The 113929-nt window shown below is 47.7% G+C and overlaps 11 protein-coding genes and 1 pseudogene across 13 annotated transcripts; 8 read left to right on the top strand and 4 right to left on the bottom strand.

Annotated features, from left to right (window-relative positions):
• Window positions 1-5677: 5677 nt before the first annotated feature.
• On the top strand, window positions 5678-6865 carry LOC100839246 (beta-1,3-galactosyltransferase pvg3). Its single transcript, XM_003576513.2, has one exon. It carries the CDS (start codon window positions 5802-5804, stop codon window positions 6759-6761), a length of 960 nt encoding a protein of 319 aa, XP_003576561.1. The 5' UTR covers window positions 5678-5801; the 3' UTR covers window positions 6762-6865.
• A 2231-nt stretch (window positions 6866-9096) lies between these two features.
• On the top strand, window positions 9097-10446 carry LOC100822686 (beta-1,3-galactosyltransferase pvg3). The gene has a single exon (XM_003578105.4). It carries the CDS (start codon window positions 9363-9365, stop codon window positions 10323-10325), a length of 963 nt encoding a protein of 320 aa, XP_003578153.1. The 5' UTR covers window positions 9097-9362; the 3' UTR covers window positions 10326-10446.
• Window positions 10447-12958: 2512 nt separating this feature from the next.
• On the top strand, window positions 12959-14376 carry LOC100822379 (beta-1,3-galactosyltransferase sqv-2). The gene has a single exon (XM_003578104.4). It carries the CDS (start codon window positions 13200-13202, stop codon window positions 14166-14168), a length of 969 nt encoding a protein of 322 aa, XP_003578152.1. The 5' UTR covers window positions 12959-13199; the 3' UTR covers window positions 14169-14376.
• An 8369-nt stretch (window positions 14377-22745) lies between these two features.
• LOC100822068 (AAA-ATPase At4g25835) lies at window positions 22746-24756 on the top strand. The gene has a single exon (XM_003578103.4). The coding sequence runs from the start codon at window positions 22878-22880 to the stop codon at window positions 24435-24437; it is 1560 nt and encodes a 519-aa protein (XP_003578151.1). The 5' UTR covers window positions 22746-22877; the 3' UTR covers window positions 24438-24756.
• An 8153-nt stretch (window positions 24757-32909) lies between these two features.
• On the top strand, window positions 32910-33700 carry LOC100838938 (zinc finger protein 11). Its single transcript, XM_003576512.4, has one exon. The coding sequence runs from the start codon at window positions 33102-33104 to the stop codon at window positions 33486-33488; it is 387 nt and encodes a 128-aa protein (XP_003576560.1). The 5' UTR covers window positions 32910-33101; the 3' UTR covers window positions 33489-33700.
• Window positions 33701-44071: 10371 nt separating this feature from the next.
• On the top strand, window positions 44072-45416 carry LOC100838629 (zinc finger protein 2). 2 transcript variants are annotated; one of them, XM_003576511.4, is made up of 2 exons: window positions 44072-44837; window positions 45116-45416. In XM_003576511.4, exons 1-2 carry the CDS (start codon window positions 44475-44477, stop codon window positions 45134-45136), a joined length of 384 nt encoding a protein of 127 aa, XP_003576559.2. In that variant the 5' UTR covers window positions 44072-44474; the 3' UTR covers window positions 45137-45416. The 2 variants fall into 2 exon arrangements, with proteins under 2 accessions (XP_003576559.2, XP_024318967.1); XM_024463199.1 differs by having other exon boundaries at window positions 44072-45392.
• Window positions 45417-51262: 5846 nt separating this feature from the next.
• On the bottom strand, window positions 51263-71146 carry LOC100838330 (pentatricopeptide repeat-containing protein At5g10690). 2 transcript variants are annotated; one of them, XM_003576510.4, is made up of 12 exons: window positions 70708-71146; window positions 70401-70598; window positions 69834-69966; window positions 68570-68661; window positions 68303-68464; window positions 68129-68197; window positions 67892-68024; window positions 66585-66817; window positions 65724-65801; window positions 52555-52623; window positions 52290-52466; window positions 51263-51798 (listed from the first exon to the last, which is right to left on the bottom strand). In XM_003576510.4, exons 1-12 carry the CDS (start codon window positions 70948-70950, stop codon window positions 51553-51555), a joined length of 1833 nt encoding a protein of 610 aa, XP_003576558.1. In that variant the 5' UTR covers window positions 70951-71146; the 3' UTR covers window positions 51263-51552. The 2 variants fall into 2 exon arrangements, with proteins under 2 accessions (XP_003576558.1, XP_024318965.1); XM_024463197.1 differs by lacking the exon at window positions 52555-52623.
• Window positions 71140-78774, top strand: LOC100837723 (annotated as a pseudogene).
• Window positions 73709-85323, top strand: LOC100837419 (transcription factor RAX3). Its single transcript, XM_024463198.1, has 5 exons — window positions 73709-73763; window positions 73862-73912; window positions 83876-84086; window positions 84198-84327; window positions 84410-85323. Exons 2-5 carry the CDS (start codon window positions 73883-73885, stop codon window positions 85080-85082), a joined length of 1044 nt encoding a protein of 347 aa, XP_024318966.1. The 5' UTR covers window positions 73709-73763; window positions 73862-73882; the 3' UTR covers window positions 85083-85323.
• Window positions 85324-88276: 2953 nt separating this feature from the next.
• On the bottom strand, window positions 88277-98938 carry LOC100837111 (glutamate receptor 2.9). Its single transcript, XM_014902187.2, has 4 exons — window positions 98446-98938; window positions 91784-93078; window positions 89803-90510; window positions 88277-89298 (listed from the first exon to the last, which is right to left on the bottom strand). Exons 1-4 carry the CDS (start codon window positions 98762-98764, stop codon window positions 88513-88515), a joined length of 3108 nt encoding a protein of 1035 aa, XP_014757673.1. The 5' UTR covers window positions 98765-98938; the 3' UTR covers window positions 88277-88512.
• Window positions 98939-101659: 2721 nt separating this feature from the next.
• LOC100836801 (glutamate receptor 2.8) lies at window positions 101660-105408 on the bottom strand. The gene is made up of 3 exons (XM_014902530.2): window positions 104972-105408; window positions 103582-104885; window positions 101660-102907 (listed from the first exon to the last, which is right to left on the bottom strand). The coding sequence occupies exons 1-3, from the start codon at window positions 105249-105251 to the stop codon at window positions 101792-101794; spliced, it is 2700 nt and encodes an 899-aa protein (XP_014758016.1). The 5' UTR covers window positions 105252-105408; the 3' UTR covers window positions 101660-101791.
• A 1680-nt stretch (window positions 105409-107088) lies between these two features.
• Window positions 107089-112823, bottom strand: LOC100836491 (glutamate receptor 2.9). The gene is made up of 4 exons (XM_003576504.4): window positions 112306-112823; window positions 110255-111534; window positions 108625-109332; window positions 107089-107939 (listed from the first exon to the last, which is right to left on the bottom strand). Exons 1-4 carry the CDS (start codon window positions 112643-112645, stop codon window positions 107331-107333), a joined length of 2937 nt encoding a protein of 978 aa, XP_003576552.1. The 5' UTR covers window positions 112646-112823; the 3' UTR covers window positions 107089-107330.
• Between the last annotated feature and the right edge of the window lie 1106 nt (window positions 112824-113929).

The following is a 113929-nucleotide window of genomic DNA, read 5'->3' as shown; positions in this document are numbered from 1 at the left end:
TGATTTTGCTCTGATGGAGGTTGATGTTTTGGATGGAGTGGAAGATGGGGTTGGCTCGGGTGGTACTGATAATGGGGATGGAGAGGAAGGTGGCGATGAAGATGAGGAAGATAGAGGTGAAGGTGAAGATGAAGAGGAAGTTGGTTCCAAAAGAAAGTTGACTTCAAAAGTTTGGGCTCATTTCAAGAGAGTGAAGAGAAGAGGAGAATGGAAGGGCAAATGTCTTTATTGTCATAAAGAGCTAGGAGGAGATCCAAAGAATGGGACTAAGCATCTTCACGTCCATTTGAAGGCATGTGTTCAAAAGAAAATAAAGACAAGATAAAACCTCATTGAGTCAATCATCTTTGAGGTTTGGTTCTCACAGACAAGGAAAAGTATCTGTAGAGAATTACACATTTGACCAAGATCGTGCAAGAAAGGAACTTGCTGCCATGTTAGTGTTGCATGAGTATCCTTTGTCCATTGTTGATCATGTTGGCTTTCGAAGATTTGTTAGTGCCCTTCAGCCATTGTTTAAAATGGTGACAAGAAACACTATTAGGTATGTATTTTATGCATTTAGTTCTTATGTTATGCTTATCTTCATTAATTTCTGCAGTCTATAAAATTTATAATATTATTTATCAATGATAGGAAGGACATTTTAGAGTCTTATAAAGCTGAGAGTAAGAAGGCTATCGAATACATGGCCGGAAACAAATCAAGAGTGGCCATCACTACTGATTTATGGACAGCTGACAACCAAAAGAAGGGATATATGTCTATCACGGGCCATTTCATTGATGAATCGTGGAAACTTAGGAGCATCATCATGAGGTATATGCTGCTGTTTTCTCACTATATATGCTGATGTTTTCTCATATATATGCTACTGTTTTGACACTATATGCTGTTGTTTTCTCACTATTACATATTGCATATTTAGGTTCATTTATGTGCCAGCTCCTCATACTGCTGAAGTTATAGCTGAGGAACTATATGCATCGTTGGTAGTCTGGAATCTTGATGAGAAGCTATCAACAGTAACTGTTGACAATTGCTCTTCAAATGACAAGACAATTGAGTTGTTGGTAAGGAAGCTTGGGACAGATAAGCTTATGTTGAAAGGTACCTTGCTCCACATGCGTTGTTGTGCACATATTTTGAATCTAATTGTTAAAGATGGGTTAGATGTTATCAAACCAGCAATAGATAAGATTAGAGGTAGTGTGGCTTTTTGGACAGCCACACCAAAGAGAATAGAGAAGTTTGAGGAGATCGCAAAGTACCTAAAAGTCCTAGTAACAAAAAGATTAGTACTTGATTGCAAGACTAGGTGGAACTCAGTTTTCATCATGCTTAGTGTGGCCATTCCTTACAAATCTGTTTTTGAGCGAGCCAAGAAAGCTCATAAGCAATATGATAGTCTTCCTACCAAAGAGGAATGGGAATTTGCTGCTGATATTGTAGAGAAGTTGCGGTTGTTCTTTGAAATCACTGAAATGTTTTCTGGGAAAGATTATGTAACTGCCAATATTTATTTCCCCAAGATATGTGAAATTAAAATGAAAATGGCGCAACGGTCATCTTGTGGCAACCCTGTGATAGAAACTATGACAGCTAGCATGAATGAGAAGTTTAGTAAGTACTGGTCTGATATCCAAGGTCTAATGGGCATGGCCACACTTCTTGATCCTCGGTACAAAAATGAAATGCTGATTGTTTGCTTTGCAATGTTGCATGATATTAGTCCATCTTCTTCAGAGTGTGAGGTTTAGGTTGGAGAAATAGTGACCAAGCTATGCCAATTATTGGAGGAGTACCATCTTGACAATGATAATGGGGATACACAGCCATCACCCTCATTTGCTTCGATGGAATCTCCAGCCCTTATGTCACTTTTCAACGCACGTGTTGCTCAGAAAAGGCCAGCAAGTTTTAGGATAAAAACTAAGTTGGACCGCTACTTGGAAGATGAGTTAGTTCCATGTACAGAGAATTTCAATGTGTTAGATTGGTGGAAAGTTGCTGGAACTCGCTATCCTACTTTGCGTCTAGTAGCACGTGATATTTTTGCAATTCCGGTTAGCACGGTTGCTTCGGAATCAACATTCAGCACAAGTGGAAGAGTTCTAAGTGACCACCGTAGTCGTCTTACTCCTGAAATATTAGAGGCCCTGATGTGCTCTCAAGATTGGATAAGAAACAAATACAAAGGTGTGTCCAAATGATATAATACATTCATTCTTGTTGTATGTTATATTGTTTTACGCGAAATAAATATTGAAATTTATCCGCTATGGCGTTTTGGGTGTGGGCGTGCCAGTATACCATTGTATACAGTTAAAATGATATCAACACATGGGAATAGGAAAACTTGTATTTTATCGATTCTTGACAATTTACAAATTCCCGTTTCACTTGTATTTTCTGAAGTGCGCCTGGATAATTATCTGACTTTGACAATTGCAAGGATTCTTGATTCCCAAAATCTCGAAAGAATTTCAGTTAATTACATCTGCGACATATATACTCGCAGAACACCTCCGATTAAGCTACACCAAAGTGTCAATGGTCATCTTTATAAAATCATGGGCTCAGATCATCGCAAGGTTATGCAGCAAATAATATGAGTCATCAAGCACACACATGAGACACATATTTAACGTGGAAAACTCAAATCGGGTAAAAAACCACGATGGCACGAAAGCCAAATCCACTATATGATTGTTTGCATACAACAGATGTTACAACACCGATCATTAATCCTCTGACCATTATATTCATAATCACCGGCACCCTCACGAGAGAAGATGGACTGCCTGATTCTCCTTACTTCTTGTGTCTTGGTCAAACTTATCGACCTTCCAAACACTGAGTCGACAACACCCTCACGAGAGAAGATGGACTGCCTGATTCTCCTTGCTTCTTGTGTCTTGGTCGAACTCATCGAACTTCCCAGCACTGAGTCGACAGCACCCTCACAAGAGAAGATCGATGGACTGTCTGAGACGCATGGTGACGATGGTCCATCCGTGGCAGCGCCGACGCATGGTAGATCCACGGATGCCATAATATCTATTTCTCTTCTTTTTATTAACCGTCCGCGACGATGACACGGCGCCAGGTAGAGCCGCGGACCTGACAAATTTGTAGACGGCAATGGCGGTACATCCGTGGCAACGACACGGCGCCGGGTAGAGCCACGGATGCCATAGTATCTTTTTCTTTTCTTTCTTTATTAACCGTCCGCGACGACGATGACACGACGCCGGGTAGAGCCGCAGACCTGACAAATTTGTAGACGGCAAGGACAGTACATCCGTGGCGATGACGATCTACTTCGCCATCATGCGATGTACTCACCGTATGGCCGCGAGTCTTGAATAAGCCATCGGCTTCCGCCGTGGAGATGACGATCTACTTCGCCGAAGGGTAGACGGTGTCTGTTGTGTTATGTGTGCGCGTGTTTGTGTATCGCCTGTCAAGACGGCTGCCCTCTTTCCCGAGGGTATCCTCTTCTGCAAGTGCTGCGCCTCTGATCGAGATCTTGATCGACGCTGCTCCTCTGATCGCCTAACGGTCAACCACAGCTTCTCGATCTTGACGTGCGAGTTTTGCCTTGATGCTGCTCCTCCGAGCTCTTCCCAGCCACAGCCGCCCTCCTGGCGTGCCCTGCGCGATCAGCATGCTGGTGTTTTTATAGCTCTCCTTGCCGAACGTGCAGGCCATCAGGATAAGCATCACGACCAACGGCTGAAAACGTTTATCTCTAAATCTCAGGAGCTGTTCAGTTTCAGTATGCATATCCATCACCTAACGATGCTTGACGTACGATTTGAACTGCCCGGTCAATCCGTGAATATCTATACGCTGCCACCCTTTGCTAAACAAACTTGATGCATGTAGTTGTTGATCTGTGGGCCCATGCATGCATGGCCGCTGTCTACTGCACCCAAAAAATCATTATCTTGACAATTAAGCCCAATGATGACACTCGTACATGTGTTAATTAGTGCAGCCTGAGCACGTAGCATTTTTATACGAGGCATCTCTGCAGGCTCATCTATCTGTGTTGATCCTTGAAAGAACATAGCTGACAAGAAATAAATCCTTGCATTCATCTATACTGGTAGCATTTTGACAATAGTGCTTGTAAATTACCGTTCTTCATCAAAGGTCATTATCCGACTTATTTTCCATTATTTTGCTAAAAAATGCGACAAAATTTCATCGAACATATATATTTACTAAATTTGATTTGTTTCTTGTAGATGGTGAAAATGGACATGCATCAAGTTTCTGGACTTGTCTTCGAGATATTCAAGAGGGGGTGCAGGTAAACTGTTTGCACTTGCACATTAGTAATTCTAATGAAACATTACTAACTAGTTCTATGTGTGATCTGCTCTAGGACTTGGCACTTTGATTGCTTGGAGACGTGGAAGTCATGAACGTTGTGTTGTTGTCAGCTTGTATGTTTGGACCACGAGCTTTTGTTGTCAGCTTTATGCTTATGTTTGTATGCGTGGGACTTGTATGAGATTGCCGTCTATTGCTCTATTTTGTATGAACTTGTATGAGATCGTCGTCTATTTTGTGTGTACTTGTATGAGATGGACATCTATTTTGTGTGAACTATGTGTTGTCGTCTTATTAAATGATGTTGTTATGTTGCTGTTATTATGTGTGAATGGTACTGAAAATCCATTGTTTTTCTTTAATGTTGCTGCTGCTATTTTGCCTGTGTAGAAAACAGTTTCAGGTTCCCCGATGGGGATGAAAAACCCGACAGGAAAAGATCTAGAAAAATTTCTAATACAGAGACGGGTTTGGATTCAGGGTCGCGGGAACGGGTTTGGGGAGCCCATCTAGAGATGCGCTGGAGTGCTGGACTCACGTGAGGATAGGAACCGTTTGCTAGATCTTTTAAGAGAACGATGGATTGATTTGGATCCAACGGCCACACGGGCGGCCGACGCTGTGCGTGAAATCAGCCGGGCGGATAATATCGTTTCCCTGGGATTTGGGAGGTGGAGCGTGCGGGGAAACTGGAAATTTTGGTGGGAATTTTCCGCGGTTTCCAGCGGGACCTGAAAATGTCGTGCTTGGGCTGAGCGTCTTATGGGTTGCGATAGATAGACCCGTTGGGCTTAATTTGGCCTGCTTCGTCTTTTTCCAGACGGAGGTTTGGGCTGTGCACTATAATATGGTCGGTCCAAGAGGTGATGTGCTGTATTGAAAAGAAAACGCAACATCAGTCTCGACTCTCGAGTCTCAACTACGCTTTTTCTTGAGCTGGCCGCTGGTTAAAAAATTCCCGAGATATGTTAGTCTGTTAATTTTCCAGTATTTGTACTCCTCTGATCCATATTGATCCATATTACTTGTCGAAATATTACATATATTTAGACGTTTTTTAAACATAGGTACATTCATATTTGGACAAATTTGAAACAAATAATATTGCAGCGTGTCCATCTGCTTAATAGAGTAGCAATGTTTCAAACATCTATGCCTCGTAAAAATATATGACCTGAGGAAGCGAGAACATGTAGAGCCCGTCATTTCAGGGAAGCCACCGTTACGACTTTGAGCCAACGCGAAGCAAATCCCAAGGTCATACCTCCAGACTTCACGCAAAGACAGGGGAGCGAGCAGTGCGTGCATTCGCGAGGCAGCAGAAGGCGACCGATGCCCCCTTCTCGCAGCTTCTCTGCATATAGTACGTACTCCTACAAGTGTTTTAATTTGCCCGGTGCAAACTGCGTGCGAATCCCATAAAACTTGTGTGCCACACACACACACACAGTCACAGCATGAGACAGCACCACAAGAAGCTCCCCTCCCCGGCAGCTTCTTCATCCATCTCCAAGGCGAAGCTCCTCCTGCTCCCCCTCGTGCTCCTCGCGGCCCTGCTCGTCATTGTGTACCCCGACAAGTTCGCCCTGCAGACATCGCTAGCCGGCGCCGGCTGCCGCGACGGCATGATCGGCAGCCTCGTAGACGTCGCGCACGCGGCCCCGGGCTTCCGGCTGCTCATCGGCGTGCTGACCCTCCCGGGCCGGTACGAGCGGCGGCACCTGCTCCGCACGGTGTACGCGCTCCAGCAGCCGAACCTGACGAGCACGGCGCGCGTGGACGTCCGGTTCTTCTTCTGCCGCCTGACCTCCCACGAGCAGCGCGTCCTGGTGTCCCTGGAGGCGATGCTGTACGGCGACGTGGTCGAGCTCGACTGCCCGGAGAACATGGACAACGGCAAGACGCACTCCTACTTCTCCAGCGTGCCGTCCCTCTTCGGCGACAGCGGCTACGACTTCGTGATGAAGACCGACGACGACACCTTCTTCCGGCTCCCGCAGCTGGCCGAGTCCCTGGGCCGGGCGCCCAGGGAGGACCTCTACTACGGCTGCATGGTGCCCTGCGACTACATCCGGGACCGGGACGTGTACATGTCCGGGATGGGGTACGTCCTCTCGTGGGACCTCGTGGAGTGGATCGTGGCGGCGGAAGACCAGATCGGGAACCGGACGGACGGCCCCGAGGACAGGACGCTCTCCTACTGGTTCGGCGCCGCGGGGAAGGCCAAGAACCGGGTCGACGTGAAGCCGGCCATGTACGACTTCCCGCAGGAGCACGGCGCGCCGTGCGCGCACGAGCTCGTGCCGGACACCATCGCCGTGCACCGGCTCAAGGACAGCTGGAGGTGGTCCACCACGCTCAAGTTCTTCAATTTCACCGCTGGACTACCGCCTTCCAAGTTCTACCGCATCGATTGATTTCGAGATCTCGAGAGGCTGGTCTTGTTCACGTACAGTACCATTTTGATTTTGGTTGAGGGGGTCAACGGTCTGTGTGTAAGTTGATTCTTTATTATTTCTACTCCTTAATTACACGATAAAGTTGCATGGCTCGATGCGAAGCAATCAGCAGAGGTGTCCATGTGACGTATTCCTTCGGAGATAATCAAGTGATCCTGCGGAGACGTACGAAAATGGGTTGGAGCCGGACGTGGACGCGGGACGGTCTTGTTAGAATCGTGACATGCTCAGAATGCGGTTCATGAGTTTGTCGCAAAAATAGCAGAATCTGATTGAAAGTTGTTTTTTAAAGTAAAACACGAGTAACACAATGTCAGGGAAACATAACGCCCCGGGCGGCGTAACCAGTGTAGCTTTTGCTAAGTTGTGAGCATCCCTACGCGTGAAAAAAAGAAAGTTGTGTGCATCCCTACGCGTGAACAAAAAAGTTGCGTGCGTGCCTAGGCGTGAGAAAAAAAAGCTGTGTGCATCCCTGCTGAGATCCCTACGCGGCGACGCCCATGGAAACAGGACTTACGCTAGTGAAATATCGCCTCCATTCCTGTATCGCCTGAAGCAATCGTGACGTGCTGAATCGCAAGATAGGCCCGGGCTTATACACATGCTGATGCTTCCATGCTTCGAAGCCCTCCGTGCAAGGAATATGATGGCTGAAACAAATACGGAGTATTGTATTTGACGCTGCGTTTGGAAGCTGCAGTGTATAGTATTTTTTTTATTGCGAAAGCACGGACTTTATTAAACAATCGAAATAGGTACAGTTGACCCATCCCAAGGCTTACAAAGCCAAATAATAGTAAGTTTTTGAATTTTGACTCCGACAAAGAGACTCACGTACTTGGGCCGCGATCCATAACAAATGGCCCAATTGACGAACATGAAGGTGAACCTTTTAATTTCCTTCTCGAAATAATAGCGCAACGCCACCACATCCATGGAACGGGCAGCCCATCAGTTGATTGGCTCTGGGCCCTAACATTTTGCACGCCTGTCAGGGTAGCCCGACTACCGGAGAGGAAGCAGCCCAGCGGACAGAGGAATACACACCTCTTCTCTGTTCTCTCAGCCTTTCTACTTTTTGATTCGCACAAAGAATACCAGCAGTCCAGCACACACAAATCAGTCATTACAAGCCTTCCATCCACCAGAGCATTCGTGTAGCAAAGAAGGTTGATGCTCCCTTCCATACGCGACAGCACAGCTCACGTCACAGACGACTAGACGAGTTTGGATTCAAGCTGCCACATTGGCTCTTGACGCCCGTACATGGATAGCTACTATTCCAGGCACGGGCCTTGGCTATTCGAAGGAGATATTGCATCGCAGTCATAAGACTCCACTGATTGATTTCCAGTTCGGCACACAACTCGCAATAGGTGACAAGTCGCAAGGACCCTTGCTGATTTGACGTCTTAACAATACCCGTCGCCCGCGTCCGTTAATTCAGTCCTTGACGAACACCATACTATACTCGCGTCCTTTTCCCCGTCCCCTACCACGCTCCGTCGATCGCATCAGTTATTGCCGAGCAGTGCTCCAATCCAAGTCAGCTTTCCTGCAGGATGGATGTGTACAGTACTTATTATTCGCGGTCCCTTCTGGATCCCGCGACGATGACCAGCGTGTTGGAACTTTCTGCAGCTTTGTTCAACTCGTCAAGGCGGTGTCGTTTAGGAGCGGCTGGCCTGGTTTAGCTACCTCAAGTCTGTTTTACTCGTGGACTCCGTCCTGGAGTTTACTTAGGCCAGAAGCACATATATACTGACGATTAAAGCCGACGAAAAATGGAAGGGGAGAAGAGTACCCGTATGCTGCAACTAGTAGTACATGGGAACGGGAAGAAATTCACCGTTGAACTCCGGGGGAAAACATGCCAATGTAGGTGAGGTGAGGAAGCCCCAAAAGTACGTAGACATGCGTTTCTAATTCTTGGACTAGATAGCATTCGTCGGGAATTAATACGATCGATCGACATGAATCAGTCTGTCCGGCGACCTGTGCTTTTCAGGGACCAGCTGGAAGCATGGCGGAGCACGGCACGTACGTTGAGGCCCGAATTAACGGAGGAATTAATCTGCCTGGGAAATCTGCGCGTTTCTCCTGATTATTTCCGCTCATGCGAGAATCCAACGCGCACCGTGTAGTACGCGCATTTGGTGCTTGCTTGGCCGGGTCACGTTCACGTTTGTGGTGCCGTCGTGAAGGGCACTATACACGCTGTTCTAGCTCCTGTCGTGTCCTAGTATATTTCTTTAACCATTTTCTGTAAACGTTCTCGGTCGTAAAGACGTGCGTTCACGCATCTTGTTGTTTGCAAGCCCGTAAGGGGATGTGAAATACTGCTGCTCTTCGAAAATTTCTTACTCCAGGTAGTATATGTCTTAATCGGCCGATCGGTTCTTCCCGTCATCCCTTCGATCGACAATTAATTCCATTGATCGAATGGAGACAGACTATTGGGATTTCTAATACGGAGTAGGTAGCAAACCTAAGCTTAGCCCTATTATTCATTGCATCCTTGGCACCGGGCATGCTTCCATTTCATCAACCTCTCGAGCCATGACCATGAAGACGCCCTCGTTCAGCTCCTACCTCCTCCTCGCCCCTCTCGCCATCCTGTTCCTCGTCTTCCTGCTCCCGTCCCTCAACCGCTCCTCCGGCTCCGATGGCATCGGGGTCCTCTGCAACCGCCGCACCGGCGCCGCCCACCACCACCACCACACCGTCGTGCCACCAATTCCAGCGCAGGCCGAGCCCGAGCCCGAGCTGAGCCTGCTGGTCGGCATCCTGACCATGCCGAAGCTGCGCGAGCGGCGCGACATCGTGCGCCTGGCCTACGCGCTGCAGCCGCCGGTTCCCGCGTACGCGCGCGTGGACGTGCGCTTCGTGTTCTGCCGCGTCACGGACCCGACGGAGGCCACGCTGGTGTCGCTGGAGGAGATGCAACACGGCGACATCATGGTGCTCGACGACTCGTGCGCGGGCGAGAACATGAACGACGGCAAGACGTACGCCTACATCTCCTCCGTGGCCCGGCTCTTCGCGGCCGCGCCCTACGACTACGTGATGAAGACCGACGACGACACGTACCTGCGGGTGGCGGCGCTGGTGGGCGAGCTCAGGGGCAAGCCCCGGGACGACGCGTACCTGGGCTACGGGTACAACATGAGCGGGGACCCGATGCTTTTCATGCACGGGATGGGGTACGTGATGTCCTGGGACGTGGCGACCTGGGTGTCCACGGCGGCGGAGATCCTGGACCGGAACGACACGCTGGGGCCCGAGGACCTCATGGTCGGGAAATGGCTCAACCTCGCCGGCAAGGGCAAGAACAGGTACGATCTCAAGCCGCGGATGTACGACCTTAACTGGGGCATGGACAACTTCCGGCCCGACACCGTCGCCGTGCACATGCTCAAGGACAACCGCCGCTGGGCGGCCGCGTTCAACTACTTCAACGTCACCGCGGGGATCAAGCAGTCGTCGTCCTCCAAGCTGTATCACCGGTTGCCCCTGCCGTGATCGGTCCATCCATCCATTCTGTACTGTACATCTTCTGGGTTTTTTCTTGTTTCTTTGCTCGTGCTGATTGTTAGCCAGTTGTTTCTATCTATTACTATTTAATTGAGATTTCGGTCGATCATGCGTTAGTTGTGACGTACGCGAACGGAATGCCATGTGTTGACCCGCTCGAAGCCACCCGGAAAGCCGAAGCATCTGGGGGGATTGCTTTTTGGACGCTGCTGTGACGACTGCATGGACCGGCCTACGGTTTGGTTTGGTGAAGTTCTTTGATGGCGTCATGACAGTGTTGTTCATTCTTTCATAACCAGTAGAGTGACCCAAGTTTGCCTTCTAATAAAGCTGGGCTGAAAACCTTTTCTCAAAAAGAATAAAAAAAGTAGGGTGACCTAAGCAAATGCGATGGAATTACCTAAATTATCTTAGAAATCAATTCAAGAAGAAAAAAAAACATATTTCCCCTCAAACTGTTAGCTTAACACATTTAACCCCACTAAATTAAGTATGACTATGGTCCAGTTTAAACGCCTAACTTGTTGCCATAAACGAACCAGTTGGAAGAAATGGGGGCTATCCTGAATGACTAGGAGGATCGTGATCAGACGATACCCCGCTCCAAGGCTCTGATGTGGTATAGAGAGAAGAACCGACAATGTCACCGTATGGAGTGGCTCGGTACTCGATGATGATCTATCTAGTAATAGATCTTTACAATGATCATGCGATGAGCGTTACAAGAAGGGGCTGTCGAGGGCGACAAGAGGATACCTTGCTGACTTCGCAGATATGCCAGTAACCAAATTACCTAGGTTCAGCCCGATAGGGCCCTACGTCCTGCAAATGTGTTCATTATCTCACGATATCAAGGGTGCTATTGCTAGATTACTAACTCGGTCGGGATTCCTTGTTGCTTTGGCTTCTACATTCTTGTGGCTTATGAGTCGTGACTTGTTGCTTCTCCAACCTGGCTTGTCGCCTCATACGGTTCGTGGGTCCTTTATAAATGCGACCAACCTTGCGGCTTATCGTCGGGAACCCGTACCTAGTAGCACTTGAGGATGATCCTTTATAAATGCGACCAACCAACCTTTCTCCAACCTGGCTTGTTCGCTTATTCCTTATATGTCCAAAGCTCTTTCCTATACCACCAAGGGTGTGTGTTGGAACCCTACATGGTCTTGTAGACATATATGATCATCACATATTTATTCACTACTCATTGATGATACTCCTTTAAGCTAAATGCCACGCTAGTTATAATCCTGATCTTAGGTGCATTAATTTGATTAAGCGGCGTAATCCATGCCACTTTATCAATAGTCCATAGCTAGGGGCTAAGGTGGACAAATAGTCATATATTAGGAGGCCTAAGTGAGCCAAGCGGAGGAAAGTCGAGGTTTGAATTCTAAATTTATTGTTTCGGGAGACATTCATGCCACGTGTCACAGGTCATGGAAACATTTCTGGTGATCATTATGATTCCATTTTCTAATAAAACCATATTAGTCATCATATGTTTTCTTTTGGACGAAATGAAGCATCGCCACTTTTATCTTTACTCTTATAAAAGACTCAATTGGTGATGGTGGTCCGTCGCCTGCCGGCGGCGTTACCTTTTTTTTTGTTCTATCACTTATTGATTTGACGCAAATCATCGAGATGATAATTAATATGAATCAATGATTTAAGATAATAGATAACTAAAAGGAGAAGATTGTTGTTACATAATTGTATATGTATATTTTTTTAGACCGTACCACGGCTATTATGCTAGTTTTGTTAAGACATAAAGACATGTAGGATGAGATCATGTACAGAGGCCATTAGCCTAGCCAAGACAACCACCTAACGGAAGCTTATGGCGGGTTTCCCCGTAGCATTGTGGATGATGGCTCTCTCCTCTACCGTGAGGGCAGACATGACAGGTTAGGAACGTCGAAAAGTGTATATGTGTGTCATTTATACATGATAATAAATCAAAACATATAACCTTTTGATGGTGGGTTGGATGATACTCCATCCATCCCATATTAAGTGACGAAATATTGCATGTATTTAGACGGGCAAATTTAAGTCATTTAATATGGGATCGAGGAAGTATTTTCTTTTCGGTTTTTTGATGTGTGAAAAATGTCAAATGCAGTTCTTCTTGTAGGCTCTGTTACCTATTATGCGTCGCTAGCTCGCCAGTTTTTACCGAAGAACCTGCATTTTCCGAAGAAAGCAACGCGATGAAAATTGTATAGTCGAGATCTCATGTTTGGTCATACGGCCTGCCGGCGGCGAGGGAAACCACGTACGCGTCATACATCAAGTAAGTGGCATCCGACAAAGTAGCATCTTCCCGGCGACCTTCTTGCCGCTGCCCTGCCTCCATCATGCGAAGCAGACGAGCTAGCGAGCAAAGCTACAGTAGCAGCGATGTCGCCGACGTGCCGTGCCAAGCCATACTTCATGCATCCTCATGACCTCAGGGGATCTGAATGAATGAATAATGGGTAATCGTGGTTCGTTTTCGAAGTGAAATATAATATGGTTCTCGGGCATTTCGGCCTCCCACCGACGACGTTGACACGTCTCCCACCATTACGCACGGAAAGATCCGATGAACCACGCAGATCGATTCCTTGTCGCCCTAGATCAACAAAGAAAAAGAGCAGCGCACACACGGTCTGGACGGCCGCGTGTCCGCCCGAACGATTCAACCAGCTTTTGTATACGCGAATCAGTCCCACGTCGATCATCAACCGCATACGTAAGTTCGTGTTCGCGTCTGCTTATAATCAAGTGCACGCGCGCGTCCGTTCAGTCGGCGCCATCCTTTCATCTCATTTCATTTCACCGGACTCCCTGTCACGCGCGCGCGCCCGCGCCATGAAGCCCACTTCTTCGTCGTCCTCGTTCCAGGCGTCGACGCTTTGCACCCCGTACCTCCTCCTCGTGCCGCTCGGCCTCCTCGCCGCGGTGCTCGTCCTCCCGAGCCTCGGCTCCTCCCACGTCCGCTCCGACGGCCTCGGCGTCGTGCTCTGCCCCGTCCTCCCCGCCACCGAAGCGGCCGCCTCCGGAGCCGAGAAGAAGGCCGACGACGCGTCCCCGACGACGGCGCCGGAGTTCCGCCTCCTCGTAGGCGTCCTGACCACGCCCGCGCGGCACGAGCGGCGCGACATCGTGCGGCTGGCCTACGCGCTGCAGCCCCCGGCGCCGGCCTACGCTCACGTCGACGTGCGCTTCGTGTTCTGCGACGTGGCCGACCCGACGGAGCGCGTGCTCGTGTCCCTCGAGGCCGCGCGCCACGGCGACGTCCTGATCCTCAACTGCACGGAGAACATGAACGACGGCAAGACGCACGAGTACTTCTCCTCCGTGCCCCGGCTCTTCGCGGCCGCGCCATACGACTACGTCATGAAGACTGACGACGACACGTACCTGCGCGTGGCCGCCATGGCGGAGGAGCTCCGCCCCAAGCCCCGCCGCGACGTGTACCTGGGCCACGGCTTCGCCGTCGGCGACGACCCCATGCCGTTCATGCACGGCATGGGGTACGTCGTGTCCTGGGACGTCGCGGCGTGGGTGTCCGACAACGAGGACATCCTGCGGCATAACGACACCCACGGGCCCGAGGACCTCCTCTTCGGGAAGTGGCTCGGCATCGGAGGCAGGGGCAAGAACCGATACAGCCTCAAGCCCCGGATGTACGACCTCAACTGGTACATGGACAACTTCCGGCCGGACACCGTGGCCGTGCACATGCTCAAGGACAACCGCCGGTGGGCGGCTGCCTTCAGGTACTTCAACGTCACCCAGGAGGTCAACAGCTCCTCCACTCTGTACCACTTGCCGTGATCGTATTCTGATCGATCGAGTTGTTTATATTTTTCTTTTGTTTGTTTTTAAGAGATGTTGAGATGACGTGGTTGGTTTTGCCGCGCTAGGGTACGCAATTCACATTCTTCTGTGCAATTTGTTATTGGTTACCTGATTGATGCTGTACGACGTGACAACGTGCCCGAGCTAATTAAGCAATCAGTTTGAGATCCTCCAATTTAAGGAAGATGCCATGTTAACTACTAACAAGCAGGTGGCTTCGACCTTATACGCTTACATTCCTGTCAGAATGCTGATTATACTGCCAACATTTTTGTTTTGGACAGGGGAAGTGGTTTTTGTTTTTACAGAAAGCGAAGTTCATTAGCTTCCATACATGTTAATTTTACGGTACCCGGTACTCCAAAAACATACCTTGGAGTACCAAAGGCATCAACGGCTGATAACAAAAGGGTACTTTCGTATTTCCATCCATCATCGGATTGTATATGTTCCATATTCCAGCCTGGTTCGACCCAGACCGATCGACGAGCTTCGCTCAGCCGCCGCCTGACTGCTTCGCCCCCAGCCCCACACACACACACCGCCGGAGAGCCCCGCAGCCCGTGCGCCTCACAGCACCCTGAACCGATCTCCAGAGCGTTGCCGCCACCCTGTCCCGATCTCCAGAGCGCCGCCAGCACGGCCACTGAGACACCTTCGTCGGCGCAGCGGCCTTGTCGTATCCCCCGCAGGCGCAACATACCTTTTCCCTCCGCCAGCTCGGCCGCCAAGCCACAGGCCTTCATGGCAATGGCCGCTCAATCATGAGCTCTTCTTCCCCTGAACCTGAGCGGTGGCCCTTGAGGCGGCGGAATAGGGCGGCGGCCGTGGCCTCTTCCCCTCAACCGGCGCAACGCCCTTGAGGCGGCGGCATCTTTCCCTCAGCCGGCGCAGCCGCCCAGGCGGTGGCCTCCGCCCGCCCGGGGATTAGATCAGGAACGAAGAGAAATTTTTCTATTTTTCTTAAATGTGAACCAAAAAAGAAAAAAACCAAAATACCTTACATAATTACTAATTTGCCATCCAATTCGTGGTACTCCCTAGTTTTTTCGCTAAGTACTCCGTGGGATTGAGTTGGAGTACCACTCAATTGTAGCCATTAGATTGGGACAAATAAACGGCTCATATTAAATCCGGGATACCGTAAAAAAGCTCTACGACATTGATCAGGGAAAGTGATTAGAAAAGAAATTAAGATGATCATTTAGCCAAGTACCGGCCGATCCTTCTTGCTTTGCACTATTTGCTAACTCATGTGTCACCATTTTCGTTTCTCTTGGATAACACTCGTGAGAGGCCTCTTTCGCTGCGTCCTCCCAAATTCAAAAAGGTATTATAGACGACCTTTCATGTTGATAAAAAAAATTAAAACAAAAAATCCGATTTTTTTTCTCATCTTCCACTTTCTCATCTCCAAACCTGTTGGTTGCTTGCTTGCGCCGTCGCCGCCCTCCTCGCAGCGCATCAGTGCCTCCTTCCTCCAACATCCTCTCGCAGCCTGTTTGATTCTCCACCAAGTTAATGTAAAAATAATAATCTGAATTGACGATCGTGCCCTCCTAACAGAAGGGGGTATGGGCAATCTGTGTGTTTGAGTTTGGGAGAGGGAATGCATCGAAGCAGAAAACCGACTCATAAACGATCTTAAGAGATTCAAACCAGAATATACCGACTCAGTTCATACAGAGCTAAGAGAAAACAAAACACATCTCAGCATGTCCTCAGCTATTTTGTAAAACAGTTAAAAGCCAGCTCAATCATACACAACTGAAACCCCAAATCTAGAGCAAGAACCAATCGGTGTTTGTTCTGCTTTTGGTGCGTTTGCTTTCGGCTGGTAACTTTGTTAGTGTTGGAGTACTGGGTCGACGAGTAGCGTGGGCTTTCTATGATTGTGCGCAGGGCAGCGCAGATGCAAACAAAACAAGGCAGAGCGAGGAAAGGCGATGCCTGACCGTCCCGGCCGGACCAAACCATTCATTATGCATGTGTGCGAGATGCTGTGCCTTTTGAACGAGAACGAGCCAAAGGCAGGAGGGTCGTGACTCTCTTCCTCTTTTCTAACTTCTTTTCCGGATGGATGCAGTCAGTCAGGTCAGGCCGTCAGCGTGATGATTCTTGGCTTGGGGCTGAGTGAGGGGAAACATCATCCGTGTGTGTGCCTGGCTGAAGATTTTCATGATGAGCACCAGCTGATCATGAATGGAGATGCTTGGCTGGACCACGGTGCCTTTTGTTAAGATTAATTACACGTTTTGGCTCATCTATTCATATATTAAAAGCATATGAGGAATTAACACACACAAAATAGACCTACTAGAATTTTCAAAAATAAAAGGCAATATCTGGTCAATGACTTTGTGAGTCTCCATATCATGTTAGTAACCAAGCTCAACCGTTTCATCTAATCTCACAATTCTCTTTTCTTTTTATAAAAGAGTTCACATCCGATCTTATTATCCGCCCTCGATCGTCCTTCCTTGCGTTTGAACTCTCGCAGATGTGTGTTCTTTTCGAGTCTAACAATCTAATTTGATCTTTTTTAGTCTCCATGAACGTTCTCCGGTTTAAAACACGTCATATTTCCTGTTTATTTTTTACTTTATTTTTGCAGCATCTTCAAGAAATAGAAAATATGGAGTGGAGAGCTCACGCGATCTCAGAAAGGGTATGTGATCTTTAAGTTTCTTGAAAATATGTTTCTTTAGAGAATTGCATTTCGGTGATATATGTAAAAGAGTGTAGAAACATGTTTTAGTAGATAGATTTTATTGTAGGAAATACCTAATTTTAAATTTCACACTGGCCCCTTCTCATATATGGCCCTGAACAAAGCTTTTCCTCTATCTCTAAAGTCTAAACTCTTTGTTAGGGCCTGTTTGATTTGTACAAAGGGCTAATTCTGTTTTTAGTATTTCTAGAAGACTTTTACAGGATTTCAAATCTCAGGAATTTTTCGTATGTGTATCATTCGTTTCTGAGGAATAGAGATGTTAGATTCCTAAGGATTGTGCCTAAATTAACCTAACTCCTAAGGATTTTAAAAGCTGTAAAAATGAAATGTCATCTATTTTGAAAAGAAGTTTTTCTAGAAAATTTGGAAGTTGCAACTAGGAAAATTAAAAGTTGCCCTAATTTTTTTGTGAAAAATAGAAAGTTGTGTCCCATTTTTTTTAATTGCACTTTTTAATAATTTTTAGAAGTTGAATAGAATGTTTTTGTTTCTGAATTTTGAAAGTTCTTTAAAAAATTGAAAGCCCGTCTCCAAAATTGTGGTTAGGGAATTTTAGGCCTTCCTTTTTTAGAAGTATCAAAATGAGAGCAGGAAGGCCCAAGACGGCCCAAGTAATTTTTGGATTGAGGTCTCAGCTCGATTACTGGCACGTCCATTCAAAAAAAAAGGAAAACTGGCACACTATTCTCATAAAAAAAAGGGAAACTGGCACGCTCAGATCGATCGGGGAGAAAGAAGACACGATGGCTCGGGTTAAATAGTTGTCGCCCTGTTGGAATCGACCGCCGTATAGCATTTGCCCGTAGCTCCGCTAACTAGGCAGCCCCTATCCAAGCTGCTCCAAATTATAGCCAGAATGCTAGATCCAGAGAAAGACCTGGGCAAGACGAGCCGTCAAAGATCTCATGAGCAATCTGCCGGCCAGCTAGCCATCAACTCCGCCTGGATCTTCTGGCACATGATCCACTGATCGGATCGGGCATAAGGAAAAGAAAGAAAGTCTGAGACTACTACTACCAGTATACTCAAGTGTCCCAGGACCATGACCAGGGAATGAAAGTTTGAAAACTACTTTCAGTCGATCGGTATGTTGCACTTGGCCGCTATCTAGTACGGTACAACAACAAGGGGCATAGGTTTCGGTTGACCAAACCTCTCACCACAAGTTACTCAATTAATATGTGATTAATGTGATTAAAATCATAACCATAAGCAAATATTGTTGAATAGAAATATAATGGATATCAACTTATGTCCTATAATTATACTACTCTCTCCGCCCAATGAAGTATGTCTCAACTTTAATCACCAAATCATGTCTCAACTTGAGACATCTTTTGTTAAACGGAAGGAGTATATTATTAGAGTAATTTATGACCAAACTTTATATTAAAAAAAGCTAATACGTCCTATTGTATATTGTAGGAGGCAGTAGCTAGCTAATGATGATCGATCAGGGAGGAATAGAGAAACAAAATAAATAAGGCCTCCAAACCAACATTGCAAGGCTGCCATTGCAGAGCAAATTCTGCTGCTAGCTAGGTCCGGTGATGGAATCTAATCGAGGAACAGCAGCGCAGCTATGCTAAGGTCGAGACATAGGATCCCTTTACGCATTCATTGATAGGGCATGCATGTAGCCGCAGCGGAGCGCAGGCCCGCCGTCAGTCAGTCAGAGGAGGGCCCAGGGGTTTCGTGCCGTGGCAGCCAGCCTGAGCCGGTCAGGGCGTCGCGCAGACGGGTCGGGTCTGCGCCTCTTAAGAGAGACGGTCAAGGTTGAGGTCGATTCGGCTGTTCGGTCGAGTCCCTGCCCTGTTGCCGGGTCTCGTCACGATCCATCGATGTGAACCTGGACCATCCATCACACACGTGGGCAATAAGTATGTGGTTAGATGGTGATCGAAATCAACAACTCCAGCTTTAAGAAAGGAATTAGTAAGAAAACTAATTGAGTACGTGCCCACGGCCCACACACGCTAGGTACGTCGAGAAGAATCATGTGATGCTCTGTGCGTTTTTGCTGTCATAGCGTCGAGGACAACGTAGTATGCTGGGTACAACGACATACTTGACCAGCCATTCCGATACTCCTAACTACACAAATGTGCTAACAGGACCGAAACCTAGCTAGAGTTTGTAGCACATAATGAGATAGCATATGCTCAGCCAAGAAAACAGCAAAAAAAAAAAATGAACCGCAATCTTTATTGTTTGACCTCAGTACTACTCTACTTCACCATTGTAAAGTGTAAATTAAACCTACCTTTCACTGCAGACAACCGCAAGTCAAGATCCAAGGGATCGAGTAGAGTACACCGCGGAGCTGGCATTCACAAGCCACAACACTTTCAGTTTCAGCCTTTGCAAGGGCGTGGCAACCGCAAACATATGTACGGCGTACTAGTACGTGACCCGATCGACCCATATGATACTGCATGGGACCAGAGTACCGGCCACAGCATGTTGAGTTGATCCTTGCATGCATGTCGACGTACAGTACTGTATTGCACGCCGTTGCAGGTGTACTTGACAAACGCTTTTTTTTATTTCAGCTTGTGTGGCAGTCGGCCGGCCGGTGGCCCGTTGGCCCGTCCGTGTTAGATGAGTGTGCGCCAGGTTGGCCTTGACGTGCCGCTTTACATGTCGGCTCGGTCGTACTGATTGACAGCCCCGGAATCGACGATCACCATTGCCGCCCTTTCTTATCCTCATGGTTTGGACGGCGCTAGCTGACTAGCTCTAGCCGTGCTGTCACTGACTCACTGTCATGTATAGAAAGGCAGCGTAACAGAGAGTGGTCGGTTTGAGTCGTTGAGTAGCACACTAAACTTCCATCCCATCCATGCTTAAAATTGGTCGCCCACGTGGGCTTAATTTCCAGGCTGAATACCCATTGCAGTTTTTTAACAGTGCATGCACATGTGCATATAGATACGAATATATGGTCCTGATCGATTAAAATTGCTTTTGACTTATAAGTCACAAAAGTACCAAATTAAGTGTTTATGGTTTTGGTTTTTGACATTTGATTTGATATTGTTAGATGATGGTATAAGCAAAACGGGAAAATCAAAAGCAACTATTTAGATGCTTTTGTGACTTATAAAGCAAAAGTCAAAAAACAGTTTTAAACCCACCAAACAGGGCCTATAGCTGCGGACTTGTCAAGGTTGCGTAAGCTGTTTTGCCACGAGATATGCAAAAGTGCCCATGGTTCGTCACCGTTTCCGGTGATGCGTTGTGCCACTGCCATTTTTTCTTGGTACGGCACATATTTTGGAACAAATCGACAGCCAGGGATGTTCTAACTACCTCAAATCTTCCGGCGTTTGATTATCTCTCTTCTTACATCCAAAAGGTGAAGCGAACTGAGAGTAACTCAGGTGGTTGGTTCAGGTTCAACTCTCCCGACTTGACATGATTGCTCGCATTTTTCTGGATTGATTATATGACCTAACCGGCGTTGTGCTTTCGGTGGGAGTGACGTATCCGTCAACTACTAGACGCCTACGCGCGGTGACTTCGTCAATCTCAAGATGATGTGCCGGACCAGTCTCTCGGAGGTGCTCATAGGGGTAGGGTGTGCGTGCGTGCGTCCATAGGGATGAGTATATGTGTGCGTACTAGTACTGTGTTTCCTAAAAAAAAAAGTCCAACAAGTTGAGAATACTTCATCTTATCTGCAGGAAGCATTGTATTCCAAGTTGACAACTGCACCGTGCGGCGAATTTTCTAAAGGGATGGAAATTTTCAGTTATGACATCATTTGAAAAATCTCAGAGTTAAACCCTGCAAACCACCAAGCTAGGGCTTCTTTGGATTGCAGGGATTAGAAATGCAGAAACAAGAAAAGCACAGTATTGACTATTGAAATATTGAATTCTTCTTATATAGGATTTACAAACACGGAAATTTGGGTAGTACCGTCTTTGGATGGTGCACAGGAATTGAACATATGAAATATTACTGGAATTAGGAGAGAAAGTAGAGAGATGAAGAAGTAAGATGCATTGGACTTCTCAAAGGAAAAAAAAAAGAATCAGGTTTAAACTCATGTTAGAACTTCTATGGAATGGAGGCCGAAGGAATGTATTCCATAGGATTTTGCCAACTCCATTCCTACCAGAGGATGAGAATTCTCCAAATATCTTTTAAAATCCTACAATCTAAATAGGCCCTAGAATTGGGCGAGTGTTAGTGGTTTGAAGTTGTTCAACTTATGGCAAACAATTTATGAACACAGGTTCCTATTTAATTCCGAAGGCAAACATTGATTTGACAGATTCCCTGCATAATCTTTCAAGGCACAGAGTTATCCACGTGTATCAATTAAATCATACTACAAGTTTATTCTGTGAAGTCAATACGATTACAAGGAAGATATGAAAGGCATTGATATATCGTATTCTAGAAAAAACAGGCATTGATATATTAGGATTACCTAAAAGGACTAATGATGTCTGTAGAAGAAATATTAGGATTAATAATGCTAACAAAACTACAAAAAGGACTGTTAGTGTTGACCATTTTTAACCAGAAAGGAAGTCTTCTTTGTCTAAAAGAACAAGGACGTACTGTATTTGGATGAGAGCTACCCATCAACTTCCCACACAGAAATCGAAAGCTCTGATGCTACAAGCAGCAGTTTCCAACTTGGCAACTTCACCGATCTCTTCGTCAAAATTCAACATCCATTTGCAGTTAGTCCAGGTTAGGTAGAAGCTTAGTAGTCTCTCCATTGTTGCCTAGCTCGTCTTCAACTTTTCACCGTCATGACCATGTGTTCATGGGTGCTTTATGCTGAACCCTCGTTCCATATTTGTGTACAATACTTCCCATGAGAAGCTTTCCTTTTTCCAAGTCAAACCACATTCGTCACAAATTCTCGGCCGCGCCATCATGCAATGGATCGGGTTGGTTATGTTCGGGCCTCCTATGACTCAGATTCTGTTGTACGCAGGTCCGATTCTTGACCACAAAGAGGCCAAACCTGCACTATAGCCAACCCTTACACTGTAGGCGGCTTTGATAAGATCAAGGATTCGAGGGTTTATTTGAAACCATCGCTGAATTGCTTGCCAAAATTCGCGATGCCATTTTAACGCTCTGTCTACGGGGCCTGGACAAAAAGATCAAAGTTCGACAATCTTATTGAACGCTCGCTAACTCGGTTCGTTAAAGGCTCGGTTCGTTAACTAAGGAACCAAACAGGACTTTCTTTTCAGATCCTTAAGCTTAGCGATCTGAAAGAGCGACGGCGAGCGCTCGTTAAGCTCGTTAGCGAGGTCGTCTCGTACGTCACTTGTGAGTGGCTGCCGGAACTTATTTTGATGTTGGAATTGTATTGTTATTTCTCTTTTGCTGTGTTATTCCAATCTTTATAGCGTTGTCCGGCTTTTGATATATTTTGTTTGCTGCTAAAATTTATTCCAAGCAAATAGGTCATGCCAAAAAAATTAGATCAACATGCCATCTATTTTTCTTAACGAGTTTTTAACAAGCTTAACGAGCGCTCGCGAGATCTTATCGAACCGAGCCGAACAATGTCTTAGATCGTTAACGATAACGATTTAACCATCCGAATTCTTAACGAACCGAGCGGTGCTCCCCTGTCTACGGTCCAGTAATTCCCACTAATTCTCTCCCTCCACTCTCCATTGACGGCGACCTCTCGCTGCAGGCCTGCCCTACTCCATGCCTCCATGGCACTCACACTGTCACTCACGCTACGATCAATTCCTTCATTTGTATTTTCCCCTCAGATCTTTCTTTCTCCAGCTCAGCTCGGCCGGTTCTCCTCCTATATAAATGCATCGCCTCCCTGACCTTTCGTAGAAAAACCTGAACCTCTAAAGGCGCCTCATTTCATACGTTTCCCATTCCTCCTTCCGTTTCCCATTCGTCTTAATTCCGAGGAGGCCGGGGGAGGCGGCAGAGCGAGCGAGTACACCATGAGGGAGTACTGGACGTCGCTGGCGTCGCTCATGGGCGCGCTGGCGTTCCTGCAGGGCGTGCTGCACGCGGTGTTCCCGGCGGAGCTCCGGGCGGCGGTGGCGCGGCTGCTGGGGCGCGCCACGCGGGCCTTCTCCCCTTACTGCTACTTCGACGTCACGGAGACGGACGGGATGAGCAACAACGAGATCTACGACGCCGTGCAGCTCTACCTCAGCAGCACGGCGGCGCCGGCGTCGGGCGCCCGGCTCAGCCTGACGCGGCCCCACAACGCCTCCTCCTTCACCTTCGGCCTCGCGGCCAGCGACCGCGTCGCGGACTCCTTCCTCGGCGCGGCCGTAACCTGGGAGCACGTCGTGGCGCCGCGCCAGTCCCCCGGGTTCTCCTGGCGCCCGCTCCCCGAGGAGAAGCGTCGGTTCACGCTCCGGATCCGCCGCGGAGACAGGGAGAAGCTGCTCCCGGCGTACCTCGACCACATCCTCGCCAAGGCGCAGGACATCAAGCGCCGGAGCCAGGACCGGCTGCTGTACACCAACGCGCGCGGCGGGGGCATGGACGCGCGCGGCCTGCCATGGGACCCCGTCCCCTTCAAGCACCCCAGCACGTTCGACACGCTCGCCATGGACCCCGACCGCAAGGCCGACATCATGGCCGACCTCCGCGACTTCTCCAACGGCAGCGCGTTCTACGAGCGCACGGGCCGTGCCTGGAAGCGCGGGTACCTCCTGTACGGGCCGCCCGGCACGGGCAAGTCCAGCATGATCGCCGCCATGGCCAACTTCCTCGGCTACGACGTGTACGACCTCGAGCTCACCGAGGTCAGCAGCAATGCCGAGCTGCGGAAGCTGCTGATGAAGACCACGTCCAAGTCCATCATCGTCATCGAGGACATCGACTGCTCCGTCGACCTCACAAACCGGGCGGCCATGGCGCAGCCGGCGCCGAAGCCGCGGCCGAGCATCACCGACGGCACGGCCGATCACGACACGACCGGGGCGGCCACGGGCCGGTCGATCACGCTATCCGGCCTGCTCAACTTCACGGACGGGCTGTGGTCGTGCTGCGGCTCGGAGCGGATCTTCGTGTTCACCACCAACCACGTCGAGAAGCTGGACCCGGCGCTGCTTCGATCCGGCCGGATGGACATGCACGTCTTCATGAGCTACTGCTCCTTCCCGGCGCTCAAGATCCTTCTCAAGAACTACCTCTGCTTCCAGGGGGACTCGGACGACTGCGCCGATGTCGTGAGGGCCATGGAGGAATGGATCGAGGCGGCGGAGATCACGCCGGCGGACGTGAGCGAGGTGCTGATCAAGAACCGGAGGAACGGGAAGAAGAAGACCTTGGTGGAGCTGCTGGAGGTCCTGAAGGCGCGCGCCGAGAAGCGGCAGCGTGACAGCGGCACGGCGGCGGCGAGAAAGGACGCCGGCGACAACGAGGAGGAAGAGGAGGAGAAGAGGGCCCTTGAGAGCCCCAAGGAAGGGAAGGGGCAGCAGGCCGGCAAGGACAGCTGCCAGGACGGACAGGACGAGGAGACGGATGCCAAGAAACAGCTGTGACTGAGCAAGCCAAGCACTCTGGCGTGAGGGGGAAAGCGAAGGGTTCAAAATTTCACTGTTTCGTGATTGATACATTCAAGTTCCCTTAACGAAGAATGAAGAATGCAATGGTAGGATAAAACGTTCTAGAAATCAGTAGGTGCCCCTTTTTTGTTATTTTTTTTTCTACCTTCTGTTTCCCACTGTTTCGACGTATGCAGATGCCCAATCTAATGTTTTAGGACTAACTTGTGTCTTGTGGTGTGTGATCGTATCCTTGATATCTCTATCCCATAAAATGTACTGGAGTAGTAAATTTGTTCGTCTTTTTGTTTAGCCACTACTTCTAGTGCTTTGCAAACTGCAGTTCTTTCTTGGGCTCCTGGATTAGGACGTCCGGGGATGGATACAGCTGTTACTCTTTGTGCATGAGAACGTCGTGCTCGGTTGGTGTAGAAAGAATCACATTTTTTCCTGAGATCTTGTGGAGGCGGAACCGGCATAGTTGTTGTGTTCTGACTTTTGTGTAGGGTCTCTGGATAGATTTTGTTTTCTTTCTTGGTTGGATGTGTGCACGTTGTTCTGTTCTTTGGATCCTCTGCCGTATCCAAGGTTATCTCCGATTCTCCGGCGACCTTTCCGTCCTCCAGCTCGACGCTTTGGAGAAAATGTCTCGCCCCGTGCCAAGACGTGATATTATTACACTCTAGAGGGTAGAAAACGACTGTTTGTAGCCGTCCTCTGATCCTTCAATTTATTTTTTCACCCATAAGAAAGTAGAAAACGACCGTATTTTTTTAATGCTCCAGCAACCTTTATTAATCAAATCAAACTGTAGTTTTGTTGTGTGGGGTGCAGATATAGCTGTAAAAGAGGTGAAAGATAAAGGCATGGATTTCATCAAATTCAGAAGAACTCTTTATGGTGAAACTGAGGAATGTTGGCATGAAATCTGTGAGCTAATGGAAAACACTGTGCTGTCTGATGAGCCTGACACTCTGAGATGGACAATTAGTAGTTCTGGACAGTTCTCAGTGAGATCACTGTACTTGCAGTTGAAAGCTGGATCTTAAGTGGGATACAGATTCATTTGGGACCTGAAGATTCCCCTTAAGATTAAGATTTTCATTTGGCTGGTCCTGAGAAATATTATTCTCACCAAAGATAACCTGCTCAGTAGGGATGGACTGGAAATGCCCAGTGCTACTTCTGTACTGGTGCTGAGACCATTGATCACATTATGTTTGCATGTCCTGTTGCCAGATTTGTTTGGCAAGTCATGGGACGTGCTTTGGGGCTTAGGAGGATCCCTAATTCTGTTGAAAGTTTGTTCGGAACTTGGGGTGCATCCTTCCCTGCTGTCCAACGTAAGCTGGCACTAAGTGATGCGACTGCGGTTCCCTGGACGATCTGAAAAACCAGAAACAGTGCTTGCTTTAGGCAGCAATTCCCACATGATCCTTTGACGATAATATTCAGTCTTTTCAGCAATCTGAACTCTTGGGTCTTGTTGCACATCGAAGCAAACAGAAGAAGGCTGGAGGGAGGGAGCGCGACGATCAGGAAAGTCATGATTTAAACTTTTTCGCGACCATAATGCTGGGCGCCAAAGGGAAGGAGAATTGCAGACTGATGCTTTGGTCAAGTTTGGACATGGGTTTTTGTTTTGCGTTTTAGCTACTATCTCCCAGTTGCTAGCCTGGAGATTGTGTCCGCTAGGCCTGAAGTTTGGTACTTATTCTGGAATGCGTTTCCAGTTTCGTTTTCCTGAATTTTTACTTTTAAGACTTCTGTAATAACTGGGGCGGTTTCTCTAATAGAGATCGATGGGAGGAGCCCATTGTAAAAAAAAACAGAGTTGCTGTTTTCTTTTGAAACGAGGAGGTAGCGATGGAATCGAGTCAAACCATCAATTACGGCAATGAGCAGGCAACGACCGGTGTCTTCGAATCAGAATCCACGCATGTTCCTTTTGTGACATTCTCTGATATTTTTTCCTCCTCATCTCACTTGAAGCTGCCACCGCCATGTGCTTCTGTTCTCTGGACACACTGCCTGCGAAACCCGTAGGATATCATCATCAGGGATCTCTGATCCCCGATATAATTATTCCCTTTCCGTAGTCGAGAAAGGTTGGATTAGGCCGAGTGACGAGCATGTGGATTTGCTCGCTCGCTCGCAGAGGTTTGTTTCTTTCCACCGCGCGCCGGCCTGTGCTGTACTTTCCTGATCCTCCTTTAGCCGTTTCTGATCCCGCGACGGGCCGGCGTGTCTCATGCGGCGAGGAGATCGCACGCACATGCCTCCTTTCGTGCCTAGAGATCGCACGCACATGCTTGCTCGCGCTTGTCCCTTGCTGGTAAGGTAACGGCGGTGTTCTTTCTTGCCCCAAGTACGGTGCCAGCTTCAGCTAGCTGTTGTTTTGTTTACATGGCACAAGAGATCACCAGGTTCCTCCCCTGGACGCGGCAGAGTTTCGGCAGGCAAGGCCACATCAATGTACGTCCTGTGGCACAGAGCTGAAAAATCACATCTGGACGTTGCGTGCTTGGGAGTTTTCTGGCTAGAAAAACATAGATCCCACACGGGCGGTCATTGCCAAAAACGTCACGCCCTCCTCCTCCGTATCGTCGCCATAAAAACCGTCAATGCTGCAGGCCCAGGTAGCTGCTGCTGCTGCTGCGGCAGCGACTCGGTCGGATGCCCGTCGCTCGCTCATATCGCCGTCATAGATTTCTACCTGTGTAACGGCAGCCCTTTAATATCTGCATCAATTCGTGTGGCACTGACCGTTGAAAGCGTACGGTTTCCTTGCGCCGGGGAGAGATTCGGGCGTCGGGCCGGATGAGCCCGACGACCTCTGCCTTCCCACAATTGGACCGGAATTTCGCGGTCACGTGGTACGCTTTGGTGTTGGGCCGCCCAGGTTGCTCGGTGCAAACTTGAAAGATGCGGGATTCGGTGCCCGGCCTGCGGGCGCGGCCGGCTCGGTGGAGAATTTTCTACGCAGAATTAAGGCCATACTCAACAAGTAATAAAAAATTACATGAAACCAGTTTGACAAAAACACAAGTTCTCATGCATTACAAAATTCAGTACATCAAAGATATTGGTATTATCCGTAAAAATGGAATTGGTATTAATAACTCATATGCACATGCAGCTGTGTGCATCATATGCACATGAAGTTCAATGATTAAAATAACAGGAAGCACACATCTGTGTACGACATATATTAAGACTGACTTTATTTCAGTACTCTCCAACCTGAAAACGCATGTGTGCAAGTCAAGCCACAATCAGCAGCAGTACGGCTTTGTAGTTTGGAGAACAACCGTACCAGGGAAAAGGCCATGGAGATCAAGATCGTTGCATCTTGATCTCTGTGGGGAGGAGGTCAAGCAGGTTCCCTCCCATGGTGTGGAAGCCGATTTGCCGGCCCTAATTCCGGCCGTCATGTCGATCGATCTCACTTTATGCCACGGGAGTAGTTTTGCCAGAGGAGTCGGGAGTTGGGGAAGATGGCATACACTGGGCGGTTTTTGGCATATTTTCAGGTTAAGTTGGCTTGAGGTGGGCGGTTCTTTGCAAGTTTGCCGTGGAAACACTCTCACAGGCTTGATTTGAATCGGTTGGCTCAGACTCAAGGGATACACGGATGCATTCAGATGGCCGGATTCACCAGATATGGCACCGTATTATAATACTCCCTTTGTTTCATAAAGATCGGCACGAATTTAAACTAGACCTAGTTTAAATTTGCTATCTCTCGAAGAAAAAAAACTATTGTTATTTTGCATGTACATGTGTGCTTGTGAGCATCTGTATTGGGTTTGAAAAAGATATTTATTAGTATGATTTTGCCAAGTAAATGCTTTAAAACTTCAAAGTAAAGTATTGGTGGAACATAAAAAAAATGTAAAACCTGTTGAAAGAAACCCCAGGAATTACTTTTGAGTTTCCAATACGATAATCTTGTACTACTTGATAGCTAATAAAATGCAACTCTGCTAGTGGGACAGTTTTCCCTGAAACAAAAAAAAGTATTTCTTTAGACAACTATGATTTGCCATTACCAATTTTGGAACCGTCATAGACATTTATAGGATTTGTGAATTTATCCTATTTTCCAATAGGATTTAAACTTAGAAAATGGATGGAAAGCAATGGTTCACCATAAATTGTGATTCTTATTGGGTTTGGTTATGGAAATGAAATAGGATGCATGTGAAGTTTAGGTAATCTCATGTGTAGGAAATTCATTTATCTAGCTTAATTACTATATTTCTATACAAGTGATATCACTCTTTTTAGTTATCGACCTTTCTTGAGCCTTCGCCATCTTCTGTCAAGCCAAATTAGAGCTTGGTAGCTCTAAGACAAACAGTCGTTGGAGCTAGCTTGGCTGTATTTAGCTCGAGTTCAGCTTATTCATAACTCTACCCTACCAGCTCAACCTATCGTGCATCATCACGTGGCATCCACTCATATACTCCCTCCCTTCCCTATTAATTGACGCCGGCCATTTTGCAAAAAGAAAAATCCTATTAATTTACGAAATCAACCTGCAATACACATCTTCAATTGAACGTGGACTGCACATTGATTTTGAAAAACTACTGGCAGAACGTGAACTGCAGGTCGATTTCAGGAAATAGCAAGGTTTTTTTTGCGAAATTTCTGACACCAATTAATTAGGAACAAGAGGGAGTGTCTATTATGAGTCCATGGTTGCATGAGATTTCTTCAACCAAGGTGGACGGCAGTCCACTAATAGACTCGCTAATGTTTAGATGCTTTTTGACACACATTTTTTGTAGGCTGATTTTCATATCCACTTTGTGCCACCATCTTTGGAAACCCCCCTCATATATCTATTAATAATAAAATGATATTGATACTGAAATTTATTGAAATACTAATGATATAATAATAACATAATGATGTTACTGAAAAAACAGAATATATTTGATGATATGAGAATAATATCAGAATAGATTTGATTGATATTGAAAGTTTAGGCTCCAATAAGTACTACTAGTAAGTAAAAATGCTGTTCAGCCCTACACGCCAATGAACATAATAGCACGTGCCAATACGCGCGTGGCGTTCTGGATAAGAAATTGACGTGGCGAAATCATGACTCGACAAACAAACAGGAATAAGAGAAATTACTCCTTCCGTTTCTAAATACATACGGAGTACTGTACTCCATATATAATTTGACTCGCCCATTCTTGGACGGCCCATTTGATAAAGCTCAGATCGATTCGGGGCCTTGTGTTACAGAACGACCCGAGCTCTGCCAAACCGGAACGAAACATAAAGGTAAGTTCGCTGTAAATAAACAAGATTAAAATTACAGAGATTAATCAAACTGGAAGCTAAGCAGCCAGCCTCTTCTGGCGAAAGAATGCGACCTGCTAATAATAGCTACATAGCCGCTTCTCGCATCCCAGTAACACTAATTTCACTTCACGCTCGAGTTCTGCCCACAGGCCACAACGGCCGGCCGTGTTACGTAGCCCTCTCTGTCTCTCTCTCCACCTCGAATTGAATTCAATCGTTTTACGTATACAGAATGTGTTGCAAGCCAGGGCACACTTCATGTCACGAAAAAACATTAAAAAAATCTCAATCGTGGTCTTGTAGCTACTTTTTCCGAAGACAGTGAGGCTTGAGGCTCCTGGTTCCACCAAACTGGCAAACACTCTATGCGAATGCAAGCTACTAGTACCGAAATAGGCGAGGCACTGTTTCAACAGCAAAGCCATAATAATGTGATGACAATGATGTTTTTTTCTCCAGGCATCAATGCATGTTTGGAAGTCGCGCCACACCTTCGAGACAAAATTAAAACTATGACATTGCTTGTCTGGCTTCATAAGGTTCCCTAGCTTTTCTAGATCTAGTTAATTAGCATTTATATCGAAAGTAATCGGGAGGGCAACAGCTTTGGCTGGGCAAAAGAAGCAGTACCTTCCACTGCACCGAAACGCAGGCAAGTTTAAGTGTTTGTTGTTCTCCTCTGAGGTCATGGTGCGCAACCATAAGCTTATACGCGACATCACCAAAACGTACCACATGTACGTCGAACAGAGTTTGCTTTAGGCACACGGAGTAGGATTTAATCTGTACAGTTTTTTTTTTTGCAGTTAATTTGACCACCAAAGACCGCAAGAGCATTTCTAGCACATCTCTTAAAATATCGGCTCTTAAAACACGTTTATGGTTTACCTAAAAAGTCTTTTACGGTTTCGATTTGGTCCGGACAAAACAAATACCAAATATGAGTACCGTAAATTCAAAAAACTAGTTAGAATTTGCAAATAGAGTTGATAATAGTTCATAATTATTGCAGTTCGACAACATACAGTTAATCTTCAACTTAACATTTAACCTAAAAAAGGTCTGAGCTCCTCACCAGATCCTTTGGACTCGATCGATGCGGCGTCGCAGCTAGCTCGCCTGCTCACTCAGAGTCGGAGAAGATGTCGATCAGGGTGTGGAGCTCCGTCTCCAAGCGCCAGTCCCATGTCCTCCTTGCGAGCTCCTCAGACTCGTGGATGGCCTACGCGGTCTGGTCAGGGTCAATCCACCGACAGTGCTCAGTGTTGGTCGCCAAGGTCGTCCTCCTTGATTTTGGACGAGGTGCTTCTCCACGTCGTTGGAGTCGGACTCGCTGTCGGTGTAGGAGGCCGCATGTGGTCGGCACCACGAGAGCTCTCCGAGTTCGGCTCCCCGCGGAGGGGGGGGGAGGGGGGGGGGGAGCTCTCCGGTGCCACCAATGTGCTCCGCACGGTGGCATGGGAACTCTGTGGATCTGGCAACGCTTGGTGGGCGGCGGCGAGCTCTCACTTCAATGATCGGCGGTGGGAGAGAGATCCCTGGCCTAGCTTGTGGCTGGCGACTTACCAGCCGAGCCCGAGCGACGAGTCCGCACGTCCTCCTCGGCCTTGCCACGCCCCGGTCGAGCTATTAACATGGTACATCGTGCGGTGGGGGTCACAAATCTGGTGGGGGCGGATTTCTTGCAGGTGAGGGCAGATTTGGGTGGAGGAGGCGGCGGTGGAGGAAATGAGAAATGCGCCTCGTAAATCGACTCCACAGCCCTACACATGGCTTGCGGAGAGCCGATTTACAGTGGCCGGTAAAACACTTTACGGGCCGGGCACGGGTTATGTTCGGACCATTTTTCCATACCAAATTCGTAAACTATATGGATCAGACGGTTTTAACTAATATGCTTTGAAAAAATTGTGTTCAAGTGTTGATTAATAGTTGGAGACGAGTAAGATTGTTCATATTCTGTTTTGTGTATCGAGAGATGCAGTGTGATGACTCTCGTGCTAGCTAGTATATGAACAAAGTCCAAAATAGTGATAGCATCAACAGTGAAATATAACACAATTGATCTAGGGGTATTTCAGATTATTCCTACTAAACCAGACAATAACAATATTTCTAGAAGCTAAAAAGAAGGGGACAAAAATAGCTTCTCAGGGTAGCAGTTTGTATGTGTAGCTAAAGCTGGTTTCTGGAAAAGTTCCAGCCGAAAAGAAGGGGCCCTATTTATTGCATACTCATGATTAGGCGAAATACTACATACAATTTAGGTACTAGTATTTTTCGTAATATATCGGGAATATGTAGCATGTTGTATGTGTAGTATATATGGAGAATACAGTACGTGCTACCAAAATATCACATATGTACACAAAATGAAAGTTGATATGCTGATTGTTGGTTGTGTGTGCTCCAAGTTATATGAATACGTATGATTTTTGTGATAATAAATCGTAATGTGATATTAAAGTTTTTCGTGATTATCTATCAATACTCTGGCTAAATTTTAGATTGTGAGCTAGTTTCTTTTTACTATTTAGAGATATTTGGTTAGTAAGTGTTTGGTTTGGTAGCCAGTCATTCACTCTTACATGATATTAATTGTTATTAGCTATTGTTAAAATTTGGGCTCTCTTGTCGGTGAGTTATAATTCTTCAAATACCTGTTAATAATACCTGTATTGTATTTTTAATATATAATAGATATAATAGCTTTCATTGAATGTTTCATCAGAAAAAAATATGAGTTGTATTGGATTCCGTGCCAAGAGCCGTATCTAAGTCAAAAAGATACCATCTCTTTCTTTTTAGTTAAGTAGAGTGTCACATCAGAGTTTTTGCGTAAACAGCGTTCATATTGTATACTCTCGAGCGTGTTCGTAGCGGGGCACAGGTTCACGGTTCTTTGGAACGCACATACGGTCACGGTCACTGTAGGCAGGCGATAAACACAGTTGTTTCTTTCTCATAGGTCCATAGATAAACCCTTGTTCCAAGATCCAACGGACAGAACCTTAGCCAGCTCCAGCTGCCAACGAGCAATCCTATTCGTCGACGGACCCATCACACATGAAATCTTCTGTCCTTTTCATCTCTTTTCTATCCCTGTCCCCCCCTTGGAGCAGCGTACAATACCACTCGCTCGTACACACCTCTCTTTTAGGGTTGTGATTGTCCTACTACTTAAATCATTTGGGATATGATTAAGAGTACTCTATGATTAATACTCCCAGACAACTACAATACACTAGCTAGCTACAAGTACCTAGCTATCTAGACAGCAGCAGCAGCAGCAGCACATATTTGAGGCAGTGTTCTATATCTGGCCGGCCAGTCGCCATGGAGTCCAATAACGGCGGCGAGGGAGAGGGGGATATCGATCTGAACCTCTCCCTGCAGCCGACGTTAGCGCCGGAGGAGCCGCTGGGCTACTTCTCCTGCACCTACTGCGACAAGAAGTTCTACTCCTCCCAGGCGCTGGGCGGCCACCAGAACGCCCACAAATTCGAGCGCAGCGTCGCCAAGCGCACCCGGGAGCTGGCCGCCGCGCGCCGTCAGCATAACCACGCGGCGGGCAAGGGTGCCGCCGAGGAGGCCAGCAGGAGAGGCACAGACGCGGGCAGCAATGCTGAGGGGAGCTCCTCGCACAGGAGGGTGACGCTGTTGCCGGAGGCTGCTCGCCGGGACCATCTCATCGAGGAGATCGACCTGTCCCTGAAGCTTTGAGCCTATGATCGATACACGTACGTACTGAAATTGGTTACTGCCAGTGTCACTGGAAACTTATATATGGTCGATTCGCTTAAGTAATCCCTTATCGAGTTCTTGTGAATTGTGATGTTGTTCTCTCACTAATTAAGAGAGCTAATTTCTTGATTCATTTGGTCATGCATCGAGTGAAACCAAGTTGATCTTAGCTAGGGATTCTTGTCGATTAATCCCCATTCCTCCTGCCCCAACTTCTTCATCATCGTTGTCTTTTTCTTTTGTTCTTTCTTCTAACTTTTTTACTGGGACATGAGTTAAGTTATCTCAAAAGTTACAAGGATTAATTAAGCTAAGGAGCCATATAGCACTATTATTATTACTTGGCTAGACATGTACACATGCAGTACTAGCTAGGCAGCCAAGCAGCTGTAGGCATAGCCTACATGATAGCTAACCCTCGTCAATAATTCCCGGAAAGCAAATCTGTGGGTGGTTTTGTGTGGTCCCGTAGGCCTTCCAGTAGGATAGGATCCTCCTGTCGCTGCCACTGCTTGTTCTGTACCGTGCATAAAACACGTGACTTATTACCTTCCTCTGTCGTTACGTGGGGATATAGTGATACCAACTGAAAAACTGTAGTAATAGTTTGAATTGATGGGAGCGGTCGCAACAGCAAACAGGTGGTTGTGCTGGCGATGATGTGGAAGGGGGACAGGGAAAAAAGACAGCTCTTGGAATAAAACCCAAGAAATTCTGGTATGTATCCAAGACGTTGCCCACCTCGAAAACTTTGGTCTCGATGTTGTGGTTGCCAACAAATAACCCATATACTTATAATCCATATAGGGCTTGTGTTTGGATCATAGAAATCCAAAATTAATTAAAACACATAAAGAAATAAATAGGATCGAAATGTCATGACGTGTTGAATACTATACGAAAAATGAATTACTTCAAAGGGGTGTTAATTTGCATGCTATATACAAGAGGCACATGAGCTTTGAGTTTAGGTAGTACTCCCCCGTCTCATAATTCTTGTCTCAATTTTTTTTTAAAATGGATGTATCTATTTCTAAAAAACGTCTAGATACATGTAATATTTTGACAGACGGAGGAAGTACTAATTAATTGTAGTAAGAGATGCGAGAAAGAGAGAAGATGAATCGGGACCTACAAATAATATTTTCCATTAGGTTAGACCCCATGCTTGGATTCCTCCAAAATTTGGAGGAAAATTCCCATCAAGTGAAATTCTATCGGTGCAATCCTATGATCCAAATGGCATGCATGGTAATGTTTCCTTAGGTTTAAATTCCTCTTTTTTCCCACTAAAATTCATATGATCCAATGAAGGCCTTAATATTTTTGTACCCGTGCTACAAAAGCTATATTCCAAAACAACTCAGAATCCTTGTGCAGGATGGCTTTTATTTTAACTGTCTATTGAGTCCCATCTTATGCAAATTTTCACTCGAGTCGTCTCAACAAGAACAACATTATATTTCCACATGGTACGGTGTTGCTAGAGGACCATGTGAAAGGGCCAGTGGCGAACCCAGGAATGAACAAAGGAGGGGGCTAACTTGTAACACATCTACAATTTTGGCTGACGACTATAAAATTGTACGGTACTAAAAGTTCGTATTCGGCAACCCAAAAACACAAACCGTCTCTAAAGAAATCAAAAATACTCTAAGAACATAAAGAATGCATTTTCTGTTCGAAATTATGTCCCGTTGGTCGACATGGACCCTTAGATAAATATGCTCTTCTAGATTCATCTATAATATTAGGATCAAAAGCTTCTACTCCCTCCGTCCAACAAAGAATGTCTCAACTTTGACTAAATTTAAATGCATTCATACACTGAGAAATGTCTAAATACATCCAAATTTTGACAAACTTGAGACATCTTTTGTTGATGGAGGGAGTATTGGTTTTTAAAGTCCAACATCACCTTCAGTATCATCCATATTAAGCTCAAGACATGCTCTTTTATGCTCTGCATTGCTATCACTACCAGAGCCATCTAATTTTGGATATAATCTTTTCATCTATGTTAAATTTAACAAAAATAATCCAACAAATTGCAAGGAATTGAACTAAATCTAACTAGGGCTCAACAACAATTACCGATGAATTACGTATAATTCAAAATTTAAATGGAAGAAAAATCTTCGAAAAAGCAAACCAAAAGCCGTGTTGTACGCGTGTATGGCATCCGCCGGAATCGGCTCCGATCGAGCTGCTGTCGGTGCTTGGCGAGTCGGCGGGAGGTAGACTTACTGTACTATCGTGGCGAATTGGTGGCGGAGCGATCACGGGACAGGAGTCCAGCAATCAACGTGTTGGGCATGGGCTCCAGGGACGCTGGGCTGCGGTGCCAACTATGGCGTCAGGCACTGGGTTTGGAGGTTGGGCTTGGGGGGCTAAGCTGGGCCAGGAGGGGCTGAGTTCGCTAGATCCAGTCGTCTAGGCTCAAAAAGCAGCAGATATCCTAGGCACCTCTTCTGGGCTAGACCCGTGCTATAGCCCGCCTAGCATGGGCCGTAGGCCCGCCCCTGGAAAGGACCCTTACTTACTGGTGAGGAGTCACACCTCAAGTCGGTGAATCCCACCTTGCCGAGGAGCTCCATCTCCAGCAACTTCATCGATCCATCTTTGCTCCAAATCTGGTGGGCTCACTGACAGTACATTCAGATCCAATCTAAATTTAGTTGATACGACCACCATGATCAACATGGCCACCACTTTCTGGAGGATGAGTCTCGATAGAGGCTATGGAATTGCGGAATTCTCTCTCTCTCTCTCTAGATGTCATGAGCTGTCGAACATGATTAAAATATGATCTATTATACATGATTATAATCAATATATGTTGATAGTACTTTTATTTTAAAAATGCGAAGGACCTGGGGTGCTCATCAGATAGAGTGACTTCTGGAATATATGTGAGTAGCCTCGTGATAAAAAGGATTGATATTTGAATAGGCATCCAAGTTCTTACAACACACGATCACATCATTAGAGATAAAATGGGAGACTCTTATGGGATGATCTCCTAATCACTATGCCACAGAGATTGATGCATTCATATGAAATTTATTTACTTAATGATGATTCGGCTGTTTCTTTGTATAGGGCATCTGAAAAAAGTAAAAGGTAAATGTGTATAGTCTTGGTATAAGGCACTTAGATCCACATACATGCTGCATATATTGTTTTGTAGATCGACGATAACTCTATTATGATTTTATGTATTTATTACATATTCTGGTTTATTATTATATTGCGTCGATTGCATGAGAGTTGCTATTAGTGATACTGTGACAAAATATGATTACTATATCATGGATACTGTTCTAAGTTAAATTTAACATTTCTCCACTAAAGGGTAAAGAAACAATTCATCCTATTGTGTGATAGTATGCCAGTGCCAGAAAGTGATGAGGCACATGTATCTATTGGTAATATTTTCAATTGCGTCGGTACTAAGGATAGAAAGGGATAGACACTTACACTCAAAATTGTGGAGGGTTGATTCTCAAATGTATGTCTTCTTTCCTAATGCACTACTTCACGCCCTACTTATTTCTTGGTTAATTTTGTTTACATACAAGAAGGAGTATTAGCCTTACACTTTAAATTTGTGGATGCAGGGTGTATATATACCTATATATATGCATTTTAGGACCAGTTGCCTCTATAGATCGATGTTCCTTCATAAAGCCATAATGTTCGCTAATTTCCATAGATCAATTACATGTGTGCTTAAATTGTGCCCCACCATATTTGAGAGAGGCATGATATGAGAGAACCCATGTGTCCCATTCCATCTTTAATCTTAGTTAATTCTTCTTTAAAATTCCAATTCAATTACAACTTTCTTCAGTCAAAACTTTTAATTAGTTTTTGTAATAAAAAGAAATAGTAGTGCAATTGACAACCGCACTCATAACATTGGGGACAATAAGGCTCTGTTAGTATCTTTTACAGGCCACTTGACAGAGATAGGCCAGAGGGTATCAAAATTCTTCGAGGTCAGATATTAATCCTTTACTCACCACTTGAGGGAAAATTGTCGCTGCTATAGAACACCATGCTGGGAGGCCTACAATCCTAACAGCCTTAGTCAGCAGCAGCAGCAATAAACTCTAATCATAATCAGGCATATTTTGTACCCCTAAATTTCTGGTGTGATAACTGTGAAAACAAACCAAATAAACCAACATAGAAGTCGCACAAAAAGGGTAGAATTAAATAGGAATATAAACGGCAATTCACCTCCAAAATACTTGATATAAAATTCTCATATCACGCTTGTTTTGTTGTTTCTTTCTCCTGGGTGTCAAGTGCACAAAAAATTGTAAGGTGTTATAGCTCTTCCTCCATTAGTAAGCCGGACTAAACTCTTTTTACTCTTGCTATACTCCTCCTAATGCGACTTTAAGATTTCAAGAATTATCATATGGGCTTGGTCTTATAATTTCAACATGTGGTGGTGGTGTATAGCCGATGCATATCCATCGATAGCGAGGTGTCAATGTGAGTAGGCTCCGTGTCTATGGTCCTCCATGCACGTTATGTGACCGGGTTTGGTATCATTTTGCATCTAATAGTCTAAGTTGCTTCTAACTAACGTCTATTAATTTTGAAATGATCATCAACATGAACCTAGCTAGCTAGATTTTCAATAGAAAATAGACCGAATTTTTATGTTATAGACGATATATCTTTCTGAGGTGGTTATATTGTCGTCCAATAAAATTGATCAGTACTGCATATATACACACCCTTTATTAATTACGAGCCCAAGCCTTATCGTAATCTTGTGTAATGAACAAATCTAGAACATGTCTTGACGGCTATGCATGATGGTTACTAGGGATCTTTTTGTTTGCGAGTGGTCATATTAATTTGATACTTTTTCGCTGGAAATTTGATACGCCTTTTATTCTCAAAGGATTATACACCTTCAGTTTTGTTTCTTTCATATGCTATTTCTCATTGGTGGGACCTGAGGATAGCTCCATCTATAAAATGCATGTGAATGATTTGTGTTGAAAGGAACAAGGCTGGTAGTAACAGGTGAAAGGGATAGAACTTGAAAAGGTGCTACTAGTCAGCCAGTGCATTTGTCTACATTGATAGCGCAAAATTTGACACAATACTACGTCTTTCTTTGCAATTTGACACAAATGCCACACCTTGAGTCACTGACATGTGGCCCAGGTCCCACCTATCAGTGAAAAAATGTCTTAGCATTTTGTTAACCACGACATAAAGTGTGACATTTTGTAAGACCGACCAGAAGGCAATTCCATATCGGATTACAAATTATTGTTGTTTGAAGAAACTTTAGCCTATTTCATCACTAGTACAATCAAGGTCATTGCAAAGCGTTATAAAGCAACGTTACATTGCAGACGAGTATCGGAAGCTGTTTTTTGTTTTCGTTTGCCTTTAGGCCTAAAAGCAAACGGCTAAAATACATTTGCTCCTAATAGCAAACAACTATGTATGGAAAACTATTTGCATTTTTTTGGTAAAGGCCTTCAGTCGTGTTCTCAGTCTCGTAGAAGCATCTTCACGGGAACAACTGTTGGGGTGGGGTCAGTTCCTCTGCTGTCCCACTTGGGCTGTGGCAGCCACAGGGCCGCAAAATAAAATGGCATATTGCCGTCGCGGCCACGTAGCAATTCCTGGGTTCGACAACACATTTGGAGAGCGACGTGTGAATCGGCACCATGGTCCACTTTCCTGCCAGCAAAGCTGCAGAACAAATTGTGGCCCGAAGGAAACAAGGGATCATGACGTATACCTAACCACCTGCAAATTGGACAAACCCAGAATAAGCCCTCGAAACATATGCACATGTGAGACCTATGGTAAGAGTTCCTTTTTACTACTGTACTACTCCAGCAGAGTACTTTTTATCAAGCAGGCAAAGTTAGTCGATGATCGGGCTTGGACAACGTAAAAGAAAATAAAAACTCCGAATATAGTTAGGGCTTCAATTGGTGCACTCCATCCGCCCAACAAAAGATGTCTCAAGTTACTTAAAATTTAGATGTATCTAGACATGACTTAGTGTATAGATGCATTTAAATTTATTCAAAATTGAGACATTTTTTGTTGGACGGAGGAATACAAGATTTTTTAAAAAGTAAGGTCGCAAGAAACTTAAATTAAACCAAGACAGTATAAAAAGTTTCTAGTTGTGTACTTCATGGTAGACAGAGGTCAGCACTTGAACTTTTAACGATCACACCACTTTGATATTAAAAAATCCTATCAATACAGTTTTATTTTGAAAATTTTATGGTAACTGGACACAAAGAATAGATCATATGACGCGGTCGAAATTTTTTGGTGCCGTGCCTACACATATATGATATGACGTTTAACAAAAAAAAAGTTGCATGTTCTCTGTTGTATTTTCTCTGTCCAAAAATAAATGACTCGGATTTGTCTAGATTCGTAGGAGTAGGCTCTATGCCTGCCCCATTGTCAAGAGGATTGGAGTTGCTTACATGATCTGATCGCAGAGTGTGGTCATAAAGGTATTCCCTTGTCATAGGTTCTCTGCTGTGGATGTGCACATTGACGCTACTCCGTCTTATAGTTGTGTGCATTTTCATATGTGCGTATATCAAATTATCATAATATGACGATAACAAGTAATAAAACGTCTGATCTTGAAAAGGCGATCTTCCTTTCAACCGTGATTTCTGATTCGCAAAAAAATATTATGATCTCTCCCTCTCTCCCAACGTCGTTCCCGATTGATGTACGCAGCTGCTCTTTCTCATCCTTTCCTTTTTTCCACACGTGCAGCGATGGCTGTGAGGTTGTCTCGTTCAGCTCATTTTTATCTTTCGAAAAGATTCAGCTCTCCATTTGGAGTGTATGTTTGGCAGTGGACATGGAACGAGCCGTCCCAGATGTCGAGCATGAGCAGGGGCGGAAATCAATGTTCAAGTCGTAGTCTAATTTTAAAAAGTCGAATACTCAGGATTCGGTTGAATGCTCAGGTCGAAGAGAGACAGAAGCTTGGGCCACGCAGAAGTCACGACTCGGGACACAAAACTTTTTTCGCGAGATCGTCGAACCTTTTGCTTATCAGAATCTAAAGAGCTTCTCCTCAAAACCTTTTGCGGTTTAGGTGTATGGATTTTGGGCATATAGGCGCCGGCGTCAGTTTGGCAGTGTACATACTGTAGCTCCGCCCCACATGATCTCATTACTTACGACTATCTAGAGCACAGCCGTCCCAAAACAGATTTGCTAGTACTCAGTTGTCTGAGAATTTTATTTTTCTCGGTCGATGTTCTGAACCATCGGATCATACACTGAGATTTGTGCGGACGTTTGAGCAGATAAGGAGCTAATATATAGAGATGTGAAGAGAAAATGTAACTCCTTCCGACCCATATTACCTGTCCCAGATTTAGTACTTTCTTCGACCGGAATTGTACTCTTTCCGACCGGAATTAATTACTTGTCTCGGATTTAGTACAAAGTTCAACGACAAGTAATTCCGTCTGGAGGAATACAAAGTTGTACTAATTAATCAGTGACAAGTAATTCCGGCCAAAGAAAGTATTATTAATTGATTGGTGCAGTGGCTACCACCTGTGTGCTGGGTTGGGTACAAGAGGTTGCATGTTCAAATCCCTTGTCTGCCATTCTTTAGTTTTTTCTTCCTATTGTTTTATGTTTCTTATTCTTTTTTATATTTCAGTTTTCTTATTAATGCTTTAATTTGCCTTTTCTTATCTCTTGATTTTTCTTGTTTTCGCTATCCCTTGTTTTTTTTGTTTTCTTCTTTCTTTTTATTTCCCTTGACTTTGCTTTGTATTCATTATGCCTTCTATTTTGTATTCTTTTTCATATGCAACTCAAGTGCTTAGAGTGAGTAGTTAGGGTTAGTTGCATGCTAAACTAATATTTTGCACATAATGTGTTTTCTTTGTAATTCATTTATTTAGGTCTATTTATTTTATGAATTGCACACTCCGAGTTGCACAAATTATATATTTTTCACTAACTTAAAATGCAATAGTTGGTAACTTTCACATTACTTTCTTGTGTCCTAATATTTTTGGACGAGATGCATATTTCAAAGGTTGTAATTTTTCGTTTTGGGTGGACGTTGCAACTGCAACTTTTCAATAGTTTTGGCTGTAGCTTTTTAAGTTGCGTAACTGTCATTTATTCAGTTGCACCGTCTTCGCAACTATAATTTCTCAGTTGAATGGATGTTGCAACTATAATTTTTGAAGTCACATCTGTAATTTTTCATTGCATGGGGTTTCAACTAAATTTTTTTCAGTTGCACCTGTGATTTCCCCATGCTTGATTTTGCAACTGTATTTTGTAATTTTGTCTGTGAGTGAGTTGCATGTGATTGAGAGTTAAAATATTTTCATATTTCACGGGTGTTCAGCCGTATTTTGTACCAAAGTACATGTCAAATATGTGAACAGGGCATCATGCATAACAAAGAAAATAATGAGAATAAAATTCAGATATGCACACCATATATACATGCATAGATCTTATATTTCCATAGGACTACGCTCAGACTTGCTTTCAAAGCCACCTCTGACATCAATTCTCTATTATTAGCCGACAGCATCTCGTTGGAGGAGACACCATAAGCAGTAAACGTCTCATATGTCCACTTCCAGTTTCTATCGCACCCCCTTTAATCCACCTCTTGTGGCGGCAAAGGGACGTCTTCCGGTCGAACGGTCATATTTGAAGTAAACAAAGTTCAACAAAATTGTGCGTGTGTTTTCAGAGTTTATATAAGATGAAGTGACACACTTCGTAGCCCTCAAAAAGGAAATAAGCATAGAAGGATATAAGCCTTTTTAATTTATTGAGTCTTAGGAAAATTCGTATTATAAAGAGGGAGTCCATATGGGAAGGCTAAGGTGAATCGATTTCACGTACACAAAACTATCAGATTGCACCCACCGAATAGCCTACAAACCCATTGGTGAAGATTAGCGAAAAAAAAATTTTGAGCCAAAGTTTTCTGACTGACTGCTTCCAGGGCGGCAGTACCGGGGCCGGTAGGGACCAGTGCCGAGGGGTAGCAAAACACTACTGACCTAGTGCGGCACTGAGGCGGTACTGGTGCAATACTACCGCCGGCGGTCTCGGGCCAGGCGGTAGTACCACCCGGTGCTGAAACTACACATAACGGTTAGAAACCGGGGAGCCCTATAAAAGAGGGTCTTCGTCCCCAACGGCTCCCCCCCCCCCCCCCCCCGACATTTTCCACTATTCTTCACTTCCGAAAAGCTTCAAATCTTCGAGATCTCTCTCCCTAGTGCATCCCCCAAGCTAATACTTAATTTGAGGAACGGTTGAGGAGAGCTTGATCTAGGGTTTCACCAAGTCAAAAGTTGATTCCCCTCGTTTTTCTTTGTGGATTAAATTTGTTACTCTTAGGATGTTGGGATCCCTAGCCGGAAGAGAGAGAAAGAGAGAAAGAGAGAGAGAGAGGCAAACCGAAGATGAAGTCAAAAAGATACTCCCTCCGTCCACAAATAGGTGTACTTCTAGGTTTGTCCTAATAAGTCAAACTTTTCTATGTTTGACGGACGTTTTTGAAAAGAATAGCAACATATATGACATCAAATCGGTATATTATGAAGAGTGAAATACACCACTAGTCCATAAACTCGAAGCAAATGCACATTTTAGTCCATGAACTCAGAAAACGCACATATAAATTCCTAAACTGGTATTAGTGTAATACTTAGGTCCAAAAACGGTTGGACGGGATTGATTTCGGCCATGTTGCGGCCACATCAGCTTAAGCCAGAACCGTGGGTTGCTGTTGGGGTTTCTCGAGGTTTTTTCGCAAAAATTAAAATAATTCTAGGATTGTTTTTACATAATTCTCCATAGATTGCTGTTAAATTAGCATAATTCTCCACAGGTTGCTGTTAATTTTTTGCGAAAGCTCTCCGAGAAAACCCCAATGCAACCCACGGTCCTGACTTAAACCAATGTCGTTGCCACGTGGCCGGAATTAGCCACGCCAAATTGTTTTGGACCTAAGTGTTACACTAAAACTAGTTTATGGCTTTATGTGTGCGTTTTCTGAGTTCGTGAACTAAAGTTTGCATTTGTTCCGAGTTTATGGACTAGTGTTGTAGTTCACTCCTACGTTTCAAAACGGATATAATGATACTAATTTATTGTCATAAATGTTGATATGCTTTTCAAAAAAGTTGGTCAAAGTTTTATATTTTTAACTTAGGACAAATTTAGATGTACATTTATTTGTGGCCGGAGGCAGTACACTCGTTTCAGCCACAAATTTAGAAAAAATCACGAGGGTGGATAGTTTGGATAAGTTGAACAGATATCGGGGGTCCTCATGCATTGTCGTCACGGAAGGGTAAAAACATGTTTTGGTGACTAGCCCTTCCGTGAAAGCAACGGCCCCTTGAAAACATAATTAAATAATTCAACAAGAACTCCGATCACTTTCGCAAGAACCGGCGGGATTGCCAAGGAGGCTTTGCATAGCCTGCCAAGAGCAGGTATATATTGTGTAAAAAGAGACAGATTGTACCACGCGCGCGTACGATGCATGAGCAGGTCACGGGTTTTCGCTAGAGAAACACGGCCGGCGGCCATGCATGCTGCGCGCGAGAGGCCATATATATATATGTATATCCACAACCGAAGGAAAGGGGATTTTGTGTTAGTATGACATGTGCTCTTTAATTTCGTTGCCGGTGGACGTACAATACCTAGCAAAAAGGGCAACGTGCGCTACTCTGCTCCACTAACCTTATCCCGATCCCGATTGGGTTATTCACTTAAACTGCACAACCCGTTTTGGGCCAGTACACTGCTATGCGTATTTAATCCTTGGCTTAGCAATAGTAAGCTCTCGTTTCTCCCGCACGCACGCACGCATTGAACACACACAGTAACAAAGAGACAGCCGCGTGCATTAGCCCGGCACTAAACATGATGGAGCTCAACAACAGTGAGCAGGATGAGCATGAGGTAAACCTCGAGCTCACCCTGGCCCCGGCCGCGCCGCCGGAGCCCCGCGGCTTCTTCTTCTGCGTCTACTGCGACCGCAAGTTCCGCTGCTCGCAGGCGCTCGGCGGCCACCAGAACGGCCACAAGCTCGAGCGCAGCCTCGCCAAGCGCCGCCGGGAGATTGCCGCCGCCACGCGCGCGCACGGCGCCGGCGCTCCTTCTGCCAGCGATCTCCTCATGCCTGCGGCCGGGAAGGCTGCTGCTGCTCCGGTGCGCGGCATGGCGCGCAAGCGCGGCAGGAGCTTGTCGGAGCATGGCTACGGAACCATCGAGGGCGCCGACGAGGTGGACCTGTCTCTCAGGCTATGATCCATCTGCTAGCTGATTCGTTCCTCCCCACCTATCCTGGATCAAATAAATTTGTTTGTTCCAAGTTCATCTGTGTGTTCGATTTACATGGTGTGTTCTTCAGTTTTATTCTTCTAGTTAGTTTGTGTGATCGATGGAGTTCCAGATTTGGCCAGAACAGTTTGTTTGGTGATTTAAATGGCACAAAGATTTGGTATGTTTCGTATTCTTCCATCTCTGATTTGCTCTTGTTCTCTGATTTGTTTCGGATTTAGGAAGACATAACCTTCGATTGAAGAAGAAGAAGAAGAAGAAGAAGAAGAGATTTTTGGGGGCCTTCTCCAAGATTCAAAATTGGGCATATCCCATGCATGTGTGAGATTACTCTCGCTATTTCAGAAATAAATATCACATTTATGTAATTCCCAAACTGGTGTAACTGAAATATGCTTTGATTGAGTAACATAACACTTAGTGCAACAGGCCAACAGCCCAATTGCAGAAAATTTACTGTAGTCAGATGCATATACAGAAAGAATGTACTTCAAGATATATACAAAGTCCAGTTTTGGCCAACGACGTCCGAATAGTACAGGAAAACTAAGCTACCCTACCCAAAACAGCAAGACTAGAGATATAGAAAAATCCTACTCCAGAAGAAATGATGATTCCTGTCTGTCCTTCACTTCACTTCAATGCTCAAATGCACTGCATGCAGGTCCTACGAGGCCCATGTTGACTTTGCCCAAAGATCAATCACATGAAGATGCACACGCGAGGATCACCAAATTATGGTCAAAGGCATCTGTCGTGCCTTTTTCTTTTATTTCTCCAAACTCAGAACTCACGTTACAAGCTTAACCCATAGCAACAGCCCTGCCCGTGTATTTATACACGCACATATCCTAAGTAGCTATACTAAACTGATTAGGACTAGTACTAGTATACCGGACTCAAACTACGCCATGGCATACAAGCCAAACACGCTGGGAACTCACCAACTCGTACACAGCTAGCTAAACCTAGTACCATTTAGACTAGACAAGATTAATTCCTAACAACCCAGTCGGAATCTTTGATGAAAGGATATCCACATGCAGAAGATTGGTACTCCACTGATGCTCTAAGTTCCACACCCATGATATGGTTTGCCTAAACTCGCGCGAGTAGATCAAACGAGAAATAATTTTTATAGGATCGGTGTGGCATCCGGGCCTCCATGAGACCCTTCCCTTCATTGCTGAATTTAGTAAAACCAGAGTGAATTTTTAGTGAATCTGAAATGAAATTTCAATTCTCAAATTTCATTAATGTTTCATTAATTCCTGTTTCCCTAAAATTACACTCGGTTTCACTCCAGTTTACTCATGTTTCCTAACTGAAATGAAATATTAGTGAAACTGAAGTGAAATCGGAATGAAACATAATAAAATTCAAAATCACTAAAATGTTGCTTCACTTTCACCAAATATGATCAATTTGGGGCTTCCCTACTTTTTAAATTCTGAAATCCAGATTCTTTGTGACAGATTTAACGAGTTTGAGATCCATTTAAATTAAACTTCCCATTTACTTATATGACTGGCGATATATTTGATCAAAATTTGTAAACAGTTTGATGAAAATTGCTGGAACGAATATTCTAATGAAATTTATTAATTTCCGGTCATTTTGGCGAGGAACAAAATATTCCTTTATTAAAATTTTAAACCCTGTAAATACTGATGGAATTGAGTAGTTATCTCCCATTAAGAATTTTCTTCCTCTAGAACCGGCACATCCAAATAGGTGCCATTTTATAGTTAGTGGTCTAGGCGAGGTCTACTTTGATTTGATGACAGATAAGTATACTCTTGTTTTTCAGCTGATCTAATCTATAACACATGCCTAGCTTCTTCCTCGAAGAAACACACTCAGACAGTGTTGTCATAAGAAAAGCGGCTGGCCTAGGGCTTGTTGATGGTGTCATGTGCTCAACTAGTTGTGTGTATATATAGCATATAGAGACTGATGGACAGTGCAACAGTTTGAACCGATTAACCTCAAATGTGGCAGTCAGTGAAAAGTTTTAAGGGGGGCTGGCGCGAGAGGTAACACGTCAGCTTAATGGTCCAAATGACGAAGAGGACTGCACTACTTGCAGTGCTACATCGACACCTTGATTAAGCTTTCAGTTGATAAAGAACTAGCTAGTTTGTTGGGACGGCGTGTATCTAAATGACATGACAAGTTATTAGATACAACTAATAAGAAGAAAAAACATGGATTGGGACTTGGGAGTGGCCTAATCCCAGAAAGGGGCTGAATCCGATGCAGGCCAAAAAAAGAAGAAGAAAAGTACACCGCACATTGAGACCTTCACACGGATTCAGGGCGAAAATTCTAATTAACCGGGTCCGGGATCTACCAGAGTTTTATCGCCCGTCGGTTGCTCGTGTGAGATTCGTGCATCTGTTTTCAGGTTCTGTGGAATTTGTTGTGCATATCCATAAGTGGGTCCAGCAGCAGCGAGGGTCAGGCGGGCAGGGTTGCAGGACCTCACGTGGTGTTGGTTGGGGAAGGCACTAACAAATTTTGATTTTTGTACAAATTTTTTGAGGGTCCAAACGAACTCAGAATTTGATGAAATTTTGAGGGTTTGTCTAAGATGGTGTTTCCCACCTACAGTAAAAGTTTCAAAAAGTTTCGAGCAAGTTCAAAATCTCGGCCGATCTCTACCGTTATTAGTACTGCACTAACACGTTTTGATAATTGTACAAATTATTTGGTGGTCCAAACGGACTCAAAATTTGACAAACATTTGATGGTTAGTTTGAGATGGTGTTTCTGGCCTACAGAAAAAGTTTCAAATTTTTTGGAGCATATTCAAATGAAACTTTCATTGAAACAGTAGTGCTGCAAGTTCAAAACGACAAAGCTGAAAATAGAATCTAACTATTGAAACGTTAGTGTCCTAAGGACTGGCGATTGAAACATTGGTGTCTCAATGAAACTTTCTTATACAATTTCAATCATATAGGAATAAGTTCAAATCTTGCCGATTGAAACAGTAGTGTTTCAATAAATTTTCATATGTACGGTCAATGAATTTTTTTTTTGTGTCTCAATGAAACTAGTGCGTCAATGTTAGTTCAATATTTGACCATTAGAATAATGATTGGTGCGAACGAAATTTCAATGACTTGTCAATGAAAGTTCAATGGTACACACATATTTTCATATATACGGTTAATGGAAATATTTTGCGTCTCAATGAAACTAGAGTTTCAATGTTAGTTCAATATTTGACCATTGGAATAATGATTGGTGCTAATGAAATTTCAATACTTGTCAATGAAAATTCAATGGTATTTTCATATATACGGTCAATGAAAATATTTGTGTATCAATGAAACTAGTGTTTCAATGTTAGTTCAATATTTGACCATTGGAATAATGATTGGTGCTAACGAAATTTCAATGACTTGCAAATCAATGTTCAATGGTATACACATATTTTTTAAATGACTAGTAGGTGTGCCCGCGCGTTGCTACGGGTCAACAAAATCACGAACTATTTATTTTTATTTTCTGTGTAGGCAACTCATGGCGCCGTCGAGGTCGGCATGCGGGTGTGGTGGCGTCGGTTGTAAGACGGAGTAGGAGAAATCGTGAAAAAACTGGAGGAAAAGAAAATAATGGGCAGTGGCATATTGGTTGTAATTTTAACGAACTTAACCTACGACGGCGACCGTATCATCACCACCAACTCCAATTTAATATATCACGAACTATTTATTTTCATTTTCTGTGTAGGCAACTTATGGAGCCGTCGAGGTCGGCATGCGGGTGTGGTGGCGTCGGTTGTAAGACGGAGTATGAGAAATCGTGAAAAAAAGTGGAGGAAAAAAAATAATGGGCAGTGGTATATTGGTTGTAATTTTAACGAAGTTTACCTACGGCGCCGACCGTACCATCACCACCAACTCCAATTTAATATATTGGTATAGATACATCAATGAAACAATTGCATGTTTGGATTTTCAATGAGGTATCTTTAAAATTTCAGAGCTACCAGTACCTAACCATAAATGCTCGCATGCATGCAGTGGTCAGAGCTAGCAGCAAAGTGCAAAACAATTAATTACTTTCCTATGCATGCACTGTGGCCGGCCCCGTGCCTGCACCTGCATGTGGTAGGCCACGGACAACGCTTTCCAATGGAGCCTGTTTAGAGAACAGCACGAATGTTGACGAAATTTTACGGTGACTAAAACTCCGGTAGGTCACCGCTCCGGCAGAAAAATCGCTTTAGGATTCAGGTTCGTTTGGTTGCCTCCATCACTCCATGCATGCATCCATTTTGATCGAGCTCAAATAGTTAAGAAATGTACGTGGACGACTAGATCTAAGGTGCATGCCAATTAACTAACCCCCCATGCTGGGAGCAGATGTATATAGGAGCATGCCAAATCTGTTACTCTTTTTTTTTTTGAGAACTCCAAATCTGTTACTCTGGAGTAGGTCCGATGGAGCTGTCGCACGGGCAGGAAGGGCCTCCGGCCGGAACCATATGAAGCATGCATGGACCATGGCGGTCGATTGGCCTACATAGAAATACATACATGCCGTTGCTGGCCCAGGCTACCTGCAGGTTCTCGACCCACCAGCCAGCGTCGTCACTGCGTGCAGGCGGGTGGGTGGGTGTGGGGTGGGGTGTGGTGTGTGTGTGGGGGGGGACCTAATATAAAGCCAAATTTGGTACTAATCGCGTACGGAGTAATCACTTAACGGTGGATGAATCCAACACAGGGAAAAAAGCTAGCTAGCGCACGTACAGCAGCATGGATGCGGGCTGCGCATTCATAGAGGGCAGCTCAGCAGCTGGCGCGGGCTGCAGAGACACGACGCGCCGGTCGGCTGCTCGCGGGGCCTTATTTACGTGCGTACCGCGGGGAGCAGCCGGCCGGCGCTTGTCCTGAGGGCATCACCAGCGGAAAGATTCATTTTGTGTCCGTTTTGGTTTTTTTTATCCGTTATCCGTTTTGGTTCTGCCACTGCTCCAACGGAGGCCACCCATTTGGTCTATACTTGGTTACTCGTAGACATGCTGGCCGGGGAGGAAAAAGGACCAAGATGCGGCCCAAGCACGGTGCAAAAACAACCGTCCGCCTCAACCCATTCCTGAAGCAAATTTGGATCAGAAATGGGTCGCGTCCGGACCAAAAAACGGACCAGAGTGTCCATTTGGTCCAAAACATACAAATGCGTCGTTCGGCCTAAGGAGCCATGTACAGGTTAGGCACTCATTACAAAGCGACTGTACATAGTCCCTCCGTCCGTCATTTATTCCAGCACGAAGGGAGTATATAGGATTAGGACCTCATATATACTCCGTATATCATACATTCATACTCCACCACAAGCAGCAGCATGCAGCAGCGATGTGGTGATGGTGTTTTGTAGGATAACGAAGAATTTCACAAGCATACACACACACACACACACACACATCAAGGTCGATTCCAAAGTTAAAGTAGAGCTGACAGCTGAGAAAGTGGAGTCTTGCGGAACGACCCATCAAAGCTTTCTAGCCATGCAAACACACGAAGATGGAGAATAAAGAGAAATCTCTGAAAAAGGCATGCCCTAGTCCGCACAAAATCCAGTAGTAGCAAGCAAGAAACTGACATCGATCCGTGCCTACTGGATTTATACAGGTATCTCCTGACCACCACCTTTTTGAATCTGCAAGTCACGACAACGGAGTCCCGGGACTCAAATGCTAACCAACAAGATCGAAGCCAGCCTGTACCCAAGAAGATACTCCAATTACATGCACGGGATTAGGAAACTTGCTCCTTGCCGAAAACAACATTTGCCAGATACACCAATATCGAGAGCGCGGCCGCCGGAACCAATTAAAATGCATAACGAACCAGTTGCTGACAAGATTGGTGATACTCTAGCAACAGGCCTAGAGAGGGCCCCTTGGTGTGGCTTGCCATGCAGAAGAAGTAACGGGACAAAACAATCCGAAGGTGTTGTATGGTCTCATCGACATCACAAAAACCACACTTCTTGCTCCTTGCCTATTTTATTTTTCGAAAAGATCTGGCTACATCCGAGCGCAGTGCTCACTGCTCAGCCTGTCACCACCAAGCCACCCACTGCCCTGGAGATTCCATTTTACTGAAACCTGGGTGAAACACAGTACGGTTCCTCAGATATTTGCGTGACAATACTTTCTACAACACCTTGAGTTGTTGAATGCCCAAGCCACCTTGAACCCGAGGCCAGCAGGAGAGAATGTTAAGCATTACAGTGATACTGAACATAGTGCTCACATGTTCTTTTGTCTTGGTTACCCTTGCCCGTAGGGGTCAAAAGCCGGACAGGTAATTTGGTGAGATACGGAGTCATGGACTGGATAAAGATGCAAATAAAACATGCAGGATTATGAAGACCATCTTGGCGCCTCATCAAGAGACATCGGGTTATGATTTCAGGTCCACGGTCAACTTTGCCGTGTGTATCAGAGATTACATCATGCAGGGCGTTGGGATCAGCCGGGAAAATTTACCATGGCAAAACTTTCTGCTCGCTGTTGAAATGGACAGCGCTGAAATGACTTCTCATTCAGATCATCAATGTCCAGTCATGGAAAACAACACAAGACTAATTACATACCCAGCCACGAGCCCACGATTGCAGAATCCAGATCCTTGTTGAGTTACCCTGGAGACTCCGATGTCATGGATGTCTCATGCATGGCGCCGTACTTGGACAAGAAAGCGAGGGAGAAAACTCCAAGTGGTCTCGAGCTGGATGTGTAGCTACCTTCGTACATGTTGCCATTTTTCACCAGAACCACCATTTCGGATTTCTCTCTAAGGAGGAGATCTATGACATGCTTGAGCGAGGTTGAAGCAGGCACGCAAAGTGGTGGTCTCGCCATTGAAACAAGAGGTGCATCCATCTGAGAAAGAGAATAGAAGGTGTTCAGAATCACGATAATACAGGAAGACAAAAATATAAATATGATGGAAATGAAATTGTAGTAGTTATTTCATTAAAGCATGGCAGGAATTTGGAAAATGTCAGTAAGCATGTGAACCACTTATTGGCCTCTTGCAGGCAGAAACACTTCCAGCACCAGATGGCAGTGTGGTGCAAAGGTTAAAGTTGTTAAGAGCACGGGTTGACCATGGACAGCCAGAGATCTTATTTATGACACTCAACAAAAAGGTTTGGTAATTTCCTTTTTTTTATGTATGCATTTGCTTGCAATATGAATCTTGGCAAAATAACTGAAATTTATTACTGATGCAGCACAAAACCTAAACTGGCTAGTTTATCAAAATTCTGTTCCCTGACGGCTGCCTCTATAACCAGTGCCAACCGTTCCAGCAGATTTCGTACCAGGGCGAATGCTATAGTTGCTGAGGCCAACTGGAGGTGACAACATACCTTGGTACAATCATGGCTGTGAACGATCCCGACACAACTTCCCCAGTCATTCACAAGAGGAACTGCAGAGTCTTTCCAGAATCGCATCACAACATTCTCCAAGATTAAGTCAGCACATAATGGTCGACTTTCGTGAAAAGGAATCATGTATTTCTCAACAGGATCATTCAAGATAATCTACAATGTCATTAGAAAAAAAAAAGATCAGATACACCCAAGAAAATGAAGAATGGGACACAAAATACAAACAAAAGATCCACACTACCTGTGGAAATACATGAGGTCTAAGAGGAGAGTTGGTGAATCCAGATAGGGTTTCAACTTTAAGTGCCACCTGGTATGAGAAGAAAGAAATAAGCTTACTAACAATCGATTGATCATGTTCCCATTTTTTGGACTGCACAATGTGACATTAAATCACAGAACTGATCTAACACATAGAATATTTGCTATATGCTCCTGGCACCACCTCACATTGAAATAAATACCCGCTTCACCAAATCAGATACATCAACCACATGCAACTGCATACAAAAACATGCACTAACTATTGTTGCCTATGTGTTGGTTCTGTACTTCAGAAATCAGACTGGAAATACATAAGACAGACCAGTCAAGTAAACTTTGGTCACATGTCTTCATCAGTTCATCTATTCATAAGCACCAGCCAGACTTCTATCCTCAGAAATCGACAGGACACCTTGAACTGGGCTATAAGCTGACTACAGGGGTGAGAAATTCATTTCCACCTAGTACAATATCACAAATATTTAATACACTAGAACATAGCATATGTCACCAAAAAAATATGGAGGATAAGAGGATTACAGAATAAATTGAATGCTAAAGCCATCTCATATAATAGAAAGCAGATTCATTGTTTCTGGACTTTGATTAGTGTCGGAGCATGGGTCTCCGGCACCGGGATACCGAGCACCCCCTTTTTGGTTTGGTGGAGGGCGAGGCGATCGCTCCGGCGATCGCTGGCGTGACGATAGACACGAAGTGTGGACACGTGAATTTACCCATGTTCAGGCCACCCGGAGGTGTAACACCCTACGTCCTGCTTTTTTTGTATTCAAGATTGTATATGTTGCTTACAAGGTGTCCCGGGAGTTCCCGGGGAGCTACTTGGCGATGGCTCTAACTAGGGCTCAAACTAAGACTGATCGGAACGGAACCCTTTGACCGATGGCATTGGTCCTCCTTTTATAGACAAGGGGATACCACATGTGCCAATGCATGCAGCGTGACACGTCTCCTAGACGCGTGTCATAGCCACATGAAATACACTCCCGCTGATCCACGCTGGACGCCATGCAGCGCCCGGTCCACTGTACACGATAGAAAAAACGCTTCGTAGAGTAGACGCCCTAGCCTTGCTAAGCAAGCCTAGGCCTGCTGATAAGACTCCTGTCGGTGCATTAAATGCACTACGCCCGCCGTCTTGTCCTGTCTTCACTGTTCCGCGGGCCCCGCCTGCATGCCCGAGCGTGGGTTGCTGGGGTGCCCCCTTCCCGGCTAGCGCACCTGGCTAGTTGCCGGGAGGCGTTTTTCCAGCTTCCCGTGACCGGGGTTCCCGGGGGCTTCTCATATTTGGGCCCTTAGCTTCACCTTCACAAAGGGCCGTCTCCTTGAAGCAGGCTTCCCGGACTCATTGCTTCCTGGGAGGCCTTCCTGACGGGGCTTCGTCACTGGCGACCCACGCATCCCGTATCAATGGGACCCCGTGGGCCACTGATACAACAGTAGCCCTGAGCGTGGGCCGGCAGCCTTGAAGCTCCCAGCAAGTGCTATCCTTGGTCGGTTGCCGGGCTACGCCCTATCCGACGCGTGGGTCCCAAGGGAATCCTCCTGGCACCCGGCCTCACAGGCCGCATTTACGGTTCCACTCCTCCGAGCGGAACGGTCGGGCGCACGATTTCGTGCCTTATCCGCCTTAATCACGAGAGAGTTAAGGCCACGTGGCACACCCCACTCTTAATTCCCGATTCTTTATGGCACTTTACTGCTGATCGTGGGAGTGTCCGTTGCAGCCCGCCAGCCCCGATAAATACCAAGGCTGGCGGCGGGCACTCCCCATTGCCTCTTGCTCCTGCCATTGCCTCCTCCCAAGCTCTCCGTGCCCCAACTCCAACCAAATCACCTCCCCACCTCCGCCGATGTCTTCCAAGGACCAGAACCGTCCCAAGGGGAGCACCAGCAAAGGGGAAAAGCGCGAGAAGGTCAGCAAGGAGCTGTCGGACCGAGCCCGGAAGGATGAGGAAATGCGGGCTAAGTTCGCCTTCTTCGCCACCGGGTACAACGGCGAGGGGGTAGACAAGCTGGTCTTTGCGCTTGCCACCAAGCACAACGAGTACAGGCCGACGCGGATTCTCCCCGTCAGCGAGGAGCGCAATCAGCAGTACTTCCGGATCTTCGGGAGATTTATCATAGCCGGGTTCGTGCCGCCGCACTCTTTCTTCCTTTCAGCCATCATGGAGACCTACGGTCTCATCATGGCGCAACTTCACCCCACGTCGTTCTTCACATTGGCTGTCTTCCAACACCTTTGTGAAGCGTTCGTGGGGGTGATGCCGTCAGTGGTTCTATTTCGCCACTACTACTACCCGAGGGTGGAGAAGAAGGCTCCCCTGTCCTCGGGAGTGGTGTTCCGGTTCCGCGACAGGATCAAGTCGGAGTTCATCGAGCTGGGAAGAAGAAGATCGAGCACGACTGGCGCCACGACTGGTGCTGTGTGCGGACCGATGAGCTCCAGGAGTTCCACGAGGAGCCCCTCGGGCCTCCGAAGAGCTCTGACGACAGGACGCTCCGCGACCAGAAGGACGAGGAGCTGGCCCCAATCTGTGCCAGGATCAAGGCGCTCCGTGAGGCTGGGCTCACGGACACGGATGTGGCGCGCCACTTCATTGGGAGGCGCGTGGCTCCCCTACAACGGCGCTCACATCCGGTGTGGATGTACATCGGGTTCGGCGACCGGACCCGGCTGCAGCGCACAGACCTCCTCCCGGAGGAAGTGCAATTCTAGGTGAAGGACATCACCGGCGAGGACGCAGCCTACTGGCTGCCCCCGCTTGGAGCGCACCCGCTCCACGCCGGGATCCCGAACCCGGGAGCCCGAGATCTCCCACTCTGCGACGAGTGGGGGATCGTGGAGGACCCCTTGGCGCAACCCTCGCCCCCGCAGCCCAGGTCCCGCAGGGGCAAGGAGCCGGCCATCGACTCGGGGAAGGGGGCCCAAGGCCATGCGTCCGCCAGGCCAGAGGACTCAGACTCCGACGACTCCTCGCTGGGCGTCAGAGGAGACCTCAGCGACGACGGCAACGACGACGACGACGATGCTACCCCGGCAGCCAGTGGGGTCGCACCGGAGGGGGACGACGAGGAAGATGACGTCCCTCTGGTGAGGCGGCCTGCGGCGGAGCAGGCGGGAAGCCAGCCCGCAGCCTCAGGAGCCTCACGGCGACGTGGGGGCTGCGGCCTCCGGCGGCAGCGATGCGGCTGCAATAGCCGCCCCGACTACCCCGGCGGCTTCGCCCGTCCCACCCGCACGGAGCGGCCCTCCGGCAAGGAGCATCCTAGCGGAAAGGGTGCTCAAGCTCAAACCGGCGGGTTGAGTTCAATGTGTTATGAACACTTTAGATTTCGTGAATTTTTTGCATGCCTGACTAAGTTGTTTTTGCGTTTTCCAGTTCTTCGAGGAAGAGGGGGCAGACCAGCACGTCGCCGGCAGCCCCGACCAAGAATCCCCGCCCGGCATCGGGCGGTGGCGACCGAGATGCCGCTGACGCGGCTGTTGTGACGGCGGCAGATGCCGCTGGGGACTCGAGGGTCCCCGATTCGAGCTCGCAGGGCACCGGCCCGGCGGCAGGTACGTGCGAGTTCCAACATTTCTTTTACCCATTCGCGCCATCTCCCATACTTGACGCAGGTGCTCTTCGTGCAGTTGCCGGGGACGTTCCGGCAGCGCCCGCGCCCACAGAGGTGCGGGTAATCGACCTCACCGGCGAGGTCGACGACGATGCTCCGGCGGAGATTGCCTCCGTCGAAGCCCTCCAGCAATCGACCACGGTGCCTGTCGGGGCCGCGATTGCTGCCGCAGGCGACGCCACGCAGGAGGCGCCATCTGTGGCAGGTGACACGGAGCAGCCTCCGCCAGCCAGAGCAGGCGACGATGCTCTGGAGAAGCCCCCGAGCCCCCAGCCCGCCCCGTTGGACGGGCAAGGAGCAGCGGGGCTTGGCCAGGCCGGGGGCGCCCTCGGGATCACAGACGGTTGTGGCGGTGTCCTCCTCCTCCGCCTTCAGCTCGGGAGCAGGGGAGCTCGCCGGACGGACATGGGGTCGGATTACTTTCGACCCCAGCGTGTTCCAGAAGGGAGACCAAGTGACCGACAACATCCAGCAACAGCAGCGGATGCTCGTCGATTTCTTCAATGACGCGCCGCAGCACCACGCCCGCATGGTAGCGGAACTGGGCACAGCGCGACAGGAGGTGAAGGAGCAGCGCACCGAGCTGCAGCGGCTCCGGGAGGAGCTTCAGCAGGCGCGGCAAGCCGGGGCAACGCCTGCTGTGCAAGGGGTGCCGGAGGCACAGGTCGTCCAGCAGCTGTGGGATCTCCAGCAAGAGCAGCAGCGAGAGCTCGAGCTGGTGAAGGCCACACACGCCAAGAGCGAGGAGGAGCACCAGGCAGCTCTGGACTCGTTCCAGGGGCGTCTCCGGGAGAAGACAGACCTACTGTCCAACTACTTCCTGGAGATCCAACGCCTCTGCCGCGAGGTCGGAGAGCTGGAGACGGCGGCTGCAACAACAGCCGAAGCCTCAGCGCGCCGGGAGAAGGAGCTGCAGGACCAGGCTCGCTCCCGGGAGCGCGAGCTTGTGGGGCAGCTCAAGGCCGCTCAAGATGTCAGCTCGTCCCTTCAGGGCGAGCTCGACATGACGCCTGGTCGGACGAGGAAGAGGCCAAGGCCCACCGGAAAGTAGTGCAGGCCGTTGTGGACGAGATGGTGGCGCGGATGCAGGGCAAGGTCGATGAAGCCGAAGCCGCTGACGAGGAGGTTGCCGGAGAAGCCCCCGATGCCGAGGATGCACCTAACATCGACGCAGCCGCCCTGGGAGCACTTCCTGCGTGATTGCCTGTTTTTTTTTATTCTCCTGCAAGTGGCGCATGGCGCCTTAGAACTTTTTACGTTAGCTTTCCCTTATCATCGCAAGTGTTATTTGTTAACTCGTTTGCTCAAGCTTCAATATATTGAATGCTACTTTTACTTGCTTCTTTGTCTAAGACTAGCTTGCCGGGGAGGGACTCTGTCCTTCTCGTGCTTTAGCCTTGCGTATTCGGGGACTCACCAACTACATGCTTGGCCAAATTAGTGACCCGGGACGGACCCGCGGTGCCAACCTAGGACCAAATAGCAGCGGCCAGTCACTCCGCCTACGAGTTAACTACCCCAGCGCGCACGTCTCCGGGACGGACCCGCGAGCCACGTGTGGGGGGCGTCCTCACCCCGCAACCGTCCCTCCTACGCTCCGGCAACACGGGGACCGAGCTTACCTCAGCAAACCAACGTTACTAAAGGAAGAGCTAAGGTCCCAAAATAAAGTACTTAGCTTACCGTTCTCTTTGGTCTTGCAGCACCTTGTTGAGAGCCGTGGCAAGGACGCGGTGGCAGTGCACCCTCCAACAGCACCCTCAGAGCCCCGGAGGCATGCACCACCACCGCGTCTTTATGACGCCTCTCGCTTGTCTCAGCGCCATTTCTGGTGTCATTCCATAAGAGATGTGGCAGGGCCGCGATGGTGGGAACACCCTCAGCGACAAGCGCAGAGGGATGCACCACCATCGCCTCTCTGCGACATCTCTTGCTTTCTTGCCCGTTGCTGGTGTTGCACTTGCCCTGGTCTCTTTAAATAGCCGAAGCACTGCCCTTGCCTCCACACACGCGGGACCACCAGTCGCCACGTGCAGGCATCGCAAGACGACGACACCCGTGACCCCCCCACGAGCATCGCAATGTGCCTTCGCCCAGTCTTTACCCTGCATTTCAGATTCCTGCAGTGCCCAAGGTGCATAGCAAAAAAATTTGAAATGCACGAAAAACAGTTCAAACTGGATAACCTCCTGCCTCCCAGCCCCCGGGCACAGAAGAGTCGACCTCAGACTTGGATGTGAGCATCTTTATATTCCCATGGTGCCTTGCTGGCACGTAGCACGTTGCGGACGGGTCCGGCAACTGCTAGGCCTCGTTCCGGGACGTCCCGGCAACGAGTTTGGTTTTCGGGTTTCCGGCAGCCCCCTGCTCATAGCCAAGGATGAGGAGACAATTCTGTGCACCTAGGGCAGGAGAAAGAAGCACTCATAAAGCACAACACTTGTTGAAGCAACACTTATCTTTATTCAATTTTGTGCTAGCGGATTACAATCAGGCCTTGCCCGGCTACACTAGCTTAAAGAGGCACGCTGCCGCAGCGTCACCCGTGGGTAAGGCACCACCATTTCACGGGTAGAACTTGCGCAGATGCTCAATGTTCCAACTATTGGGCACCGGCAAGCCTTCTTCGGTTTCCAGCCGGACAGCCCCCGGTCTGGTCACCTGCACTACCCGGAAAGGGCCTTCCAAATTGGAGCCAACTTGTTCCCGGCCTTCGTTCCTTGTATCCGGCGCAGGACAAGGTTTCCAACCTCGAGCCCCCGGGGACGAACTCTCCTGTCGTGATAACGACGGAGTCCCTGCTGGTAGCCTGCAGCTCGCACAGCAGCCCGGCATCGAAGCTCCTCGATGAAGCTAAGGTCATCGATCCTCTGCGTGTGTTGGCTCTTGTCGCCGTACGCGTGTACCCGAGGTGACCCATACTTGAGCTCGAGGGGCAGCACAGCTTCTGCCCCGTAGACGAGGGTAAACGGAGTTTGACCCGTCGCCCGACTTGGTGTGGTCCGCAGCGACGACAGCACGGGCTGGAGTTCTTCAACCCAGTGCTTCCCATGGCCCTTGAGCTTGTCAAAGGTTCTCGTCTTGAGCCCCCGCAGCACTTCTGTGTTGGCTCGCTCAACTTGCCCATTGCTCCTCGGATGAGCAACAGAAGCAAAATGAATCTTAGTGCCCATGTCCTCACAGTAAGCTTGGAACACCGCACTAGTGAATTGCGTACCGTTGTCGGTGATGATGCCGTTAGGCACACCAAACCGGCACACAATGCCCTTGAAAAACTTGATGGCTGCCTGCGCCGTGACGGCCCGGACAGGCTCCACCTCGATCCACTTCGAGAACTTGTCGATGGCCACGAGCAAACTCGTAGCCGCCAACTACACTTGGCAACTTGCCGACGATGTCCAGCCCCCAGACCACGAACGGCCATGAGGACGGGATGACTTGCAGGGCTTGCGTTGGCTGGTTGCTCTTCTTGGCGTGAAACTGGCACGCTTCACAGGTCTTGACTAATTGTTCGGCATCAGCTAGTGCTGTCGGCCAGTAAAAGCCGTGCCGAAACGCTTGGTCCCGCCCCTGAGGTAACGAATAATATCCGTCCCCCAGGGTGGTGGTTTCCGGCTAGTGTATGCCAGCAACTTGGCGGCATGGTTCCCCGCAGCTGCGGGGTCACCTTCAGTTGCCGGAGGGGCTTCCCCGGCAACTGTCTTGGGGTCAACAGAGGGCTTCGACTGCCTCTGCACGAATACCCCAGGAGGCACCTTGCTGCGTTCCGCTGCCCATTTGGACAGTTCATCCGCAACAAAGTTGTCCTTGCGCTTCACGTGCTCAAACCGAAGTCCCTTGAACCTGGACTCCAATTTTCGCACTTCCTCCACGTACGCTGCCATCTGGGGGCAGTCATAGTCCTTATTTACCTGGTTGATCACGAGTTGGGAGTCCCCGCGAACAACCAAGCGCTTGATGTTGATGGCGATCGCCGCGCGCAGCCCGGCAAGTAGTCGCTCGTACTCTGCTGTGTTGTTGGTGGAGTTGGCGAAGTCGAGCTATATTACGAACTTGAGCTGGTCTCCAGTGGGCGACTCGATCACTACTCCAGCACCGGCGCCCTGCAAGCAGAAGGCGCCGTCGAAGTACATGACCCAGTACCCTTCGTCTAATCTACCGGGAAGGCTCGCTTCCGGCTCTTCTTCCTCTATGGCCGTCGATGTCCACTCCGCGACGAAGTCGGCGAGAGCGGCGCTCTTGATGCTCTTGGTGTTTGCGAAACGCATCCCGAAGTCCGCTAGCTCCATCCTCCACTCGGCCACCCACCCGGTGGCTTCACGGTTGGTGAGGGCCCGCTCCAGGCAGATTCCCGACACCACCGTGATGCTGTGCGCCTGAAAGTAGTGGCGCAGCTTCCTTCAAGCGAGCAGGATCCCAAGCAGAAGCTTCTAGACCTGCGGATACCGTACCCAGGCATTGCGCAGCACCGTGCTGACGAAATACACAAGGTGCTGCACTAGCCGCTTGCAGGGGGCAGCCCGCATGGGCTGTCCCTCGGATCCAGGGGCAGGGGCAGGGGCGGAAGGGCCGGGGGCTCGCCCTTCCGTCTCAGCCCCCGGGACTTGCTCCTCCCTCTCGGCAACGAGCACGGAGCTCACTACCTGGTCCGTCGCTGCCAAGTATAGCAGGTATCTCTTCAAGTCCTGGAACGCCGCTTCCGCCTCGGGAGTCCAATTGATTGGACCCTTCTTCTTCATCACCTTGAAGAAAGGCAGGCGCTGGACGTCTCTAACCTTGCAGGGTGCCTCCATCTTCTCGATCGCCTCGATCTTCTGCGGGTTGGCTTCGATTCCTCTATGAGAGACCAGGAAGCCTAGCAAGTGCCCCGAGTCCACACCGAACGTGCACTTCTCGGTGTTAACCTTGAGCTTGATCCTGCGGAGGTTGTTGAACGTCTCCTGCAGGTCACCGACGAGTGAGTCCCTACGCCGCAACTTGATGACGATATCGTCCATGTAGGCCTCGATATTCCGGCCTAGCTGGGGTCCCAGACATTCGCGCAGGGCGTGCTGAAATGTCGAGCCCGCATTCTTCAGCCCGAAAGGCATGCCCGTGTAACAGTAGCAGCCAACCGGGGTGATAAACGCTGTTTTCTCTTCGCCTTCGACTGCCATCTTAATCTGATGGTAGCCGGAGAAGGCATCCAAAAAGCACAAAGACTCACAACCTGCTGTAGAATCTACTATTTGATCGATTCGGGGTATAGGGAAGGGATCCTTAGAACATGCACAATTAACATCAGTAAAATCTATGCACATGCGCAATTTATTTCCAGCCTTAGGGACTAGAACAGGGTTTGCTAACCAAGTGGGGTACAACACTTCCCTGATCGGCCAGGCGTTCTTGAGCTTCTCCACTTCCTGCTGGATGAAGTCTTTGCGTTCTTGTGCTTGCCGGCGAACCTTCTGCTTGACGGGCCGCGCGTCTGGCCACACCGCCAGCCGATGCTCGATCACCTCCCTGGGGACTCCGGGAAGATCTGACGGCTCCCAAGTAAACACGTCAGTGCTCTCCCGGAGGAAAGTGACGAGGGCGCTTTCCTATTTGTCGCCGAGGCTCGCACCAATGGAGACGGTGCGTGCCTCGTTGCCGGCATGCAGGGGCACCTTCTTGACCTTGGTGCCCTCCTCCTGAAGCTTCGCGCCCTTGCTAACGCGTGGGCTGAAGCTGCCCCCGGCGTCCTGTCCGGTAGCGGCTCGCGCCTTCTTTTGTGCGGGTTGCTCACCCGCAAGTGGATCCTCGTTCCTAGCAACATCCTAGTCGCCGGGGTCCGCCACTGCGGAGGTCTTCACGACCTCGCCCACGCACCAAGCAGCGTCCTTCAGGTCACACTTGACGGAGAGTACGCGTATGTTGACGGCATCTTCATCACACCATAGGCGCAATGGGTTGCCACCATGAACTTGATCAGCGCTGGCCGACCAATGATTCCGTTGTACAGCAACGGGGTGTGAGCTACATTGAAAACGATGTGCTCAGTCCGGAACGCTTCTTGGAAACCAAAGGTCACCGGGAGCGTGATTCGCCCCATGGGCTGCACCACTCCGGGGTTGATCCCTCGGAACGGGTCGGTGGGTTTCATCTGCTCCAGGGGCAGCTGAAGCTTCTCCACCAACTTGGCGGATAGCAGGTTGAGGCTTGCCCCACTATCCACCAGTACCTTAGTCACCGTCACATTGTTTATGATCGGCGACACCACGAGGGGGAGTACCCCTGACCCCAAGGGACGGATCGGGTGATCGTCTGACTTGAAGGTGATCGGCACTTGCGACCACCTCAACGGCTGCTGCGCCTCCACGCTGGGGAGGAGGGCGCAGACCTCACGCATAAGCCGCTTCACGGCAGCGTGAGATGTGAGAGCGTACGCTCCCCCGTGAATGCAGGCGACGTCGCAGGGTTCCTGGAAGCCGGGCTGGTCGGCGTCGTCGCTGCAGTCATCCTCGCACTGTTCGGCGCGAGGCTTGTTGCGTCCCCGGGGAGGCCGGTCCTTGCCGCCGGGGGCTTGACCGCGACCCCCCGCGGGTTCTCCTTTGTCGCCGCCGGCTGCACCCCGGCCTGCTCTGCCGCGGGGGCTGTTCGGGCAGTCCCGGAAGAGGTGCCCGATGTCCCCGCAGTTGAAGCAAGCCCCGGCAGCGCGACGCTCCTCGTGGCACTGCTCGCGCTTCTCCGTGATGGTCTGGAGAGTGCGGCAGTCTTGCGCGTCGTGGGTGACGTTGGTGTGGAAGGGGCAGCACGCAGCCACTGCCGGCTTGCTACCCGATGCTCCCCCCGCCGCCGCCTTCTTGGTGGGCCTCTGGGGAGCCCCCGGCTCCGCGGCAAGCACTTGCTTCCCGCCGCGTTTCCGAGAGCCCTTCTTCCCAGAGCCCTCAAGTGGGTTCGCCGCTGCTTTGGCGGCAAGCTCGGGCGCCAAGCGCCCTTCCTCGACCATCGCACACTTGTGCGCGAGAGCGTAAAGATCGCTTGTGGTCCGGATCCGGTGCGTGTTCAGCTTCTCACGCATCTTTGGGTCGCGGACGTTGATGGCGTACGTGTTGATGATGGCGGCCGCTTCCGCCTCAGGGATGGAATAGGAGAGGTTGGAGAATCTGTTGGTGAAGTCCCGCAACGTCTCCCCCGGCTTCTGCACCACCGTATGCAGCTCCGCCATGGTTCCCGGGCACTTGTAGCCACCCTGGAACGCGTTCACAAACTGCTCGCGTAGGTCAGCCCAAGTGGCGATGGACCCTGCGGGCAGGTTGAGCAACCAGGTTCTTGCCGATCCTTTTAGGACCATCGGGAACTAGTTGGCCCTGACCTTGTCGTCGGCGCCGATAGCGTGCATGCCCAACGTGTAGGTCAGGAGAAAGTCCTTGGGATTCACGGTCCCGTCGTACGACCCGAGCGCTGGCGCTCGGAACTTGCGTGGCCATGTCACCTGGCGCAGCTTGCGAGTGAACGCGGCGCAGCCGTCATCGGCGCCCATGGGAGCATCTTCCTGCTCCTCTGGGCGCTGGCGTTCTGTCTCACGCCGGCGCCAGGGCTGCAAGCGCGGGTGGAGATCTTCCTGCTGGCGGGCGTTCAGGACGCCTCGCGCGTCACCCCGCATAACGGATTGTGACGAGTCCGAGGACCCCACGGGATCCTTGCCTCCTTGCCCTCCCGGCGGGGGAGGGTGTTCTCCGTGCCTTGAGACGCGGGGCGCGTCTCCGCGTCCCGGGTTCTGTCCCCGGCCTGAACCAGCCGGGCCGCCCTCGCCTTGCGGCTGCTGGGCAGCTCTGCGCTCCACGCGTTATGCGCCGGCGTGCCTTGCGGTGGCTCGTAGCGCACCATGACACGCGCGGCAATGATAGCTTCCGCCGGGGTCTGAACGGGACGCTGCCGGTTCTCCGACCAGCTGCCCTCCGCCCTATCACCCGGTGCCCTCGGATGTTGGGGCGAGTGGACTCGCTGGCTGCCGCGAGGACGTTGTGGTTGCTCGCACGGCTGGCTCCGGCGCTAGGCGCCGCAGGCCCCCTCAGCCGGTTGTCCGCCGACGGCCGAGGAGGTGGAGGTGGCAGCTGTGATTGCTGTTGCTGCCGTGGAGGGGACCCCTGGTCCCCTTGTACTTGCGACACGCGCGTGGCGTCGTGGGATCGAGTGCGCATGGCGAGGGTGTCGCGCAGGTCGATCCGGGGCTCGTCTGCCTTTTTGGGCGGCATGGCGAGCTAGTCGTTGAGGATGTCGTAGACGAAGAAGCCGGTGTTGAAGCCGATGACGCCGGCGGTCACTCGAAGCTCTCTATACGCCCCCTACCTGGCGCGCCAGATGTCGGAGCACGGGTCTCCAGCACCGGGGATGCCGAGCACCCCCTTTTTGGTTCGGTGGAGGGCGAGGCGATCGCTTCGGCGATCGTTGGCGTGACGATAGACACGAAGTGTGGACACGTGAATTTACCCAGGTTCGGACCACCCGGAGGTGTAACACCCTACGTCCTGCTTTTTTTGTATTCAAGATTTTATATGTTGCTTACAAGGTGTCCCGGGGAGCTACTTGGCGATGGCTCTAACTAGGGCTCAAACTAAGACTGATCGAAACGGAACCCTTTGACCGGTGGCATTGGTCCTCCTTTTATAGACAAGGGGATACCACATGTGCCAATGCATGCAGCGTGACACGTCTCCTAGACGCGTGTCACAGCCACATGAAATACACTCCCGCTGATCCACACTAGACGCCATGCAGCGCCCGGTCCACTGTACACGGTAGAAAAAACGGTTCGTAGAGTAGACGCCCTAGCCTTGCTAAGCAAGCCTAGGCCTGCTGATAAAACTCCTGTTGGTGCATTAAATGCACTGCGCCCGCCGTCTTGTCCTGTCTTCACTGTTCCGCGGGCCCCGCCTACATGCCCGAGCGTGGGTTGCTGGGGTGCCCCCTTCCCGGCTATCGCACCTGGCTAGTTGCCGGGAGGCGTTTTTCCAGCTTCCCGGAACCGGGGTTCCCGGGGGCTTCTCATATTTGGGCCCTTTGCTTCACCTTCACCAAGGACCGTCTCCTTGAAGCAGGCTTCCCGGACTCATTGCTTCCCAGGAGGCCTTCCTGACAGGGCTTCGTCACTGGCGACCCACGCGTCCCGTATCAGTGGGACCCCGTGGGCCACTGGTACGACAATTAGTGAAATAAAAAGAATGTTACTAGTATTTGTTGTCTTGTTAAATATAGTGATGTACAAAAATGAGGCCAGAAACATCAGAGCTCAAGGCATTGTTTTAAGCTGAGTATTACTTATATATTAAATTTAACTGTGTAATATTAACTCTTTAATGCATGAAAAATTCAAAACCATAGAAAAAAATGTGATCTCAATCCACAGCAAGTTTGCAGAATAACACATTTAAATTCATGTCAAAACTTGAGACATTAAAAATTCGCAAGCAACTCCATGTCTGTAATGAATTAACTAGAGTATTAAGAGACTAGATCCAATGCAGTACAAAAGGAACATACCAGGCCTACTCTGCTTGTCCAAGAGAAATACACTTTCTCATTAACTATTCTTCTTAGGAGTCGTCTAGCCACATCTATCTGCAAAAGAATTAATCAGCCAGACCATTAAGTCATATGATAATCTAAAGAGTATTTTGGCACTCAACGAATAAACAAGTCTAGAGACAGAGCAATCAAAATCATTGCATTGATGTGTTGCGTCTAGTAACATGCTAACTCTTGAACAAAAATATGTTGCAGTTTAACCGATCACAGGAGCAAGTCTATTTTCCCTCTTACGGTTTTACCCCCTTGTGTCTTGCCAAATCATTTTTAGAGAACAAAAATGAGGAATGTACTACTACGATTTTTGAGGCAAATATTTATAAGTTCCATTAAGATTATACAATTAAGAAATGAAATATCAATCAACTGTCTCAGGCTAGTGCGGTATGATAACTCCTACCACAAGTGCAGTAGATACGACAAACGAGGAATATTCTTAGCAGTATGATGAAGCACCACAGACCCTCAGAAACACTGAAAGCAACAATGCAATTTCTGTCTTATTGTTAGAAACCGAAGACAGTGAATAATGTAAAGGTTTGATCCAACATAATAATTATATATGGATGGAAGGACTTTGAAATAGTTAGTTCATATAGTAAGAGCTCTACCTTAAACAGTGCATAGCCTTTTAAACAGGATATGCATTATTCCCCATAGTGAGCACTACTGTTTTCATAGTATTCATCGCAACCAAAGGTGTTTGTATTTCACCTAATCAGTAGAAATTCGGTGACAATAATAACCCAGTGACCACAGTATTGCATGGACAACAAATCCAAATCAGATTATCAAACTATGAAATTTCATGCCCACCTGATTGTTATTGATAGCAGCTTCCATTAACAACTCGACTGCCTCTTGTTTAGCAGAAGAGCTAATGGATCCAACTGAATCAGGCCACATGCGTTTGTTCAATCTCTTTACCATATCAAAATCACCGATAGAAGCAAAAGCTCTCATGATTGAAAGATAAAGATGAGGTTTGGGCCTCAAGTCGTTGTTGCTGCCAGCCTGTTTGATTAGCTCACCAAAAATGCAAAGGGCCCCTATAACAACAACAACAACAAAAAAGAACAGAATTCATTTATTGTGCAGATACTAGTAATATATTTTATTACCAACAAGATTACATATTCAAACTCGAGTCCTATCTACACCCTACAGTGACACTGCACAAAGAGATTTTGTAAAAGGTGACAGCTAAGTATGCAGCAAGAGTGTCTCATTTAAATGGCTTTGTTCTCTTCCATCCTCGCAATCTATCATTTAGTAAACCATGAAATAGCACTAGTTTTTCTCTCAATATGATGATTATAGTTCTCTTCTCCACATTTACGTTCACCTAAACCATGGAGATAAGATTGGCACCCTGGATCCACCAGGAACTAAGAATTATATGGGACATTAAGACACATAATGCGCAATTATCACAGTCAGTGAAGGTAAGTAAATGCTGTGTAGTGAACACTTATTAAAGTTCTATGATGGATGAAATATTCAAGCCACAGGTCCCACCGAAAACAAGGTATCAGCCAATTCATGCCGGTCCTGGAATTTGCTAATTTGTGAAAGGTGTCGAGTATTGTCAATAAATATATTATGTGCAATAGTAATGTGAAACTCAGCCATTCTAAGAGCAAGCTATCCATGGTTCATGACAGAAGCTCTAGCTTGGTGTAAGCACCCTGAATATGAATATATGATGGTTTGGAAATAAGAAGCCTGATTAGGAATACCAAAAGCGTAACTATATATTTACGTCTTGTTTGGACGGAAGGGGACTAGGCCTAAAACCCCTACGAACCAACTGCATTGGCTCTAGTCCCAGCAAATCGATCTAAAGAAGCCTAAAAGTTATTTATAAATTGATATTAAGAGATAATCTCAGTTTTACAATTGCTTATGCTATTTCCCCAATTTGGGGTATAAAATGGTATAAAAGGGAAGTTAGCACAGTAGCGTACCAAGGTGGTGTCAACTGGAAAATAACATTAAACATGAGGATAACAGGTGTAAGCCACTTGTTAGTGAGGTACCACTGTTATTGCCCAACTTGCAAACACACAGAAGACTAAGAAGAGTTACCAAGCAATTGCCCACCAAGAAAATGTATAGCTTACCGTCAATGGACCCGCAAGCCAGAAAGGCATCAGCCATAGCAGTATATGCAGTCCTATCAATTGAAATAAGTGATGATTTCATCTCCACCACAATCTTCAAAACTGAATAAAGGTCTTGGCTATTTCCTAAACCCTGCAACATGCTTAATAATTTGCACAATTAGAAACTGTGAGAAGAATTGATACATTGGGCAACCAAACAATCTCTCAACCTATACAAGGCGATCACTGAATCACCTTAAGTAATGTTGTGTAGGTAACAGCATCCGGGAGGAGTTCAGGATTATCACCCCTTTTAGCTTCGTCCTGCATTGCAATATGAGCAACGGATTTTCATTATACAAGGCAACTACACATATATGTGAAACGATTTTGTGGCTAAAACTGGCCTTTCCAACACTTGTGTGAGACCTTCATATCTTCAAGAAACCGGAAAGCCTTATCAATCTCCGATGCTTTTACGCAGGCAAAAATGATGGTGTTGTATGTCAGTCTATCAGGCTTCAACCCTTGACGCAATATTTCATCTTTAACAGTCAAAGCACCTAGAGGGAAGTTGCTTTTTATGTATCCCTGGAGTGTGTTCAGTTCAGAAATATATGTAACTATAATTTTTACAGTGAAGTAAAATATAAAAAGGCATCTTAGGGGACGAATTGTAAGGAAATTATGAGATACCTTCATCAGTAAGTTATATAGTAAGACAGAGTGGCCTTTGTAAAGGACTTGGCGAAAACGGGCAACAAGTGCATTGGCACGCCGCATATCTCCTATATAAATTGAAACTCAAGTTCATCAGTACTGGCCAGCTAAGGTAGGTGAGAGAAATGTGCAGTGGTACAATATTATGGCAAAGAAAAGTAACATTTAATGAGAACATCTAAATCAGCATAACTAATCAGCAACCAAACAAACTTAATCTCGAATAAACATACTCAAGTCCTATGTACATAGAGTTAGGTTGTTGAAGTCTCCTTTTGTTATCCCCACTCTATGAGTCAGTACTCAGTACGCCTTTCATATCAGATAGTTTGGGATAGAGTCCAAGGGTTTCGCTTGATGGGACTGTTGCCGACATCCTGAGGTGGAATTGGTCTAGCGACGGGGTTTACTCCGCCAAATCGGCATATCTAAACCTCCTTGCTGGACGGGCATTGGACCCGTGTGCGGCCGAGATCTGGCACTCAAGCCCCCCCCCCCCCCCCCCGTGAAGTGTTGGGTCTTTGCTTGGCTGGCGGCGAGGAACCGGTGTTGGACCGCGGACCGTCATCCTGACCGCTGCCCACTTTGCGACCAGGAGGAGGAGTCGATCTCTCACCTTCTTCTTGGCTGTGTCTTGGCTCGTCAGGTTTGGGATACCTTGTTCTCGGCTTGGGGACATCGCGAGTGTGTGCCGTCTGCAGGGGCCTGCCTGTGGGATTGGTGGTCCACCTTGTCCTTTCCGCGCCGGGCACGGAAGGACTTTCGAACGGCCACCACTCTCGTCCTTTGGACCATCTGGTGCCACCGGAACGATGTGGTCTTCAATGGCGCGTCTCCTTCGGTCCAGAGGATGATGTCCATCATTCTTGAGGAACTTGGGCGTTGGGAGAACGCTGGGCTCCTTAGGGGTAGGGTTTCGGTGGCAGCCTTTAGGGCGAGTAGGTTGCTTCTCGGCGTGTAATTGTATCCTCTTTGTTTGCCACTTTGTGGTGTTGTATTGCCGCTTTTGCGGTGTTGTACTAGCCATCTGGCTCTTCTTCTTTAATCGATGATGCACCTGCTGTGTTGCATTCTTGAAAAAAAAAATCAGATAGCAACAAATGCTGCTTAATAGCTGTTTCATGAATTAGCTACTTATTCTAGTACCCCGTTCAGACTCCTCGAGTGGTTTTGTGCAACAAGGGACAATATACCTGGTGCAACGTACAATATATTGTTAAAGGGTCCATCTTGCACCAACCTGCTTCAATAAGGGCATTGAGAAAACCGCAAATAAGATGAGGGGTGAGCTTGGGGCTCCCAACAGAAGCATCTTTCTCAATTGATTCCAGTATCTCGAATGCTTCATCAATCCTTCTAGCTATCCCCAGACCCTTCAATTGGATCACATTAATTGTAAGATTCTACCAGATCATTAATTGAACTAAGCAATCAGTAAAATAAGCATGGTGAAAATAATAATTGTTGTTCCACATGCTTTGAGAAACGAGAAGATACCATTGAAGTTAATCTCTTGAATGATGCAATAATCCCTCAGGGAGTAGTTTAGGTAAGGATTATTCTGAGCAGCACAAACAGAAGGAAGTTGTTGACTGAGAGTTCACACATTGATGGTTCAGAAAATCTGAGATGGAAATTTAATGAAGTTGATAGAACACGGTGAATTTTTCAATTTTACTATGATGTAAAACCTCGAAATAGCACCAAGAGTGTACATGATGATCTAAACTACAAACCACGGATGCCTTGCTGGAGCCTGGAATATAATCCCAGACAGCACTACTACATGAGGGGGAAGAGGATAAACCTTGAGCAGGATGCCGTACGAAACGCCGTCGGCGCCGCACCCCCTAGGCCCCCGCATGTCCTCGAAGAGCTGGACAGCGAGGTCGACGTCGCCGCAGCTCACGCAGGCCTCGAGAACGGCGTTCATCACGATGATGTTAATCCCTCCGCCCCTGCCCGCGCGCGCGCGCCGCTTGGACGCCTCCACCTCTGCCATGACCTGCGCGGGCAAAACAATCCGTCACGCCACGCGCGCATCAGAACCTCGAATGAGAAACCCCCGCAAACCTAAAACCGGCGCGGCGAACGGCCGGCGAGTCGTGTCGTACCTGGTCGAGCTGCCTGCGGCGGGTGAGGTCCACGATGCGCGCGGTGAGGCGGCGGAGGTCGGGCGGCGGGCGCTTGCTGGAGGAAGCTGTGCGGCCGCGGCGGGCGGTCGGGCCGTCGGGGGAGTAGGAAGAGAGGATTCGACATGGTTCGGGAGGCGTGGAGAGCGCGGGGAGGAGGGTCTCGTGGCGGGTGGAGGACGGCGGTGAGGAGGAGGAGAGGAACCGCGGCCCTATCAGCATCATCTCTTTCGTGGTGGCGAGGAGCGAGCTGCGAGCGCGGGCGAGTGGATAGAGGGCGGTTCGCCGGAGGTGGCGCTTGGTGGCTTGGCGCGGATGTCTTGGGTTGCAGGCTCGTCCGCGGGCCAGCCGCAGTCCTCTGGATTCAGGCTCTCTGGATCGACTCAGAACAGCAGACTGCCCGTACGCCTTGATACGGGCCCAAATGCTAAACGGATTCGGCCCACTGCCGCTCGACAAACCCGCCGTAGTCCTCGCCTGGCCTGCCTGCCGGCTGCCGCTTCCAAACCCACCGGCGGCGAGCTGCTCTTCCCCGCCATCCACCCAGCCTAGCAGCCACCTCTTCCCTCTCAAAAACAAAGCAGCCACCTCTCCCTCGGTGAGCACCCTTCAGGCGAAGGCAGCGAGGCGACGGACGGCCAGAAGGATGATGGGATTGGGAGGCAACAACGGTGGCGGAGTTGGCGGGATGGCTCCTGGCATGGAGGCCGGCGGTGGCGACGGGCGGCACGACGACGATGCCGTACTCACCGAGTTCCTCTCCTCTCTCATGGACTGCACCCCCACGGTAAGCCGCCGCCGTCTGCCCTAATCCCCTCTCGTTTCTGCCAACTTCTGTGTTTGATTCGGTGGTGCGACAGATTCCAGACGAGCTGGTGGAGCACTACCTCGCCCGCAGCGGCTTCCACTGCCCCGACCTACGCCTGTAAGTACTCCTTGTACCTCCGATTGTCTCCAAAGTTCAATAAGACTCGTTTGCTGCTCTAGGATCGTCTCGAACTGAAATTTGCTGCACATGGTAACATTAGAACCACATAGGTAGTTTTAGCACGTTGTTCTTCTATTTATTTATTTTTTTCCTAATCCCCCTGCAGAACAAGGCTGGTTGCTGTAGCTACTCAAAATTTCATTTCAGACATTGCAAGTGATTCTCTTCAGTACGTAAATGTACAACCTCGCTGGTTTTTTCTTTCCACCGCAGCTCAACTGTTAGTAATTTGCATGTAAATTCTGTTTTCTGAATTTCTCGGATTCAATCTAATTAAGGTTCCTGAGGGCATGTACTCCCTCCGTTGCAAAATGTAGGCTGTATTTTGACTATCCAAATATTAGCTTTAACCGTAAAGGCGTAAAATTCTTGTACAATACTTTTTGATGGTTACAAAATTTGAAAATCACTATCATAAGGAAGTGCTTCTGCAGTAGTATCAATTTTGTGTAAAACATCATATGTATTATTGGATTAATTCTTGATCAGAACTTGAATTTGTGTAGTCAAAATATGCTTACATTTTGTAACGGAGGAAGTAGCACTCTTGCAGACTTATTAATGCCTGATTAATGGAATGGCAAAAAACACTATTCTTGGAACTTTTCATGCTCCTGGTTAGTGGTTACTCATTCAAAACTATTTCCTACTTATCTTTTTAGTTGCATTTATGATAGCTGCAACTTTTCTAGCCCTCTGAATTGTCATAAGTTACGCTCTTTTCCAAAAGTTTGATACGTACACTGCAAAACTAAGCACCCCGGCCTCCCAGGTTGGCCTTCTCTCTCGGTTCCCTGGAGACTGTTTCGACTATCAGGCCTCCTTTTATGCAGATGACGTGGACGTGTTCATCAAGCCGACTGTGGACGATTGTACCATCCTTCTGGAGCTCTTGGAGGTCTTCTACCTCGCTTGTCCCATTCAAGAGTTTCCTATCTCCGTCGCCAGGACTTTCAGCCTATCCTGCTATCCTGTATAAGATGGATCGCAAGCTTCTGGGGTGGCGAGCTGGTATGCTCTCTCATGGTGGTCACGCTGTGTTTGTCAAGTCTGTCCTTTCGTCCGTGGCGGTTCATAGCCTCCTCGCCACCGATACACCTAGGTGGTTTGGAGACGCGATCAACAAGAAGCAGCGGTGTTTCTTTTGGAAGGGTCGTTCGGATGTTCAGAAGGGGCATTGCGTTGGGGCTTGGGCTCGGGTTTGCCTGCCGGTTCGCCTTGGCTGTCTTGGAGTCCGTGATGCCAACCTTGCTGGAGCCTCCCTTCAACTCCGCCGGCCGTGGCTTCAACGTATCAACTACTCCAGGCCTTGGGCCTCCTTCAAGATCCATCTTAGCCCGCGCACTCATGCGCTTTTTTCTGAGGTCTGCAAGTCCATCCTTGCCTCCTTGGCAATGGTCGCTCCACCCCCTTCTGGTTCGACAAGTGGATCAACGGATCCTCCATCCGTCAGCTCGCCCCGGTGGTCTTCGCTGCGGTTGGTCCGCGTCTCGCCACTTGCCAGCTGGTTGCCGATGCCATCCTGGACTCTTTCTGCATTCAGGATATCTCTGGCCCACTCAACACCCAGGGCATTGACGAGTTACTTCACTTGGTGACGCTCATTGCTTCATGCCTCTCTTCTTAGTAAGGTTGAGTGGTCCGGAATTTTTTCCTATGCGGTTTTGCTGACTGCTGAATCCTAGGAAATGGCCAATTCAGCTGCTTCAGACAATCCAAGCTCTTACCCCAGTCCCCCCTGATCAAGTCATGGAACTGAACATGACATCTTAATTCTTAACTATATAACAAACTAGGGTTGCTTGGTTGCAATATGTGTTGTACTGATGAGGTAGGGCTGGAGGGGAAAATAATTTCAAATTTGATTCCACCTTTGTGTATCTGAAGTCAAGCTATTTTTGGTGTGGGGCTGTGGGCATGTCATGCACATAGCAGTTGCAGTGTATCTTGCACACAAGTTTGATATTTGCATTATTATTTCCCTTCAATTAGGCACTGCAAAGCTAGGGTATCAGCACTTATCAAAGATAACAAGAGCAAATAACCTAAGGTGAACCCACCGCATAGAGAAAATTTCATGTTACTTCTACTAGGAAATCGTGCATACCATTATTACTGCTTTCTGATAGCATGCTTTATTGTACTCAGGATAGACGTCTTGTATTGACAATGGATGATCTTTCTAAAGCCTTGCGTGAGGTAAACCATTTACCTATTATATCCGAGTATTCAATATATTCTTCTATTTAATAGCACATTGTTTACTACCTTTTGTCTCTTGTTTGAAGTACAAATTATTTTGGTTTGGACACGGAGTAGCTATAGACGATTATTTTTTTAGCAGTTGAATCGCTGCACTGATAAAATCACTCAAATTCACTATGGTAGAATGGCTTTAGTTGACCCTTTTAGACCAAGAGTATTGTTTGATGTATTTTTTTTCTTCTGAAGATGGAAAGACCAATATTATGGATTCAGTTTTATATATTCCAAGTTTCTCGCAGCTCATCAACATTCACAAAGATGAACTCAGCACTTAGTACAGCTAGGAACATCTTATCCGAACAAAGCTACCTTACATGAATCCGAATTTAAGCGCGGGTGCACAGACTTGGGATGGGGTGACAGCGTGACATCGACATGTCCAATTGACAACTGATTTCCTGTACTCTTTCCTTCTGATGATGTTTTGGATACCTTACCTATTCCAGTGCACTCACATTGAGTTATACAGCATGTACCTTAATAAGAGTGGACTACACATACATCTACTGTTATGGATATTGCTATTCTCCGAGGCCACCAAGCGTACAAACAGTATAAAGAGATTAAAAAATAACTAAAAACATAGTCTTCTTTTTTGTGAAAACTGAAGGGTCATGAGCTCTAGCAATGCATCAGGCAGAAGAGAGATTGATTCTAGCCCATATCAAGTGCTATACATGACATGTCAAAAGAACGGTCATGCCGGCATCTATGCATGGTTAACTTTATGCAACGTTGTAGAAAAGAAAAGAAAAACATACTCTCAATACCATCCGAATTAGAGAAACAGGAGTCCACAAAATGCATTGGTGAAATATAGAACGAACTGAAAGGAACAAGGCATATTCTGTCGTTGGCTTGTTATCCAAGAGCAAGTATTGCATCAGCTATCACCTCCATGACAAGTATTGCATCAGCAATCAGCTATCATGACAAAGATCGTCTAGTTATAAAATTGTATGCATATACTTTTGATGAACAATTTCATTGCATGGGTACAACCCAAGCATCCCAGTTCGAAGGATTCCAACTTTTTTGTTATTATACTTCAATCATTGATTGATTGATTAGCGTGTACTTATCAGAACTATTGGCTGCATCCATCTAAAAAAAAGACTATTGGCCACCCTTTGCCTTGTCAGTTTGTCCATACAATAACATTTGCAGGCCTGCAAAGGTCACCTCATACTTCTATCAACCGTACATGCATGCCTGACTCTCAATTATTATTTTTTCAAACATGAAGTTTTTTTTCATTTTTGAAATAATCTTTTCAATGCAACTGGATTTCGGAAAGAGTCCAGCCAAAATATCATATGTAAGCAGGCATCTGACCTATCACCAGGCATTATAAATAGATCAAATATATTCTTGGTCACACTTCAATTTTCTGAAAGGAGTCACACTTCATTTTATGTTTTCTAGCTTCTACTTCTTCAAGTCATCAATGTCATCACTCATCACTGGTCTAAACTGAAAAAAGAAGAGGAAATCTATCTTATCACTTGTATGAACTGAAATAAGAAAAGAGATTCATTTTTGACTTAATCGCAGACATGCCTGTGGCTGATGATAAGAAAGATGGTCGGCGCAATGATATCATTTAAGAAACTAATCAGATGGGTAACTTGCGTGTAGTATATATATAAGGTATAATTGGCTCAATAGGCTCTGAACAAAATTCACACAGTTGAATTTCTCTATTTTTTCTCACAAAAAAGGATTTCTCCAATTTTACAACGATTGGTGACGATAGTGAATTATCTGTCTCCGTCACCCTTTTTTCACTATGTCACGTTGATTTCGAGTGACAAAACAACCTACATCAATATCTGTTGGTTTAACCTAGACTGTCACATCCGGATGAGTTTAGAACACTTGCGCCGCATGGTTAACCTCTTCAGTAATTATCACGATCAGCATACACGCATGCGTAGTGACTAACTCGCAATAACGTATTCAACAAGCTAGTTTCTCCCGGTTTATTATATTTCGAGCTGCAAGAATAAATGACAACGAGATTTTTTTTTGCAATGGAGATGATGACATGACTATGACATGGCCCCTCAAAAATGACTATGACATGGAAGCCGCCAACAACCCTAGTCACCACCAACCCACCTCCTCCCTAGTCCCTCTCCCATTGATGTTGTCGATAATCACCGTGCCAGGCAAAACCCATCCGATCGCTAACGGCGGCGGGTTTCAGGCATTTATTAGGGGACGGGATCCGAATCATTGCCGAGGGAATGCTGCGGGCGACGTGACTTGTGGCGTTCCCAGTGGGCTGCACGCCAAGCCGTCATCTCTAGGAGTGGTCGGGGACATGGATCGCCGCTAGCATAGATCCAACATGGTGATGTATGTTTCAGCGGTGCTAGGTGGGAGCTTCATGTCCAACCTACTGCTGCAGCGGGGCATTCCTCCAATGGAGACGGTTGGCTTTGGTAGATCTCTCTGTCATGCGCCTAATGGTGAGAGATGTTCTTATCGATGCGTCTTAATTATGTGTCTTACCGACAGCACGCCGATGGTCAGCCAGAAGTAACTCCAGATTAGAGGACCCTGGTAGTTGCTCCTTGCGTGTATCTCCCTCCCCTTGCATGAGGTGGAGGACATTTGATCTAGCCGATCAGAGGTTGATCTTAGCCGGAATGGTGCACAATGGGGAGGAGTTCTGGAGGTGGACATAGGTCGCTAGTTCTAAAGGATGCCATAGCGGTTTGAAGTGGAGTTATGGTGGTGGCCTGCAGGCCTGGTATGGCAAGTCGAACACCGTTCATGTTCAGGGTGAAGGATCACAATCTATCCTTTGTTTGTTGGACCCGGCATAAAGGATCACAATCCATGACCTAGCCTTCAGTAGCTGGGTACGAAAATGTAGGCGTGTGTGCGGTGATCTCCTTCTTGAAGCGTTGCTTTCGGAACAATGATGACTTGTCATAGGTGTTAGTTCTGTCATTAATGGTCACTCCATGTATTTAGCTTGTAAGTTCATGCATGTTTTGATAGTGTTGCGTCGCTTCTTCCATGTATTTAGCTTGTAAGGTGTATGTAATCTATGATTCTCACGCTGCATGCCTAGTATCCTTTTTGTGGGATAAATACATTTTTTGATCATCCCTCAATTGTTAAGAAAGTGTACATAAACTCTAAAACCAGGAAACGCTGGTCCTCGAACTTGCTCCTACAAAACAAGATAAGCTTCGCGCAAAAACGAAGAAGATAAGTTTAGCCATCCACCCCAATGTCATTGATGGATTCTATGTCTACGTGGCATTGTTGACGTAACTTGCCAACCTGGCAGCACGCGACCGCATAACCGTGAAGCCTTGCTCCTCTATCCTAACTTGCCCCTTATTTCCCACTCGAACTCTAGATCCCAGGTATGACGGCTGCGGCATTCCAAGCGCTGCGAGGGGTGTTAACTGAATCAAGCGCATCGATGGCATGGACGAATTTAAAGCAACGATGACAGATGTTACTTCTTGTCAAATTGCAGGCCTATACAATTGTGGCGTCATCAGGCTAACGGTCAAGAGCTGCCATGTAGGCAAGTTAATTCAAGACCATGCGGGGATCCAGGCTCCAGTGGTAACTGTCACGAACGCGGCTTCCATCCCCTTCTCCTCCCTTCTCTCTGTTCTACGGTAGCCTCAAGGAAAATCCTTGGAGCCCGGCCCGAATCCAGCTTCTTGCCGCCGGCAGAGCCGGTGGGGAAGAAGATGGAGGAGGTGCTCGAAGCTCCGCCGTAGTTAGGGTACCCTTAGAGGGTTTCGACTTCTTGCCGGGTATGGCGCTATGCCGTTAGGGAGCAGGCGGCTGCCATGTTCGAGCGACGGTGGTCGGCGTTTGGCGGCGGAGAAGCTCGTAGGGACTGGAGGGCAGTCCTTGCGGAGGTCGACGCCGGCAGCTCCAAGAATAAGCTCGTTTGTTTCCTGGTGTTGTAGGAGATCCAGTGGCTTTCCCTTTGAAGTTGTAGCCACCATGGAGGTGGTCCTCCGATGAGGTGAAAGCGGCAGACTGGAGCTGATGTGTCGAGGTCGAGCACAACCACGGTGGTCACGGTGGAGTGACGGCGCCTACATACGGCCACCGGCTTCTCCCTTGCCGCCGTATCTTCAGGCCGAAGGGCGGCCATCTTCTTTCCTCCTGGTCAAGAGGCCTTATGGGAGGCAGTTCAGTGTTCGATTGGTCGTCATGGTCTCCAACTATGGCAGCCTCGTCGCCCCAAGTGGTTTCGTCCCTGGCGACGGCGAGGTGGATTCCGAGAGGATGCTGAGGACCCGATTGCATTTCTTCTTTCTGTTTCTGGGTCCTTTCTACATTTTTCAGGGACTTGTTTGTAATTCTTTGTCTTTAGAGGGTCCTGTTGTAATATGTGCTAGATGAATAAAATCCTCTGTATCCTTCCGGATCCAGCTTTTACAAAAAAAAAAAGTCAAGACCATGCCACCTAGAAAACCACTGTAAACAGTAATCCGGTTTTATAAGTTCAAGTACCAAAGTTAATTTTCTAGTTTTATAGTTCAGTGGCCACGATGACAGTTTAGGGAAAAAAATATAGTGCTTATCGTTTTTTTCCTGCCTTAAAACAGGGTGGTGCAATATGCTAAGTCGATCGACATGACAGCATGCTGATGGGGAGGAACTAACCAACAACAAAAAAGTAATCCCTCCGTTTCATAATTCTTGTCTCAAATTGCCAAAAATAGATGTATTTATTCCTAAAAAACGTCTAAATACATGTAATATTTTGACAAGAATCATGAAATGGAGTGAGTAGTTTTCAAAAAGCACATAGTAATGACTAATCAATCATCGACCCATGCGAAGACAAGGTGAGAAAAACACCCACATCTCCAGCCTCTTTACCCTGGCCGGCCACCAAGGTCGTCGCTAGCTAGCTGCTTTGCTCCCTCACTTTGGAGCAGCAATCAACACGATATATCGTTCGGTTCTGGCGTCCGCGTCGTTAATTTGTGGAAAGGTGGCAATGATCCCTGCCTTTTCCGGTGTCACCTTTCCTCCCGTTTCAGGCCGGGAACCAGGTCAATGTGGGGCTCTTTTTGTGTTTTGGCCGGCGGCATCAGGAGAAAGTGCGGGGTGTTCTCATGTGCTGTTGCTGCGGCTGCGGCTGCGGGTTAAATTGGTGTGGAGGGACGGGCCCCATTCTAGATTTTCGATCTTCTTCTTTGCTAATTTTCTTTGGCCCCTTTTTGTGGGGACTTTTTCTTTTGCCTTGAGAAAGTATATTTTCTTTATACCCCACCTTCCGAAGAAATTTCAGTTTCTCTTAGACAATTTGGAACCACATATTTCCAACTATAGTTTACTAAATTAGATGATGCATGCATGGTTCTACTGCTAGAAAGCTGTTAGCAGCAAAAAAATATTGATCATATATATACATACTTAATAGTGTGACTAGTGTGTAATTTATTGTAACATACTCCCTCCGATCCATAATAAGTGTCTCAAATTTAGTACTCCTTCCGTCCTAAAATGAGTGACGTGAATTTGTATAAGAATTTATATAAATCAACGACACTTAGTTCAGGACGGAGGGGGTACAAAGGTATACTGAATTTGAGACATTTATTATGAATCAGACGAAGTATTTACTACCTTTGATCGGAGGAAGTGGCGAGTAGTTGGCCAGTACCGCACTAGCTGGGAGCAACACCATTTGACAATATTTGGAGTATCAGACTATTGAAGGGTCGTTTATCGCGACATGCTTTGTCGTAAAAAAGAGAAAGAAAAACGAAGAAGGTAGCAGCAGCTTCATCCACGCTGACTTGAGTTTGATTGGTTTAACGGAAATTATGCAAAAGCTGTCAATGACAGCGATTACAACACCATGGTGACAGATTTGTCACGGCGTATAAGCTAGGTTAATTAGTTTCGTTGAAGAAAGTGATAGTGTTCTACTTAAAACGATCGAAGAGGAAGAAAGTGATAGTGATCTTGTCCCATCTTCTAATTTCTAAAGGAAAAACAACTTGACAATTTTGGGCATGTGCATGCATGGCCACAATAAGTAGGCCTCTGCACTGCAGACACCATGAGCGACTGCTAGGTTGGTCATCGGATATATCACAAGTAAATTTTCAGGAAGAGTGGTACTCCCTGGTAAATTTTTTTTGTACATAAGTAGTTTCTCCTGGGCCTATCTGGATGAGCGGTATATTAATTTCTTTTTTTAGATCAAGTAATAAAAACAAATTGATGGAAAAAGGAAGAAGAAATTAGTACTTACTCCCTTCGATTCTAAATTCTTGTCTCAAATTTGTCCAAATATGGATGTATCTATTTTTAGAAACGTCTAGATACATGTAATATTTCAACAACAATTTAAAATTAGAGGGAGTACCACAATTCAATCGTCCGTAAAACTTTGGCATAGCATCGAGATCATTAAGAGGATCGACCGTACGTACGTACCAGAGCCGTACCAACGAAGAATAAACGGGGAGTGTGAACCCAGAGCTCAATGGAATATAAATCGTTACCCTCTGAACCATCAGATTGGAAATGCAACACACAGAATAAGAAAGCTATATCCATGTGTAACCCTACGTAGCTAGTCGGCAAATGGCCGGCTCCACTAAGGCACTAAGCCCACTAACTACGTACTTTGCGACAACATTTTCTTCGTCCTCGATCAATCGTCGTCGCCTAGCTTCTTCGTCGCCGCGCGCGGAAATGGTCAGATTAACCAGCAGCAGAACGAGGTCCACGCCGCAGGAACTTTATGCTTCGTTGGACGACATTTTCCCACTGCATTTTCTGCAGGCACCATACATATGTATAGAGAAAGTTAATTTCACCTTTTTCTTTATCATCATGCACTAGAGGAGAATGAAGAAAATTTCACGGTTTCACAAGCGACGGGCATGCATGCATGCATGCTCGCTCTTCTGTTGGAACTTTGACCGACTCTAGCTAGTTATGCATGCAGTTTCGAGGTGTATAGGATCGGCACGGTACGCTTTAATTAATTTGCTCTCTTTGTGCTCTTTACACGTCGTGCGTAAGTAAGTATACTAGTATAATTGCTCATTTAGTTGAGTTTTAAGTGATTGTTGTTGTAATTAAGAAAGGGGTTAGAAATTATTTTAAATGCATGTAAAGTGAATCAGCTAGTCTATTGTCCAGCCACCAGGTCGATCAGTGTACTTTATGTACTCCCCCACAGTACTGTTCTGATGCTGTTCTCAATTAATTAATGACAATTAAGGAGATGGCTAATTAGTTAAGCTCCTTGCTGTACCTAGCTATCACTATCGGTCTATCAGTGGCGCGCATGTATATATGCCATGCATGTAGTCATGATGTCTCCCAATGATAAGGATTTGGTTTAGTTATATATACATCCGTCGTCGATAATATAATTTGATACTGTTGTCGATCAGTTATTGGAGTACGGACGCAGCTGACTTTTGCCGCCTTGGTATCTAGCTATCTATACGTGCCCTGGTTGACATCAAAAATAGTTACTACTATTTCATTAGTGTTTTGATGTTTGTAGCTGATTTGATGATGAGACAATGCTCTGTATTTAACCGAAATAATTTCTACATGTGCAAAACTTGCTAAGGTGAGGCATCATAATACAAGTACACATCTCAAATTTGAAGTTATAAGCAAATTCATGAAATTCAGTTTTAATTTACTACTCCCTCCGATCCTAAATTGTTGTCGAAATATTACATGTATCTACACGCTTTTTAAGAATAGATACATCCATATTTGCACAAATTTGAGTCAAGAATTTAGAATCAGAGGGAGTAAAATACAACATATGCAAGTTCCGAGAGTCCTCTCTCCGTTTTTTTATAAAATATTCCAGCTTTTCTTAAGTCAAACTTTTTAAATTTTGGAGGAGTTCACAAGAGTAGTCGCTGGAGCTTGCCAGATAGTCGGGCGGAGCTTGTCTGAGTTTGTCCGAGTTCACTGGAGCTTGATGGAGTAGTCACCGTCGGCGGCAGCGGTGGTCGGGTGCCTAGCTCCAATTCTCATTTCTATGGACATCCAAATAGCGGAGTTTTTTTTTTGGGAAACACTAGGTTTGCGGGTGGAGGAGTCTCGGTTGGTGGACGGAAACTGGGCGAGCTGTTCAGTGGCTCTAGCTTGCGTCGTCGCTGTCAGGTCTGGCAAGTTGTAATGGTTAGATTTGTGGGATGAATATGGGTCAGTGGCAGCTGATTCTGGAGCATGCGCAGATGGACACGTTGAGGGTTTGCTTGAATGGTTGTGTCCAGTGCAGCCTCCGGATTTTATGTGGGCGGTGGTTTGCAGTTGGGGCATATGGCCCTGATGATCCTCTTTCATCGGCTTGTAAGTGTGGATTGGTGAATTTGGGCTTTTGATCAATGTATTCATTTTGTTGGACTTGTTAAATAGATTAATAAAATGTGCATGTGTGCATCATTTTGATGAAGAGGCTGGAGGTTCAACCTCATTTTCGAGGAAAAACAATACTTCATCCGGCCGGAATTACTTGTCGCAGATTTAGTACAAAGTTGTACTAAACCTGCGACTTGTACTAAACCTTGTACTAAACCTGCGACAAGTAATTCCCGGAGGGAGTAGCAGAGTTACAAAACTCAATTCCAATCTTGAAGTCCAGCTTCACTAATCGACATCCAAACGGTAGGTTACACGAACAGTGACGGAGCTAAAATGACAAGCTATGGCTAATATACTTTTCTATAGTATATCTTTTTAATTAGTCGTGTCTACTCACGCGTTCTTTAGGCCGCTGTCACTAATCTGAATGTTCACTCTCTTGAAATCAACAAGTTGGCAGTAATAACACAACTAGGGGTTGACTTACGATCATCAATTAATCGCTTTGGTCAGTCTTCCAAAGTGGAGTAGCTAGCTAGTTTTGTAGTATGTTAATAAGATAGGAACATCAGTATATACCCTTGGAAAAAATCTAGCGTGTACTAGACTCGCCACGTGAGGTCACATGCCGGTCGTGTCGTCTTGTTCATATACTCCGTACTTGACTTTGTGAAAGATATTACTCACTTAATTTTTGTGTGCAATTGAGCAGCCGCCTGTTCGTTCTTTTCTTTAGCCAGAGCCCCGGCGCAAAGCAGCCGAGAGAGGAGACTTGGTCGGACCGGTTAATTATCGTTGCAGAGAGTCGAGGAAGGAGGTTTAATTCGCAGGATCGATGCCTGAAAACGCTGAGCCCAAGACGACAACAATGCCGAGGCGAGTATCGGATCCGGTAACCAGAAACTTGGAAACAAGACTTTTGGCGCCGGATTGATGTCTGAAACGCTCAGCTCGCGACGACAGCAATGCAGAAGGGGGTTTGGACTTTGGATCTGAAAGTTATCGACGTAAGGTAAGGAGAAGAGTGATAGTACAACGACGAAAAACGAAATTGATGTATCCCAATTCCCAAGCTTTCTCATGTAGTGCCAAGTGTTTTGTTCTCTACGTTAGTACATTCGTATGGACTCAGGTGCCTGAGAAGTAACAGACGGTCTTACATACAAATGAACTGGCTGTAGTGTTTCTGGTCTTCTGAAGCAGTGGAGGAAATAAAAACCGAAAACTGTGTCGCCGCAAAACCAAACCGCAGCTTTTGAACACAAAAGTCTAAAGAGTGTTGAGACTGTTTTGGCCTCTCCTGTTTAGAATGTTAACATCTACTGCCTCCGATCTTAAATTTTTGTCATGGTTTTAGTGGGTGAGTAGATTATTAACCGTACGCATCACATCAAGCAGACAAGAGGGCCATATACACACAGAAAAAAACAAATCAACAGCAGAGCACTTTCACCTTCCACATCACAGGGCTAGATTCATCCTAGCTAGCTCCTCCATCGCTATAAAATGACTGTCCTCTCACGGCACATCATCATCCATCAGCCAGCGCCGTCGACTCAGCCCTCAGCTAGTAGCCAGAGGCCGGCCGGTGAACCGAAAGGAGCCAGAGACGACGCGATGGGCAGGGCGCCGTGCTGCGACAAGGCGAGCGTGAAGAAGGGGCCGTGGGCGGCGGAGGAGGACGCCGTGCTCAGGGCCTACGTCGCCGCGAACGGCACCGCCGGCAACTGGATCGCGCTCCCCCGCAAGATCGGTACGTGCCGCTGTTACTCTGTATGCCATGATCTGCGCTGCGTCAATGACACCGGCCAGACGGAGTGATCAAAGTCTTATATGTATATGCTCGCACCTGTTGTTTATATAGGGCTGAACAGGTGCGGCAAGAGCTGCCGGCTGCGGTGGCTCAACTACCTCCGCCCCAACATCCGGCACGGCGGCTTCACCGACGAGGAGGACCGCCTCATCTGCAGCCTCTACGTCAGCATCGGGAGCAGGTTTGTACATAGATACACATGTTTGTGTACTATCTCGACCACTTGCCATGGCAAGGGATTTGATTCGTTTCGTCCATGGCAGGTGGTCGACCATCGCGGGGCAGCTGCCGGGGAGGACGGACAACGACGTCAAGAACTACTGGAACACCAAGCTCAAGAGACGCCTGCTGGGCGCCGGCCGCCGCCCGATCAGGTACGCGCTGGCGCAGCAGCCGCGCCTCCTTCCAGCGATCCCGGCCGCGTACTCGGCCGTGGAGAGGATGCAGCTAAGCGTACAGCTCCAGCGGCACCACCTGCACCCTGCCGGCCACCAGCTGCAAGAAACCCCGGGCCTCATCACTTTCCACAGCAATCTCGCCTCGCCACCGTGGCCCAGCCCAAGCCCAAGCCCACGCCAGCAGCAACCTGGTTACTCGGCCGGGTTCTGGTCTCACTTTGGAACTAGTAGCCGCGTCAGCGTGCCAGATGATCATCAGTGCGCCTGGAGGGACAGCAGCGGCGGGACGGCCACGCCGCTGTCCTCGAGCACCACCACAGGCGAGACGGCGGCGGGCATCGACAGCTCGAGCTCCACGCCGACGGCGAGCCCCGCGGCCTTCGGCTGCGAGATGGACGACGAGATCGAGATGCTGCTCCGGCAGATCAGGGGCTTGGAGGAGAACGTCGACGGCAGCGCTGGGTCTTGGAGCTCGGCCTGCTCCACTCCGGGAGTGGACTCGGTGTTCCACGACTATCTGCAAGAGTACAATATGTAGTAGAATTATACGTATATATACTCTAGGCAGGTGAAAATCTGAGTATCATCAGAGTATAGGCTGTTGGTATCTGAATATACGATCTGGATACTCTAGGTATGTGAATATTCCCCTATTTCAGAGTATAGGCTGTAGGCTTTTGAATTATCCCCTATTTCAGTGCGTAGCTTCTTCTCTGAATATTTTTTTTGCTCGAGTGTGTGTATCGTCAATGCAGAAGTAATATATACATGATTGCATATTACCAACACTGCCACTGGGCTTACCATCTTGAAAGCAGATTACCAACACCTTCTAAATCTTAAGCATATTCTTAGCAGGTTTTCCACTGCCACTGGGCTTACCATTAACTTTACTAAGAGCACCTTTGCCCCAATCCACCTCAAAGCCTCGGCTGCGGCTGACCTAGCGTCCTTGGCTGCCAGGTTTCTTCCTTCCCTCAGTCCTATCTTGGCCTCCCCCTCTCCACGCACAGGCTAAAGCTCTCCGCTTTCGCTCTTATTATTGATAAAGTTGACCGTCGTTTAGCCGGCTGGAGGGGGAAAATGTTGTCCATTGGGGGGCGGGCTATTCTGGTCAGAACTGCCCTTAGGGTATAGCTGGCCAACGGGCCGTGCCAAGAAAAAAAGCCCGCGAGCCCGGCGTGCTTGGCCCGTGACGGGCTGGGCCCAGCACGGAGTTAAACGGGCCATGCCGGCCCGCGACCCGCCTTGGGCCGTGCCTGGGCCTCATCCTCTAGCCTGCAGGCCGACACGGCACGGTCCATTTAACCTGCAGCCCGTCAGCCCGCGTGGGCTGTTTACAAAGCAGTCGGCCCGATGGCCCGTTACGCTAAAAAACGGCCTGTTTACACTTTGCCTCATTGATCAAATTCTTTTTCAAACCATTTTTTCGGCCCACCGTGATTCACAGTTCTCCATCAGTGCCGGGCCGTTTTTCGGCCCACCGTGCTAAACGGGCCCGGGCCGGCCTGACCTGACCGGGCTAGTGTGTCGTGCCTGGGCTGGGGTTTCGCCGGAGCGGGCTGGCACGGCACGGCCCGTTTATAGGTGGGCCTCAGGGGCCTGGGCCGTGCCGGGCCGGGCCCGAGCCGTCCCGTTGGCCAGCTATACCTTAGGGCCATGCCCACTTACGCGATGGGCGCTCTTCTACTTCCTAAAGGTATCTTGCATCAAATTGACAAACGCTCACGTGCTTTCTTTTGGATCGGGGAGGAGCATGCAAACGGGGGAAACTGTAAGGTAGCCTGGCACGAAGTTTGTGCACCTCGTATAAAAGGTGGCCTTGGCTTCCGGTGTCTTCGTACGCACAATACTTGTCTTCTCCTTAAGCACCTGTCTAAAGTTCACCAACCGGGATCAACCCCTTGGGAGCAGTGCTTCTCTTGGTCTTATGGTTGGGGAGGACACAGGGATCTTGGGGATTCTCACACCCTTGATTCGACAATCTGGAAGGAAATTTCTGCCGGCCTCGAGTTCTTTCGTTCCATCTCCAAAGTTGAAATTGGGAACGGCCTTTCTACTGCCTTCTGGCTTGATTTTTGGATTGGGGACTCCACTTTAGCCTCCCGCTTCCCAGCCTTGTTCTCCCACTCTCTTAGGCCAAATATTTCAGTTGCTTCCGCCCTCAACACCATTGATAGCTTAACCACCTTCCAGCCTCGGCTCTCCTCGATGGCGCACGATGAGCTTGGCGACTTGCAAACTATTTTGGCTTCCGTGTCCTTAAACTCACAGGTACCAGATCATCGCATTGGACGATTAGATGGGAAGGTCCTCTCCACTTCCTTGGCGTACTCGGCTGCCTTCTAAGACCGCCCGGATGACCCGATGGAGGATGCCATTTGGAGAAACTACGCCACCAACCGCTACCGCATTTTCATCTGGCTTGCGCACTGCGACAGGCTCGCAACCAACGATCGTCGTTTTCGACGAGGGATTGCATCTTCTGACAAGTGCCCTTTTTGCAATTACATGGAGACGACTGCTCATTTATTTCTTCAATGCTCCTTCATCCAACATATTTGGCTGGAGCTACAAACTATTCACCCGGCTGCTCCGTCTTGTCTTCGCATCGCCGGCCTTTGGGAATTCGGTCCCGATGACAAGGTCCGCTCTACCGTGCTCATCTCGCTGCGATGGAAATCTAGAAACGCAGGAACGCCATGGCCTTCCATCATGAACTCGAAGGCCTTCACACCATGGTTCAACGTTGCGCCAACGAGCTTCACCTCTAAGCATCCCGGTGCTCGGCAGCTGCTCGAAGGGTTGTACTTACTGATTTGGCTGTAATGTTGGCACACTTGGCTCAACAATTGTAACCTCCATCCCCTGTAAATTCTAGATCCTCTCCTTCTGTAATTGTTATGAACGCGACAAGCAAGAACGAAGAACGAAGAAGAAATCACAGCATAAGGACATACGGATTTAATGTGGAAAACCCTCTCAAACAACGAGAGGGAAAAACCACGGGCGCCAGCCAGCGAGACTTCACTATATGGGAGTGTTTACAACGTCACGGAGATTTCACGAACTCAACTCATCCCGAAACGACGACATACAAGGGGTATATATAGCAGGAGCATTAGGACAACTTAGATCCGTAACGGTCACACCGGAAGTTCCGGTTGGAGGCCGGAAGTTCCGCATATTCTTGAATATCCGGAAGTTCCACAGCAAGTTCCGCAATTTTCCGAAAAGTAACAGAGAGCAACCGGAGGTTCGACCGGAAGTTGGGCCGGAAGTTCCGGCACCTGGAATGGCCGGAAGTTCAGCCGGAAGTTCAGCCGGAAGTTCCGGCCACTGGGATTTGGATCACAATCAACAGTAATTGCTTGGTTTTAATAAAGTTGTGTAGGCTGATTTTTGTCCGCCGTAGTTCCCTTCAATAATTGCATATATGGACTGGTTGTCCCCTGAACTCATAGTTCCGGCCACTGGGATTTGGATCACAGTCAACAGTAATTGTTGTAAATGTAAACTCTGGTTTTAATAAAATTGTGCAGGCTGGCTTTTGCCCGCCGTAGTTCCCTTCAATAATTGCATATATGGACTGGTTGTCTCCTGAACTCATGCTGATAGCATCAGTTTATATCTCTGCAATAGCCTGCTCTAGAGGGATACTGTAAAAGAGCTCCTCTGCAAATGTGATCGTAATGTACAACCCTCGAAACAGCATCAGGTGGCACCTTACAATGAACGTCATCTGATGATTTCATGGAATTTTGGGTGATGCGAAAATCAACATGCATGCAGGATACTATATTTATATGTTTTTTTCAGGACCACAAGCATCAGAATTGCTTGCTCCCATAACTTGCGCTAATTTCCAATGTGGCAATATCTTACACCAAGCTAACCTTCAAAAGAGATACTGTGTCACAAACATCAGCTAAATGAATAAATAATTACATCGAACAGTACTTCAGTAGTCATGCGTTCACTTGTCTCCGGCGGATTGAACTCCCATTGCGAGATAAAAAAGCTGCTACATTAAGCCCCCTCTCAGAATGTGCAACTGAGGGTGGTTCTGCATCCTGAACAGAATGTTCCTCAGCTGGTGTTCCTTCTCGAAGAAGAACATTTAGTGGGATCTCAATTGTAGCAGTACCAACATTTTTCGTTGTGGGTTCTTTATCTGGATTATTAGAAGGATTATTGCGCTCCTGTAAGAGCTTGGAGAGGATGTTGCGACATTTGTTCCATGAACTCTGACTGCTCACAGAATGCGCAAATGACGGTGGTTCTGCATCCTGAACAGAAAGTTCCTCAGCTGGTGTTCCTTCTTCTGGTGGACAAACTGCATCCATATCTAAATTTGGTGGGATCTCAATTGTAGTAGTACCAACACTTTTTGTTGTGGGCTCTTTATCTGGATTATTAGAAGGACAATTGCGCTCCTGGAAGAGCTTGGAGAGGATGTCGAGACATCTGTTCCATGAATTCTGACTGCTGTCACTATTCAAACCATGCCAATCGTTATAAAATGTTATGACGATGTGTAGGATTAGTGCCAGCATTGAAGATGCTCCGGTGATGATGAATAACCCTTGAAAGCTGTGTAACGTAAGGCTGCTTGAAGTTTGGGAGTCATCCTTGTCGGGACATGGATTATCGCCATACAAAGCTTTCTCCAGCTCTGACATTTTGGTAGTTGATGCGAATCGCAGTATCTCCCTTGAAATCTCAGATGTGAGTGGAGAGCCTCGAGGAAATGCCTGCAGAAGTAACTCAGACATTAGCTAGTTATAAACTTATAATATCAATTAGACAAGCACTGATAACACTGATGCAGTTTTATTCATCATTCATACAAGCCCCACAATAGGGCTGGGGAAGAAGTTTTATTGATCATATTTTTACTGTCAAAATGGTTAATAATCTTACTACAATGTCATACTGAACGAACTTCGGACAGTCCGGTGTAATATAAAGAGAAACCTTAAGCAAACTTATGATAATTCCATAGGTTCTTAGCTACAAAAATAAATCTGATGCTGCATTTCGTTGCCTTAGCATGGTCACATCCAATAAACTCAGGAATTTCAGAGTATGGTTCAAAGTTTGCTCTAATGGCATATAAATATAAAAATTAAGCTAGTACAGTAATAGAGTAGGATCCTAAAACATAAATATGCCCAAAAAAAAAAGATTCTGCATGTGCCAAAGCCAAAAAGGCACCACTACCACAGTACAGATATTGGAAAAAGAACTAGACTTACAAAACCAAATCCATCAAACTTGTAGGTCGGTCCAATCATGGTGTAGTTACGGCAATATTGTTCAAGGAACACCTTAAGGTATGGTATCTCATCAATAATGACGGCAACTCTTCCAGTTGTTAATGCTTCATTATATTCCGTAGGGGAGTTGTAGGCAATCGTCTTTGATTCATCAATTTTCAAACTTTTTAGAAGTCCAGGCATGAAAGAATCATTGAGGTAGCCGACGTAGCTCCCTTGCCTGATAACATCTTCTAAATTGGTGACTGTTGGCTGAAGCTGTTCCACTGTGAGAATTGAGCTTAAACTTGCAGTATAACTCTGCTGCAGAATCAACACCACAAAAAGCCAAACAACTACTATAACTCTTGATAAGTTGTTCACGATTTTCTCCCTATGAGCAAATACGAGTGTTGAGAAGGAAAAGTAGAAGACTGATCCAATTTGATTGACTGGGGGACCTCTGAATCCTTCATTTACTCTGTGCTCAATACACCAGACTACAAAACCGGTGAAGACAACGAAGGCCCCAGTTCCTAACCATAGGCCTGCTGTCAAAGGCTTTAAGAAGGTCCATGCAGTCTTCTGTCTCCGGTCCCGGACTGGAACGAGCATGCGTACCCCTGAATCAGTATAAGGAAGAGTGAAGTCCACATATGATGAACGGTTGGCTAAGATTGTTATATCACCTACCACCGCATCATATTCCTGTTAGCAACACATATAAACTGAGTTCAGAAACTTCTTATTACAGGCTATAAGCTTTACAAATGTATACACTATAAGGCTCAGTTTGCGGCTGCTAAACTATGGTGTGCTGAACTTATTTCATAATCTTTTGCAGAAAAATACACACAAAAACGGGAAAAAGTTGGTTAGATAAGCATTAAATTAGGCAAAAGCGGGTGGAACAAACTGGATCATGAGAATCCACCGCAATGCCAAACACAGCCTAAATGTACAGTTTGGCTAAACTAAATCACCTACCAATGCTAATAAATCAAAAAGCATTTGTCTACAAAGCATTTCTTTTTGGCTGTTGCTGCCAAGGGTGGCTTGTATATTTCTCATCATTTTGACGGTTTTCTTCTAAAAGGAAAATGACACACATTTTGAGTGCGTGTTCGAGAACAAAGCCTTTTTTCTTATTGAAAATGGTACCAAGTAACTAGTGGTTGATTAAAATAATAACTAGGAAAAGACCCTCTTAAAGTATTTAAGATACAGTAACCTCTTTATGATGACGCAGATCCTTCAAATGTAATAATGTATGCCTCCCCAAGAAGAGGAGTGAACAAATTTTAGAAAGTCTCACGTAAGGAAAAGAATGAACATGACCGAGTGCAAATAAGATTATGAGAACTGTAATTGTCAAGGTAGACTGGTAATTTGTGCACACGGATTAAACATTCATAACAGGGAAGTCCTTTTCATGAGAAATCAAAGATAGCCAGAGATATTACCTAACAAACATGCTTGCATTCTAAAGAGCAGTAAATAATTGGAAATGAGCAATTAGTTCTGTATACTTCAGAAGAGCGATAAGATAATCATATGCTCCCTCCGTCCTGAAATAAGTGACGTTGATTTATATAAAAATCTATACAAATTTACATCACTTATTTTGAAACGGAGGGAGCACTACATATAGTCATTCGCGATGTTCTCATGAATTTATATCACTCTAAGCTAAATACCCGTGTGTTGCTATAGATATAACAATTAGAATACCCAACAGAATGGTACGGTAAAACAAATCAGGCTATAATTAGGCAGCAAATAAGACCACAACCTCGGGCATTTGCAACAAATCTAACGGCTTACACCAAGAGGGGTAAAGAGGATAACAGATCACCTCCACCGATTGACATCTTCATTGGAGTGAAGATTTGCTAGGTTTCAGCTAAATTTTATCCCCTTTGCCTAGGAGAGAACATGACAAGAGCAAGACAGAGCAAAGAGAAGTTCACTTCACACATACCTTAAGATAAACTTTTTGCACAAGTTCATCATAAGTTCCGTTACTCTTTCCTTTCCCATCTTTAAATACGTGGTAGGAATAGTTTACTGTGTAGGGTAAAGCAGCAACTACTGCCTCAAATACTTTGATGCAGAACCCTTTGGGTCTGGGACCATTTTCATATGTTACAAATTTGTCAAACCCACCTTTCATAGGTACACCTATTGTAAGGTTTTTATTCATTGGGAACAGCCAACCTCTAGGTGCAGCTCCATTATCTCCTGGCCATATGATGGTGGGAAGGTCAGCCGTCCTATTTAGACTCCTGGAGATGCCAGATCCTGGAGTCCAAAATCCGAGTAATCTTCTCTCCCGACCAACAATATTGATTATCTCGTAATTCACTGATGGTAGTTGCAGATCTTGAATTTTAAATTCCCCACTCAAGCCCGTAAAATTGACGTCCAAGAGTGTGCCTCGCAGTTTTTTAGCAGTCTTGGAAGCACCTATTTTTTCAAAGTCAGTGGACCCACTGTTTGATACAGATCGCACACATTCTGATTTGCTGCATCCACATCCAGCCTTCTCTGCCGCCAATGCTAATGCCCATACCGTATCATAAGCATAGAGTCCTGACAGTGTGGGCTCACTCAATCTGGTGCCCGGTTTTTTCGATCGATACTTATTGCGCCATCTCTGCCTAAAGTTTTGAAGTTCCACGGTATCCTGAACGTGAGGTTTCACCTGAAGAACTCCATGCATCGCACCAAGTGCCCGAGAATTAACCACATCCAAGATATCTGTTGAGCCATGTGCCGTAATCCAGACAAAGCCCTGGCTTATAATCCCTTCCTCCTTAGCAAGATTGAAAAACTTACTGGCCAATGTGTGCGACATACGCACAACAAATACACTTGTCCAGTTGGATTTTAAGGTCAATATAGCTCGCTTTAGATCATCCTCCGTAGCCAAAGGACGGATCTTACACCTGTATGGAACACGAGTGCCAACTTGTCTGAGGGCGTCCACGAGGTCAGGAATGAATTTGGTATTGGAATCGTCATCCTCAAAGACAGGCACGACTTCTCTCCAATGGTAGGTCTGAACAAGCGAGGCTATAGCTTCTGCTTGAGAGGAGTCATTCCATCCTGTCCGGATGAAGTATGGATTTTGTCCGGGTCGCGACGAGCAGTATGCTGAGAATGAAATGAATGGTACCGATGATTTAATCCCAAGCCCCGACAGAAACTTAGCCTGAGTTGACGTCTGCGGTCCAACAATAGCTTGTGCCCGAACATTTTTGAGTAAATCAACACCTGAAATGTTGATAATATTAAGAAGAGATATCACCACGAAGGTTCACTATGAAACGAGGGCAATGTTTAATGAATCGGCAGAGCACCCGTCTTAGCCCGTCAAAGAAAGAAATGAGGGCAATGAAAACGCACGTAGGTACATATCACTATATCAGTACTGACTACTGAAACTTTGGTCGCTCAACGGGTCTAATTCAATTGGTTTAAAATCTGCAGAATACGGAATGTGGATTTACCTCAAGTAATAGCGCCAAGAAGCAAAGTTGGAGAGTACTTTGGTCGCTCAACGAGTCTAATTTTTTCACGTGTAGTTCCTCAATAAATAAAAAATCAAGTGTTCATAACATCAGAGAAACGGTGAACTCGCCACACTTGATCTCCAGCTCCTCTCTCACCCCGGCAATGGGCAGAAATTAGGATATTCACACGGTCTTCTAGTGAGGATTCGGATGCTCTAACCAGGCATGACGAACTGGGGTGAAGGGGGGGGGGCACGGAGAAGCAACGAGTACCTTCTCCTCTCTGTAGACCACTACAAGTAGAGGCAGGAGCTGAGTGGAAGGAACCCTGGCCGCCGCGGGAACCCTAACCACAGGACTAGAGCCATCGCGACACCCCGCCGCTGCATGAGACCAAGAATAATAAAGACTAGTCAGCTGGCTACAAGGCTTGTCATGTCACGTAAATCCTACCTGGAAGAGAGAGAAAGGAGGAGAGAGAGCGAAGCGGGCGCTTCATCTATCGCCCGCCTGTAGCACACGCGACGAGGAGAATACGCCGGCTTGCAGCCCGTGACAGGCGATAGGCTGGCGCTTCTTCTTCCCCCCTCGATCCACTGTGTCCCGCGCCAAATCGATCAATCCCGCATCAAATCGAGCCCTTCCGCGCTAAATCGACCACGCCTCTCCTGCAAATCGAGCCCTCCGGCACCAATCCTACCCTAACGCCACCAAAATCGACCCCAAATCGCAATTCAATACCCCTAGACGCTAAGCCCGCCGGCGGCGGCGCCTGCTGCGAGATGGCCGGACACTCCAAGAGGACATCTGCACCAGCTCCTCTGGAGTTTCCCATGGCCGACGGCTCAGCCCATCCAGCCACCGTCCGCTCAGTCCGCCCCACCGTCAATGGCTCAACCCATCCCATCACCGGCTGTCCCTTTCATGTTTGTAGCTGGCGCTTGGTCACTCCCACCGTAATCCATGGCGGCCCCCTCCCCACCGTGCTGGCTCGCCGGGGTACATCCACCACCTGTGAGCAGTTCGTGGACACAAGTCCCTCGGTGTGGATACCGCCCGCTGGAACTGGAGGTTCAACACAACCTACAGCCACCGCTGAGAATCTTGAGGACTACCATCTGCAAGCTTGGTCTGTGTTGCTATGGCTCCCATCTCGGTTGGTTAATTTGCTGCTAGCTTACTGAACCTAATACACAAATAGGATTGGACTTCACAGTACACTTTGTAGCAGGATAATGATGCTTTCATTTGTATTTGTAATGATAGGACAATTGTATGCTTTTTGTACTGACAACTAAGATAAACACCTCATGAAAATCCCAAAAGATCTGATACAGAATTATGAATTATGTTACTCCTTTGGGCTTCAGTTTGTGAGCAATCAAATTTAACTTTAAGTGTTTCGCTATATTTTGTACGGAGTACACTAAATACTGGCAGAATGCAAGTCACCTCTACAATTAACTAATTTGTTTATTAACTACAGAGCACTCTACTATGCTTTTTGAAATGGTCACGAAGTTGCAGTTTACAAGGGATCACAATTGATCATATACACATGCAAGCATTAAATAAAGGTAAACTAATAGCCAGATTAATAGTCAGTCTATTATATAAAGGTTGGTTGTAGCTGACATGGCATTGCATATAGCCAGCATCCAGCCAGCAGCCTGCTCCCTTATTATTCTTGCTCTCAGGCTCGTGCCTTCGGCTTTTGCCCTGGCCGTGTCACGCTGTTTTGTATTTTATCTCTTCCGCAGCAAGTGTGCTCGTCAAATAAACGTTTTTACTATGCTCAGACAACACCATCCGAAGTGCGGAATGAGATCCTCTAAGAGTAAAGTGCACCACAAGTTCTGTAACTATGCGAGGTGTGTAAACTGGATTCTAATTGTATTAAATTGCATATTTGAACCATAATTCTTTCATATTTGTTCACCGGTGGTCCTAAGCGCGCCCAAGAAGGTGCTGGCCGGCCAGGTGCTGCCGCAGGGAGGATGAGAAAAAGGCAGTGGGTTTCTGAAAATATTTCCCACGTGGACATATCACACGCACCTAGACACTATTAGGACCTTGGATGAACAACTTATGAAACTATTAGGATCAAAACGTGCATTTTGAAAGTTACAATGTATTTTTTTTACTCTTATTTGAATAGCCTGAGCCGGTAGGAGGGTACGAGAAGAACAGCAGGCGACCTCTAGCAGCGGCTAGGTTATTCAACTCCTCCGCCGGCGGCGCTGCCAGCCGCCTCGCCCCCGATAGTCCTCCTGGCCCTGGAGGTGCGGCGGAAGGATCTTTCGTCTTCTTCAAGATGGTGAGGCGGTGACGATATCTTGCTGCCAGAATAAGGTCCTCCCGTCCTTTCCTCGCTCTGGGGGAGGGTGCGTAGAGCTGTGTGTCCGGCGAATCCCTTGGGATCTGGATGATTTTTTCGGGTTTCAGTCGGCTTTTGTCTTTGTTTGTGTGATTTCAGGTTTGGCTGTTACGATATGTTTCTCATATTTGGCAATGGTTGCTGGTCTGGTGTGCTGGTCCTTTGGGTCCTTAGCACAACAACTACCGACCCCACCGTCCACTATCACAAACTCTCTTTTGGCAAGTTCTGCCCGGCTCCGGTGATCTAAGGGCCAGGACGGTGGCCTGCCATCTGCTCGTTCTAGTGCTTGTTGTCGTCGCTAGATGGCTCAAGTATCTATTTATAATTTTTATTACTTGCAGGACTCTTTGTTCTGGTGTTGATGGTTATTAATAGATCGGTGGTTCTTTTCGCAAAAAACAACGATTATCTAACACGGATTTATCTATAGTAACTAAGAAACATTGTTTATGTGAAATGATTAAATGAACATTATTTATATAACAATGATTAACAGTGATTATCTACGGTCAAAAGAAAGTCTAGCTAGGTGTCTCACAAACCTATAGAAAAAATCTAAGAGCATCTCCAGCCGGTCCCCCTAAAGGCCCCCTAAACGGGCTTAGGGGCGCCGATGCGAAAATTTGGACCCAGCCGGCCTCCCCAATTTGTTTTTTTAGCCGGCACGGACCAAAAAGTTAGCCGGCGCCCCCAGGCCAAACCCAGCCCAAGGGGAGGCGAGCGGGGGCGCCGGCGTCGCGTTTTATGGCATGGGCCCGCCTTGTCACCGCCCATTTACTGACCTCAACGGCTTCGGCATTAATCGCCACCAGCTTCGCCTCGGCTTCGCAGGCGAGTTTATGGTGGTTGCCAGGTCAAACCGCCGTCCAATTCCGTCGGCTTCCACGCGACGCGCCCCCGCGCATTTCCAACGCCGTTTCCCGCCGCGTTCACACCCCCGACGGCCTATAATAGGCAGCGCTGTCGACCTCCCTCGCCATTCATTCACCTCGGCCGTCTCCTCCCTCGCCTCCTCTCCTCTCTCTCCCTCGCCCTCGACGCCATGGCCCATTGGGACGAGCGTCGGTGGCTCTGCTGGGACGAGGCTGAAGCAATCCGGGCGGCGGGCTACCTTTCACCGCCGGACTGCCGCCCCCGTCCCACCGGTGCCGACGGGTGCTCGCCTGTGCGAGCGCATCTGAGAGCGCTAGGTCGCCCTAACGCCGGCGCAACAAACGTTGGCGGAGTGGGATCAGGAGACCGGCACCGCCTGGGCCGGCCACTTCGCCGACGAGCACAACTGCGCCGTCCAAGATTTCGGGTGCAGAACAACATCGAAGGCCAGTGCGCCTTCTGGCGGGGGCGCACCATCGACGGTGTCATCACCCACGTCACCGACAACAACCAGCCGCGGCTCGATGGAGGCGCCGCGCCCCCTCCTCCCCCGGCCCTTCCTCCCCCTCCTCCACCAGCTGGACGCCACCGCTACCTGGGAGGTGGCTCCGGCTTGTCCTCGCGTGCCCGATGGGTTCATCGTCGGCCGGAGCACGGCGGCCGAAGCCAGAGCCGGAGGAGGAGGCGCCTTCTCCAGAGTACGAGAGAGCCGCCATCGACCACCGCGGCGACTCCGACCCGAAGGAGTTCCCGGGTCATCGGGTACGCCTCGGCCTGGCTGGCGGCCGAGGCGGCCAAGGAGGAGGCAAAGAAGGCGGCGGCACCGACACTCGTGCCGGTGAAGCACGAGCCGGGAGTCATCGTCATCGACTCCGACGATGACTCCGGCTTCAACTTCGACAGCTCCGGCGACGACGTGGGCGACTCGTGGATGGACCACCTAGATGACTAGGTTTTTTTTTATTATGTAAATTATCTTAAGTTTAATAAAATGTAGCCGAACTTTATGAAATGTCGCCTAAATTTGTTAAATGTTTGCCTAATTTGATGAAATTTCACGAGTTTGGTTTTTTAGTATCGAGGGCCCGGCTGGGACGTGGCAGGCCCCAAATTTTCACTTTGCGCCGGCGCCCTCATATGGCCCAAAAATGTGGCAAGCCGGATGCGAAATGGGGGACAGCTGGAGTTGCTCTAACATAGAGAAAACTGAGCCGCCCGATCTGAAATAAACAACAATGCTGCGGACAAATGGTACAACGTTTTGCTTATCTTCCTTGTCGATTTTATTTTTATCTAGCGACTGCCAAACTAACGGTGTGTTTGAAACAGCTCTGACTTCATGAATTTGGCAGGCTTGGTACGTCATTTATACCTCCTCTTTTTTTTGGCATTAGAGCTGTGATTAGTTTCTCCCATTTAGAAATACAACGAGATAAAACTAGTGTTAAATACTCCCACCGATTCTAAATTTTCGTCTCTAATTTGTCCAAATATAAATGTATCTACTCTTAAAAGTCATCTAGATACATGTAATATTTCGACAAATATTTAGAATCAGAGGGAGTATTAATTTTCTCAGCTCCAGTTTCACGAAAAAGTAGAATATGAATGACCGGTCCTACCAAATTCGTGGAGCTGAAAGTGTTCCAAAGACATCCTAAGTCACTGCCGTCAGAAAATCCATGCCCGTTCTCACGCGGTGCTTGTGTACCGGGAGGCTGGAAGGGAAATCGGTTCTGCGATCTCGGAGCTCCGGGACGGTGGAGCACTGCTCTGCAATTCAGCATATTGCGCGCACAAATCTCGGACTCGATCGTGTGCCGTGCCCGTGCGGGCGTTCTTGCGTACAGTACATATATAGGAGTACGTACGTACCTGCGGACGCGGCGTCGACGGGGTCCGACCCGGCGTCCCTGAGGTGGAGCTTGAGCCTGGTGCGGTAGCCGGCGTGTCTAGCGTCCGCGTAGAAATCCTCCATGGCCATCTCCATGCACGCCCAGCTGGTATTCCCCGACCACGTCTTGGTGTCCAAAATCACCCCGACGTTCACCTCCACCAAGCCCCCCGCAGCACAGCCGCCCTGCGCCGTGACGCCGGAGGCGCCAACGACGAGAAGCGGCACGAGGGCGATGAGGAGGAGGCCGTGGCGCCGGAGCGCCGCCGTGACGAACCGACGAGTCCTCGCTGATGTCATGGCTAGCTAGAGAAAGAGGATCAATTGAAGCTAGCGTTCGATGCCTTCGTGTCGTGTGGCGCTGCCTTTACATGCAGGTTTGTACGCGCCGGCCAATCCGTTCCCTTGTTGGCGCCCGGCCGCGCCGTTGACTAGTACTACTCCGGATCTACGAACGTGCGTGTAGTGTATGTATCTTCCTCCCATGCGCCAAGCCCACACTCAACTGGTCGTTTCTTGGCCTCAAGTATGTGAATACTGAATACCATTCTGGCCATGGAATTCCACGGGTATACTTGTCCTGCTTTGAGGTCGATGGGTTGGTCTTGGTCAGCTTAACCATAACGCTGCTGCATGGCTCCGGAGTCCGGAGCCGAGCTACATGCCTGATGGGAAAACCAAGCCGATGATTAGTCTTCAGACGTTAACCCAAAACAAAATCCATGAAATTTCCATTCGATCTGGCTGCCGCGTCATGGGAGCCGCGTCTCAGGCGTCTGAACGGGGTTGGGATACAAATTTCTGGCCACACAACTGATCCTCCCTTCTTTCTTTCTGTTGGACCTCTATGTCACACGTACTGTTGCGGTTTCATTAATGAAATCGGGAGCTGAGCTCCTTAATTCTAAAAACAACAACTGATCCTCCCTCAATACGCGTGGAGAACACCGATGATTCCCAAATTGGCCATGGTTGGTCAATTGGAATAGTCAACTTGGCCTCTTTTCGTGTCGTATGTGCACTAGATCATCACGTAGCTATGTCTGAAAACGGACGGAAGCAAGTGATGTCACATTTCTTGCAAAAACACAAACAAATATAGGAATCCCAGAAATGAATACAAAGTTGTTGTAGTAAACTATCGGAAACTAATACAGAGCAAATATCTACGGCAGCTAAAAAAATGAATGTTTGTCCGAATACGGAAGTTTGAGGGAGGGAGGGCGTAGAGTGTCGAAGGGTGGGGGATGGACGATGGGCAAAAAACAAGAGTTCTACCACGCCAGCAAAGAGGACAACAGTAGAGCAAATAGGCACGATGTTGTGGGCATCATTGGGGCAATGGCTTAAAGCATAGTGAGGGTTCCCAGCCCATGGTCGGCAGCACTGTTTTCCTCAAGGTACAACTGAAGGGGCGCGTAGAGATAAACAAAAACTTTTCCTACGTGAACTCCCAAGATCTAGCCGAGGTAGAAGGCCACGAGGATTACCACTAGACGCGCAGTTGCGGATTATTGATGCGGCGCCTTGATGCAGTGCAGTCCCTCGATCCGATCCAGCCGATCCAATCCCGCGATCGTCGAAGTGCTGAACGTACAGCACCTCTGCCGGTATCCACACGTGCGAGGAGGAGCTCCGGCGGCGGACTGCTAGGTCCGGTGCGACGGTTGAACTGAATCGGGCTAGGGTTCTCAACGCATGAGAGTGGAAAAACCGTGCCTCTTAGGCATCCCACGCCCCTGCTTATATATCGAGTGGAAGTGGGCTCCAAGCCTTGTGGCCCATCCACCCTGCGAGTCCAACTCGCATTGTCAGCCCAATTCCAGTTCGGGTCCAACCCGACCAAATATTTGCTCCCGCTCTTAAGTGTGTGACCCCACAGGCTCATGGCGACTTGGACACGATTGGAGTCCGACTCACAATCGATCAATCGGTAGCGGCTCCTAGCAGAACGTGCCGACTCCCAAGTACCATCGAGTCATGACGACGTACCTTCCAATGTGACATACGTCTTAGTCCATTTTGCCTCACGATATACCTTGTCGAACTATAGGCGATTAATCGTCATCCCTTTAATAGTTCAACTCTCTTCTCGATCTGTGATATACGATTCATCCGACTAACTCTTAGTCGATCGACCCGGTTAACAGTTAACCAAGTCGCGCATGGCAATGCTTCCCGAATCATATCACTCGAGAGGGCCCAGAGAATATCTCTCCAGTCGGAGGGGCAAAATCCCATCTTGGTTATCCACATCACACAGCTTGATTCTCAGTCAACTCGAACTCTGCCTTTATAACTGCCCTGTTACGGAACAACGTTTGACAGAACCTAAGTTGGTGATCCACAACTCGGATTGTGCGATAACCTCAGGTCTAAGGATTACATTGATTGAGACATGCAAATGACGACCTACTCGTTGCATCTCAATATGGGTCAGTCCGACTCGCTAAACTCTTTAGCCGAGTCCGTGTAAGCTGGAATGACATCACCATGCCCATGACAAGTGGAACCGAGTCATCAGCCAACTTTCACATTAGTCTAGATTATGTGTCCAGGACAACCTCAATGACTAAGGACAATTTAGTATGAACAACATGAATACATAATTCCACAATCAAATCACATATTCAATGATACATATCAGATGTTCAAACAAGGATAACTTAATAATATTTATGAATACATTGGGAATTACATCATACATGATTGCCTCTAGGGCATATTCCCAACAACAACAACAGAACTAGGGGTGTCAATGTACTAAAATGAAAGTTCTAGTTGGTTGTGTACGTCGTCCTTTATAAGTGAAGGCCGTCATACACCGACAAAGGAAACATGTTGATGTTTATTAAATATGTTCAATCGCCTTGTGGAGCGTGATCTACTCCTATGTTAGGAGAGCAACGAGTGCAGGGCGCAAAACTCTATGACTCTCAACTCCTTTGATGATTCTCAACTATACTCAGAATCCAGCAGAATTCCTTGGAGGAGTCTTTCCTGAAAGCCGACGTTTTTTTAGAAAGGAACTTTTCCTCTTGAATGAATTCAATATGGGATGAATTAGGATACAACCATTTACGGTATTTGTAGTCTCAGGATCCATCATAAAATGACCATGGATGTCTTTTGCAGATAGCTAGGCTTGCAGCTATATGTTGGACCATAAAAAAAACTGTGCAACCATATGTGTGCTTTGAGAAAAAGTTGATCTGATCAGTCGCTGAGATAGTTTGTTATGCTTGCTCTTTTATGTCATATTGGACAGGTGTACACTACTACATAGCGACATAAAGAGAATTGCAATACCACCAAACCCAGAGTACATTATTTGTCGGAGTCCATTACTGGAGGGCCAGTGCGGCTGCACTTTGTGCACTTGTGTGGGGCCGACACTGAGGGGTCCTTGTCGTCGAAAAGCTTGGCCAGCATCTTGAGCCTGCCCTTCCAAGACAAGTGTGACACAATGATGGTTCGCCAGTTGGTCATGACAAAGGTGACAAGGTAGACAAAGCAGCACAGGAGCGAAGTGGTTCCGGTGATAAGGAACAAGCCCCAGAAGTTGTCGAAGCGTAGGCCCTTCGATGTGAAGGGTCCTTCGCCCTGCGAAGCACGGTTGTCGTCGCCGAACCACTTGCGCTCAATCTTGTTCATCTCGTCGTTCTCGGTGAGCTTCAAGATCGCATGCGATAGGTCCGGCACGTATGGCGACCCCTTGGGGAACGCGAACGCGAGGCCGCCAGTCCTGTTGAGCTGACCGGCCATGGTGAAGTTGTTGCGGTAGGACTTGGGGAAGACCTTGAAGTAGGGTGTCTCGTTGATGATGGCATCGATGCTGCCATTGAGCAGCGCCTCGTAGAAGCTCTGGAGGGTCTGATATCGCACGAGCCTGGACTGCGGGAACCCCGACGCTAGCATGGCCCCCTGCGTGAAGGAGTTGTTCATGATGCCGACCTTCTCCGTGCCCCGCAGCAACTCGGCGTAGTCTTTGATGACCGGCTCCAGCTGTGGCACCGTGAGCATGGACGTGAGGCTGGCCGTGTAGCTGGACTGCAGGATGAGCACGACAAAGACCCACACCACCACTGCGAACCTCGACAGGTTACTCTTCAACTCCTTCTTTTGGGCGAAGACGAGGGTGGAGAAGCCGAAGTAGAAGATGGTGCCGGCCTGGTTGTAGCGTGTGCCACGGAAGTCGGCGTTGTGGCGACGCTCGATGGCCCAGACGACGAAGCCGGTGAAGAGGAAGAAGGCGCCGCTTACGAGCCAGAGGTCGAAGCTGAGCGGCTTGAAGAAGACCCATGTCGACCTGTTGCTGCTCCTCCGCTGGTCATGTAGCCGCACCATCATGGCGATGGCCGTCGTTAAGAAATGTTGCGTGAAGTCCACCTGCATCGACCGGTTCGCCGTGATGGTGATGTCCGCCACCGCCGCGTCGTACGTCTGCACAACAAATGGGTGACAATCAAGAGAGGGTAACAAGCTAAGGAAACAAAAGTAAACATAGGAAACAAGCTAAAAAATAGACCCGCTGTCTCCGGTCCATGATGTTACAATTCAGTACTCCCTCCTTCTTATATTAAGTGTCGTAATATTACATGTATTTAGACAAATTTTAGTATATAAATACGTTCATATTCAGACAAATTTAAATCACTTAATATGAGACGGAGGGAGTATAACAAACTTGAGGAGGATGCCAATTAGTCAACTGACGACTCTAAGGATGTTCTTCTATGTGAGAGAACTTAACAGCAAAGGAACCAAAATACTAGGGGAGCAGTAATTTGGACCGTATAAGAGCGAACTCTCGACAGTCAAACATTCTGTGAGATAACAAGTAGCCGTGCAGCTACATTATTTTAACAGAAACCTTCCGTGGACATACCTCCGTTCCATATTAAATGACTCAAATTTATCTAAATACGGACGTATGTATATGTATGTACGGAAAACTAAAATACGTATAGACAGCATCTAACATTGGGAAGGAGGGAGTATATAATTTTCGTCAAAGAAATTAATATAGTGAGCGACCTAGGGTACATCTGAGTAAACTATCCAATATACTAGACACAATCACACACATAGATGAAGCGTTGCAGGCAACTACTTACCCCATTAGCGACGGCCTCGACGAGCTTGTCGTAGGGCATGGACTCCGCCTTCACGTACTCGAACGGCAGCGCGTACGGCAGCAACCGCACCGCCGCCTCGAACACCTCGATCACGAACCCGCCGGCCGTCGTCTGGTTCGTCACCGTGTCCACGTCAAGGTGCATGATCTCTCGGTAGCCCCTCCACGGCACCGCCACCCGCAGTTTCCGCGCTCTCGTGGGCTCTACCCACCCTCTAGGCCGGACCGTCGACTCTCCCGGCCAGATCACCGGCCCGAGCTGGCCGATCGATCCATAGGAACCACGGCCCAGATTCCGACGCAGCCCGTGCTGCATCGTCCAGAACCCGACGCCCCTCTCCTTTCCGTTTTCGATCACGTTCAGCACGCGGAACGTCGGCACTGCGGGCTCGCCGTCGATAAGCTCAAACATGCCGCCGAGGCCCTCGAATTTCGTGCCGTTGATAGCTCGGAGGAACTTGTCGCCTGACATGGACGTGCCGAGCCCAGCGATGTCGGTGGAGCCGCCCTCGCCGCCTACCAGCCCCGGCGGTGATAACAAGTCGCCGGGGCTGAGTCGCTCCGCCGCGTGCGCGACGGCCCATGCGGCGTCGTAAGCCCACACGGTGTAGCAGCGCATCTCCGCGTGCGACGCGTCGTCTTCCGGGTGATCGCGCATGTACCGGTGCGCCCACCGCTTCCTGACGTCCCGCAGCCGCGGCGTGACCGGCACGTATGGCGCGAGCCCGATGACGCCCCGCGGCGCGTCGATGGAGCTGAGGAGGCCCGTGAGCGCCGCGGTGATGACCCACGCGTACCCGTCGGCGACCATGCCGACCTCGGCCGCGACGTCGAACACGAGCCTCGCCAGCTCGGAGCGCGCGTGCAGCACGAACACGCGCGTCTGCTCGGACTCCGCGTTGTGCAGCGCCGCGACCACGGCGTCGCGGGTCGCCGCGGCCGGGAGCGCGCAGCGGTAGGGGACCTCGGCGCGCGCTTCGGTGAGCGCGTCCACGAGGTACGGCACGAAGGCGGCGCCGAAGTCGTCGTCCTGGTAGATGGGCACCACGCGGCGCCACCCGAAGTGCGTCGCGAGCGCGGCCACGGCGACCGCCTGCGCCGCGTCGCTCTGCGCGGCGCGGACGAAGAACCTGGCCCTGGCGGGCGACACGGACGGGCTCGTGGCCGAGAACGACACGACGGGGACCTCGGCCCGCGTGGCGAGGTCGGCGACGAACGACGACTCGGCGGACGACTGCGGGCCCAGGATCGCGCGCGCTCCATGCGTCGTCATCAGCTGCAACGCTGCACGCACGCACGCAACAAGACCGGTCAAACCAAACAACCCAAGAACGCTACGGTATGCTGAAGAGCTAGAGCGTGGGCCATACCGGCGGCGGCGGCGGCGACGGTTTCGCCGCCGGAGTCGTGCTGCAGGATCTGAACCCGAGCGCGGGAGTCCGGGAAGGTGGCGTAGAAGTCTTGGAGGGCCATGGGGATGGTTGTGCTGACGATTTTGCCGACCGGCGAAGTGGCGTTGATGATGAGCCCCACCTTGACATCCGTGGGCGGCGACGGCGGCTGCTGCGCCCGCGACGTCATTAGTAGGGCGGCGGCGAAGGCGAGGAGGACGAAGAGAGGACCGGGACGAGCGCGCGCGTCCCCGGCCATGGGGAGAGATCCGAGGCAGGAACGCTGGAGAGGCGGGACAGAGCAGTCAATCACTTCTGCGCGCGATAGAGGTTGCCCCTTCCGCGCAAACGTAAGTCGTGCTGACTCGTCATTCTTAGCCCTCGCACGTGTGAATTTAGCTTCTTCTTCGTTCTTTCTTTCTTTTTTTTTGAAAGGATGTGAATATAGCTGCTGCTCCTTGAGAGACAAGTGCGGATATCGTGTTCATCTCAGTCCACCAGTTTGGCTTTGTTCACTTCAGTTTTACTCCGTAGTTGTTTTCGGCCCAAAATAGATGCGTTCAACAGTTCGGGTTGGATTTTAGCCCTTATTCGTTTTATTGAAGTTTAACAACGATTTTGATAGTGTGAACTCTCATCAATTTTGCGTGAATAGTCTGTCCAGTACTGCTGCTGCTTTTCTAATTCAACAGTCTTGATGTTTTTGCCTTCCTCCCTAAGTCTCTAGTTCTCTATCCAAACAAGAAATTTGTAACCTGGAAAAGTTTCCAACGGTTTTCTTTGGACCAAGTAAATTGCCACCCGTGTAAAGTTTGTCTAGATGTGAAAATTCACGAAACTCGCAAACGACGTCTATCCTTTAAAAAATTTAAAAAGTTTTTCTAAGGTACCTGAGAATTAATTTAGACCGTTTAGTTTTTAATTCAACAACTCAGATTAGTATACTCCCTGAAACTCCAGTCAAGAGACGTGGAGCATCAGGACGGAGTATTCAGAACCAGTGAAGAAACGTAAATACCGTCGAAGAGCTCCTGCTGCGCGCGCTGCGGGCAGGGGAGGCGGCATGCCGGAAGGGCAGCGGCGGCCGCCGTGGGCTAGGAAGAAGGCGGCGGCGGCGGCTGCGCGCGCGGCGGGCGCAAGGGGCAGCGGCGGCGGCCGCACCGCCGGCGCAAAGGGCGGCGGCTGCGCGCTGCGGGCACAAAGGACGTCGGCGGCCGCTACGCGCGTTGCGGGCGCAAGGGGAGGGGGCACGCTGGAAGGACAGCGGCGGCCGCCGCGGGCTAGGAAGGCGGCGGCTGCGCACGCGGCGTGCGTAACGGGCGGCGGCGGCGGCAGCGGTGGGCTGATACAGCGGCGGTGTGGGCAGCGAGTAATCGAAGCGGCGGCCTGCAGTGAAGGCGGCGGCAGCGGCTCGCGATGAGGGGGCAGGGCTGAGAAGGGGGCGGCGCGCGCGGGCGCAGCGACAGCACCGGCAGCCGCGAAGGGAGCGGCGGGCTGGAATCGAGAATTGAAAAAAATATTTCTTTTATCATCACGAAAATGTGCAAAGACGAAAATTCCCTTGTCGGGGAGAATTTGCCTTAAAAAATAATACTACCAGTACTTGGAACGGATCGGAAGAGCTACAGCCAAACTATGACAGGTTATCACAGTGCCGCCAACTATCAGTCAGTACTGGAGGTGATCAAACTTGCCATGCATTGCGCTTGACTGTGCACTGCCGGAGGCGTACATTGCTACTGACTGCCTGGAGGTGATCTAAGAACTGAATCTGCCCCTTCCCAGGTGCAGATTTGCCACCGGCATCACAGGACACCGACAAGTTATTTTTAGTCGTGAAAGCTAGGAGTCTTAAAACATCGTGAATGTGCACATATGTTGGAAGCACGTCACGTGATATTGGTAGGGGCATCTCGCAGCTAATGAAAATTCAGTACTCCGATTCTTATTAATTGTTTCAAATTTGTCCAAATATGAACGTATCGATGTCTAAGAAGCGTCTAAATACATGTAATATTTTGACAATTAATATGAATCGAGAGGGAGTAATATCTGTATGTAACCTCACTGGAAAGCAGCATCATCACAATACGGCAGCATTTAATAATTTGATGGAATTATGGGAATGCAAAAACAACACGCAGGATAGTAATTTACATGATTTTGTCTTTTCAGAACCACAAGCATCAGAATCGCTTGCTCTTCACAACTTCCATTCATTGCCAATGTGGCAATGTCTTACATCAAGCCATGCATTCCAAAGAGATAAATCATAAACATATACTCCTACTGAGAGCTAAATGAATAAATAATTACAGTCATGCTCTCACCATGTAGTTCATTCCATGATTCTCTGTCTCCTGCGGATTGAGCTCCCACTGCGAGACAGAGAAGCTACTCCATTATGTCCCCTCTCAGAATGCACGTACGCAGATGGCGTTGGTTCCGCGTCCTGAACCGAGAGGTCCCTGTCTGCTGTTCCTTCAACTTCTGGTAGGCTTCCTGTATCTGTGCCTGAATCAAGGCGTTCGATAACGTGATTAGGTATGCTTAGTGGGCTCTCAATTATACTATCAACATTTGCCATTGCGAGCTCATCTTTATCTGGAGTATTAGGACTATCGCCCTCATGGAAGAGCTTAGAGATAATGGCAAGCCATCTGCGCCATGAAGTCAGACTGTTGTCACTGCTCAGATCATGTTGATTATTATAAACGGTTATGACAGCATGAAGGATTAGTGCAAGCATTGAAGATGCTCCGGTGATTATGAACAGCCCCTGAAAGCTGTGCAATGTAAGGCTGCTTGAAATTTGGGAGTCATCCTTGTCAGGGCATGACATATCTCCATACAATGTTTTCTGCAGCTCAACCATTTTGCTATCTGATGCGAATTTCAGTATTCCCCTTGAAATATCAGGTGTGAGTGGAGAGCCTCGAGGGAATGCCTGCAGCAAATGAGGATCCGAAAAAGCGTCAGTGGTGAAATACAAGTCTGGCATAGTGCTGAGCCAGCTATATTAACATCTATACCAGCCCAAAATAACGTTGAGGCAGTTATGTTGATCATTCATGAAAGTAGTCTAGTCTTTCAGGAGTAGGGTGAGGTTATCATATGGATCATAATGGCATACACTGTCAAAATAGTTAATTATCTTAGTACTACAATCATCATAAGGAGCAAATTTCAGACAGTCTAGTCTGATAAGTAAACCAGATGAAAACCTGATCAAGTAGATTTGTCACGCTGTTCAATACTTCAAGAAGCAAACAAGCCTTCTATTCTCAATAGAACACCAATAACATGCCCACTTGCTGTGCAACATGACCGTGCATTGATTATGAAAAAACATGATCGTGCATTTCAGGTTCTTGATAAGACAAATCTAATCTTGCATTTATTCTTACTTTAGCGTGTTCGGATCCAACAAATTCAGGAATTCCGAAGTACAATTTAAAGATTGGTTGAAACTACAATCTTAATCGAAATTTCACTCAGATGTTTTATAAATATACAAATTTGAGCAACTACAGGGATGCTACAAACTATACCAGCCAAAAATGATTCAACATCTAGGATTTAGCAGTGCCATAAATGTGATACTGTACAGCAAGTAGAAAAACGGAACTTACATAACCAAATCCATCAAACTTGTAGGTCGGTCCAATCATAGTGTAGTTTTGGCAATACCGTGAAAGGAAGACCTTAAGGTATGGTATCTCGTCAACAATGACGGCAACTTTTCCAGTTGATAAGGCTTCATTGTACTCAGCTGGGGAGTCGAAGGCAATCATCTTTGATTCATCAATTTTCAATCTTTTTAAAAGCCCAGGCAAGAAAGAATCATTGAGGTACCCGACATAGCTTCCTTTCCTGATAACTTCCTCTAAATTGGTGACTGTTGGCTGAAGTTGTTCCACTGTGAGAATTGAGCTTAGACTTGCAGTATAACTCTGCTGCACTATCAGCACTACAAATAGCCAAACAACTAGAACAATTCTTGATAAGTTGTTCACGATCCTCTCCTTATGAGCAAATACGAGTGTTGAGAAGGAGAAGTAGAAGACAGATCCAATTTGACTGGCTGGGGGCCCTCTGAAATCTTTATTTGTTCTATGCTCAATAAACCAGACTACAAAACCTGTGAAGATAAAGAAGGCCCCAGTTCCTAACCATAGGTCAGTTGTCAAAGGCTTTAAGAATGTCCATGCAGTCTTCTGTCTCTGGTCCCGGACTGGAACTAGCATGCGCACCCCTGACTCTGTATAAGGAAGGGTGAAGTCCACATATTTAGAACGGTTGGCCAAGATTGTTATATCACCTACCACTGCATCATATTCCTGCCACAAACCCATATAAAGTTGAGATACTTCTGAGTACAGACTATAATGCTTTACAAGTGTATATGTACAATATAACTCTAGAATAGGCTAAGCTATTAATCTCCTGGAGAATGCTAGTCAAGTAGTCAGGCAAAAGTTTTATTTTTATTTTTTGCGGATAGTCAGGCAAAAGCATATGTCTACAGACTAGGAGGCGTAATGAATATTTTCTAGAACACAATAAAAGGGGTAATTGTATGCTTTTGCTGTTTGGAACTGGTAACTAAGTACTTAATAGCAAACTAATTAATTCCATTCTGGTTTGGTCCTCGGAACAGGAGGTTTCAGATTCAGCCGGTTTATTCTGGTGTTCCATTCCGGACAAGACATATACATTTACATATAACAAATATGTACGAAATAGAAAAAAAAGATTCTTGTTGGGCCAGAATAAATATACACTCAGGTTCTGTCCTTGTCTGTGTGGGTGTTGTGAACAAGGCCCAGCACATCCTTGTGGGAATAAACTCAATGAAGCCCATATAATCTCACTAGCATCCAGGAATTAATATGCATTAGCTATCTGGCTATTTAAAGAGTCTGTGGGTTTCTGTAAACTGAGATAGTGTGTGCAACTCATTTTTTTGGCCGGTACCAGGACGACCAGCTTGACTTTCTTGGACGGAACACTGTGAAATTGCCGGAATGACTGGAAATTTCGCCGGTAAGGGATGAAGCATTGTTGATACCGTTTTGGCTAGTAAAATGAAATGATCCGTCCATTCCGGCTGGAGTGGAACAGAATTAATAAGTACGAGTATGCTTAATAATGGAACTTGTCAAGGTAAACTCTTTTGTGTACACATATAATCCTACAAGCCTGCGTACTAAGACTAATGATCAATTAAGCAGAATGAAACAAAAACAAGTACATGCATACCTTAAGATAAACACGGTACACAAGATCGTCATAAGTTCCTTTACTGACTTTCCCATCTCCAAACTCAGAATAGTTACAGGATACATTGTAGGGTAATTCACGAACTACTGCCTCAAATACATCGATGCAGAATCCCTTGGCAATACCATTTTCAAATTTTACAAATTCGGCAAACCCAGGTTTCACAGGTACGCCTATTTTGAGAGTTTTATTCATTGGCAACATCCAACCTCTAGGTGGAGTTTTATTACCTCCTGGCCATATGATGGTGCCCAGCTCAGCCATGGAACTTGAATTACCGGAGATGCTAAATTCTGGAGTCCAGAAACCGGCTACTCTTTTCTCCTGACCAACAATATTGATAATCTCATATTTTGATGATAGTAACTGCATGTCCTGAATTTGAAATTTCCCACTCATGCCCTGGAAATTGGTCTTTAAGAGTGTGCCTCGCAATTTTTCAGCAGCCTTTGAAGTACCTATTCTCTCAAAATCAGTGGACCCATTGTTTGTTACAGATACAAAGTTTGAATCGTTGTACCTGGTCTCCTCTGCTGCTAATGCTAATGCCCATATGGTATCATAAGCATAGAGACCAGACACTGTGGGCTCACTTAATGAGGTGCCGGGATTTTCCAATCGGTGTTTTTTGCGCCATCTCCTTGTAAAGTTTTGAAGTTCCACGGTATCTTGAACATGAGGTTTCACCCCAAGAACCCCTTGCATCACATCAAGTGCGGGAGAACCAACCACATCAAAGATATCTGTCAGGCCATACGCAGTAATCCAGACAAAGTCCTGGCCCATCATCCCTTCATCCTTAGCGAGCTGGAAAAACTTGAAGGCTAACAGATGCGACATACGCACAACAAATACACTTGTCCAATTGTATTTTAAGCCTGAGATAGCTCTCCTGATATCATCCTCTTTAGCTGAAGGATGGATCTTGCACCTGTATGAGACACGAGCATCAACTTGTCTGAGGGCATCAACAAGGTCTGGAATAAATCTGGTATTGGAATCATCGTCCTCAAAGACAGGCACAACTTCCCTCCAATTGTACTTTTTAACAAGTGAGGCAATAGCTTCTGCTTGAGAGGAGTCGTTCCATGCTGTCCGGATGAAGTATGGAGTTTGTCCGGATCGCGACGGGCAATCTGCAGAGAATGAGATGATTGGAACCGATGACTTGTTCCCAAGCTCTGCGAGAAATTTTGCCTGTGTTGACGTCTGCGGTCCAACAATCGCTTGCACGTGGACATTTTTCAGTAGATCAACACCTGAAATACTTGTATTACTTAGGAAGAGATTTTAGAACAAGTTTAAGGCTCACTATATAGGTACATTACATATTAGTACTAACTTTTTAGTGGCTGTCGCACTTGGTTTAAAATCTGCGGTGGAGAAGATTCAGAATACTCTATCGTCGGATTCACCCTAAACTTGTAGCACTTTTTTTCCTCGAAAATGAATGAATAAAATCAGCAAAGTTAGAGAGTACTTCTACTTCTAAATGTTCGTTTGATGGCTCTAGTTTTCCAAGTGTCCAAAATCAGGAAAACGCCATCTCGCATACATCTGTCACAAATCAATGTCTTCTTGGCATGGACTGAAACTGGAACCACGAGTTCATTCATGACAGCGCGATAGAGTGTACCTTCTGACTATATTGTGGGAGTGCGCGGTGTCGCGACAAGCAAGGTAAGGAGCGCGGCGCTGACCGCCGCCCGCATGAGAAGCGAAGAAAACAGAAAAGGGCAACCGCGGCGGCGCCGCCGCCACGCCGCTGCCGGCGGACGCAGCTGTGTAGCACTAGCACAAATGGGCTGGTGGGCCATATTATACGTGCACGTCTTCGGAGAAGGCGAGAGAGGAGTAACCTAAATTAATCGACGCCCGTGTAGGTATCTACGGCCCATGAAAAAGATTCGGCCCATAATGGAGCCCACGCCACACTGCTCTGTTCTTCCTGGCTACAGCTCGGGAATTTTCCCTGAAGAAGAAAACGCTACTGCTCACGCTGAACTGGGAGCTGTGCGCAGCGCATGTACCTGCGGACGCGGCGTCGACGGCGTCGGGTCCGGTGTCCCTGAGGTGGAGCTTGAGCCTGGTGCGGTAGCGGGCTTGGGTAGCGTTGGCGTAGAAATCCTCCAGAGCCATCTCCATGCAGGCCCAGCTGGTATTCCCCAGCCATGTCTTCATGTCCAAGATCACCCCGACGTCCACCACCTGCCGCTGCCGCCGAGCACCGCCTTGCGCCGTGACGCCGGAAGAGCCGAAGACGAGAAGCACGAGGACGAGGCGGAGGAAATCGTGGCGCCGGAGGACCCGAAGAAGCGCCGATAATACAGCTCTCATTTCTGCCTGAAGAAGCGTCGACACGGCTCCCATGGCAGCTGCCTGACAAAGCGCTGCCGCTTCTATATTTTGGATGAAGCTAGTAGCGATGCCTTCGTGGTCCTCGTGGATGCCTTTACATGCACGTATAGGCCAGCCAATCCGTTTCTTCGATCGCGTTGACCAGCTTACGCATTTTCCCCCACAAGCTCACACACAACTGGTTGTGTGTGATAATGATACTATTGCGGCATTGCCTGCCGGCCGCCCCGCCATTGAATTCTCCATGTATACTTGTCTTACTTTTGAATTTCTGCTCAGTTGAGGCTTGAGAGCGATGGCGTGGTCAAGTTAACCAAATGCCTGGAGACACACGCATGGTGCTGGTAAGAATATCTCGAGAAACCTAATTAAAAACCAATTGTCTGTCCAGACGTTACCACAAATTCCAAAACAACGAAAACCATCCCATGCTTGCTATTTCCACGCGCCATGGAAACCGCGTGTTGACGCGTGTGGGGTCAAGCATGCCACATTGCCACACGTTTGAACTTTGAAGTAGTCAGATTATTGAGAGAAGGCGTATATTGTCTGAGAGTTTTTTTTTTGAGGGAATATTGTCTGAGAGTTATCTGTAGCAGCAATCGACCAATGAAGCTCAAGACCTTCAAATCTTGAATAGTGAATCAAATAGCTCCGCTAATGGTTACTGCTAATTGAGACCTTCGACTGGAAATTTCAGTAAATAACCGAAAACAAGCTCGGAAATGACGGGGCATTAAATGGTTGCTGCGAATTAATCGAGAATTTCAGGGCAGGGGATGTACATATAAGTGGAGTCGATGGGAAGCATCCAACAATGGATATCTCGTTCTTGCTCCCGTCCCGTCGTTTGGGACGAACAGTCAACGGCCCAAATTCGCGGCGCGCGCGACAGGGGCACGGGAAATATAGGTGCATCGATCCTTTGGCCTTGCTAGTTTCCCTGAGGCTACAAGACTTTGACTATAAGCAGCAGCAACGTGACGTGTGGTGACGTGCGGTGCCAGTGTTGCTCCGGTGGGCGACGCCCCTCGCGTCTAAACCCTATTTAAGAAACACGGTACCCGTACACTCAGATCTACGAACGCACACACACGCACATAATATCCCTATGAGCATTTTTAAAAGACTGAACCGGTATATTTTGAGAGATTGACAAAGTCACCGCAAATGTCTCGTTGAGAGGTACATATGACACCCAAGTAAGTCTGGGATTTGAACCTGGATGGGCTGGTTCTACTACAAGGAACCATATCACTTGAGCTCACGTCTAAACCCTAGCTAGTTGTTACCTCG

This window comes from Brachypodium distachyon, chromosome 4, assembly GCF_000005505.3.
Source record: "Brachypodium distachyon strain Bd21 chromosome 4, Brachypodium_distachyon_v3.0, whole genome shotgun sequence".
Classification (NCBI taxonomy): Eukaryota; Viridiplantae; Streptophyta; class Magnoliopsida; order Poales; family Poaceae; genus Brachypodium; species Brachypodium distachyon.
The sequence above is the reverse complement of the archived record's forward strand: the minus strand, read 5'-3'. Positions and strand labels throughout refer to the sequence as shown.

Excerpts from the sequence above, each read along its gene's own strand:
- LOC100839246 (XM_003576513.2), top strand. The coding sequence starts at position 5,802 with ATGAGACAGCACCACAAGAAGCTCCCCTCCCCGGCAGCTTCTTCATCC.
- LOC100822686 (XM_003578105.4), top strand. The coding sequence starts at position 9,363 with ATGACCATGAAGACGCCCTCGTTCAGCTCCTACCTCCTCCTCGCCCCT.
- LOC100822379 (XM_003578104.4), top strand. The coding sequence starts at position 13,200 with ATGAAGCCCACTTCTTCGTCGTCCTCGTTCCAGGCGTCGACGCTTTGC.
- LOC100822068 (XM_003578103.4), top strand. The coding sequence starts at position 22,878 with ATGAGGGAGTACTGGACGTCGCTGGCGTCGCTCATGGGCGCGCTGGCG.
- LOC100838938 (XM_003576512.4), top strand. The coding sequence starts at position 33,102 with ATGGAGTCCAATAACGGCGGCGAGGGAGAGGGGGATATCGATCTGAAC.
- LOC100838629 (XM_024463199.1), top strand. The coding sequence starts at position 44,475 with ATGATGGAGCTCAACAACAGTGAGCAGGATGAGCATGAGGTAAACCTC.
- LOC100838330 (XM_003576510.4), bottom strand. The coding sequence starts at position 70,950 with ATGATGCTGATAGGGCCGCGGTTCCTCTCCTCCTCCTCACCGCCGTCC. Across the intron at positions 68,662-69,833 it reads CAATGCCCTTATTGAAGCAG|GAGATATGCGGCGTGCCAAT; the intron begins GTTGGTGCAAGA and ends CAATTTATATAG. Across the intron at positions 68,025-68,128 it reads CCTACACAACATTACTTAAG|GGTTTAGGAAATAGCCAAGA; the intron begins GTGATTCAGTGA and ends AGCATGTTGCAG.
- LOC100837419 (XM_024463198.1), top strand. The coding sequence starts at position 73,883 with ATGGATGATCTTTCTAAAGCCTTGCGTGAG. Across the intron at positions 73,913-83,875 it reads TTTCTAAAGCCTTGCGTGAG|CCAGCGCCGTCGACTCAGCC; the intron begins GTAAACCATTTA and ends ATCATCCATCAG. Across the intron at positions 84,087-84,197 it reads CGCGCTCCCCCGCAAGATCG|GGCTGAACAGGTGCGGCAAG; the intron begins GTACGTGCCGCT and ends TTGTTTATATAG.
- LOC100837111 (XM_014902187.2), bottom strand. The coding sequence starts at position 98,764 with ATGACATCAGCGAGGACTCGTCGGTTCGTCACGGCGGCGCTCCGGCGC. Across the intron at positions 90,511-91,783 it reads TGCAAAAAGTTTATCTTAAG|GAATATGATGCGGTGGTAGG; the intron begins GTATGTGTGAAG and ends TGTTGCTAACAG. Across the intron at positions 89,299-89,802 it reads AGTTTGATGGATTTGGTTTT|GCATTTCCTCGAGGCTCTCC; the intron begins GTAAGTCTAGTT and ends TTACTTCTGCAG.
- LOC100836801 (XM_014902530.2), bottom strand. The coding sequence starts at position 105,251 with ATGGCCGGGGACGCGCGCGCTCGTCCCGGTCCTCTCTTCGTCCTCCTC. Across the intron at positions 104,886-104,971 it reads CGTCGCCGCCGCCGCCGCCG|CGTTGCAGCTGATGACGACG; the intron begins GTATGGCCCACG and ends GCGTGCGTGCAG. Across the intron at positions 102,908-103,581 it reads TCGAGGCCGTCGCTAATGGG|ACGTACGACGCGGCGGTGGC; the intron begins GTAAGTAGTTGC and ends TTTGTTGTGCAG.
- LOC100836491 (XM_003576504.4), bottom strand. The coding sequence starts at position 112,645 with ATGGGAGCCGTGTCGACGCTTCTTCAGGCAGAAATGAGAGCTGTATTA. Across the intron at positions 111,535-112,305 it reads CGTCGACGCCGCGTCCGCAG|GTGTTGATCTACTGAAAAAT; the intron begins GTACATGCGCTG and ends CAAGTATTTCAG. Across the intron at positions 109,333-110,254 it reads TGTACCGTGTTTATCTTAAG|GAATATGATGCAGTGGTAGG; the intron begins GTATGCATGTAC and ends GGTTTGTGGCAG.